At 40.9% G+C, this 129896-nt stretch overlaps 3 protein-coding genes across 3 annotated transcripts; 2 read left to right on the top strand and 1 right to left on the bottom strand.

The window, feature by feature from the left end:
• Positions 1-30330: 30330 nt before the first annotated feature.
• Positions 30331-45458, bottom strand: LOC306982306 (fibromodulin). The gene is made up of 5 exons (XM_079582219.1): positions 45391-45458; positions 42616-42930; positions 40674-40992; positions 38533-38850; positions 30331-30558 (listed from the first exon to the last, which is right to left on the bottom strand). The coding sequence occupies exons 2-5, from the start codon at positions 42919-42921 to the stop codon at positions 30407-30409; spliced, it is 1095 nt and encodes a 364-aa protein (XP_079438345.1). The 5' UTR covers positions 42922-42930; positions 45391-45458; the 3' UTR covers positions 30331-30406.
• A 20952-nt stretch (positions 45459-66410) lies between these two features.
• Positions 66411-85313, top strand: fmoda (fibromodulin a). Its single transcript, XM_079582214.1, has 6 exons — positions 66411-66584; positions 70588-70948; positions 76560-76682; positions 77274-77414; positions 82858-83125; positions 84968-85313. The coding sequence occupies exons 1-6, from the start codon at positions 66463-66465 to the stop codon at positions 85117-85119; spliced, it is 1167 nt and encodes a 388-aa protein (XP_079438340.1). The 5' UTR covers positions 66411-66462; the 3' UTR covers positions 85120-85313.
• Positions 85314-94277: 8964 nt separating this feature from the next.
• On the top strand, positions 94278-117582 carry slc6a14 (solute carrier family 6 member 14; the record flags this gene model as incomplete). The annotated part of the gene is made up of 15 exons (XM_079582432.1): positions 94278-94343; positions 99309-99453; positions 101176-101307; positions 104039-104200; positions 105909-106023; positions 107092-107224; positions 108545-108685; positions 110553-110688; positions 110793-110885; positions 110960-111085; positions 113316-113434; positions 113508-113607; positions 113701-113810; positions 115276-115443; positions 117442-117582. 15 exons carry the CDS (start codon positions 94278-94280, stop codon positions 117580-117582), a joined length of 1887 nt encoding a protein of 628 aa, XP_079438558.1.
• Between the last annotated feature and the right edge of the window lie 12314 nt (positions 117583-129896).

The following is a 129896-nucleotide window of genomic DNA, read 5'->3' on the forward strand; positions in this document are numbered from 1 at the left end:
AAATACTTCGCTGACAGGAAAGGCGAAGGGAGAGAGGGTTACTGTGCATCCAATTATACAATGGAAATATTTTTTTTCACTCAAACTTGGCTGTAAATACTGTTTAAAGTGACGTTAGCCCGCAGTTAGCTTTGCCCGTTAGCATGTTAGCTTCTTCTTCGTGATTCCATTAGTGTGTATTGGTGGCTCCGGTCCGGTGGCAGTCAAGTTGCAAACATGGTTTTCTGTCCAGAGACACCAGGGGGAGATGAAAGACCCTCCAATCATCCCATAAACACTTGTATTACCCCCACAGGGACTACGGAAAGGATTTATTAAGGTAAACACGTTACTTAGTACTGCTTTAAGCTCTTGTTAAATCCAGCACAGACTCTGGTTTAGAGAGCGCAGTCTGTCATAAAGTCAGCTCTATGTGGAGTATTGTATTTCCACTAGAGAATTCTCCAGTTTGTTGCTTCTTCTCTCCTCAGCTGAGAGCTGCGCCTCGTAGCTGCGCTGGCCGCACGTCAAATGGTATCGGTTTCTGGTATCGGGACCTCATGAATGAGTACGAGTATGAGTACAAGCATGTGGTATCGGTCCGATGCATCCCTAAAAATTACACTTTTCTTTGTATTTTACATGCGTTTTAACCAAAGAGGAGAACAAGTAAAGACTTATAATAGTCATTGTTTTTAAATAATTGTACTATCTATTAAACCTGTCCTTCGCTCATCCGTGTGCAGTGGGCGGAGCAGACAAACACCTACCGCCTACAAAACAATCATTCATTTATTCCTCTCATTTATCTTTGACATTAATACTAAGAAGTCCAGGGATGAAACCTGATAAAAATCTCAACATCATGAACATAATCTGTGTTTTTCGTGTAGAGAAGACAGTTAGGCCAGTGTCTCACCCAATGTTTCTCCAAATGTTCTCGCTCCAGTCATTATTTGTCACACCAGGCGTCATAACCTCAGCTGGGCCGCATCTGTTTGGAGCCAGTTTACTCACCGCAGAAACAAATACGTCACTTTCGGGCTGGTCCCTGACTCCCATCGCATGTATTTCAGCGGAGAAAAGCCTGTAATATGTTTATTAACTGTCAGGCGTTTGGAGCTGGCTGACTCCGGCAAACAGCTGCTCGTGTCACTGCAGTAATATTTGCTAATGATAGAGTTGGGGGATTTTACAGCAAGTTGGTGGTTGCATTAAGTGGCCTTTTCCTGCTTCTGTGTCTCGTGGTGGTTGGCGCTAATTGTTCACAGATGACGGAAGAACATGTTTTCTTTGGGGTTTTTTCAAGCAGTTTTCCCTAATGTCCAGCCTGGCAAAAAAAGGGGCCAGGTGTTGAACTGCCCCACCGATCAGTGGCATCACAGCCAAGCAGGGGCGGACTGGGACTGAAAAACGGCCCTGGACTAAATAGAAAAATATTGCCGGTGAACATCCAAGAAATGTTTGAGAAAAGAGAAAGTCACTATAATCTGAGAGGAACATCTTTAACAAGCCCAGGTTCAATTCCAAAGCAATGGAACGAACTGTTACAGTGACAGGAATCAGTTTATGGAATAAACTCCAGAAAGAAGTGAAAAAGTCAGAAACTCTCCTGGAGTTTAAAATACACATAAAAGCTACAATGTTAAAAAAGTATGAAGTACTTGGACATGAATAATGTGGGATATTTGATTTGAACAAACATGAATACGACGGTTTGTTTCTTTTTGACCATTTGTAAACATTCAAGAATACGAAGGTTCTGTATTTTATACATTGAAAAACTGAATATAGAATAAAAAACATCTGTTAATACTGTAAATATACATATGTATAAACATAAAACTGTAAATATATGTATGTAGACATAAATACATACCATTTTCCAAAGGTCAACAGTGTGAAGTGTAAAGTGTGAAGTAACAAAAGGGGCAGATATTATAAGACTTGTTCGTCTCCTCTGCTCCGTTTCATTCATACTGTGTTGGCGTTTTTTATTGTGATTGCATAACATCACTTTTGAATGAAATAAATAAATAAAATGAAAAAAATGACTCTGACCAGCCTGGCCCAAATTAACGTAAATGCGACACTTCCACAAAGACGTTTTTTTAACCTCTTAGCCCCTGTCACGCTGTCGCGTCACTTTTTTGAGTGTTTTTTGCTGTGTTTTTTTCAAAAAAATGTGTCACTTTTTGTGGATTTTTCATTGCTTTTTTCTTTGCTTTTTGTCTTGTTTTCGCCATATTTTTTGTCACTTTTTAGTTGCTTTTCCAGCACATTTTTGTTCTGTTTTCATCCTCGTTTTCGTCACTATTTTGATGCTTGTCTCCTAAGCTTTCAGATGTGGGTAAAGTTGGTTAAGGCGGGGGGTGAGAGGTTAAGGACAAAATTGAAACGACCGGTGGCCCTCGAGCCAGTGGCCCTTCTGTGCTCTTCCAGAATGGACATATGGCCAGTCCGCCCCTGCAGCCAAGGAACCAACCACCAGCCAGGACTCCCACACAGTCCACCAACCACAGGCAAGGACCATAACACTCAATTTACATAGTGGGAAAATAAACAGTTAAGGCACACCACAAACTAATACACAAAAGGAAAAGGAGCCAAGAGGGACCTTAATTTTGGGTGGCATTGCCCTCATTGTGTTTCTGTGGAAATGCGGAATTTGTGCTTTGTTTTGCAGACGTAACATTTGTTTTTCTAAAATATTCTTTGTCGACATTTATCTGCGCCTGTGACAGTGACACACACTCTGCTCCAGTACAGATCTCAAGTTTACACAGATTTGTTGAGCTAAGAAATGGGACGGTATACATCAGATATATTCCTATGCTGCAACCTTTGTGTTTAGGTCTCAATCATTACGTAAAATGTGTGAGAAAATCTGTTTTATTTGAGTTGATTGCAGAAAGTGTAGCATCCTCTCTTATCATTGGTTTGTCAGTTAAACCCTCGCTGATTGGTTGTGGTGCCGGGGCAGCGACGACAAATTATTTCAACTTTCTTGCACAAACGTCGCCTGTCAGTTGATTAGAGTTCACGAATGCTACATGGGAAATGAGCCCATTAAAGGAATAGGCCACCGTTTTTACATACTGAGATATGTTCTTACCTTAGCTTTGACGAGTTCTTTAGGACCTGTCTGATCTTCCCCCGTGCCTTCAGTCACGTAAACACAGCGCAGACGGCGTGCAGTAATCTTCACTTTACTGTGCGGATGCCAAATTACTCCTGGTATTATTACGCCTTACAATATAGTCCCCCCTTTTATCCGCTTAGAAAATCCACATTGTTTAATTTTGTGTAATTATACTTTGTAGTGGAACACTTCACGTAACCATATTTAAATAGGGAAAACGTGGAAGAGCTTGGAAGCTTCTATCTTGACCAGTTTTGGAGCTATAGAGGAGAGAGGGAGAGGCTAAATGCTAACGCCGTCTGCGCTGTGTTTACGTGACTGAAGGCACGGGTGAAGATCAGACAGGTCCTAAAGAACTCGTCAAAGCTAGGGTAAGAACATATCTCAGTATGTAAAAACGGTGGCCTATTCCTTTAAAGTAATAGTCTGGAAGTCTAAATGTATTTCACATTTTATAAAATGTGCAAAGTCGATCATCTGGTCTTGCATTTGATGTGTGTTTGATGTGAGTAAGTAAGTAATCCTTCCCGGATCGCTGTAACTAATCAGAGTCTAGCATCCTCCCGCATCGACCAATGAGACAATTTCCTGTCAGGTCCAATGAGGAGGGAGGGGGAGGAGCTTGAACATTTACTTTTGTTAATTCTGTTCCTGCTCTCCTCATTTTCCAAACTTAAGAAGGGCTTTCTGGTTAAAGAGGGGAGGAATTTGATTGTTTACTTTCAAATTTCACTCCATCTCGCCTCACTTTGCAAACTTGCAGACCATCACTTTAAGCTGGGTTTACACTGTGCAATTTTCAGGGCAATATTAGCACAAATTTAAATCACAGGCAGTGAGTGGGTGTTTATGATTATGAGGATCGATTTAGCACTTTCAAAATTACAAACATTGCACAGTGTCTGCCTAGCTTTAGCCAATCACCTGCATTTCCATTCCTATATATGCACTCTTCCTCCCCTCTGTTTCCCTTCCAAAATCATAACCCCATCTACATCAGCAGAACCAGCCTCTCAATTCTCTCCACAGCCATCAGTGCTTTGGTTCCGAACAAAACATTGCTGACGTCTTTCTCTGACGGACTCCGAGCACCAGAGTTTATCCCTCCAATAAACGACTCACATGTCACTAATTTCTCTCTCCTCTTGTCCCATGTTTGACTCTGGACTGGGGTCCAAATCCTAAACCAGTTTGTTTTTCCATTATGAAGTAATTACAGAGAGGAGTGCGTTGTGGAGCAGATGTTGTGGAGAAAGATGTTTTATGTCGTTTTATTTTAGTTTGTGAGTGTCAGTCTTGGGTGAGCGTTCAGGCCACGACAACAAACTGCAGCTTTGATCTTTGTGTTGACGAAGCAGGAGACCACACTGAGGTCCGCCATCCCCAAAGCGTTCACAAAAACAGGATTGGTTTTCACAGCCTCATCAGATTGAGACCAGATATGAACGACACATCATCGCACTCGGATGCAAAGTTCAAAGGCCAGTAAGCACAATTATATCGACAGAATTACACTTTTTTGTGACATATGCAGGTTTTATAAGCTTATTATTGTGTCTTACGATTTGAGGGTTTGGGGGGCTGCGACCTGGCTGTTTGTGCACATTATGAAAACGCCATACGCCTGTTTGAAACTTCTGCTGCACACATCCATTTGCAATAATGAAATTTGTTCACAAATTGTCTGTGTTCAGTCAGGATGAAGCTGGTCTGAAGCTCCGAACTTTTACAAGACTTTTGAGCAGGAAAGCCTTGAAGTGTCACAAGGCTTCACTCGCCCATCACTAGTTGTGTCATTTCATTTATTATATTATTTCAATGGGACAATGCACATTAATGAACGAGGGCTGTAAATATGCCAGATTTAGCTCAAATCAAGTTTCCATCCGCTGTCCCATTTGGTAAAAACATACCACCAACACAGAACATGCATGAGTACTACAAAACATGACATATAGTACACACATATATGAAACGTACAGCATGTACAACAAGACACCCCATCCTCCCTCCCAGTGGTAGCACAATCAAACTGACACCACACACATGTGGGGCGCCACCACAAAGACAATAAGACATTATAAGACAATACTTGGGCCACGCCTCTCCGACATTGGAGAGAGGCCAATTTAGCTCAGAATGGGGCTAAAACTCCTCTTGTGTGTCCTAGTCTTAGAGATAAAGATTCCAAATGCAACAAATTATTGCAAAATGTGGCTTCATTTGCGGCACGGTAGCGCAGCGGTTAGAGCTCTCGCTTCACAGCTAGAAGGTCCAGGATTTGATTTTCACCTGGACGGGGCCTTTCTGTGTGGAGTTTGCATGTTCTCCCCTCCGGGTACTCCGGTTTCCCCTACCACTAAATGATGTCTGTGCGTGAATGTATGGGGGAAACTGAAGCTACAAACGTAGCTTTCCACCACTGAGTATGGAGTGAATGTACAATTGTCTCATGTAAAGCGCTTTGTGACCATGTCTGTGAAAGGCGCTGTATAAATAAAGATCTTCTTCTTCTTCTTTGCAATGATAAGGACATTTTAATACATTTTGAATGACAATACTCTGCATAATTACATTGAGTGATCTTTATTACAAAACACCCGTCTATAATCTTCAACCAGTTCTGACTGGTTTGAAGCCGTGTCGTACTGGGTCTGGTCAGGAGTCCAGTTTTACTGTTCGTTCTACCACATGTACGATCTTAAGTTATGTTACTCAGACTCTTAAAGACTGGCCAAGGCCTCTTTTATTCATTTATTTATTGGTTTAACACACATGGGTATGTGCATGTAAACACGCCATGCCGGATTGTAGCCTTAAAGCAGTACTAAGTAACTCATGCCCTTATAGGTGTCACAGCATGTTACGGTTTTTTACTCATTAATTGTCCGTGAGTGTAAATACTACGATGACAGAAAAGACAAAGGGAGAGAGGGATATTGTACACCCAATTACACAATGAAGATCATTTTTTTTCACTCAAACTTGGCTGTAAATACTGTTTAAGTGGCGCTAGCCCCCAGTTAGCTTTGCCCTTTGACCTTCTAGCTGTGAGACATGAGTGCTAACCACCGTGCATCAATATTTTGCAGTGTTCAGTTTATTTCTACATTTTTGAATCTTTGGATGATCACATTTGTTAACAGTTAGAATAGGAAGCGCCCTCTTTCACTCATGAAGCCTAATGAAATAATAATGAAACACTGACAAGGAAACAGAGAAGAGTTGTCTAAGGTCTAAGGTCTAACGCGGAAATATTTTCCATTGGCTCTAAAGTCAGCCGACATCTGCGAGCACTGTTAAATCCATGACATTTCCTTCCTCGATGGCAGAGACCCGGCCTCGTGATTGGTCCCCGGAGACCATGTGACCTGTTCCCTCTGTTTGTTTATTAGAGACGGGGCCGAGCCAAAGGAGAAAAGTGTGTTTGTGTTTGGACTGGGAAGCAGCTCCTCTGCGCGCAGGAATGTTTGGACCAGTACTGGAGTCTAGAAATCCATCTTTCACATCACAACAACTTTAAACCTGGTCTCAGTGACTTTTCAAAACTATCAAACAAATGAAAATGTATCAGGAAACTAAATAGCAGCATAATATTGAGCAGCATTTGGATTTTCTGGAGGTAGTTTTCAGAAACATGCCAGTGTAAATAACATAAGCACAGTAGTTTTAGTCATGAGTCCTGAGGCCCAGAGAGAGAAACTTTTACCCAAACTACTCACTGTTTTTTAATCCTTCCTCGCAGGTAAAAAAAAACCTCTGAGCTGACTTTGATTCCACACATTAAGAATATCACAAAGATAGGTTTGTACCATCTAAAGAACATAGCCAGAGTCCGCCCCATTCTCTCTCGGGCCAACACGGAGACGCTAATGCATGCTTTTATCACCAGTTTTTTAGCATTCAGGTTTACAACTTTTACAGAATTCAGCAGCTCGTGTCCTGACGAAGACCAGGAGGCGGGACCACATTACACCGGTTTTAGAATCCTGGAAACCTGGCTTATCTGTACCCGGCCTTATCTCAGCCTTAACTCAACCTTATGTCCATTGCATGCATTGTTTTACCTCGGGTGTGTGTGATGTGCTTGTGTGGTGTGTTTCTGGGGGGAGTGTGAATGCGAATATAAAGATTGATTGATTGATTATCATGAATCTGTAATGGTTCTCCTTGAAACACCTCTCTTTTTAGGCGGCGTGTTGGGACCTCCTTTCGGTCGGAGGGGTTTTGCTCCATAGACCGGCCCACTCTTAAGCCGCTTGATGCCGTCCTCTCTCTTCATACGTTGCTTCCATAAACTGGGCCTGACACACGTCGTCCACAGGTCTGAACCACCAGTCAATTTCAGACAAAAGTGTCAGTTTGAGCCTTACGGGATGGGTTTTTGGAAATCTCGCAACACAGAAATCAATCTATTTGGGTGCCAATTACATAGACACTGCTCTTGATACATTGTACCTGCCAAATTTAGTACAATGTAACAATGTGTAAGAACTTATAATAATAATGCATTGGTTTTATATAGCTTTTCTGGACACTCAAAGACGCTTTACATTGCACTATTCGTTCACTCCATACTCGGTGGTGGTAAGCTACTATTGTAGCCGCAGCTGCCCTGGGGTAGACTGACGGAAGCGAGGCAACCAGTCTGCGCCATCGGCCCCTCCGACCACCACCAACCACTCACTCACTCACTTCATTCGCTAGGCTTCCTGGTGTTACCAAACGGTCTCCCATCCAAGTACCGACCAGGCCCTTCCCTGCTTAGCTTCCAAGGTCTGACGGGATTGGGCAGGGCAAAGGCGGTATGACCACAAACAACTTGTACCTGTGTGCTACATACACAATGGAATGAGATGTATTTATTGATTATGGGTTAAGTGCAGAATGTACAGTGCTCAAATAAACAAATAAACTGAACTTAAACCTCTGAGCAAGCACATTTTTCAGTGTTGGATATTTGGAATTGAAACGGTGGGCGATTTCACAGGAAATATTAAAACTCTAAATTTACATAAGGTCTGACTCCATAAGATCAATTTAAACACAGTTAAACAGTTAAGTTTAAAGTATTAAAGTATCAAAAAGGTCAAGCGTGTTCGTTGATCCCAAGGTCCGAGGAGAAACCACCAGAATTCAGTAGCTTTAGTCAAAGAAGATTTATTCCCTATAACAATTACAATTTCTAAACACAGGTTATCTGAATGCTAAAGTCCCGAACAATATACACACGGTGCTCGAACGGGGCCGTCCCAGGAAACGGCACTGTCTAACTGCGCTCTTACAAATATATATCGAAAAAATGTGACGTTCACGAAGAGATAGGAGATGAGTGGAGCTCGGGCCAAGGTCATGAAGCCTTTCTCTCAGTAGTTTTCCACTACAAGTGTCTTCCTGTTGCCTTATATGGAGTTATTTTTTCACAGCTCCGGTGAGGGCGCCGAACATCTCCACAGGTTTGAGCAAAAGAATGCAGGAGCAAGAAATGGGGTATTGTTACAGCCAGGGGCGGACTGGCCATATGTCCATTCTGGAAGAGCACAGAAGGGCCACTGGCTCTAGGGCCACCGGTCCCGCCTCAACCGAGCTTTACCCAAATCTAAAAGCTAAAAAGAAAAGCATCAAAATAGCGAGAAAAAGAGGATTAAAAGTCAACAAAAACGTGAGAAAAACAAAAATGTGGCGACGTGACGAAAAGTTTCCATCACTTTTGAAGGTCTTAGCTTTCAAATGAGGCGTTACATTGTTGATCTCCAGTCGAGAAGCTTTTAGATTTGGGTAAAGCCCAGTATAAAAAAACATGGATCTAAAAGGAATTCCGTGGAGTATGGTGTGCCACAAGGCTCAATTTTGGGACCGTTATTATTTATTATTTATATTAATGATTTTGCTTCTGTTTCTACGACCACCTTTCCAGTTCTTTTTGCTGATGATACCAGTCAGAAAAAATAATAATAAAAAGCCGAACTGGGGAAAATGCACTCGTTAATGTTAAGGCGGGGGGTAAGAGGTTAAAATATGTATTTGTGGAAGTGCACGATTGCGCTAATTTGGGCCAGGCTGGTCAGAGTCCAGGGCTGTTTTTCAGTCCCAGTCCACCCCTGGTTACAGCAGTGTGCGTGTGAAATGATTGGTTTCAACTGAAACTTAAAGCACATAGATTAAACTCATAAAAAAACATTCAATAGCATTATAAAATATAACATTAGCTAAAAAATCATCAATTTCCCACAAAACCCATTCCAGTATCTTCCTCTGGATCTGCACTAATATCTGATCCAACATCGTCCGCGGTGCATCCCTATTTATTAGTAATTGCTAAATGTTCCTACTTCCATCACAAGTGTATTACACAGAGCAGCTGGAGCCAAACAGATGGAAAACGATGGTTGACTGTGTTTAACACTGAGAGCTGTGTCCCAGGACCGACTGTCTGACTTCTGCCAGGTTAACACTGCTGTTCGGCAAATCAGGAAAAGAGAACATAGTTTAAAAAAGGGACTGCAGTGTTTTTTTTTCATGCTACCGCTTTAAAAACAGCTGCTCACAGTGCCTTTTATGGTAGAAATTATTTTTAGCTCATTATTAGCCAAAGCCCCTGTTCTGCTTCCTTATCAACATGATGAATGCAGAAACATGCTTTTGATAACGATTTGATAAAGTCATGTCGATTCAGAGCTTCAGTTTTCAGATGAAGAGAAAGTACTGTGTTCTGATTTGCTGATCTGATAAAAGTTAGACTAGATTCTAACAACGTCCATGTATTATTATCATCCCATTCTCTGCAGCCAAAAATCAACATATAAACATACAACAGGCCTGCCCCATTCTGTCAGAGTACAAAAGAGTATGTCCATTCTCCATTTTTCATACATTTTTGTTCCGTATGGCACTTTGAGCTTTGTTTAGGTTTGTTCAACAGCCTGATAGAAGGCTGGACAAATTTGTTTTTAAATCTGTTGAGTTGATGGCAGAGGAATACAGAGCAAGTGACAGAGTGGCCTTTTCATAAACGCTCTGCAATGAGGGGTTCTCCTCTTCACCCATGATTTTCCAAGCAGTGTGGACTAGCTATTTGCTGAGCTATTTTTACTCAATCAATCAAAGTGTATTTCTGTAGTACTTTACAAAAAAACAATAAAAGATATCAGCAGTAAATTACGTAAAATGTAAAAACATGGGCAAAACAAGACAAAATAGAACTCCAATTGGGCATTATGGAAAGCCTGTAGTAAGTGAGTCTTCAGTCTGGACTCAAACAGTGGCAGTTCAGTGATGACTTGCAGCTCGACTGGGATTGAGTTCCAGTTCGGGGCCTGTCACGACAAGAGCACTATCGACCCACTGCCTGGACCCGGACTTGGCCACACCCAAAACCATCTGAAGGCCGCCCCATCTTCTGTCAAATCTACAGACGAACCATTAAACTTTGTCAAATACAAGTTAAAGATAGTTAAACAGTTCATTCTCACTGGTTTTAGAGAGTCTTCCTTTACACATGTGGGGCTTACCAGGCAAAGATGTCTTTCCAGATACATCAAGCATACTTTACAGGTTTGTGAACTCCTAAATCCAGCTCACCTTTTGTACTTGTATGTTGGACATCAGTACCCGTCACACTCACACTGACACTCAGCAGCAGCTGATGGAAGCATTACCCCAGACATGACATCATGCTGTTTTTTATGCATGTCACGTAATAAAAGTGACTGAAAAATAACCATCTGGAAGCACGAGGCGTCCAAACCGCGGCATCGATCACTATTATATGAACTGGAATATGAACTTTGGCTCAGTGCAGGCCATAAATACAAGTGTGTGTTTTGATTGTAATGGTGACTCTTCGGGCGGTGTGACTGAAGCTGCACTTGTGATGTTTTTTTCATTCATTTTTGTCACCATTATTAGTGTTATTGATGGAGGATTAACCGTCGTGTGTTTTCTTTAGGTTGAAAAGCTGACCCACACAGAGTGAACCTGCAAACTCCACAGCGGCACCACCTGGTTCACCAATCAAACCTGGGACCTTTTTGTTGTGCGGTAAGCGTGCTAAACACTCAGAACTGTGCGCTTGTATTGTTTACTTTGCAAGACAGTCGACGGTTTCTTCTAAAGAGAATCCTTCCGTTGTGTCTTTGAGCGAAAGTGTTCATTATTTGTTTTTTGGCTGGTAGGTGTATTTGAAAATCACTGTCTTTGACTATGACACTGCCTGCATTCACCGAGACCTTTATAAAACTTTTAAAACTATTATTACCATTATTTAAACATCCCAGGTCAATATAATCACAAATCGCAATTGAGGTTTTGACGACCGTAATAACCTAACCTTAAGAGGCTGAGGCTTTTTTTCGTTTTTCTGTATCTGGCATTTGAGCGATGGATGTTCACCAATCAGAACTGTTGAACCTTCCAATCTCAGGTTCAGCTGTAACAGATAAATTGTCTGAGATATGCTATGTGATTCCATCCCGGACTTATTTTAATGTCATGGCCAGGGTTTGACATTACCTTTTTTGGTCCCCGGCCACTGTGGCTAGTGGTTTTCTAAAGTAACTAGCCACCAACTGATTCACTGTAACGTTAACTTGATCAGATCAACAGATTAAAACCCCAATAAGAAATCAACCAATAACAGAATCACAGCTTGTATTAAAGGAACAGGCCACCGTTTTTCCATACTGTGATATGTTCTTACCTGAGCTTAGACGAGTGTGTGCCCGTGGAAGAGCGTGGTCGCTTCCAACTTCACCCCTGTTTGGAGCTATAGGAATATGCTGGGAGAGGCTAATTGCTAACAACAACTAGGGTCGTTTTGCGTGACTGAGGGCACACACAAAGACCAGACAGGTACGCATCAACTCGTCTAAGCTCAGGTAGGAACATATCTCAGTATGGGAAAAAAGTGGCCTGTTCCCTTAAATGTATTGCTGTAGTAGGACTATTGCAAGTTTATTGATGATCTCTCCTTTTTAAAGGGATATTTCAGGATTTTTGACATAGGGCGTCATTTCCTAGTTATCCAGAGTGTTGCTGATTTCTGGAGATATTGTTCTTGTAATTCATGCAGTTCTTATATTTGAAGAGTTTTATGGCGCTAGGCTAGTGCAAGGCTAGCGCATTTCTATGGTATCAGCTAGCCTGCATTAAAAACAGTCTGACCACAGAGCACCTGAGGCAAATCACTTATAACGCCAGACTAACCATATAAATGTCTGTGTCGCCATTTTGCATTTAAAATATGTTATATTTGAGCAGCTTCAGCTTCGTGGTTGTATAAGCAACGCAACGGCGGAGTGATCTGCTAGAAAATAGTCCCTCAAAATGCGATCAATCATGTGATGCAAGGTCAGTTTTATTCCAAAAATTATTCTATCGACACAGACATTTATATGGTTAGTCTGGTGTTATAAGGGATTTGCCTCAGGTGCTCTGTGGAGCGGGTCACACTGTTTTTAATGCAGGCTCGCTGATACCATAGAAATGCACTAGCCTAGCACCACGGAACTCTTCAAATATAAGAACTGCATGAATTACAATAAAAATATCTTCAGAAATCAGCAACACTCTGGATAACTAATAAGTCCTATGTCAAAAATCCTGAAGTATCCCTTTAAATGAGCAGGACTTAGCCAGTGCGACAGAGAAGTGCAGTCTGTAGCTCGAGTCTGTGTAACACACTGTAGCTTTCTCCAGAGTCCAGACTGAGACCAAAATGTTATAGGTGAAAATCCACCTCCACCGTGTCTAAAGTGCTCGCCTCCCGTGTGTGGCCCCTTCACTGCACCTCTCGTTTCCTCATCGTGTTCATTAACTGCTGTCTGCACTTTCATCCACTGTTTTCTGCGCTCATGCCGCATATCAAAACGACTGTAGTTGCGACTTAAGCTCTTTGTCCAGAGGAAAACAGGGGGGAAAGTCTACATGTGACATGGTTGTGTGGAGCAGAGGGGTGCTGCTCGGCACATGCTGGTGCACGTGACAGACGGAGACCCGGCCCGAGAACGAGACGAGACAGTTAAGCTCGTGAAGAGAATATTGAAGCGCTGCAGGAGAGTTACAGAGCAGTAGAAGGATGTTCAGATGTCAGTGAGGGGACACTGAAGGAAAATGAATGGGAGCAGTCTGCCCCGCTCGTGGCTGTCCCCCAGAGGTACCCTGGATGTCGGGGAAAGGTGGAAGCTGAACTTCAGAAGAGAGCGCTGTCCACATAGAAACAAACATTTTTGAAAGTAGATTATTGTTTGCAGTTCTAATGTGTATGTTGTTTGGCTGCCTAAAAGTAACATGACTTCCTTCACTCATCATTTTAGTAGTTTATGCTTAAGGCGAGACACGGCAGGTGAAAGTATTGATTTTTCATGCAGTGTTAGAAGTGGAGATTTTTATCTATTTTCCTCCCTTTACATCTTAGTTTTCATGAGTATAAAAATGACAAAACTCACCCCGCATGATGTTTATTTTATGATGTTTTGTCTGCGAGGTGGGGGCAACCCGGAAGTAGCTGCTGCGCCGCGTAGAAAGTCCGTCTTTCAAGCGGGTATTCATTCATAAATATTGACAGATTTTACATCCACGTGTCCTGCTAAGGGGCCCCGTGATGACGCTTTCACCCAAATATGGTATTTTTCCTCCTACGAGACGCTGGTGCGGAAAAGTGGAAGAATGGGCCGAGCATGAGCACTCGCTACAAAACTTCAGGGCTGGTTTTCTCTGAATGAGAGAAGCCGCACTCGGGCAGAGCCTGAGCCCTTATAGAAGCTCCCACAGACTCCAAACTTTACAGTCTGAGACCTAACAATATTTTGAAGGTTTTTTCAGAGGGATTTTTTAATATCTAATTCCTAGCCTGAATTATTCAACTTTGAAACCAAAAAAACAGGCGGAATTTGAGTTTTTACAGATTTTTTCACTGATGATAAACAAAATATCCAAAATCCCCTCTGAAAAAATCTTAGTTACTAATATGTCAATAAAATAAAACCATCAAATTTAATCTGGCTCAATTCATTATTTTGATTTCGTTGCCCAAAATATAGGCAATTTTGGCCATTTTAATGCTCAAAATGCCTTATTTTTATGTGAAAACATAAAATGACAGAAAAAGTGCAATACATTTTTTTCTCATATTTATATCTGTAATGTTCAGCAAAAGCTTCAAATTGATATCTCTACTTTTTTTTTTTTTCCCTATTCACCTGCAGTGTCTCGCCTTAACCCCTTAACGCCTATTGGCGTAAATCGGCAACATACCTCTTCTTGCCAGACTGTGGCTAAAATAACGCACGTTTTCCCTTGATACCTGTTTGCGCACATCCATGCCGTACCTAGGAACGTTTTGCAAGCACTAGTTTCTCGTAGGACCGGTCAGAGAAGGAACCACAAGCGGGTCATGGTAGCTATTTAGCGGAAATAGCATTTCTGCAAATCGAGGCAGCAACTTTGATGAAATCTTCAAATGTAAATTGAGTTGTGCTAAAATAAAATTATGCAGCAGCTCCTTGTTTCCATCTTTAGATTATTGATTGGAATGAACTTCGTGTGATGGATTTTTTTTTTGTTATTTGAAGATTTAGGTACGTTGCCAATCGGCAACATCAGGCCATAAAGGAAAACTGCAGTAGCTCCATCTGGTGGCCACAGTGACCGCATTTTAGTAGTATTTAGATGTATTACAGTGCTAAAACGTTTTTTAGAACATGCCATTTTAGTGAAATTCTATAATCATTGTAACAATAACATACAAAGATATAAAAAAAAAAGTTAGCCCTTTTTTTACACAGAACAAAATGAAACCGTTGGTGTTGTTTGCAAAGCGACCACAAGGTGGACCTACTGGACCACAAACAAGAGTTCCACGTCCGAAAATAATGTGCAATTATAATATAATTTGCAAATAAGTAATGGTACATAGAGGTATCTGATGTACAATGTATTATAAAACCTCAGGAAAGGGAGCAAAATCTGATAATTAGTCATAAAAATTGTAGATATTTTGTAGATAAATTGTCTGCACCTTTATAAAGTGCTTTTTTTTCACCTCCCTACATCAGGTGATGAAAGCAGCAGCAGCAGGGAAGGCACTGATGACAGGAACAGCAGTAATGAAGATGTTACTGAACATCCTGATGCCCTTCCTGTTACCAGTGCTGCTGCTGCAGGACGGCATCAGCTGCTCAAAATCAACACTTTGCAAGAATTTAGTGAAAAGCGTTAGCTCTGTTTACTGTTCTAATATCCTAACCTGAATACACAAGTGTTCAGTGTATCTTACAGTGCATTTACATTTGTAATAATTGTGAATAAATACATTTTGTCATTTTCATACATTTACAACTTTTGCCTGTTGTTGCCGAATTACAACATACCCAAAATTGCACTTATGCCTGTTGTTGCCGATTGGCAACATACCTAAAACTATATCTATACTATGTGCGACATAAAAATTTACAATCTCCACTTAATTTAGCATCAGCTTGAAAGCAAAAACACTGATAATAAATTTTTTTATATAATGGGAAATTAGTTCAGGCGTTAAGGGGTTAAATGTATCTAATATAAGAATCACAAATCGAATCGCAATATTGGTCCGAAAAATCACAATGATCTCACAGGAACCAATCACAATCACAAAATTGTGCAGCCCTCATCAGCATCATCATTCATGAAGATCATTCCCAAAAAGCACAGCTCCAGAGCACATGGCTACGTAAAACAAAGTGCATACTCGCCGCACTGTCAGTCCAGCCGCGCAACATGAGTTTGCATTTCCTGCAGAGCCACCGCAGTCAGTTTTGTAGCTTCTCGGGATGTTGCAGTGACCATGTCCACTTTAGCTTAATTTAGATGAAACAAATTATATATTTCAAGTCAAATTTAGATGTATAGTGTAGTTGTTACCACCCTAGATGTTTGAGGAATCCTGGGTTTGATTCAGCTCGATTTTGTCAGCGATAGCCTGATGATTAATGTTAAACACCTGTGCACTGTCATGTGGAAGTGCTTCAATCTAAAAAAGATCAGAGCGTTAAACTCGGCCTGTGTTGCGTGAGCTCCCTCCCGGTCCCTCCATGCAGTTCGAGCCCGTGATCTCTCTGAAATAGCTGCGACCGTGATCTTATTCGGGTCACAGTTTGGTCCGATGCGGCTGGTTTTTGTGGCTTTCGGTCCGCTGCATGTGTTGAACATGTGAAACGGCTCTCTGGTGTGAGGGTCTGCCACGTGGGGAGCTCCAGACACACTTCAAACCGAAAATGGGAAACCGGGAGGACGTTCACTGTACTGCCGTCAGCACATTGTTCTCTCGTTCGGGAAGGAGCAATCAGTGCAATTAAAGAGGTTTTATAGCTTCATGTAGACAGTAAAATGTGTGAGGGCTGTGGCTGTAATGATTTGAGGGGGGAAAGTTTATCCAGTGGAGATTAAGGCAAGACATAGCAGGTGAATAGGAATAACGAATAAATTCATAGATATCAATTTCATTTTACTACAGATAGAGACGGACAGAAAACTCCTTTTAGCCGTTTTCTGGTGGACTTTAAGCATATTTCACACATGAAGTCAAATCTGCCCCTCCTGGAACCGCCACCTTAACGTGGTGGAGGGGTTTGAGCACCCGAATGATCCTAGGAGCTCTGCTGTCGGGCGTTCGTGCCCCCACGACCCGGCAACGGAAAAGTGGAAGAAAATAGATGGATGGAAGGATGGATGGATGGATGGAAGGATGGAAGGATGGATGGATGGATGGATGGAAGGATGGATGGATGGATGGATGGATGGATGGATGGATGGATGGATGGATGGATGGATGGATGGAAGGATGGATGGATGGATGGATGGATGGATGGATGGAAGGATGGATGGATGGATGGATGGATGGATGGATGGATGGTTGGATGGATGGATGGATGGATGGATGGATGGATGGATGGATGGATGGATGGATGGATGGATGGATGGATGGTTGGATGGATGGATGGATGGATGGATGGATGGATGGATGGTTGGATGGATGGATGGATGGATGGTTGGATGGATGGATGGATGTAAGGATGGATGTAAGGATGGAAGGATGGATGTAAGGATGGATGGTTGGATGGATGGATGGATGTAAGGATGGATGGATGGATGTAAGGATGGATGTAAGGATGGAAGGATGGATGGAAGGATGGATGGAAGGATGGATGGATGGAAGGATGGATGTAAGGATGGATGGTTGGATGGATGGAAGGATGGATGGAAGGATGGATGGATGGATGGATGGATGGAAGGATGGATGGAAGGATGGATGTAAGGATGGATGGTTGGATGGATGGAAGGATGGATGGATGGATGGATGGATGGATGGATGGATGGATGGAAGGATGGATGGAAGGATGGATGGAAGGATGGAAGGATGGATGGATGGATGGATGGATGGATGGATGGATGGATGGAAGGATGGATGGAAGGATGGATGGAAGGATGGAAGGATGGATGGATGGATGGATGGATGGATGGAGTAAAATCTAAATAAAAAACAGCAATCATCTAATGTTAGCTAATGTTAGCTTCATGGTTATCAATGTCCGTTTTTTTAAGCATCTTTGGGCCGTTGATCCCATAGACATAGTCGTCATTAGTCACTCCTCCACGTTTGACAAAATAACTACGTTCAAGGGGGAAATCATGCCGGATTTACAGACTCCTCCTCCCCAGCTCTGACGAAGCCTGTTCCTAATAAGGGCATAAGGGCGGGATCTTCACTGTAGACTCTGCCCTTGCGTGACGTGTAGTTCGGTCATAGCCGCACAGCTGCAATGCTAACAGTCCGGCCCTCATTAGTGTACAAGATTCCTAAAAAAATTCTTACGAAAACCAGCCATGGTCCCTTTAATAAATCAGGCTATAATTCAGAAATGTGAAGAAAAAAAAACTCCAAACAAACAGGCCCTTAAGCTTTGTACAGTGTGTGCAAATGACCATATTTGGATTACAGAGTCTTGCCAGGGAGATTCATGTGGATTTGACACACTGGAGGGCTGTGATGTCATAGCAACCTCGAGACCAAATCCGACGTGCCAGTTGACAAAACATTTGAAAAGCGTGACTTTACTCTGATATTAAAACTAAGACTTGCGGGAAGAACTTAACTTGAACTCTGCTTTTGGCCCATCCTTCAATGTGGAGCAACCCGTGGGAAGCAGAACCGTATCCAGATCCTAAAGGTCTGTAGTTGTAGGTTTTAGCCTATGTGCAACTTAGTGCAAACCCACGCACTTGGAGAGACTCCACTCACCGATTTGCAAAAGTCAATGGCAAAAAGTAGGACCAGCAGCGCGTAGAGGTCGGAGCAGGGATTGTAAACAGCACCTCGTAAATACGGGAAATAAACCGCGCAAACCGAACACGCCTGGCTCTGGTTTTACTGCCTCTGTGCCCGTTAGCAACACGCCCCGACGCAGGGGTGGGAGGTCAAGTCAAATCCCCCATCGCTTCAGTTCTGTAGCTTATACGAGAGACCCAGGTCCCGAGGATCCCAGGCTTCGCCAGATATGATGTCAGACATCGACCATTACCTCATTGGGAAAAGACAGCTGTTCAGGTCACTGCTCTGTGGCTAAAGCTGATAAAAGAAGCGCTTGATAATAACATTCTTTAGTTCATCAAAAGTACTAAAACTGTGGCCCAAAACACATTTAGTTGCAGAAATTTTCTTTCAGGTTTACACAAATGTTCAACAGGTTCTATGTTTTCATATAGAAATAAGGAAATTTATGCAAAAAAAAAATCAAAATAATGGATTGAAGCAGGTTTATGTTTATGTTTTCGAATCTTCTTTAGTTTTTGAAAAAGTTAGTTTTTGGGTTCAAAGTTTAAAGGAACAGGCCACCGAGATATGTTCTTACCTGAGCTTGAGTTGATGCGTACCTGTCTGGTCTTTGTGCGTGCCCGTGGAAAGGCGTGGTCGCTTCTACCTTCACCACGTTTGGAGCTATAGGCGCGCGACATTTTGAAGGGAAGCAAAAATGGCGAATGCAACAGAAAACAATTGCGATTCCACACAATTATGAAGTGTTTTTTCACCTACATCTGTTACAACTCACTTACAAGGAAATGCGGCACCAAACTGTCATTGTTGGATATTACAGACCCATACACGCTTCTTCTGAGTTTGGTGATATTTACATAGTACATAGTTTCTTGATAGACTTTCCGTCTTCACACACAGGAAAATCATTAAAAGCATAAAAGCCTTTCTGCATACAGATATTTTGAGTCAGGATGGGTATCGAATACATCTGTATGGCGACCAAAAAGAAAGGATATTCTCATAGTCATGATAAGATAAGTTACTTGACACGTAAATCTCACATCCATCCATCCATCCATCCATTTTCTTCCGCTTTATCCGGGGCCGGGTCGCGGGGGCAGCAGTCTCAGCAGAGATGCCCAAACTTCCCGATCCACACACACCTCCTCCAGCTGTTCTGGGGGGACCCCGAGGCGACACCAGGCCAGCTCGGAGACATAGTCCCACCACCGTGTCCTGGGTCTTCCACGAGGCCTTGTCCCACTAGGACATGCCTGGAACACCTCCCGCGGGAGGCGACCAGGAGGCATCCGGAACAGATGCCCGAGCCACCTCAGCTGGCTCCTTTCGACGTGAAGGAGCAGCGACTCTACTCCGAGCTCCTCCCGGGTAGCTGAGCTCCTCACCCGATCTCGGAGGGTGCGCCCAGCCACCCTGCGAAGGAAACTCATTTCGGCCGCTTGTATTCGCGATCTTGTCCTAAATCTCACATTGAAAGTAAATTCGTCTATCCTACAGCAGTTTTCAATAGGCTAATCATTTGATGAGATATCCGATTGAAAAGTACAATGAGACCCCATTAAAAGAGTACAGACATGAGACACCACTAATTTGCATCCAACTGAGCAACAAGTTTAAGGCATTTCAGCGGTTTTGAAATGTTGATTTTAAATGAAACGTTGGTGTGAGTTTATTTGGAGTTCATTAGCGTGTAACCCGTCAAGATGGAGTCACTAGTTGGTGTGACGTCATGCGGAAGGAATACATTGGGAGAGGCCAAATGCTAACAACATCTATGGTCATTTTGCGAGACTGAGGACACACACAAAGACCAGACAGGTACGCATCAACTCGTCTAAGCTCAGGTAAGAACATATCTCAGTATGGAAAAACGGTGGCCTGTTCCTTTAATACATGTCGCCAGGAATTAGATATTAAAAAGTCTCTCGGAAAAAACTGACTCACAAGTTTGGAGCCTGAAGGAGCTACTAAAGTGGAAATGTTGTTGCAAGAGTTTAAAAAAGAAGCTGTGTAAAGTCTGCACATGCGCGTTTATGCAGTGTTTCTTCCATCTTTAGCTGTGGCTGTCTCCCAGAAAGCAGATGACCATATTAGGGATTCCAGCGCCATCTCGGTCACCTTTTTTGCTACACATGGATACCCAACATGTCAGTATTAGTGAGAGAATGAGTAAGAAAATGAGTGTGCGTGGGAAAGTGGACAAAACATCATAAAATAAGTATTGTAAAAGGAGTTTGATGTTTGTTTTTTACTCTTACATTATAAGGGAGAATACTAGAGCTAAAAACGTCACACAGTGGGCACGTCCACAACATTCAGGCCAAGTTTGAAGCAAATCCGAGATGGTTGAGCAAGAGTATTTGACATATTAAGCCTATTCCTGGCGAAAAGGGCGGCACAGGGAAGACAGTGTGATCTTTAACGGTGTTTTTCTAAAGTGATCAAACGTGGAATGAAAGCTGGCTTCAGCAGTTCCACCTGTTTTATATTTCCAAGCACCTATTCTTATAAAAGTATTTCCACAGTAGCTGCCTCTTCTGCACACGTCCCACAGCGCTTCTTATACTTATATATTATATGTCCCACTGAAATAACTCAAATAACATTGACCAGAGGCGTCCCGTCTTTGGGCCGGGAGCGCTTATATAGGAGCCTGTGGCCGAGGGAGATGCGGTATGTTATGAGTAAGGTCCGGTTATGGCACCGCGGGGAGCTCTGCGCAGACTGTTTTGACTGAATCGCGTTTCCAAGGGCGAGCTTTCGTAATGACTCCACCATTCAGGAGCGAGTTTGGATAGAAAAGAATCCGCCACTCATGAACCTGCGCTTGGAACGACGGATAAAACCAGACGCGTGTGGATGGGGAGGTGAGAAGGTTATGAAATATGACGACGCTGTGAAGAATTTCGTCCAAGTCCTGGGGAGGGGGTAGCAGTGGAGGTTGCCGTGGATACTTTGGAGTACATTGGTGATTTGGGGGATATTTGTGCGGACAGTAGATAAACCCTGGCTGTATCCAAATGTCCACACTATTCCCTATACAGTGACTATATAGTGGTCACGCCATTTTGTAGGGGTGTCCGAATGTCCAGAGAGAAAAAAGCAGTGAGCATCGATGGTCACAAAACGGGTCAATATATAGACCACAATGCATTGCGAGAGTCGGAGAAGAGCCTGACAGCGACAGGTCTTTGAACTAAACAACACGACTGAAGTAAATCAGCTGTTTCAGTCGTGTGTTTGTGTATTTCTCATGAATAAACGACCAAAATATAAACGGTTACGGCGAAAAGATGCTAACGTTAGCTGCTAACCTTTAGCTTGCGCTGTTTAATGACCGACAGCGTCCTCTCGAATAATCCAAGCCATTCATGTAAAATCCATGTTAAATATAACGTATCTGATTCGTATTATCCATAAATATTCCACTGGCTCATGAGTTTGGTTGGTCTTTATCACAGAAATATATTATTCCCGGAGTTTATTGAACTTTTAGCAGATGTAGTGCACTCTACAGGACTGACCTACTTGAGCTAACGCTGGAGTGATTCTTCCTTTTTTTGTGATGATAGTTTTAATTTTAATTTAAATGACAAATAAAACGCCTGTAAAAGTGCCAAAACAGTCGTTCTATTTCATAAAATATATAGTCGACTATATAGTGCGGGCCTATGTAGTGAATGAGGGGTTAGGGACTAGTGTGGACATTCGGATACATATGTCTATGAGAAGTTGCTAACGTTAGCCGCTTACCTTTAGCTTGTTGAGGAGAACGGTAAAAGGACGTTTTCTTTATTACCGTGAAATCCATGTTAAATAACCCACATTTATCCATAAATATTGAATTGACACTTTCTTTTGTCAAAAGTTAGGACAACAAAAAAGGAGGAGAAGGAGAAGAAGAAGAAGAAGATCTTTATTCATTGACCCAGCGGCTGTAAGGGTGGTTTTATCTTCCATCCCGGACCAATTGTTTTTTAGGGTTTCTGGTAGGTTTTCACTGCTAATAAAGCTGTGTCCATGGTTACGTAGAATTTCCATCCAGAAAACCTATCAGAAACCATAAAAAATCTGAAATAAAGTTGGTCTTGGAGCATCCTAGAGGTCACCAGGAAAGCAAAGGCGCCAAGCTAACCACCCATACGGCCGCTGGTTCAATGAAAGGCCAAATACTCAAATAACTTTTTTTTTTTACATATATAAAGTAGCATAATACACCTTTAACAGATTATAAAGTGATGTTTATTGTCTATTGGATGTGTGTCCGACCCCACACAAAGTAGAAACTTAATGGAATGTGATTTAGCATTTAGCTTAGAGGCCACATTGTTTCCCTAATTCTTTTGTATGTTCATTGATGATTTGTATCTCGGCTTTGACCTCACCCTTATGTGGTCGATTGGATGCTGAAAACATCTGGATCGTTCATAATTTAGGATGTTCGATGGCTAAAGGCTAATGGCTATTGGAAAAATACATTGGGATGGCTAACAAATAATGAGTTTACTGGACTAGCCCACATGCTAACTGTCTGGATACATGACAATCCAACTTCTTCTTTTCATTGCTATGGTCTGTAAAGTGTCATTTTGGAATGGGTTGAATGGAAGTTTAAAAAAAGTGACAGATATCAAACCATTTCATATCGCAATATCTGTATCACAAGAAACCACAATATATCGCAACATCACGATGCACTGAACTAATAAATGTGTAAAAGTTCAGTGTTAGTTAAACATTTACTCACTTTTTTCAGTCTTGTTTTGACACAATTTGCTGAAAAACTAGATACTTACGATTTGTGTTTAATTAGAATGAAATATATCGTGTTGAAATGGTTTAGTGAAAATCGCAATAATATCGTTATCGCGATATTATGGCACAGCCTTATCGCATCGCAAGTTACTTCCATATTGCTCAGCCATAATAAAAAACGACTTGTCCAAGATTAATGAAGTTAATAACACAGAATATGTGTTGCTTATTGTCCCTGTTGGCTGTACTGTATCATTTAATATGGTACAATAAATGGTGTTTTGCTGGGAAATGTGAAAAAATTGACAGTATTTTCCACATTTTAGAGTCATTTTCATGTATGTGGTCTCTGATTTATGATAAATGTTTCTTCAAAATTCTCTTGGGGGCCGAATTTGTTGCCTACGCCTCGTTTAGACTGTATATTGGTGCTGAAGTATATACGTAAACTTATATATGGATCTTTGTGTATTTTGTGCTAATGTATAAATAGTTTGTTTGAAAAATGAGAATGCAAACATGAGGACTTTCTTATTAAGGTGATGTTGCACAGTCACAACACATTTTTTGCTGGCGTCTATTTTGTCATGGCTTGATTATTTGTATCAGAACCCACTGCGACCCTCTGAGAACAGCTTTGCGACCCACCTGCGGACCGCGACCCACCGGTTGAGAATGACAGTTCTGGCCCGTGGTTCCACTTAGATTTCTCTGATGCTTGTTTTTTCTTCATCTGCAACGCTGCCAACCCCTACTGCGTTATGTAATCCTGTCCGTGAACACTAATCAAACTCATTTGGATGTGTTTTTGCTCTGGGCCTCACGGTGAGGTCTGCTGCGCTCCTGTCTGGTAGAGAGTTTAGTTTTAGCGCGTGGGAGAGAGGGAATAGACAACTTTTATTTCATTCTGAAGTCACGGCACCATTCATCTGAGCAGCGTCTAGGTTTCTTTCCATATTTGTGTTTTCGTTGCCGGCTCCAGCTGGCGAAAGGTGCATGGCTGAAGTCGACAGGGCTTATGGCAATTACCTGTTTCTCAAAAGATCCTCTATGGGGATAAATCCTGCCTGAGACCAACCATTACAAGAAGCATCAGCTGGAAAAATGGATTTCATAGTGTTTTTTTGTTGTTGTTGATCGTTTAAAACACAGCTTGATCAAAAAGAGTCTTTGGGATCTTTAGGAGATTCTGCAAATAAGATTCTGAAATATCATTTTCCTGTTGAAATAAAGAAGAGAGATATCAACTTGAAACTTTTTTCTGTAAATTACTGACATTGTTTGACTTTGTTTTTTATTAATAAAAGCCTTTTTTCAGCAACAGAATCTAAATAAATAGAGTTTAAATGTGTAGTTTTATTTTGTTGACATATTAGTTACAAAGTTACAGTTGCCTGTGTGAGGGGTTCCCTCCCAGAACCGCCGCCTGAACGTGGTGGAGGGGTTTGAGCACCCGAATGATCCTGGGGGCTCTGTTGTCGGGGGCTTTGTGCCCCTAGGGTCTCCCAGGGCAAACAGGTCCTAGGTGACGGGTCAGACAAAGAGTGGTTCAGAAGCCCCTTATGAGAGACCAACAGGACTGGTTAGAATCGTGAGGCCGTCCTTCTGTGATTGGATGGATGGATGGATGGATGGATGGATGATTGAATGGATGGATGGATGGATGGATGGATGATTGAATGGATGGATGGATGGATGGATGGATGGATGGATGGATGGATGGTTGGATGGATGGATGGATGGATGGATGGATGGATGGATGGATGGATGGATGGATGGATGGATGGTTGGATGGATGGATGGATGGATGGATGGATGGATGGATGGATGGATGGATGGTTGGATGGATGGATGGATGGATGGATGGATGGATGGATGGATGGATGGATGATTGAATGGATGGATGGTTGGATGGATGGATGGATGGATGGATGGATGGATGGATGTACATGGCTCATCGCTGTTCTGTTGAAGAATGGATGGTTGGATGGATGGATGTGTGAGTGGTTAGCATATAGTGCCTTTACCGACCGATTGTTTTTTAGCGTTTCTAGTCGGTTTCCTTCATGGAATTGATGCGTAACCATGGAAACAGTTCAACCAGCAGAAAAAAACCTACCAAACACCCCCTAAACACAATTAATCCTGGAGCGTCTTAGGGGCCACTAGGACCATTACAGACATCTACAATAGGGGATGAATAGAAAAAGTTTGGAGGTCGGTCATTTACCGTCCAAGGCCAAAAGCTGTGGGACGCACTTCCAGTCCACCGAAGACCCATCGAAGCCACCTACTCAACTGCTGTTTCAATGTATGGATGGGCTGTTTAAGTCTGCTGCAACTGTGGACTGTTGTTGACTTGTTTCTGACCATGTGACGCTTTACTCTTTAATGTTGACTTGAGTCGACTTGTCCCCATATCCTGCAGTTCACATACATTCACCTATTTCTGTCTATTTCCGCTTGTGTGGTTGTTGAATGGACTTTTTGGTGTGCTGTGTGTCATTCTTTTTTGAGTTCCTGTATGATAATTTCAAAAACCGACTTCCTGTTGCTGTTTTGGATTTTTCGTTCTTTCTCTGTGAATGTCAACAGTTTTTGTGGGGAGACTGAAGTTTGACAAACGCTGAATCACTTCTTCGCATAGTCTTAATGAAAGGGTTTGTGTAAATGTCATTTCCCCCCAAATAATGACGAAACGAAACAGCAGAAAATAAGAACTTTATTGTCACTTTTTGGAAAGGGAAATTCAGGGGACGGTTTTTGAGAGTTGAATCATAGTTGCGGCTACATAACACTTTTTTAGTAAAATGAGTCATATTCTCTAAGGAGGCCTGCTTTGAACCTGACAGCCACCACATTCACAACAATGCTATGGTGGCAGCTATGGTAACCGAGAAAATGCTGATGTTCTTGGGCGTGTTTTTTCTTTGGTGAATTGCTTTATAATTCCAGGGCCTATAAACAAGAAACAAAACTGGCACAAATTTCAACATCTGTCACAAATGCCTTAAGTTAGATTATGATCATATCTCAGTCATTACTGGAGGAATCCACGTGAAACAAAAACTGTCACAAAGTTCAATGTCTCCTCTGTCATCACATATGAACTAATGTCCAATTATTTTCTCAGAAAACGTCAAAAAGCGGTGACAATATGTGAAAACATGAGCGTGACGCCACCTATTGATGTGTTACAGGTTCTAGAATGTGATGATGTCCCCGGACCCAACGGGGGGACAGGAGCCCGTTTTTCCTATTAACAGCAGTACACTTTCACAAGTCGTAGCTAAAAAGAAAATGTATGAATTAGAAAAATGATCATTAATATCACTGGGTCCATGATCTCTCTGTACAAGACCAAAAATAATTTTTACTCTATATAACAGTATAGGCCTTTTGAACGCTGTGATGTCACCTGCAACCCAGCAATTCCTGAACCTACTAATCTATGTGTACCTGTTTGCACGCTCTCCTCGTGTATGTTTGGGCCTTTGGCATGTTTCAGTTTTATCCAGTAGCCTACTACGAGTAAATAAGTATTTATTGTAGAATAATCCTCCAGCTCGGCACTCCAGCCTGACCAAGACTCTGGTGTATGGTCAGAGGTGGATAGAGTAACCAAAAACACAACTGATTTAACTCAAGAGTAGCAAAAAGTGGTGACCCAATGGTGAAAATACTACTTAAGTACCATGAGTACTCAAGTGTTTGATTCATTATACTAATAATATAATATTTATCACTTTTCTGAATGGAAATGTTTATTTCAATGATTTAGAGTTATAAAAACAGATTATTTTAAATGCAAAATCCTGATGTTTTGAAAAATACACCGTGGAATTGAATTTAAACAAAACTGTGTAGTATAAAAAAGTAAAATAAACTTTGATTGATTTCCACATTGCGAAAAGTTATCTTTCGTGTATCTGGCCCTTTTAAAGTGAGCAATGGGGTCAGACGGGGGGTGTTCTGTCTCCAGTGTTATTTAACCTGTATTTAGACAAACTGACGACTAAACTCAGAGCCTGTAACACTGGCTGTGGAAGTATTGTTCAAAATCATCTTTTGTATGCAGACGATTTAGTCGTGTTTAGTCCAAATACGGCTGGTTTGAAGCAGCTCCTCAATATCTGTTCAGCTTTCATGGTCTGGACCATGACATTCAGTGCAATAGTTCAAAGAGTATGGATATGATTTGTAAAACTAAGGAAGAAAAGAACATGACATTTCCGAACTTTTGTTTGTGTAATGATGTTTTGCATGTTGTCAACAAAATCAAGTACCTCGGGCACATCATGACTGAGAACATGTCAGACGATGAACACATTTATAAACAATGTAGAGTGTTGTATGTCCAGGCTAATACTCTGGCATGGACGTTTGGCTGTTGTACAGAGGGAGTAAAGCTGACTTTGTTTAAAGCGTACTGTACTCCCTTGTACACGGCTCATCTCTGGACTCATTTTAAGAAAACCAGCACGCCAGGCTATAGGTGGCCTGTAATGATGCTTTACATGTTCTGTTGAAGAAGCCGAGATGGTCAAGCTTTATGTAGACATCTGAAAATGAAATAATTGTGTCCCTGACAAATATAAAATGGAGTGTGACACGTTATCAATCTGACTTGTGGAGACATTGGCATGATTGTCTTTTTGTCTTTTTCTTCTTCTTCTGAAACACTGAAGAGGCACCAAGAGCCTCCACACCTGCAGCACAGTGGCGGTGTCACAAGAGGCGCTTCTGGAAAAACAAAAAAGGGACAGATGAGGAGGCATCCGGGAAAGACTCACAGCTAAGCCACACATGCCTTCTATTGTTCTGGCTAATGGACGTTCACTGAAGAATAAAAGGGATTCGCTTTTCCCAGAAGATGGTGAAAGACTGTTGTGGAGCAAAGGGAGCGGAGAGAGCTGCGCAGGAGGAAGAGTCCTACCTCGAATCTCACACACTGTCGTACAGATTGAAACTTGAAAAGGTTAGAACAATGGAAGCTAAGAAGTTATGCGGAAACTCATGAATGTATAACGCAAAGAAAACATGCATCTGAACTTTATAAACCAAAGTAATAGAATCATTTTGACAGATTTTCTGGGATATAGCTCGGGAAATTAATGAAGTGCTTGGACAAATCAAGAAAGTCTCACCTTAAATGTTGGTATACAGGCCTCTTAGTTCTTTGTTCCATTCATCAACCTTTTTGAACCATCGAACCTCACACTTTTAGTACCGCCGTCACTTTACCGTGTTAGCAAACCACAGCCATCGAACGCTACTGTGTATTGTTACTGCTTAAGTACACTACATGTTATACTAATCACTCCCATCGATGACTCAAGTTTCCCCACTTTCACTGTGTGTTCAGGGAGCAGGGCTTTAGTTGCTGCTCCTATTGGGAATCACTTACAGATGTTCGAAACTCGAGCTGGAGAAACGTAGCAACAACTGAAGCCATGGGAATTCATGAAGGAATGTTTGGATCCGGCTTTTTGGCGTTTTTGGGGCAGTTCTTGTGTTGCTTGTGCCTGGCTGCATGAATTGAACAGTTCTGAATGATGCATTTTGTGGAGTCTGTGGACACGATATTAGTTCCAGCTGGTTGTGTATGTAAATGCTGTTGGTTAAAGAGACTCTCTAGTTACCATCACTTTAACCAGCAGTATTTACATACAGAGAGCGTGCAGCACATCCCAAAGATTCTCAATAGGGCTCACATGTGGACTCTGTGGTGGTCGATCTTTGTCTGAACATGATGCCTCGTTCTCCCTGAGTCACTGTTTCCTGGCATTGTCATCTTGGAATATGCCTGTGCCATCAGTGAAGACGAAATCCATAAATGGAATAACCTGGTCATTCAGGATGTTCAGTTCGTCAGCTGATCTCATACTTTGGGCACAGAGTGTTGCTGAACCATCAGAACAGCTACATCCAGGTGGCAACGTTTTACTCTGTAGAAAGTGTTTCATAACTAGCCTTAATTCATTATCTATTTAAGGTTAGTAAAGTTGGTGAAGCATGTTACACCAAGGTTTATTTCAAAGCAAGGCACGTAAAACACATGTGTCAAACAGATGATTTAATCCAGCCCCTTGTGGAGCATGAATTTCTGAGCATGCCCAAAAAAAGAGTCTGTCTCGGGCCCATTCCTGTGAGAGTTATGATTTTTTTTAAGGAAATAACCAGAATGCTCACTCCAGCCACTAGGAGGCAGCTTGAATTTCCAAAAAGAAAGCCTTCCACATGTCTCCAGTAGAGGGCACTGACATAATAAGAGATCAGGATACAAACAACACATTATAGCCATGTGGTAAATGGTCAGTCTGCCCCAGGAGTGGCTGTGGCTACAATAGTCGCTTACCACAGTGTGTGGAGTGAGTGAATAATGACTTTGCTGTTTGTAGCACTTGGGGAAACGTGAGACACAGGCTGGTGTAAGCCACTACTATATATTAGGCCACAGTCCTTACAGTATATGCGGCCTGCGACCCACCGTGCGGGCTGAGTTTAGGCTCACAACCCAAACGAGTTCAACACCCTGAGTAAAAAAGTAAATCTGCACAGCGCCCCCTACTGTTCTGGAGTGCACATTAGAACAATTTAGCAAAACAAAACACGCAGCCACTTTTATACTATTTACTTCGGAGCCTTTATTGAGTGGGAAAGAAAGTATGACACATTAGTGATGGGCGATATCACATTTTTTGGAATCGATACTATACCGATACTTTTGGGGGTCATTTTTGTCGATTCCGATACTGGTAATTTCATATTGGTGAATGCATTTCAGTCAATATCAATTTCTAAAACTGGTTATTTGATATAATTAATAGGCAAATTAAAATGATGTAACTTTAACTGGTTAATTAAACAATGTTAATGTGAAATGAAATACATAAACAAAGAATAAAATGAAAACTTAAATGACAAACAGATCCAAATCAGAATGGTGTGGTTGACTAAGTTCAATACAATAATGTGGACTGTTTTGGCTCAGAACAAAGAAATAAATCGTCCTATTGTTTTTTTAATTGCTACCACGCCTTCTAATTACATATGCAAATTAGTATTGATCCCTTTTGCCCTGTATCGATACTTAAAAAGATTTGATATCGATATACCGAAATGTTTGACCCTATCCATAGCTCCAGTTGTATTTGTCCAACCACTTCACACTCATAAAGGATCATTAGTTGAGCTGCTCCAATCTCTCTGCGTGGTCATATGTAGAGCCGGTGGAGCACCCTGAGGCAGTACACCCAGTCGGGGGGCAGCTGGTGAGAGGCCAGTCCGTTCCCCTCCAGCCTCAGGACTTGCATCCGCGAGTACGACATGGGGCCTCCCTCTCTGCAGAAACTGGTCAGGTTGAACTCTATAAAAGAAGAACAATAAAAAACCCTGCGTTTTTACTCAGATGGAAGTTAAATATGCCACGTTCCTTTTTGTGTTTCGCAAAAAAACTCACTCAAAGCAGCTCTCATTTCAATTTACAAGCTGTTGTTTGTGTCCTGCTAAACCCAGGTCATAGTGCCCCGGTGGCCAGTCCAGGACCCTCTCTGTCCGACCATCTTCAAAATCACATCCTTTAGCCGATGGGGCACATTCATTTAAAGCTATTTTATTCACTTTTTATTCATCTAAATTCACCTAAATCTGTGGGTCTACTTCATCTGGAAGATATAGAATATTATTGTATAATAACTGCTGCACCTTTATTCCCACCACATGCTCTGTAAACTCACCTGCCCAGTCATGTCAGCTGTAGTGTGTGCATGCAAATTAGTATTTATCATACTGTATGTAGCAGTATGAAAATGTACACCGGTGTCTAAAAATTGTACCGGTATAACAGTGCACAATATGTTATGGCCCAGCCCAACACTTATATGCAGTGCTTAATTTGTAAATTAGTGTTTTCAGGAACACTTTTGGTCTGATGTGATGGATTGGGGGAACAGGCCAAAACATTTGCCGGAACACTCTCATTAGACACCATTATATCAGATACATTTTTTGCCGGATCCTCCTAAGTATTTCCCAGATCCTTTACCCTGAAAAAAATTAAGCACTGCTTATATGTATTAAAATATTACATACAAGTAGATTTCCACCATGTCAGTCATGAGGTTCATGCATGATCCTCTTGATCATGATTGGTTGATTTATTGTCATTTTATTGCCGTTTTAGTGAATTCATGGTATTCTTATGTGATCCTCATGATCATGATGACTTATTAAGATTTTCATGTACATTAATTAAAGCAGACGTTTACTTCAGGGATGAAGTCATTCATGAACCAACATGTAATCATGTTTATTCCTGAGAAGTCATGATTTAGTAATGCATGAATGTTTCATGGAATCATGCATTAATTCATGCATAACTTCATGAAAATCATGAACTCATGCCATTATTATAAAGTGTTATATTTGTGTTCTCTCTCACAGCACTGCGACAGCAAAGGAAGTGTTCATCCAATGCATTTTTCAGTCAAACAAAACGAGCCTCTTGCTCCGTGAATAGGGTACTTTGACTTCGTCTATTTACATATTTCGTGGCAAAATTCTGATTGTCAATTCACCGTCGCTTTCGTTTGGGACTATTTTTCTCAAACTCACTGCCAGCAAATGCCTCGGGATAAGCGCGCCTGGATGATTGATGGCCGTGTAAATAATCCAAAATGTCATTGCAGTAAAGTGACCTCATAGTCTTTATAAAACTGCCAGCGAAAGATACTGATCCTCCCTTTTATTTTCTCCCCCTAATATGGCTCATGAGCTGCGACCAGTGGAATGAGCCCTGAACAAAACAGTATTAATTCACAAACTTTAGACAGGAGACAGGGCATTTCCTTTAGAGCCCTCACCTCATCGTCTAGGCCTCTTTCTTTCTTTCTTTCTTTCTGTTTCTTTTGCGCCGTGTTACCGAGGCTTTACTGAGAGTGTTGTGAGTGAGCGCAGAAGTATCCGAGTGGTCGGAGTCTTTGGTTTCTCGCAGCACCTGCCTGTGGACGGTAATGGTAAAGACAGACGCAGTGAACAGAACAGCGGCCGCAGATTTCAGGCTTTGCCACGAGGCGGTGAGGACTGGGTCACCATCTGACAGAACGTGGTTTAGAAGCGCGGCCGCAAAGGCTTTGGTGCAGAATGACGGAGGACGACGCTGGTTTTGTTCAAAGATTGCGGTTTCTGTTCGTGCAAAAAGAGGCGCAAACCAATAATGTCCTCAAGGTGCTGAGGTTCTTGTTTTTTGTCCCTGCCCTGCGCCTCCACCGTGATAGACATGTTCACCAATCAGAACGATCGAGCTTCGCTTCCTTTGGCTGCTGCCAGTCAGAAGAGATGCTGGAGAATCATGTTTGTCGCAGAAAACAAACTCCATGTGAGTCTCGCGCTGTCCGAACTGTAAACTATTCTCACTGATCGTAACAAACGAGTGTTTCGGACCGGGTTGTGTCACGGAATCATCACTTGTCAGGGTCAGGGAATCACCTCCACATGCGTGCGTAGCATTGTATTAAACTGCGTCTAAATGTAACATCTTTACAGCGGATTTACATCATCGTTTTGCAGCTTGTGATTCAGAGAATATATTTATTTAGCTGAATGGGAGAAACAGTGTGAGAGCGCCACATACTGTATATTAGAGAAAGGTTTCAATGAAGCAACTCCATAAAATGCCTCTTTTTGTTGCAACATGATGTTTAACTGCAGTTTTATAAGTTTGTCTGCAGTTCGATGCTTAGTGTAGGCTTTACAAAAAATATTAAAGGGGGTTATTATGCAAAATCGACCTTTTCAAGCTTTGCATCATGTTATTATGTCATTCGCTCATTAAAAACATGCCTGAAGTGTTGCCTTGGCACATTCACGTATTTTTGAGTAATCTGTAAAAACTCTGATGGCGGCCATTTTAGGGATAGGTTTGCCTGAGTCCTCCTAGGAACGCCCCCACCTCCTGGAGACGCCTCCGAGCTTTCATCACCAGCCGAGTAACCAACCACTGCTCCTCAGCAGAACACACGCTGTCTGTGGCATCAGTGGGGAGGGGGCGTGTCGGAAAGGGTCAGAGGTTCTTAAAGAGACAGAGGCCTATTTCAAGACATTCACTACAGCCATTTTGAGAGAGCAATTTTATACAAGGCAGTTATTCTAATTTACTGCATTTACAGACCAACAGAAGGTCTGTCATCATTGTAGTGTGATATAGACTGGTGTTTTGAGATTGAAAAAAGCAGAATACCCCTCTTTAAAACAATAATCTGTCAGAAAAATCGCGATTAGGTTTTTGTCAAAATTGCACAATCCTAGTTTGCATGGCAGGCAGTGAGTAACTGATGGACAGTCACTTATATCATACAGTATTTATGATATAAGTGATCCACTTGATCCACTTGATCTCGGAGGTCGAAATTTCCCAGCTCCGATTTGGACATTTCAACTGGAACGTGCACCAACTCCCGATCACACAAGAAGGAGCATTTAAAGATGGCTCCGCCCTACGTGGTATGTAACAAATCATTATTAAGAGGAAGAAGGGAGGCCAGTCAATAAGAATAATAATAACAATAATAAACAAAAGAATTATAAAGGGGGTCGGGGGGGGAGCTCTGGAATAAGGCTCCTTCACCTGCATCATGTACTACCCTGTGGGTTTTTAATTGCACCACATATCACAAAGTTTTTAATGCACCACACAAGGACAGAGATGCAGGTGGGGGTGGTCAAAACTTAATATTGTAGTTTCCTGTTTGTTTTCTTCCCTTTCTTCCTCCAAATCTAAATGGTTTATATGATTTCCATCTTGAATGTTTATCCTTCCTCATGTTCATTACCCCATTCAGTTTACCTTTACCTCTATTATTATTGTTTCTTTACTATTATTTGTTACTATCATCATTTTTCATGTTCCACGATTTGTTTCCCATGATTTACTATTTGCTTTCATCTTTTTTTGTTTTCTCTCTTATTCATATCTCACACCTACTCAGCACACACACCACACATCCACGCCACGCAGAACCCAAGAACGAAGAATCAAATATGTACCTTACCCTTATGTGTCTTTCCTTTGTCTATGTGCTATTTGTAAGCTTTGTTTTATGTCAATAAAAAAAAAAAATCATTATTATTGGGCAGATGTTTAAATGTGAAACGGATAAGCTTCAATGCTCTGTTGCTAACATCTCAGTTAACAGTTAAAAGGACAAAATGAAACTACTAGTGCCGAATTATCACTGTATTTACAACAATTACAATAAATTATAAAGTTTCTCTGTAAATTGATTATGATGCTCTAAAACGAGTAACAAAGTTGTGACCTTCACAGACGCGTCTCCGATGTTTCCGACTTGGGCAACAAGTCGGAGAAAGTGTTTCATCCCGCTCAGATTTTCCGACTTAAGTGGAACGCAGCATGAAAACATCGCGTCGGAGAAAAGACTTCACTGAAGGAAACTTCCGTGGTTGGAGCTCAACAGTCGAGGCTCCGTCCTGGTGCCGGAAGTGAAAATCACATTCAAAATATCCATACACATATTGAAAAAAACAACAATCATGGGCTTAAAAGAACAAGATAATCGTCTATGTGGAAACTTATGGACAAAATAAATTCAAGTTATATCCAAAACTATAAACCAAAAAGCAGTATTTTCATGTATTTTGTATTTCTTGTAAAAAAAAAAGCTGTGTGATGGTTAGTAGTTTCCATTGGGTCAGTCCCCTGTGCCTGGGGAGCCAGAGGAAAGTGTTTGGACAGTTGTTGTTGGAATGACCGCCACCCTCCACTGACCTACATCTGAGGCTGAGTGCAAAAACAAACTGCACTGTCTGTGTCAGTACCTCAGTAACAGGAAAAGTGGACAGTCCAGACGAAAACATTTTAGCTGAAGATGCCTAGTATTTCTTAGTCAATGCTTCTTACTAAAAAAAACACATATATTATACAGTAAGGAACGACTTGGAATGTCAGATTTTTCTATCAGGAGAGGCCCTATCAGAGGAGCACTATATACATCTGTATGGAATGGATGAACTTGTGCAGTAATAATTATACATGAATCTTGGTGACACATAAACAAGCAGCAACCTCTCCATCTCCTGGTACAGCAGCGTTTTTTGCCTTCTTCTGCGAACTGCATTTGTAGTTTCTGTGTCCCACATTGTTTAACTGCATACTTTTGTACATCTTTGTCTTGTTAAAAAAAAAAATACTGCAGAGTCCATACTAGTCGTGACTTTTAAAAGTAAACGAACAGCTAGCTAATGAGCTAATGAGACCAATGAAATGTCTTCTTCTGAAACACTGAAGAGGCACCAAGAGCCCCCCATACCTGCAGCACAGTGGAGGCGTCACAAGAGCCTCTACAAGAAACAAAAAAGTGAGGAGAAGGTGGTGAAAGACTATTGTGGAGAAAGAGGAAGGAGGAGGTGGAGGATCTGACCAGTGCAGGACGCCACGCTTTGAAACAGGGACAAGCCCAGGATCAGAGGAGACTGAAGGCAGCCAGCCATGTTTCCTCTGGTTTCCCCTACCACAATATTCAATATTATACAATTTCTTGCGACATTCATTCTCTCGGTGGTGGTAAGCTGCATACTCTGGAGCCACAGCTGCCCTGGGGTAGAGTGACATTGACCACCACCAACTACTCACTCACATACAAGGTCGCCATGTATCAGCAGCCAAAGATGTGTTTGAAATGTATTTATTTATTGGTTTATTTGGTCGGGACAGTGCATGTTAATGAACATACATGGGTCGCATGCATGTAAACACGCCACATTCGTCCCCATTGCACACTCCCTCAAACACACTCTCATACATCCTGGCCTATTGTACATGTTTTTGGTGATAGGGGAAACCGGAGTGCCCGGAGGAAACCTACACAGACACGGGGAGAACATGCAAACTCCACACTTACTGCATTAGTTTGTAGAAAGTATAAAAAGTTCTGTAGTTGCCCTGTGGTTCACACTTGATTTTGAACATTTCTCCTTATTCCTCTGTTTGATGGAATATTTCTATATCACTGTTGTACCTTTTTGGTTATTTTTCTTAACCGATTGGCTAAAACACATCATTGCGCCCTGTGTATCCGTGGACGTCCCTATATTAGACTTATGTAATACGGACAATGGGCCGCAGCCTTCCGTTTCATCAAAGCCGCCTGTCATATGTGCAGGAACGGCCCAGGGCGGCTTCAAACGGGCAGGCCGAAATGTGTTTAAAGAGAACAGCGTGCGCCTCTCCACATCTGGCTTTGCTCTCTCGCTCCAGATGTTTCACTCCCGAGAAAAAAACCCCAGCATCCCTCACCATCTCACCGCGCTGGACCGTCTTTCTCAGCGTGTTTCGTGCTGGGAGCGTTTGAAGAAGCCAGAGGAGATATTTTTTCATCCTGACAGTCCCCACATGGTGCATCGCGGTCGGGTTAGGAGCGTCCAGACCTCTGCTTTGGTTCAGCCACACTCTTGTTTTTTTCTTTTCTTTTTTTGTTGTATAATGAGGTACTGTAAAGGTCAGTGGTCAGACGTATGTGTGGAAGAGGTTTCGCAGTGCTCAGTGGCACAGGGTGAGTGGCATAGTGTCGGACACATGCTGGAGCGCAGGTTTTTTTGGATGAGAACCAAACACTGTGAATACGCAACATGGAAAACTGTTGTAGAAAACGGTGGGCTACATTTTCAAAGTCTATGTTTTGCAAAACCAGAGGACATGCTTCCACGTTATGAAAAAATTGGGAGGCTGGAGTGCTACTCGGATGTAAAAAGTTGTATAAGTTTAGTCTTTTGGGTGCTCTTCAGTGCAGGGATCCGTTTCAGCTAAAAATCAAACAAACTGAGGCACTCCAAAGGTAGAAATATTAAAAAGCCTTTATTTAAACATGGCAAAGGGAATCGTTTTGGATTTATACCCTCAAAGCTATGGAGTACCCCGGCCTCAATGGAGAATTAGATTTGTCTGTATTTTTGTAAAATGTATGGGTTTTGTAATTGTTTGCATTTCTCTTTATGGTTTTATAAAGAACAGTGTATTGTACATATTTTAATGTTTTGTATTCAATAAACCAGGTGACTATGAACACACCCACCTTGGACCAACCCACTTGGGACATGTGACCAATGCTGTAAGCTTTATAGCTGTACAGAGGCAGCCATCTCGAGCTTGCCCTGAGGAAGGCCTAGAGCCGAAACGCGTTGGCAATTTTACCTAATCTAGCCATGTTTAAATAAAGGCTTTTTAATATTTCTACCTTTGGAGTGCCTCAGTTTGTTTGATTTTATGCTTCCTCCTTATGTTCACTGGTGACCAGGACGGCAGATCAGTGCTAGTTTGCTGGAACAGTCGTTTGGCAAATAGAAGTGAGCAAAGCCGTTGTATTTGTCTCAAAGGGGGGCTGAATCCACAAGTTTCTTTTAGTAACTACAGTTCTCTGAATGTTCACTGTCCAAAATGATATGCCATCAGGGTAATTCTCAGTGGTAAGATAGAAATAGCCGTCAGGTGCAGGTTTCAGTTAGTTCAGTTAGCTGAGAGTATGTGACTATTTACCATTATAAAAAATGGGGAAAATAGTTTAGTCCTAAACCCCAATCTGACCGGGGCAAATGGTCAGGGGTTCTCACACAGTAGAGCAGGACCTGAATTGATGTTCCGCTTCTGCCCTGCACTACTGCATGTAACTGTTTTTGACCGCAAATGGGTTTGCTTTTCGTCGATTAGCCTTGGGATGGTAATGTGGGGCCACTTAGTCGACCATATCATTAAGACCACAATAAACTCAAATCATTAAGACCATTAATCTCCTTTTTTCCCTCTTTAAAGCAGTACTAAGTAACGTGTTTACCTTAATAAATCCTTTCCGTAGTCCCTGTGGGGGTAATACAAGTGTTTATGGGATGATTGGAGGGTCTTTCATCTCCCCCTGGTGTCTCTGGACAGAAAACCATGTTTGCAACTTGACTGCCACCGGTCCGGAGAAAGCAATACACACTAATGGAATCCTGAAGAAGAAGCTAACAGGCTAACGGGCAAAGCTAACTGCGGGTTAACGTCACTTTAAACAGTATTTACAGCCAAGTTTGATTGAAAAAAATATTTCCATTGTATAATTGGATGCACGGTAACCCTCTCTCCCTTCTCCTTTCCTGTCAGCGTAGTATTTACTCTCCAAGACAATTAATACGTTAAAAAATCGTAACTTGCTACTACACCTGCAGTTGCGCTTATGGCCTCTAGGGGGAAGAGTTACTTAGTACTGCTTTAAGCTACTTTTACGAAATTCAAACGACCGTTCGAGACAAGATTCTATTTCGACACAAAGAAGGGTTGCCCAGCCCTTACCCTGTATTTGGTTGGCCTCCAGGTACAGGTACTGCAGACTGGTGGGCACCGTCGGAGTGGTCTCCAGTTTGTTGTAGGACAGGTCCAGCTCGATGAGGCTGGACAGGTTGAAGGCGGCGTGGTGGATGTGGGGACTGCGCAGGCCACAGTGTCCCAGGCGGAGGTACTTGAGGCCGGAGTATCTGCTGAAGCTGTCCCGGTCCAGGGAGGAGAGGGAGTTATTGGAGAGGTACAGCTGCTCCGTCGAGGCGGGTAAGTCCTTCGGGACGGACGTCAAGAGGTTCCCACTGAGGTCCAGTAAGTTCAGGCTCAGCAGACCTACGAACCAGACAGAAAGGTGACCTCATTTTATTCCTTTTTTATCTGGGGGGACATACAAAAAAAATGCTTTCAGGTATTTCACAGTGAAGGCATCAAAGTGGGGAGTTTGTTTTTCCCCTTTATATTGTTATGGTTAATTTTTTGGGATACAGTATTGGAAAGCATTTCAATTGAGTCACCCCAACATTATAAAAAAAAAAAATGAATTGCAAATCTAACACCATTATTATTTAATTATTTATACTGAGTAATCTTAGTTTAGCAGGTCACTTTGTTTTGGCGGGATGCTCGATGTATGGGATAGTCGGAGCACGAATGAACGAGTCAAGGGGTACGCAGGACAAAAACTGTTTGGGAATCACCAGATTTCAAAACACAAAAACGGGTAAGCCTCCATTTCTTATGGTTCTGAAATTATAAGCAAAACCGAGAGATTTTTACCGCAATGTTTCCCAGCTCCCCTGAGGCCCAGGACGTTGTGGGAGGGCTCATTTTAAGGCTTTGAATGGACTCTTTCCAAAGCGAAAACTTAGCAGCATGATATCAGCTGATAACCAATATTATAAAATACCCAAATATCGGCCCGATATATTAGCCGGCCGATATACGATTTAATCCGGCCCTGTAGAGCATAAATTCCAGAGTATTTAAAACAAAGCAAGTCTCTCTAGCCCATTCCAGTTCAGAGTTATGATTTTTTTTAAGGGGAGACACTGCAGGCAAAACTCAATTTTTTCAGTTTTCAAGTTTTGGGCCAAATTGGTCTCTGAACATACAAGCTTTCACCCGGAAACAGAAAATATGCCTAATCTTCACAAAAACATGTTAAAATATTGCGCTGATTCAATGTTCCCCCATAGACTTATATGGGAGAACATAATTTCAAGGGCCTTTTTCTCCAAACACATTTTTCTGTCATTGTGGCGACACTATGTCCACGTCAGTCGGACCTAAAGACTTCCCATTTTCCAGCCTTGGACTGAACAATATTTGGAAGATTTTTTCAGAGGGATTTTTTATTATCTAATCCCTAAGCCCCATTTATTGAGTTTTGAATGTCGAAAAAGGCAAAAATTAAATTTTTACAAATTTATCCATTAAAAAACAGCTTATTTTAAAACTAAACAAGAAATCCTAAATCCCCTCTGAAAAAGTCTTGGTAACTCATTCATCAATAAAATAAAACCATAAATTTGAATGTAGCTCTATCCATTATTCAGATTTCGTCGCCGAAAAGATGTGAAATTTGGGGCATTTTTAGGCATAAAACACCTTGTACTTATATGAAAAGATAAAATGACAGAAAACTTGCCACGTATTTTATTCTCACATTTAATCTACAGCAAAAGTTTCAAATTGATATCTGTAAATTTAAATATTTTCCCTATTCACCTGCAGTGTCTCGCCTTATTAAGAATAACCAGAATGCTCATTCCAGCCACAAGGGGGCAGCTTAAACTTAAAAAAAGTAAAGAGCTCCACACGTGTCCAGCAGAGGGCACTGATATAACAAGAGATCAGGATATAAACAACACATTACAGCCATGTGGTAAACGGACACTCTGCCCCAGGGCGGCTGTGGCTTCAATAACAGCTTACCATCACGTGAATGAATAATAATTACTTAGTAGTACTTTGAGAAACTCGTGACACAGGCTAGTAAAGTGCAATACAAGTGTAAGCTGTTGTTATTGATGAGGCTACAGTCAAGTTGGAGCTTTGACCAAATCACAGCTTCATCTCGGCCCACGACCCAAAGACAGATGTTGGGGAGCAGGAAATTCCTCACTTTGATTCATCAATCTTTTTAATCCCCATACCTATGACTTCCCCCTCCGCCACGGCCTTCAGCCTGTTGCCCTGGAGCAGCAGCACTGTGAGTCTGTGCAGTTTGGACAGTGCCTCCCGTCCGATGGAGCTGATCCGGTTGTGGGCCAGTCTCAGCTGCCGGAGGCCCCCGGGCAGACCCGCGGGGACGGACTTCAGCCGATTATGATTCACGAACAGGTGCCACAGATCGGACTGGTCCTGGAGAAGGTCCGGGTCCAGGGTTTTGAGACGATTGTGGTCCAGAATGAGCCAGCGGAGACCGGTGACGTTGGAGAGGGCAGAGGAGGAGAGGGTCGAGATGTTGTTGCCCTGGAACAGAACAACATACAGTACTACTTAGTTAAAAAAAAAAAAGCTCACTTGTCTCTTTGACAATATGGCAACAAAAGCCAAATGATTTTCAACATTGAGTTTTTTTAAAATGACTTTACGGCTAAACCCTCTCGTTGAAAAGATCTGAAACTCTCAAAAAAATCTAGATGACTCCTTTTTGAAAGCCATCGATACCTCATGTGGATCCTTATTCATCCAGAAATGTCTATTGCCACTATCTATTTCCAACCACAAGGTGTCAGTAAAGGAACGAAGTAATCTGGTGAATTCTGTATGGTCTTCTACCATATTTAAAGGTCTGATGCTGTTTTTGTTCTTTAAACAAGTGGTTCTCAGCCTTTTGGAGCCGCGACCCCCATTAAAACAGTTGAAGGGGTTCGTGACCCCCTGCCCGGGTCCCACCGTGAGAAATCGTAACATTAGCCTACATATTTCTTTAAAAAAAAAGAATAAAACAAATGTCTAAAATAAAATTCATCAATTACGAACTTATAATGGCACTCTGGTAAAATAGCACACACATGAGACAATAAATATTATAATATACGCTAAATAAAGTATGTATATTTTATCTACATGATCTGGCGACCCCCCAAATTGAGAACCACTGCTTTAAACAATGCAGGACTCCATTTTAAATTGTCAGTTGCAAATTCATTCTTACAACAACTATTCATGAGCTTTATATATTTGTTTCCCCTTCACAAACATGAAGGAAGAACCACATACAGTTTAAGCTGCTGTGGTCCAAACTCATCCCCAACTTTCCTGTTACATTTCTAACGCCAAATTTACACCAGGAGCTATTACTGGATGTGACGTACGCGCCGCGTGATACGCGCGCATTTTCGAAAGCGCAAATTTACACATACGGCGTCAGAGCAGCTAAAGCTACGCGTGTCTCTGCTCTTTCCCAAATCATTTGGGATCATTTTGCCTAGAAAATGGGTGAGTAATAACATTTCTCATGCCTACATATTCTTCACGTTGTCTTTGTAAAATTTGTGTTGAGCCTCGTAAAGGCACACTTTACGAGGCTCAACACAAATTTTTCTCCACTTCGACAATCAACTTTTCGTCGTCCATCACAAACACAAGGATGCTGCGTGTTGTGAACTTCGAAAAATCAACAGAGAACTTATTTTGACAGGGTGTCGGAAGTTTGCTTTGAAAGACTGTACCATTTTCCCGTCTAAAATTACGGAATTTGCCGCGCATACGCGTCCGAATTAGAACTCCATTCTAATTTAGGCGCAGCCTCGCGTCAATACGCCCGTCCGACGCGCGTATAACAATGCTAGTGTAAATATCATGATAGGTTAGAGTGGAAAAAGTGACGCGCGTGTGCTGCGCTACAACGCTTACGCGCTGTAATTCCTCTGGTGTAAATTCGGCGTAACATAACACTTGTTGAGAGAGAAGAGTTTCTAAGCACGTGTCACACCTTTTAAGGGCGTGATGCTGTTTAGGAAATATGTTTAGTTCAACTTTTACCACTAGCTTTCAGTATTGTGGGCCAATGCGCCTCCTCCGAGTCACTGCTCATGTACTGTTTTTATGGCTATCTCGTAAGCCATCTTTACCCAGTGCGTGCCACACCTGTAGAAAGAGATACTGCGTCCTCTGGGGCAGCGTCTCGGTGACGTTGACCAACCCCCTGCTGTCACAGTACAGCGCTGTGGGCCACTGTATGGGGCACTCGCAGTGGTCGGGACAGGGCAGCTGGTTAGTGGCTCTGAACCAGGAAGGGTCCATGCTGCGCCCCTGCAGGCTCATCACGCTGGGCTCCCCCAAGAGGCGGTTTATCCACAGCGGGACGCCCCCGTAGTCCATGTCCTCAGAGGTAGTGCCGTGGGCCGGGGTCAGCAGGGACAGGAGGAGGGCGATGTAGTGACAGGGAGCCATGGGGTGCACCTGCGGGGAAGTTTGCAATGGGGAACAGTTAACGAAATCGGAGTTAATTAATCTCAGTGAGGAAACATAAGCAACCCAATCAAACGTCCTCCTACTCAGTGTGTGTGTGTCTGGTGTGATGTTCGCCTGCTGAGGCCAGTCACCACCGACTGTTTCTGTTTAAAAACAGACCGTCTGACTCTGCCAATCATATCTCAAATAGTTTTCTATCAATTCAATCCAAGTCTACTATCCTTTTATAAGGTTGGTCTCGATTTGCTAATGACAAATGATACATACTGAGATATGTTCTTACCTTGGCTTAGACGAGTTGATGTGTACCTGTCTGGTCACGCACATGTTGTTAGCATTTAGCCTCTCCCAGCAAAGGTATAGCTCCAAACTGGGGTGAAGTTAGAAGCCACCAAGCTGTTCCACGTTAAAATATTTAAATACAGCTACGTGAAAAGTTACATGTCCAGTCCAAGTGTAGTAACGCAAAATTAAACATGTTGATTTTCTAAAATGGGGCACTACACTGCAAAACGTACTGAAGTAGATTAGCATAAAAGTCTCAATTTGAGCATAATAATCCGAATTTGAGATGTTTTGACAATGAAAGACGTAGGTGGGCTCCTGACCCTGATTATTTCACTTGTTTTGAGACGTTTCTGACTCGTTTCAATACATTTTGTCCTTATTTCAAGTAATTTTCTTTACCAATGGGGTAAAAACATTGGTCTTATCTCATTGGCAGTTTTACTTTCTTATTTTAAGTGAGATTTACCTTAGAACTGTACACAAACGTCCTCAAAGGAGCAAAATAAACTTGGTCAGATCAGGAAAAAAAGTCTAAATGAGATAAAACTGCTTTAAACAAGAAACATTTCCTCAATTCAAGACATTTAAGCCAACATTTGCGTGACTGAGTGCATGTAAATAAAATAAACCAGACAGTTACGCATCAACTCGTCTAAGCTCAGGTAAGAACATATCTCAGTATGGACAAACAGTGGCCTATTCCTTCAAGGTTTTTTTTGTGTGTGTGGCAAAAACGACGTTCACATTTGTCTCCTTGTTTATCAAACATGCCGTCATATACAGCTTTTCTCTGATTGGTTGATATGTTTGTCAATCATGTCCAGGAAAAGCGTGTAGTCCGGCTGTAGTTTAGCAGCTGAACTAGTACTTTTTTCAAATTGTTCGGTATCAAAATATCTTTTCGTTGTGTTTGATCGTTCGCCATCAGTCATGAAAAGAAGAATCGGTTCAACTTCTATTGCGAGCATAGCCATAACAAGCAAAGGAACCCATCTCTAGATCTTGAGCTTGTTAACCCTAATGTGCATGTTTTGTATTGGGGGCACCCAGATTAAACCCACCAGACAAGGGGAGAACATGCAAACACGTCAAAGGTACACAAGGTCTGGCAATCAAACCTGCGAGGCATAAACTCTAACCAATGCTCCGTCATGCTGCCCAAGGTAATGTATTCTTGAGGGCCGGATTTGGCCCGCGGACCTGACATTGCCTACACTGCAAAAAGCAAATATCAAGCATCGTCTTAAATGACTCGAATTGAGGGAATGTATCTTGTTTTGAGCGTTTTTCGCTAATTGAGACGTTTTTCCTGATCGGACCAAGTTTGCTTTGCTTGTTTGAGGACATTTCAGACCAGTTCTAAGGTAAATCTCACTTGAAATAAGTAAAATTGCCAATGAGATAAGACCGTTTTTCTTACCCCATAGATACAGACGGCATCTCTGGAATCGCCCATATATGGTCATTTTTGAAAACAGTCAAGGTGGAAAACAATTTTGAAAAAATTTATGTTTTCTCTAATTATTCAAAAACTACTTTAACAATCGCTGAATTATGAATATAGTTTCTACTAAATAATGATACAAAGACATGGAGAGGAGCAAAGTGGTTCAACATCCCATAAATACATGAATAACGGAGAATGACAATGCTAACATGTTAGCATCGGGCTAATGCTAACGGTTAGCTAGCGCTTGCTACAACTGCCGTTTTTTTCACTTCTACTGAACAATCTGCTGTGAGAAAATATCCATATGGGCCCGATTTACATTTGACTTTATTTGTATGTGATAAATAAGTTCATATTCCACCAGAAAATGGCAAAAAAGAGTGAAAAATTGTGTTTCTCTAAAGATTCTATTTTCCCCCTCGGCGAAGCCACGCCCCCTTCTATGACGAGATGCCGTCTGTATCTATTGGCAAAGAAAATGACCTGAAATAAGGACGAAATGTATCGAAACGAGTCAGAAACATCTCAGAACAAGTGAAATAATCTAGGACAAATGCCCAAGAACAACTTAACCAGTCAAAACAACTAAAATTTGGATTATTATGGTCAAATTGAGATGTTTATACTGATCTAGTTCATTACTTTTTGCAGTGATCTAAAATGACACCGAAGTGCATTAAGTTTAAATGTATTTGAACACAGAAACTCACTTTTAAACCAACCCTGCAATCCCACAATCGTCCAAAAACGGCGTAATCCCAAGAGATAATAGTGAACTCACGACTTTAAAAAACAAAAAAACAGGAGCAGGGCAAAACTCAGCTCTCTCTCTCTCTCTCTCTCTCTCTGTCACATCTCGCACTGCTTTGACCTCCACTTGAACTTGACACCGTTTTGCCTCCTCTCCTCCTCCTCCTTAACGAATCCACCAAAATCAAATCAAAAATCCAAGGAGATTTTCCACTTACTTTCTTTTCGGCTAATCCCTGCTGAATCCAGGAGCGCCGTGGGTTTACCTGTCTGTTTACCAACCTTCTGTGAAATTCTTCCAGACACGCTGCCCCTCTACCCATTCCCCTCTCTCTCTCTCTCTCTCTTTTTTCCACTTTTAAAGGCTCATCTGGAAGTGCACAACATATTGGAAAACACTGTATTGGCGTCAAGCCTGGGAGCTGTGAGGTCGCTGTGAAAGTTGGCGGCATGTGGGCCTAAAGGAAGAGGAGGGTTGTTTTGCTGATGAGTTAATAAGTGCGATTGAGCTGCGGATGAGCTGCAAAGCGCTACAAGCACCTGGGGAGCCAAGGAGACCATTCCCCTTCTCTGTCGCTGCAAATGTGTGCAGTGCTAAGTCATGGCAGCGCTGGCCAAAAAACAGACACGTGACACATTTTAACAGTGCACTACAAAAAGTAAATATCAAGCATTGGCTTAAATGACTTGAATTGAGGAAATGTATCTTGTTTTAAGCGGTTTTCACTCATTTAGACACTTTTCCTGATCGGACCAAGTTTACTTTGCTTGTTTGAGGACGTTTCAGACCAGTTCTAGGGTAAATCTCTCTTGAAATAAGAAAGTAAAATTGCCAATGAGATAAGACCAATTTTTTTACCCCATTGGCAAAGAAAATGACCTGAAATAAGGACAAAATGTATCGAAACGAGTCAGAAACATCTCAGAACAAGTGAAATAATCTAGGACAAATGCTCAAGAACTTCTTAACCAGTCAAAACAACTAAAACTTGGATTATTATGCTCAAATTGAGATGTTTATACTGATCTAGTTAAATACTTTTTGCATTTTTCTGAACAATGTCCTTGGGAGAATGGAAAGTAACGCGTGTGTGTGTCCAAGAGAAACTTCTTGAAATGATCGGAGCTGGCTAAAAGCGCAAATGTTTCCAGATTCCTTCCCCGGATGATAGAAATAATGATTCTCAGAAGGACAGGGGGGGGGGGGAGGTGGAGGAGAGGGGAGGGAGTGAAGAGTGAGAGGAGGGCGGCCTCTTGTGGAAGTGCAGGAAAGTGCAAAAGAAGGAGGATAGTTTTGTTGAGATTGGTTCATTTGAAGTCTGATGAAAGGGGAAAGGAATCCTGCGCTAAAACAGAGGCGGACTGGCCATATAGATGCAGACAGCAGTGTTGAAACAATTGAAACCAGGCTTTAAAGTAGTTTTTAACGTGTCTAAAGTCCAATGCTTTTCAATGGGGGCCTAGCGGCGATATGGAGGTGCTACAGCACTGGCGGAGCAATGGCGGCCCCCACGTTTGTGGTCAAAAAGCAGGGCAGCCAGTGGCCATTGTGCTGAACACGGTGTGTGGGCTGAACCATTTGGCACATTTTTAAAGGGGTGTCAGGGCCCTGAGATATTATCCATCATTATTGTTTGTACAAAATTCTGTGTAGAAACCACTGTATTTCAGTATTTCTTATAGTATCAATTATGAGGAAACTTAGAAAGTACAATGCAGAACACTTTTTGCAGCATTTTTGAGGGCCCCGACCCTGCTCTGGGCCCTGGGTATTCAGTACCCTTTACCCCCCCCAGTCCGACGCCCCTGAGTGTGGATACTGCTGTGATGATGTACATTCAATATATTTTAGTCGTAATTGTAATCCTTGCAGAACCCACAGCAATGACGTGGCTCAACTATTTGTACAAAACACAAAAAACTATGGCCTAAAACTAAATAAGCTGTAATTCTGACTCAAATCTTATAAACTCATTGTGGCAAATGTGGCAGGAAAGAACTCTTGTGGATCCTGTGTTTTGTGTTTATTTAAGTTGTTATGTTAAAATGTAATAGTGATAAATACATTCAAGGGGAAAGTATTTGAAGGTTGTACATGTGGTTTTGAACATATCAGTTCTGATCAGAGAAATGAGCCTCAGAACGATTGTATCAGTTCAGAGAAACAGAAGCTCCTGATCTTCAGCCTGATCTGAGCTCAGCTGCAGCTTTAACCCCTAAACTCCCACCTGAACCGAGCACATTTTCTCCAGTTTGGCGTTACCCCAATCCAAAAGCTTCAGGAAAAAGGTGTGAAAATAGCGGCAGAACTGAGACGGAAAAAAAAATGGAAATGTGACAAAAAAGTGACAAAAAATGACCAAAAAAAAGCAAACAAAATTACAAAAAATGTGACAAAAAAGTGACGAAAATGTGACAAAAAATGACACACAAAAAAGCTAACAAAATTACAAAAAAATGTGCTAAAAAAGTGACGAAAAAATGACAAAAAAGTTACAAAAATGAGTTGAATACCCCCCCCCCAAAAAGATGGAAAAAAAATATGATGATGTGAGGAAAAAGATCCATTTAGATGAGTTTTGTAGATCTTAGCTTTCAAATGAGGTGTTACACTGGCCAACAGGATTTGGGTAAAGCTGAACTGGAGAAAATGCTCTCGGTTCAGGCGGGAGTTAAGAGGTTAACTCACACACACAATGTTTTCATGTTTCTTTATCACATATATGTTTTATTTACAGCGTGTTCTCTGTAACCCTGTGCACACACATGTGAGCTTTGAATATTGTCTTTCCACTTGTTCCTCCTTTAGATTCATGTGAAATTACATGCATTTCTTTGAAATTTTCAACAAGTTGTGTCTAAAAAGAAATTGTTTGAATTAGAAAAATGATCATTAATATCAGTCACTGCGTCCATGATGTCTGTACAAGACCAAACATTTCCTCAAAAACAAAATAATTTTACCTCTATATAATACTATAGGGCTTCAAAACGCTGTGATGTCAACATGATAATTAGTCCATTTTTAGAATATTGTAAGGATCATTCGGGTGCCCAAACCCCTCCAGCAAGTTACGGTGGCTGTTCCAGAGGGGGCAATAATAAATAACTCTATTTAAAAGAAGTTGTTATTATTTTACAGCTAAAATTAAAATTACATTAAAAAAAATAGGGCAATGACTTTAAACCAGTGTTTCTCCGAGTGGAGTCTGGAGCCCCCTGGAGGGTCTCACAGACACTACAGAAAGCTGTCTATAAAACAAGTACATTGAAAAACAAAAAAAAGGAAAGTACTATAGTGAACCAGATTTGATCTACAGACATTGCTATGTTGCTTTTTTATTCAATGTTGACTATAAAATGATAAGAAAATTCCTTTGCCTTTTCAATTATTATTGCTTGGGGGCCCTGAGAGATTTTAACATAAGTGAATGAATGAATAATGACGACAGTGTAGCACTTTGAGAAAATAATAATAATAATAATAATAATAATAATAATAATAATAATAATTATTATTATTATTATTATTATTATTATTATTATTATTATTATTATTATTATTATTATTAAAGTTACTTTTTTAACAAATAAACGTGCATTTCCTTTCCAAATGTCTTTATTTATTTTTTATAATTATTAGCATTTGGGAAGTTAAGGTCATGTTTGTAGCAGCCAAAGGGGTAAACAAATCGAAAAAACCCTGAAATGTCTCTATTCACTGGAACAAATGCTTTATTGTGAACACATAGAAACATGATGTTTCTAATAAATGAATATTCAGCAAAATGGCGAGGAACAAAATGGTTTGACAATCCATAAAAACAGACAATGCTAACAGGAAGCTTACGTTAGCTTTATGCCATGCTATGCTAACGTTAGCACACTGCCGTGTTTTGCTTCTACTGAACAATTTGCTGTGACAAAGCTCTCAAATGGACTCGCTTTTGGCTCGACTTTGTTGGTGTGTGACAAATATGTTTATAGTCCGCCAGAAAACGGTAAAAAGAGTGAAAAAAATCGTGATTTCAGTGAGATTTTTCCTTCAGTTGTATGACGGTTGCCGTGGCAATAGCTAATTTAAATAATTCCACGTTTTTTCATTCTAAAGATGACGGTATGTATGTGTGTCTATAGCAACTAGCACATTCTAGCCATCTGTAGCTTGGAGTAAACATCGCACGGTGGCACAGAAGTCGTTTTTCTGCCAATAATCTCAACAAAACATCGAAATTCAACCTTCAAAGGCGCCATGGACGGTAAGTGTCAAGTGCTAATAAGCGTTTGGCTTGGTTTTCCATCGAGTTTTAGAGGGAAGGACGTCAAAATATGTTGTAGCATCGACCAGACCATAGTTAGTTAGTTAGCCCTGTTTCTAGACTACTGATAGTGTCAAAACATGACCTTAAATCATAGCTGAACTCAAGTGGGCAACTTTCCTTCGCTTTTGTCAATGTTACGTCGACAAATACATACTTTAAGATGATGTTTTGTGGTTTCACTCTCACCAACTCCATGGTGTCAAGTGCTAATAAGCGTCTTACATCAAGTGAGGGACGGAAGGGGCATTAAAATATGCTGTAACATCTACCTGACCATAGTTTGTGGATTGTATGTGTATTTTAAACTATATGTGAGCGTATCTGGCTCTTGAGACCGGTTAGTGCTATTTCCAGACTTCAAAAACTATTGATAGTGTCAAAACATGACCTTAAATCATAGCTGAACTCAAGCAGGCAACTTTCCTTCGCTTTTGTCAATGTTACCGCGACAAAAACACACTTTAAGATGATGTTTTTTGCTTTCACTGTCACTAATAACTCCTTGTTTCTTCACAGAGAGGCGGAGAAGTCCTCGTCTTCAAGAGAACGGATACTACAACGCTGACGGGAGGCCCTCGATCAACTACAGTGACTCTCCGCGCGGGTGAGTATCTTTGCAGCCATTTTATTGATGGTTAGACTATTGTTATTTATATTACGACGCCTTTAAAGTTGAGACATGTTTTTATAAACCAATCCCTCTGGAGACGTGGTGTGTTAAAGGAATAGGCCACCGTTTTTACATACTGAGATATGCTCTTACCTCACTTTAGCCGAGTTAATATATCCCCGTCTGGTCTTTGTCCGTGCGCTCTGTCACGCAAACGGAGCACATACGCAGCCTCTCCCACGTGTCATATAGCTCCAAAAAAGCTCACGATAGAAGCTACTAAGCTCTTCCACGTGTTCCCTATTTAAATAAAGTTACGTGAAGTGTTTTCAAGTATATTTACACAGAAATGTAGCATGTCGATTTTATAAGCAAATAAAAAGGGGGACTATATTGTGAGGCGTAATGATACGAGGAGCAAAACGTCCGCGCAGTAACTCCTAAAGACTTCCCCCGCTCACTTCCGTCAATAACCTTTAGGAGTTACTGCGCGGACGTTTTGCTCCTCGTATCATTACGCCTCACAATATAGTCCCCCTTTTTATTTGCTTATAAAATCGACATGCTACATTTCTGTGTAAATATACTTTGCATGAAAACACTTCACGTAACTTTATTTAAATAGGGAACACGTGGAAGAGCTTGGTAGCTTCTATCGTGAGCTTTTTTGGAGCTATATGACATGTGGGAGAGGCTGCGTATGTGCTCCGTTTGCGTGACAGAGCGCACGGACAAAGACCAGACGGGGATATATTAACTCGACTAAAGTGAGGTAAGAGCATATCTCAGTATGTAAAAACGGTGGCCTATTCCTTTAAAACTGTACTACGATACTTAGAAATGAGTGTGAGCTACAGTTAACAGTTTAAAATGCTGAAAATACTCTTTATTTCATTGTGAGCATTAAAACAAATAGGTGTAGAGCCTTTAAACTGTAAAGGAATGCAAATTTGTTGATCCAGCCCCTAACAACACACGTTTCTCTCTTCCAGGTCACCAAAAAAGAGTGGCCAGAGGTCCCCTACAGCGCCCCCAGCTGTCGATGGCTGTGTGACGGGTCATGCATTCATCATCCCCCTCTGCGTCATCATGTGGGTTTCCTGCATCAGCATGATCTACGTCGCGTTGATGCTGCTCGAACAGCCGAGAATGAAAAGCAACGAGTCAGTCCAGCTGTCGATCCCAGACCAATCGCTGAAAATGCCGAGCGACGAGTCAATCCACCCGTCGGTCCCAGACGAATCGCCGAAAACAACGAGCGACGAGTCAATCCACCCGTCGGTCCCAGACGAATCGCCGAAAACAACGAGCGACGAGACAATCCTGTCGCCAAAGCCGGATGGACAGCGGAACCTCCCTGGAAAATCACAAGGTATATTCAGAGTAATGTTGTGCAGTATTACAGGCATACAAAGCCAACTTTTTGGAGGTCTGAATAATGTTTTAATATAGTTCCCTCGTCTAAAATGTACAGCGTCATTCATAGTGTTTTGCGTAATCCTGTCGTGATCCTGTTTAACTTGGTCACTGCTTCTTCTGCTGTTGAAGTGCCCCAATGTGTACACACTTTAACCTCTTAAAATACCTGAGCCCATATAGGACCCGCTGTCATGGTCCGGGCATTTGGATGCAAGGTGACACAAGGGGGCGCCCTTCCAACTTTCTCAGTGTAAATGTGAATTGACTTTCTTCAGAGTTAGACTTTCGGTCAGACACCATGAGTGACAGTAACATGACGCTAATATACTGTGGCCTTTACTTTATGTAAAAAGGCTGAGGCCTCATTGCTCTTCAGTCACAGACCGACAGGTGAAGAAGGAAGTCATGGAGCTTCTGCTTTGGACACAACTTTATACATGCGCTGTAAAGTTTAAACTAAAGTATGTAGTAAATCAAATAAAAAGGACATTATGATTATAATTACACTTACTAAAGAAATTCACAACATTGATGCAAATAATGGTTAAAAACATATCCATAAATATGATCTGATGGAGAGTCATGTTTGTCCCGGTTCCTCTGAGTCGTGGTGGGTCCTGGTGGACCATGACAGATGTGGACAGGACTGTGGTAGATCTACTTTTACTTTGGAGAAAACAGTTACTATAGTAACTGGTGTCAAACCTCATGAGCTTCTTCTGTAACATGAGACAAACATGACTTAACAGCAGACACAGTTGACAAGATTCTTTTCCTCATTTATATCATAAACAATGGGTTTTCACACTTGAACTCTTTTATTCTTGAATCCAGCAGAAGTATGAAAGATCTGTCTAATGCAGATTCACCATGACTTCCTTCTTCACCTGTCGGTCTGTGACTGAAGTGCCAGGTCGCCTGAGACTTTTTGTTCAAAATAGAAACCACACTTGTAGCGTCATGTTTTAGCATCATGTTACTGCCACTCACGGTGTCTGACCTACAGTGTAACTCTGAAGCCAATCAGATCACAGAGACTCAGAGTGGGCGGGGCTCAAATGTGACCAAACGCCAAGATCCAAGCTCTGAGACAAAAACTAATATTTCAGTGCTTTAACAGGTTAAAACCCATAATACAACATTGGATCGGTTCTGAATAGATGGTAAATCGCTCTGTCTGAAAGTTTGTTTTTAGATTAGTTAAGTTATTCCTACTGCTGCCTGAGGGGGGAGCTCTAGACGAACTCTTGACCAGCTCAGTTGATTATAAAATATGAATTGTCTTGTGTTTATTAACCCCTTAACTCCCACCTGAACCGAGCACACACTGGCTTTTCCCCAGTCCAAAAGCTTCTGGAAAAAAGCTGTGAAAATAGCAACAAAACTGAGACAAAAACGATGCAAATGTGACAGAAAAGTGAGGAAACATTGACAAAAATGTGATAAAAATTTGACAAAAAAATGACAAAAATGTGATAAAAATTTGACTAAAAATGACAAAAATGTGATAAAAATGTGATAAAAATTTGAAGAAAAAAATGACAAAAATTTGACAAAAAATGACAAAAATGTGATAAAAAATTGACAAAAATGTGACAAAAATGTGATAAAAATTTGACAAAAAAATGACAAAAATGTGACAAAAATGTGATAAAAATTGGAAGAAAAAAATGACAAAAATTTGACAAAAAAATGACAAAAATGTGATAAAAATTTGACCAAAAAATGACAAAAATGTGATAAAAATTTGACAAAAATGTGACAAAAATGTGATAAAAATTTGACCAAAAAATGACAAAAATTTGATAAAAAATTGACAAAAATGTGACAAAAATGTGATAAAAATTTGACAAAAAAATGACAAAAATTTGACAAAAAATGACAAAAATGTGATAAAAATTTGACACAAAAATGACAAAAATGTGACAAAAATTTGATAAAAATTGGAAGAAAAAAATTACAAAAATTTGACAAAAAATGACAAAAAAGCTACAAAAATGAGTTGAATACCCAACAAAATAATGATGGAAAAAAAAAAATCTGATGACGTGAGGAAAAAGATCCTCTCGGGTCAGGCGGGAGTTAAGAGGCTTAAAGACTACACGTGTACCAATGAAAATCTTTTGTCTTCCTCAGATTTCACGATCCTGGGATCCCGCTCTTCAGACACGTACGCACGCATGGGCTACATCGAGAAAATGCTGAACTGGATGTTTCCCAAGCACGCCTGGATTCTTCACACATGGCAGAATCTGGTGCCTGGGTTCTGCTGGCCATTCCAAGGATCTGCTGGCCAACTCCACGTCCAGCTGGACAAACCCACCCACATCAGCCACGTCACGGTAGGACACATCACCAAAGCCCAGTCCCCAACAGGAGAAAACCTCTCCGCGCCAAGACTGTTCTCCGTCCATGTAAGTATCAGAGACATTATTTAAAGCCAATGGAAAATGAATGTTATGTTGTTTGTTAAATGTAATGTCTGTTTTTTTTGTGCTTCCAGGGAGTGGAAAGCAGCGACAGCAGTGAGACGCTACTGGGTCGATTCGAGTTCGACGCGAGCGGAGAAGCCTTTCAGACGTTCCCCGTGGATCCCGCCGTCCAGAAGGCCTTCAAGGACGTCCGACTCAACGTGGAGAGCAACTGGGGAAACAGCGAGTACACTTGCCTTTACAACTTCAGGGTGCACGAGACCCCGGTGCAGCCTTAGGGGGCGAGTGTGACTCCAACGGCGCAGGGAAAATGGTTTTAGAGTTGACTCTGGACAAATGGGCTTTAGTCACAGAGTCAATGTAGTTTTCTGGACATGTGACAGTGAATGGACTTTGGAGGGGATGTCAGGAGTTTAGTTGGTGGGTTTATAGGTATAGGAGACCTGTGAAACCGCTTAGAATCTGGAAGGATTTAGGTGGGTTTATAGGTGAAGACCTGTGAAACCACTTAGAATCTGGAAGGATTTAGGTGGGTTTATAGGTGTAGACCAGTGAAACCACTTAGAATCTGGAAGGATTTAGGTGGGTTTATAGGTGTAGACCAGTGAAACCACTTAGAATCTGGAAGGATTTAGGTGGGTTTATAGGTGAAGACCTGTGAAACCGCTTAGAATCTGGAAGGATTTAGGTGGGTTTATAGGTATAGGAGACCTGTGAAACCGCTTAGAATCTAGAAGGATTTAGGTGGGTTTATAGGTGAAGACCTGTGAAACCACTTAGAATCTGGAAGGATTTAGGTGGGTTTATAGGTGTAGACCAGTGAAACCGCTTAGAATCTGGAAGGATTTAGGTGGGTTTATAGGTGTAGACCAGTGAAACCACTTAGAATCTGGAAGGATTTAGGTGGGTTTATAGGTGAAGACCTGTGAAACCACTTAGAATCTGGAAGGATTTAGGTGGGTTTATAGGTGTAGACCAGTGAAACCGCTTAGAATCTGGAAGGATTTAGGTGGGTTTATAGGTGTAGACCAGTGAAACCACTTAGAATCTGGAAGGATTTAGGTGGGTTTATAGGTGAAGACCTGTGAAACCGCTTAGAATCTGGAAGGATTTAGGTGGGTTTATAGGTATAGGAGACCTGTGAAACCGCTTAGAATCTAGAAGGATTTAGGTGGGTTTATAGGTGAAGACCTGTGAAACCGCTTAGAATCTGGAAGGATTTAGGTGGGTTTATAGGTATAGGAGACCTGTGAAACCGCTTACAGTCTAGAAGGATTTAGGTGGGTTTATAGGTATAGGAGACCTGTGAAACCGCTTACAGTCTAGAAGGATTTAGGTGGGTTTATAGGTGAAGACCTGTGAAACCGCTTAGAATCTGGAAGGATTTAGGTGGGTTTATAGGTGAAGACCTGTGAAACCGCTTAGAATCTGGAAGGATTTAGGTGGGTTTATAGGTGAAGACCTGTGAAACCGCTTACAGTCTAGAAGGATTTAGGTGGGTTTATAGGTATAGGAGACCTGTGAAACCGCTTACAGTCTAGAAGGATTTAGGTGGGTTTATAGGTATAGGAGACCTGTGAAACCGCTTACAGTCTAGAAGGATTTAGGTGGGTTTATAGGTATAGGAGACCTGTGAAACCGCTTACAGTCTAGAAGGATTTAGGTGGGTTTATAGGTATAGGAGACCTGTGAAACCGCTTACAGTCTAGAAGGATTTAGGTGGGTTTATAGGTATAGGAGACCTGTGAAACCGCTTACAGTCTAGAAGGATTTAGGTGGGTTTATAGGTATAGGAGACCTGTGAAACCGCTTACAGTCTAGAAGGATTTAGGTGGGTTTATAGGTATAGGAGACCTGTGAAACCGCTTACAGTCTAGAAGGATTTAGGTGGGTTTATAGGTGAAGACCTGTGAAACCACTTAGAATCCAGAAGGATTTAGGTGGGTTTATAGGTATAGGAGACCTGTGAAACCGCTTAGAATCTGGAAGGATTTAGGTGGGTTTATAGGTGAAGACCTGTGAAACCGCTTAGAATCTGGAAGGATTTAGGTGGGTTTATAGGTGAAGACCTGTGAAACCGCTTAGAATCTGGAAGGATTTAGGTGGGTTTATAGGTGAAGACCTGTGAAACCACTTAGAATCCAGAAGGATTTAGGTGGGTTTATAGGTGAAGACCTGTGGAACCGCTTAGAATCCAGAAGGATTTAGGTGGGTTTATAGGTGAAGACCTGTGAAACCGCTTAGAATCTGGAAGGATTTAGGTGGGTTTATAAAAAACAAAACAAAAAAATGACGAAAAAATGACAAAAATTTGATTCAAAAATTACGAAAAAATTTGATAAAAAATTGACAAAAATTTGATTAAAATGTGACTCAAAATTGACAAAAAAATGACAAACATAACAAAAAAAATGACAAAAAATTGATTAAAAAATTACGAAAAAACGTGATAAAAATTGACAGAAAAATGACAAAAATGTGACAAAAAATGACAAAAAAATGTGACAAAAAAATGTGACAAAAAAATGACAAAAATTTGATAAAAAAATGACAAAAAATGTGATAAAAATTTGACAAAAAATTGACAAAAAATGACGAAAAAATGACAAAAATTTGGGCAAATGACTAATTACTTCATCCTCAAATCTGGCATCTATTTTCCCGCTCTCATGAGTCACAGCAGAGAAACAATCCCCTTTTTCTGCAGATACATTATTGTAGGCTATAAATGCGCACTAAGGTGTCCAGTAAATCATTTAAAAATCCAAATAAACCACAAACATGACCATTAGAAGTGAAACAACGACAAGCTTTCTGCACTGAAAGAGTCCGTCGAGGGTAATATGTCTGACTAATACCTGCATGTTTTTTTCAGAATGAGGTGTTCTGTTTACGAGGGCTCTGCGCATTAGGACACGTGCGAGTTTATAATTACCTGGAACATTCATACGCTGGCTGTAAAAATGTGTTTTACAAGATGGAGGTTGAAAACACTGGTTTACAGGATATGAATGTGGGTTAGTGTGGCTGTGGTCAGCAGGTAAGGCCTTTTGTTATAGTTCCTGTTTCATAATATGTGTTCAGTGTGAATGGACTAAACCAAGAGTTATCCAGAACTGAGATACAACAGAACAGGGACTAAAAGACTGATAGAGGAGGGAACTAGCATTGAATTGAGTTTACACTTTATGATACAGATATATCAAATATATTCAAATTAAATCAAATTTGTGCTGAATAGCCAACGCTACAGTTGATGTCACAAAGCTAGACTTACATCCAGGTGAGGTGTATCATACACGACTGAGCGGAGCCACAGGATCTGGTATTGGTGAGCCTTCTCCTTGGTTTAGATCTGTTTAAAGTCTTTTTGCCCTTTATTTGAGTGAACATGCTTATAGGGGCCTTTCGTTTACATCATTGTTGCTTCCAAGTAACTCCACATCTGAGAGGGCTGCTAATATTGGCTCATCATTCTCAGACGTACCTGTCCTGTGGTCTGGATATCTTCCTTCTTCTTCCTCCTTCCTCCTTCCTTCCTACTTCTTCTTCCTCCTTCTTCCTTCCTTCTTCCTCCTTCTTCCTTCTTCCTCCTTCTTCCTTCCTCCTCCTTCTTCCTTCTTCCTCCTCCTTCCTTCCTCCTTCTTCTTCCTCCTTCTTCCTTCCTCCTCCTTCTTCCTTCCTTCTTCCTCCTTCTTCGTCCTTCTTCCTCCTTCCTCCTTCCTCCTTCTTTCTTCCTCCTTCTTCCTTCCTCCTTCTTCTTCCTTCTTCCTCCTTCGTCCTTCCTCCTTCCTTCTTCCTTCTTCCTCCTTCTTCCTTCCTTCTTCCTCCTTCTTCTTCCTCCTTCCTTCTTCCTCCTTCTTCCTCCTCCTTCCTTCTTCCTTCTTCCTTCTTCCTCCTTCTTCCTCCTCCTTCCTCCTTCCTTCTTCCTTCTTCCTCCTTCCTCCTTCTTCCTTCCTCCTTCCTTCCTCCTTCTTCCTCCTTCCTTCTTCCTTCCTTCTTCCTCCTTCTTCCTTCCTCCTTCTTCCTCCTTCCTCCTTCCTTCCTTCTTCCTCCTTCTTCCTTCCTCCTTCTTCCTTCCTCCTTCTTCCTTCCTCCTTCCTTCCTCCTTCTTCCTTCCTCCTTCTTCCTTCCTCCTTCTTCTTCCTTCCTCCTTCTTCTTCCTCCTTCTTCTTCCTCCTTCCTCCTTCTTCTTCCTCCTTCTTCCTCCTTCCTCCTTTTTCTTCCTCCTTCCTCCTTCGTCCTTCTTCCTCCTTCTTCCTCCTTCTTCTTTCTTCCTTCCTCCTTCTTCCTCCTTCTTCTTTCTTCCTTCCTCCTTCCTCCTTCTTCCTCCTTCTTCTTTCTTCCTTCCTCCTTCTTCTTCCTCCTTCTTCTTCCTCCTTCCTCTTTCTTCTTCCTCCTTCTTCTTCCTTCTTCCTCCTTCGTCCTTCTTCCTCCTTCTTCCTTCCTCCTTCTTCCTTCCTCCTTCTTCCTCCTTCCTTCCTCCTTCTTCCTCCTTCAGCCTTCTTCCTTCCTCCTCCTTCCTCCTTCCTTCTTCCTCCTTCCTTCTTCCTTCTTCCTTCCTCCTTCTTCCTCCTTGCTCCTTCCTCCTTCTTCCTCCTTCCTCTTCTTCTTCTTCCTCTTCTTCTTCTTCTTGCTGAGATCATTGGCATTTGAACAAGTTTTGCCGCAGAAAACTTACTTACTTAGGCCATAAACACCCATGCAAAATGTGCGCTTGTTTGACTGGCTTGACACCCCATGATGCTTTGTGGTGATCTGTTTTTGGCTACGGTGAAAGACGTTATTTGAATACATATGGACTATCATATTCCCAATGGAACAAGAAAGATTTAACTTGACTTTCTTGTCTCATATCAAGTGTTGGTCTTCTTTTAAGTGTACAAGTTAATTTCTCTTATGCTAAGTACACAGTAGTGCTTGTTCCATTGGTGACAGTTCAAACCTGGACGTTGTGCTCCTCGTATCATTACGCCTCACAATATAGTCCCCCTTTTTATTTGCTTATAAAATCGACATGCTACATTTCTTTGTAAATGTACTTCGCATGAAAACACTTCATGTAACTTTATTTAAATAGGGAACACGTGGAAGAGCTTGGTAGCTTCTATCGTGAGCTTTTTTGGAGCTATATGACATGTGGGAGAGGCTGCGTATGTGCTCCGTTTGCGTGACAGAGCGCACGGACAAAGACCAGACGGGGATATATTAACTCGTCTAAGGTTAGGTAAGAACATATCTCAGTGTGTAAAAACAGTGGCCTATTCCTTTAAGCAGCATTCACCTTGGAAAGTTGAAGCAAAGATGCTATTTAAACACGATTAAAGAAAATGAGTGTTGTCCTACTATGTGGACCTAAATGTTGTCCCATATTGTGCTCAACATTTTCAGAACATAAAAAAGCGCATTTAAAACATATGTTTACGGGCTAACTGTCATAGCTTTTATGAAGTACATGCTACATACTGTAGTACCACGCTTTGAAGGAATGGGTCACATACGACAGAACAAGAAGTGTTTTTGTGGAGACATGGCTTACATGTGTTTTCTATCAGGGGCAGACAGCCGAAACAACACAGGGGGCAGGGGTTACGTTACCAACAAGAGGCTTCAGGGCATTCAGACGCATAGCTTTGTCGTCCCGGGACATCGTGACTGTGGAAGAGGGTTGCACGAATATTTCTTGCATTATGGCTTGATGAAAGCAGGTCCTATTCGTCCACTGCCCATGCATGTACACACGGTCTCTTCAACTATAGCTAGCCTTGGGAAGACTGCCTCTAACATGCCTGCCGATCTGCGCCTACTGCCTCTCACCCACTACATAAAGCTTTCACTGTTCAGCATTCTGATAGCCTGGTGGGTAAAGCTGTTCTTCAGTCGACTGGACCTGGCCCATGGATTCCGCAGTCTCCTCCCTGAAGGTATAACCTTGAAGAGACTATCTGATGGGTGCATAGGGTCACCTTTGTGGGTGAGTCGGGTGGAGTACATGTCCTTAATGGAGGGGAGAGGGGCTGGTCTTCTCCGCTGCTCGAGGCTCCTGCCAGAAGAAGAGAAGAAATAGAAATGTTGATGGATTCAGAGATCCACAGTTTGTTCAGTGAGACATTCCTGAAGCAGCTTACGGGATTTCTCTGCACGTGACCCACTCACTGTCAGGAGACTGGAGGAGCAACCCCATAATGCACCTGGGCCATTGAAGGGCAACCAGAGGAGGATGTTTTTTAACTCAGTCACCTCTTTTGTCTTATCTACCCCACATAAAGCGCTTTTCTTCGTGTTGAAATCTCAGTTAAAGAGCCTGTAAAACATACAGACCAGTTAAAGAATGCCGGAGTGAAGTTCATCTGGGTTGAGTTTGCACACTCTGAAGCCTCCTCCGTGCCCCTGACCTGTGACCCCTGAGAAGATGAGCTCCACCAGCTCGTCCTAAATCAGAAATCAAGGATGGTATGCATGAAATCTACGGAGCTGAAGGGGACACATTACGCAACAACACACCCGGGTAGTCATTGGCTTCACTGCTGCTTTGAGGAGTTTGTTTCTTTTCTGCTAACAAGAACCTTCAGCCACCTTGCCTCTAGTGTCACATAGTGTCACAGTGAACGGGTGACTGGTTCCTTGATGTAAAGCGCTTTGAGTGTCTAAAGCTATATAAATGTGACTATGTATCATTTACTTGGGAGAATCGAGCCTGATGCATTGTTTTAAGTGTTATAGCACATGTGCTTTTAGATTACAAAGATAAAACACATTATTTAACAAGGTTACAATAAAACACATTATTAAACAAGATAAGGCCAGGGGCCGACTGGCCATATGTCCGTTCTGGAAGAGCACTGAAGGGCCACTGGCTCTAGGGCCACCGGTCCCGCCTCAACCGAGCTTTACCCAAATCTAAAAGCTTAAAAGAAAAGCATCAAAATAGCGAGAAAAAGAGGATGAAAAGTCAAGACAAAAAAAAACTACAAAAACGTGAGAAAAACACAAAAATGTGGCGACGCGACAAAAAGTTTCCATCACTTTTGTAGGCCTTAGCTTTCAAATGAGGCGTTACATTGTTGATCTCCAGTCGAGAAGCTTTTAGATTTGGGTAAAGCCCAGTATAAAAAAAAACATGAATTTAAAAGGAATTCCGTGGAGTATGGTGTACCACAAGGTTCAATTTTGGGACCGTTATTATTTATTATTTATATTAATGATTTTGCTTCTGTTTCTACGACCACCTTTCCCGTTCTTATTGCTGATGATGCGGATCAAAAAAATAATAATAAAAAGCCGAACTGGGGAAAATGCACTTGTTAATGTTACGGCGGGTAAGAGGTTAAAATATGTATTTGTTTAAGTGCACATTTACACTAATTTGGGCCAGGCTGGTCAGAGTCCAGGGCTGTTCTTCAGTCCCAGTCCGCCCCTGCCTAAACTTCATCCCTGCTACTATTAAAAAATTACAAACTGCTTTCAGCCAATGTCGTGATCTCGTTTTTAGTGTCTCCGCAAGAACTCACGCTTTAGTGATTCTCAGACAAACCCCCAGAACAGAAACAAAGGGCCAAATACTTCCATTATTTGCTCTCTGCACGGTCGAACGGCGGTAAATCTCCGGCGGAAACACGACTCGGTGGTTTTCTGCGGCGGACTCCGTGTTTGCACAGGGCGCCGCGTCGGGCTTTAACTGGAAAAGCAGAAGGGAGGGCGTCGTAAATTGCGACGGGGAGCGGCGGAGGCAGATAAAAAAACGTGCGTTTAAATAAACCAAAAAAAGTGGCGAGCTCTGGAGGGAGTTAGAGACGAGACTACAGGAAGAGGCCCGCGGCGAAATCAAAGCATCAGAGACGGCGACATGTGGAACTGCTTAACCCTTTACACAGAGAGGAGAGGGTGAAGCTGACTGTCTGAACATCTGAAAACGTGCATTCAAAGCCGCACCGCGCACCATTTCACCCATTTCACTCAACACTACAAAAAGTAAATATCAAGCATTGGCTTAAATGACTTGAATTGAGGAAATGTATCTTGTTTTGAGCGGTTTTCACTCATTTAGACACTTTTCCTGATCGGAACAAGTTTACTTTGCTTGTTTGAGGACATTTCAGACCAGTTCTAGGGTAAATCTCGCTTGAAATAAGAAAATTGGTCTCATCTCATTGGCAGTTTTACTGCCAATGAGATGAGACCAATTTTCTTACCCCATTGGCAAAGAAAATGACCTGAAATAAGGACGAAATGTATCGAAACGAGTCAGAAACATCTCAGAACAAGTGAAATAATCTAGGACAAATGCCCAAGAACTCCTTAACTAGTCAAAACAACAAAAATTTGGATTATTATGCTCAAATTGAGATGTTTATACTGATCTAGTTAAATACTTTTTGCAGTGAAGCGCATCTTTATCATTATCTTACTCTTTCTTAGTTAGAAAATACTGCTATATTGATCTCAAACAGCAATTTCTAAGTTTCCCAGCGCTTTGTTTTGTCGTAGTGAAGCTTCGGTGGGTGTTTTTTCTGCATAAGCTTCGCTAAGTGGGGTGAGGGCTGTGGGAGGAGCTTGGGGTGAATGGGAGGAGCATCTTGGCCATTCAAGTAGTCCGGCATTGACGTTGTAACAAGGTCAAAAGCTCGATAAGTTCCATCCAAAGTGTTGTTAGCAAGCAACAGCTAACAACGCTCTCTCGACACGACTCTCTGGTCCCCGGGATCTGACCCTGTCCCGCTTTGTCTCTTTAATTTAAGATGCAGATGAACCGTAGCTAAAGTTTAAAGTGATAGTCTGTAAGTTGAATGTATTAGATTGCGCCTGGGCCTGCAATGTAAGTTAAATTCTGTAGTTTTATCTTTTGTTTGTTTTTTCTAGAGTCCCTTCCTTCGCTGATCCCAGACACTAATCAGAACCCGCAGTGCCATAACTTCGACCAATGAGACGAGTCTTCCTGTGAACTGGGGGGAGGAGCTTGATCCCAATCAGGAGGGGAGGGGTGGAGTGTGATTGTTTACTCTTGAAATGTATTTGTAAAACTTTCACACGGCAACCCAATGGGAAATGTAGAAGATAAGCAGAACCAAGTAGATACTTTCAACCAAACTATACTGCAAAATAAATGGTGAAATACGTAATGGAACAGGTGACGCGGTCAGCAATTTAGGACATTAAAGCAGAGGTGGGAAAACTAATCTAGTCCTTCCGTTTGGCAAGTTAGCTTTGTGGTGGGCGGATTTTCTTCCTTATGTGAAAAGTTCCGGGGCCAAACCTCCCAATCGTGGCTGAGACTAAAGCCCCACTTTCTCCATGTCCCAGTGTTGTTTCTCATATCTTTCCTAATATGGGGGTTGGGGGACGTCCTCTGGGAAATTTTGAAGTAATGGACAGTATTTTCTAGGGGTGGGACAAAATATCATTGTATCGCAATACTTATGCTGCAGTAATTAATTAAGGAGCGCAATACTTTCAATGCTTGTGTTAGTTTCTCTTTCTGCAACAATGAAGTGGCGCCGTCACAAGAGGAGCTTCAGGAAACAAGGACGGGACAAAGGAGAAGATGGTGAAAGACTGTTGAGGTGCGGAGGGAGCAGCATAGGAGGAAGAGGAAGGAGGAGGTGGAGGTGACCAGTGCAGGACACCACGCTCTGAAACAGGGACAAACCCAGGAGGCACCATTTCAGAGGATCAGAGGAGACTGAAGGCAGACGGGTTTCCTCCAGGTGCAACGGTTTCCCCAACCTCCAAAAAAAACATGCTGGTCAGGTTGGCCCACAGTCGCGGCGCTGCTCAGTCGCACTATTTTGTTGTACGGTTATGTAGCACTAGCAAGGTGTTTTAAACTACAGGTAAGCTTCAATAACAAAGCCAGACAGTCAGCGCGGGTCCAACAGCCCTAAGGCAGAGTTTATTTACAATTAAACACAAATACTAAACATGGTGGAATTGGAACTGTAGTGGTGTGGCCTCGAGCTGGGGTGAGAGGGGTTTACTATTAGTGAAAAACAAACACAAGGTTAAACACAAATAAACACCATTTCCATAACAGAAATCAGCCATATATACATGTGCCACCGCCACCAAAACTACAAATAAAATCACCACCTAAAGTGAACCCCTGTCCCACCCAGCTGTTGCTAGATTGGGTCCACACCAATTGGGGAGGTCTTGTTTAAATGAAATAACACAGTAAACTAAAACTAACTCAAAACTAAACGGCAACCTGCACTGAGCCTATAAAAAGCACAGTGCGGTCAGTAAACAATATAACAGAACGATTGACAATTAAAAGCATACCTTTAAAACTGGACTGTTAGGACCCTTAAAAGAATTCAAAATAATTCACAATGTCAGTATTTTTACAATAAAAAGAACCTTAAAACCTTAAAACCTAAACAGTTGTTCTCACCAGAAAGCAACGTGTGCACAGGCCTGCTCAGAAAGAGGAAGTAAGCATGTGTAGCTCCTCCCTTTATAGAATCATGTGATCACCTGACCAGACCTGTCCCTGCCACAGTTGTATAATGACAAATAAAGCACTTACTTACTTACTTTACAGGCACTTTGTTTTCCAGTAACAGTTAGACAGCACTTTGTTACATTTTGTGTTAATGCACTTTTCAATCTTAACACTTCAATAAATGGCAAGGGGCATGACTGTATATTACTGTTTTGCAGTACAGTGGTCCCTCGCTATATTTGTTTTTAGTACAATTTTGCCTTTACATTTGCTTTTTTTGGCGTATGAGCGCTATATGTGCATTGTGTTCTGCGTCCTGAGTGGCTTGTCGCAGAGTGAGCCCTCATTACGCTGTGCAGAGAGGATCTCTACACTGCTAGCATGCGGCGCTCGCTTCAGCTAAACACTCGCCTTCTGAAGCCTGAAACTGCTATGATCAAACTTTGGTTGTAGCTACGATTGTCTCTTAGTTTGAACAACCGCACAGCAGAGACGAGTGCCGCTCACGATGTTAACCATCCCCACGTCTGTAATGTGAATCTGAAAATCTTAGACAAAAAAAATCACACCGTGTTCACCAGGTATGAGGGAGAACCCGTGTGAACTGCTGAGAAAAGTGTAAAAAGTGTGTGCACTACAAACAGTAAATATCAAGCATTGGCTTAAATGACTTGAATTGAGGAAATGTATCTTGTTTTGAGGGGTTTTCACTCATTTAGACACTTTTCCTGATCGGACCAAGTTTACTTTGCTTGTTTGAGGACATTTCAGACCAGTTTTAGGGTAAATCTCACTTGAAATAAGAAAGTAAAATTGCCAATGAGATAAGACCAACTTTCATACCCCATTGGCAAAGAAAATGACCTGAAATAAGGACGAAATGTATCGAAACGAGTCAGAAACATCTCAGAACAAGTGAAATAACCTGGGACAAATGCCCAAGAACTTCTTAACCAGTCAAAACAACTAAAATTTTGATTATTATGCTCAAATTGAGATGTTTAAACTGATCTAGTTAAATACTTTTTGCAGTGTGGTGAAGGGTTTTACTGCCTTAAAACATATATAATAGTTGTAAAAAATAAATGGATTTCGTTTGTCGCGGGTTATTTTTAGAACGTAACCCCACGATAAACGAGTGAACACAGTACACATCGGATTGGCCCCTAAATATCGTGATACGTATCGGATCGTAACAAAAATGGATCGTCCCAGCCCTTGGTTGTATCTCAGCCTTTTTTAGGGCACCGACATGACCACTGATTTGCGTAACAATATTTCTCAAAATCATCAGTGGTTCCATGCGCTCGAGGGCCGGATTTTGCCCCCGGGGCCTGACGTTGCCTGCCCCCGGTTTAAACCATGACAGTCTATTTGAAAATTGGACTTATTTAAAACCAGCTGCAGATTAAAAAACCCTTAGAAGGTAGTTTTACTTGTTCAACTTCACGATTACTTGACTTTGTAGGCATTAAGGTTAAATAAAGGTAATTACCCAGTTGCACATGTATGTAAAGCACACGATAATCACACACCATGAGGAAAAAAGCCCACTGCACATTTCTGGATCTCATAACACCGCTGTACTGGAGTTGAAGGGATTTCTTTAACGTAAAATAAATATTGTTCATATTTTTTTTCCCCCCCCAGACCTCGGACACGCTCTCCTGAAGTTCCGTACAGATGGGAACAATCCCCCACAGCCACCGCCGCCCATCACTCACTTCAGAGGAGGAGTGGACGGGGGAAAGGGGGCGAGCAACAACAATAAAAAAAAAGAAAAAGAAGAAAAAAAGGGGGTACAGCTAATGATGTGTGGGCTGGAAAGCATTATAGCCCAGAAGGAGGAGGAGAGAAGAGCGGAGGACTGGTGTGGAGAGGGTACTGCTGATTTTTTTTTTGGGACCGAGAAGACCACTATACGGCGCAGGTATGTGCAGATTTGTCCCTCTCTGAAAGGCTAAATGCTCTGAATGAGGACATGATGACTGAAGGGTTGGGGTGACCTGTGCGCGCTTTATTAAATTTAGATTTGCGTGTGTGTGTGTGTGTGTGTGTGTGTGTGTGTGTGTGTGTGCGAGAGGAGGCAGAAGTGACAAGCAATTACAAGGACTGTGTGCCTTCGGGATTCCAGCGGAGAGAAGGATTGCTGAGAATGTGCCGGGGTCGGTTAACATGAGCAAAGCGGGGACAAAATGTTTCCACGCAGGGCCGCTCCGATCGAATGGAAAGCGTGGCTTGAAAGGTTTAAATTATCAAGCGGCACAGACGGCACTGCTTGCTCTGCTGATGACAAAATGTTCTGAGGGTTTTCAGTGGGTGGTGAAGCTTTCATGGGACATTTTTTCAACATGTATCTTCTGATAAATGAGAAAAAACACTAAATGAGTAATAAAATGACTGAATTTGATGCGTAAATCAACAATTACCAGGAGGGAAATACAGCATTTTACAGCAACTTTAACAGATTCATGTTCATGCATGTGGTGACAATGTTCAAATCCAGGCTGAAAACAGTTCTTTTTGCCCGTGCATATGACTGAAAGTATTTTATCTGCACTCTCGCCTTTTACTGTAATTGATTAATTTTATGTTGATGTCCAGAGGAGAAGGAGCGACAAAAGAGAGGTTAGGCAACTTTGTGTGAACGAGCAAGAAAAATAGTGCTCAAGACAGAAATAGTGCTCAAGACAGAGCGAGTCAAAACAAGACTTAAAAATAATCTGATCATATTTGGAGAATTTAAAGCATTTTGAAGTTAAGGACCCAGAATATTTCTAAACAGAGCAATCGGCCTCTAAACTTTTGGGCTGTTCTCGCCGCTCTCTGCTGCTCGAGTGACAATAGGGCTCATTCACATCTCATTTAGTTAAGCCATATCCGCTCCCCCCAGAAAGCTGTAAAGCACAGAGGGGGGGGGGGGGGGGGGGGGGTTGGTCTGTAAATGCAGTAAATTAGAATAACTGCCATGTATAAAATTGCACTCTCAAAATGGCTGTAGTGAATGTCTTGAAATAGGCCTCTGTCTCTTTAAGAACCTCTAACCCTTTCCGACACGCCCCCTCCACACGCTGTCTGTGGCATCAGTGGGGAGGGGGTTCTGCTGAGGAGCTGTGGTTGGTTACTCGGCTGGTGACGAAAGCTCGGAGGCGTCTCCAGGAGGTGGGGGCGTTCCTAGGAGGACTCAGGCAAACCTATCCCTAAAATGGCCGCCTTCAGAGTTTTTACAGATTACTCAAAAATATGTGAATGTGCCAAGGCAACACTTCAGGCATGTTTTTAACGAGGGAATGACATAATAACATGATGTAAAGCTTGAAAAAGTCGATTTTGCGTAATACCCCCACTTTAAATATACCAATACTGTAATCTAAAACATGGAGAGGCTTCTTCGTGATCTCAACTGAACGATTCTGCCAAAAGAAAATCACCAATTTGACAATTTTACAAATAATTTAGTAAGGGGATACATTGAGTTTATTGCTAATTATTACTTGACAAAGAGATTTATTTTATTTTGTATTTAACCTTTATTTAACCAGGTAAAAACTCATTTACCTCATTTAGTGCAGCATAGACTGACAAACTCGTTCAGCATGTTCAGGTGTAGCAGTACTGGGTCCTTTCTTACTTTTGGACACATTCCCATTTCCCTGAAGGCATCCACCCACAATAAAAACCCATTTGCGATCAGGAAATGATAGAGCGGCCGTTTGAAAAATACGCCTCTGTGGCAAAAGCTCACTGCTCCCTCGACAACGGCAGGTTTGTGACTGAATCAGATGTGGACACAAAACTCCACATCCAAGTCTCTTCCATTGGACGCTTTCCCACTGGGACCCTCCTGGACATCACCACCCCTTCGTAAAAAAGGAAATTCCCACACCTCACCCCAAATATTACTCCAATACAAGTAAAAGTCGCACGGTCAAATGATGAAATAATCCCTGAAGTGAAAGCACTGAAGTATTTGCTGTAGAAAGTATGGTATCCAAAGTAGAAATTCCTGTTGTGAATAATAACTCTGCGGCTTAAAAAACCCAAATTCCCCGCCCGTATGGCAACACAATGGGGACAAACCTTCTTCCTCATTTGCATTGATTGCGTATCTGCACAGCGCCACCTACTGTTCTGGAGTGAGCATTAAAAGGCTTAAAAAGGCACAAAATATACAAGAGAAATGTAGTGGAGTAGTTTTTTTCAAATATGATGGAATAAAATAATGAAGTACTCAAGAAAAAGACTGTACTCACGTAAAGTTAAGATTGTCAGAAATGTAAGTATATGAACTTTCTTACTGATAACCTGTGCACGTGTCTGTCTTGCTCCGCTGCTTTCACTGTCTGGAGTTCTGCCAGGAGAGGGCAGCACTGTACACGCCTGCGCTTGGTCTGGAAAACATGTGATACAATAAATGTCATAAAACCGACTTAGCATATGTCGCCATGCTGTAACATAGGGACTGGAGTTCCCATTGGAAAATCGATACAATGCTCAATGCAAACAGGTCCTCTGTGATTTCTATGGTGCAAACACGTGTTGGGCACACAGTATCTGCAGCAGAAGAACTGCTCACCCACGCTAAGATTCCAGCCTTTGTTGCTAAAGAGGTCACGTCACAATAACCTGTATGTCTGACTCAGTCGGTGTTAAGATCGGCTCAACATATTGAAGAGGAATATGCAATGGACACTTTATTTACCCCTAAATACAGAGGGGCTGAGTACCGTTTTTTTTTCTGTCTTTCTTTTCGATACCAGTTCTTTAACGATACTGGTTTGTGATCTGCAAATTTACAATATTGGGTTCATCCCCAGTGTCAAGAAATGTGTGAAAAATGAGAATAATTTGTAACATGCTGCAGTGTGCGCTCGAATCATTTGGAACTGCACAACAGTCTGGGGACCATGGCCAAAATTTTGGCATGGATTTGGGAGCCAATCACAGAACAAGGAGGGACGGCGAGATGATGACGCGCTATTCGATATACGGAAGCTTGTAGTTTATTTACGGATTTAAAAAAAAGTTTATTTACGGATCCAACATGACTGCAGCAGATGTGACGCTATTTTTCGATCAAGTTTTCGGCCGTGTTCTTAATAGTTTAGCTCGAAAGTTTACAGCGGATACGTCATACGTCATCGGATACGATGATACGATTGGCTGTGGCCTCGTGCAGACGCATGATAGACATTCATAAACCACACCTCTCCTACGAGAAAATGAACTGATGGTCCCCAGACTAAATATCACTTGTGATTTTAGTCTGGGGTTAGCCAGGCTGAATAATTTGTGGAAAAACTAGTGAAAAAAAAATCCAAATAAAAACGGGACAAAAATAGGGAAAACGTGGGGGATAAATTAGGGGGTAAAATTGGGGAAAATGTTTGTAATAAAAACTGAGCAAAAATGAGGGGGAGGGGGGGATTGGGGGAAAATTAGAAAAGAATGGGGAAAAAATGGGGAAATATTGGGCAAAATAACATAAACAATTTGAATAAATTTGAGAAAAAATTGGGGAAAATTGGAATCAATGGGGGAAAATAGGGGCAAAAAAAGAAATGGGGGAGAACGAATGGGGGATACATGGGAATTATATTGGGGGAAATAGGAAAAATGTTAGTAATAAGAAATAAGCAAAACTGAGCCCCCCCCTCCCCCTTGGGAAACAAATAATAAGAAAAAGAAAAAGTGGGGGAAATGGGGCAAACATTGGGCAAAAGGAATTGAAAAATGGGAAAATGATGTGGGTGCTTTGGATAGTTTCATTGTTTCGATACCAGTAGAACCTAAACCTTTTCTCCGATACCAAACTGGTTTGGTTAAATGGTGTCCGGCCTTACCTCTAAATCACATCTTGGTGCTGCTAATTTGCTAAATGCAACTCATGTTCTCATCTTGTTCCCTGACGTGACTTTTCCTTTGTTTCCCAGCATGTCTCCCGTGAGCCTCCTGCTCCTCTGCGCCCTGCTCCCGTCCTGCCTGTGCAGTCCCCCTGACCCTTTCGCCTGGCTGTACGGGCCGAGGGGGCAGGCAATGGCCGCTCTCCAGGCCGACCGCACTGGAGGGGACTGTCCCGCCGAGTGCGACTGTCCGCCCTCTTTCCCCGTGGCCATGTACTGCGACGGGCGCGGCCTCACCTCCATGCCCTCCATCCCCTCGCGGATCAAGTACCTGTACCTGCAGCACAACCACATCTCCGCCGTGCCCGACTCCGCCATGGTCAACGCCTCCAACCTGGTGTGGCTCATGCTGCAGCACAACCAGATCCGCTCGGACGCCTTCGGGAAGAAGGTACTGGATACGGAGAGTCGCCGCGGAAACCGGTGTTCATTTTGTCAAGCAAAATGTGTTGTCATGGTTTTAAAATTAGTTCATGTGACTAAAACTGTGACTTAAAGCAGTGCTAAGTAACGTGTTTATAGATACAGACGGCATCTCTGGAATCGCCCATATATGGTCATTTTTTAAAACAGTTAAGGGGGAAAACAACTTTGAAAAAATGTACATGTACATTTTCTCTAACTATTCAAAAACGACTGTAACAAATGCTGAATTATGAACATAGTTTCTACTAAATAATGATACAAAGACATGGAGAGGAGCAAAGTGGTTCAACAGCCCATAAATACATGAATAACGGAGAATGCTAACTTGATGCTACATGTTAGCAAAATTGTATGCAAATTAGTGTCGATACTTTTTGCCCAATATCGATACTTAAAAAGTAGCCGTTTGGTATCGATGTATTGATACTTTGCTATCGATCCGCCCATCCCTACTTAGTATAAAGAAGGGGCTGACCGATATGGGTTTTTCTAAGGCCGATGCAGATATTTTGGGTTGTTAATTGGCCGTTGCCGATATGCTCGGTCGATATTTTTGACAGATATTTCCAAATATCTGGTCCAGCACTGTGGACGATTTTATTTTATTACTTTAGGTTTTATTACTTTACAACTGCACTTCAAAATGACAGCATGTCCATGTCCATGTCCTCAAATATCGATCGTCCTCTAATGCAGTGGTTCTCAACCTTTTGGAGCCACGACCCCCGCCCGGGTCACACCATAGGAAAAACAGGAACATTAGCCTATATCGTGGGGGTAGGCAACGTCAGGCCCGGGGGCCAAATCCGGCCCTCCAGCACAGCACCTCTGGCCCTCAAGATAATTTTGAGGAACATTATTACTAATCAGATAGTATTTTTAACATTATTAGAGTTAAATGGGAGAAAAAAAGGTAGAAATACTGTCAATACACCCAATGAGGTCATATATTATGTACAACACTGGAAAAAGAATAATCGTTTTAAGGAAGAAATGACATAAATCTACTTGAATTAACAGATTAAATCTAAGGTTTGAGTAGATTTGGTCTGGTTTTAGACAAGATAAAACTTAAAGGGGCTGGAAGCAAGTTTGCCATTTTATACTCACTACTGCCACCTCAGGCCATATGTGTAACTGCACCTTCTATATTAAGCCTGTGCATGACGGCAATTCGGGCCGAAGTGACACATTTTTGAGTGCCCGTACAGGATTTTAGAGGCAGTTGTGGTGAACAGGTCTGAGCTCATTCTACACATTAGGACATGGCTGGAACATGTAGGGGGAGGAAAATACTTAGTTTTAACATTTTTAAACTCCTTATAGTCCCTTTAAGTAGTAATTATTCTCTTAATTTAGACAATTTTGTGTCATTTCAAGTAAAAATCAATTATTTGTCTGATTCCAAGTGGGTTTTATTCTTCTTTCATGGCGCTATAGCATTTGTATTTTGGATTAGTTCAAACCGACTCAAATTCAACATAGAAGATCTTTAATTCAAGCAATTTTAAGTCATTTATCTCATTTAAGATGGCAATTTTTCCAATGTTGTGCTTTACTTTGAGCTAATAATCAGCGGCTTCGGCCCTCGGTGTATTTACAATAAAGAGAATTGGCCTCCACCGAGAAAACTTGCCTCCCCCTGGCCTATATAATTCTTAAAAAACAAAGAAAAAAACAAATGGCTAAAATAAAATGAACAAATTTAGAACAACTAATGGGACTCCAGGTTGAGATCCACTGCTCTAATGTATAGACCAGGGGTTGTCGCGAGACAAATTTGGGGGGTCGCCAGAGCATATAGATAAAATATATATTTTAATATTATTATGGTGTCGTAGCATACATGCTATTTTCCCAGGGTGCCATTATTTGTTCTAAATTTAATTCATTTTTGTTTTAGCCATTGTTTTTTCTTTGTTTTTTAAGAGTTATATAGGTTAACCTCTTAACCCCCGCCTGAACCGAGAGGATCTTTTTCCTCACGTCATCAGATTTTTTTCCATCATTTTTTTGTTTGGTATTCAACTCATTTTTGTAGCTTTTTCATAATTTTTTTGTCATTTTTTTTGTCATTTTTGTCACATTTTTGAAAAAAAATTGTCAAATTTTTATCACGTTTTGTAATTTTTGTGTCACATTTTGTCACATTTTTGTCATTTTTTGTTCATTTTTTGTTCATTTTTTGTCACATTTTTGTCCATTTTTCGTCACTTTTTTGTCACATTTTTGTCATTTCTTTGTCACATTTTGTCAAATTTTTGTCATTTTTTGGTCATTTTTTAATCACATTTTTGTCATTTTTTCGTCACTTTTTTGTCACATTTCCATCATTATTTTCGTCTCAGTTTTGTTGCTATTTTCACAGCTTTTTTCCAGAAGCTTTTGGACTGGGGTAAAGCCAAACTGGAGAAAATGTGCTCGGTTCAGGCGGGAGTTAAGGGGTTAATGTCCCTGTTTTTCCCATGGTCTGACATGGGTGGGAGTCACGATCCTAATTAACTGTTATAATGGGGGTCGCGGCTCCGAAAGGTTGAGAACCACTGGTATAGACTGTACCTATTTAGTATTTTCTTGGCACTAACATATTAGAAACAGACCCCGTTCTTGAAAGCAACACATACATTTATTGACAGTTAAGTGTGTAATGTTTAAAGGGGATCAAAGTGTGTTTGATTGCAGAACTGTAGCTTTAACTGTTGGAGGCTTGTCTAGACTGTTTCTTCATATACTCCGCTTTATTAGCTGTCTCGGTATAGTACGTTTTCCACACATGGTTCAGCCCATCTGGTTTCAGTGAGTGAACATATTGCTGTAATGTTGGCTAATGGCTCACAGGTGAAAACCACTTTTAGTGTCTGGGCTTTTTTTTTTTTTTCGTTTTGAGAGACAGAGTTTGTTCCTTGACTTCATAACATGAGCATTTTTATGGGGAAAAAGTGCTGGCTGACAATTACAAATGATAACTTTGACTGTGGGGCAGGTTTTTTTTTTTTTTTGTGGCCACGGATTTCGCCACCAAAATGTAGCGTTGCATTGTGGTCTGTAAAAAGTACTGTACACGCTGTGATGTAACAGTCAGCTAATTACTACTGTGGAGGTCCTAAATACTGAATGTGCCAACCACAACGCCAAACCAGACCAAAGGGCGGAGGAGGGGGGTTAGATGAGAGATAGAGTGAAGAAACTGAGGGACTGGCTCATGCAGGAAGCCTCATGAAGTTATTTTAACTTTATTGTAAAGTGTAGCTGAACCATATTGAGGTAGCTTGCGATATGCGATACGGCGGTGGAATATATCGATATTATTATTGCGATATTTCACTAAACCATTTCCACACGATACATATGTTTCATTCTAATTAAACACAAAAGTAACTAGTTTTTCAGCAGTTTGAGTCTTTTGTTTAATAGGTGAGACACTGCAGGTGAATAGGGCAAAAATGTATATTTACAGATATCAATTTGAAGCTTTTGCTGTCGATCACTGGCATAAATGTGAGAATAAAATACATGGCAAGTTTTCTGTCATTTTATCTTTTCATATAAGAACAAGGTGTTTTATGCCTAAAAATGCCCCAAATTTCCCATCTTTTCGGCGGCAAAATCTGAATAATGGATAGAGCTACATTCAAATTTATGGTTTCATTTTATTGATAAATGAGTTGCCAAGACTTTCTCAGAGCGGATTTAGGATTTCTGTAAACATGTGTAGTTTTAAAATAAGCTGTTTTTTAGTGGAAAAATTTGTAAATATGTAATTTTTGCCTTATTTTTTGACATTCAAAACTCAATAAATGGGGCTTAGGGATTAAATAACAAAAAATCCCTCTGAAATAATCTTCCAAATATTGTTCAGTCCAAGGCTGGAAAATTTGAAGTCTTTAGGTCCGACTGACGTGGACATAGTGTCGCCACAATGACAGAAAAATGCGTTTGGAGAAAAAGGCCCTTGAAATTGTGTTCTCCCATATAAGTCTATGGGGGAACATTGAATCAGCGCAATATTTAAACATGTCATTGTGAAGATTAGGGATATTTTCTGTTTCCGGGTGAAAGCTTATATGTTCAGAGACGAATTTGGCCCAAAACCTGAACACTGAAAAAAATTTTGCCTTTAGTGTCTCCCCTTAACAAAAAAATTACACATTCATGAGTCCAATGCATTGTTTGTTTTTGGCAGAGTTTGCTAAAAAAGTAGCGATCTCAGTCAGATGAAGACTTTTGTGCGATTTAATTGTGGCTTCATGCGATACGGATATTGCTTCACCTAATATCACGATACGATATTTTTTCCGCTATGTATTGTGCAGCCTTTTTGTAAAGCTGAGTGGTTCATAATACATAATAAGACATAAACAAATGCTGAATGATGGTTGTATTTTTTTACCAAATAAAGATACAGTGACATGGAGAGGAACAAAGTGGTTCTACGGCCCAAATTTGTACATAGGCCATAACAGGGAATGCTAACAATAATGCTAACATTAGCTCGATGCCACTCTTTTGTGGCTTAATCCAAAAGAAAGTGTAAAAGAGCTGAAAATAGTATTCATAGAAGTTTAAAAAGAGCCAGACCGCAGGCTTTAAAGAGCCGCCTGTGGCTCTGGAGATCGCGGTTGTTGTTAGCGTTGGCAGAGCTGTTTGACGTGGAGCGGTGTGTGCGGCACATGCTTTGTTATTTTCCTACTTAAGGGGAGACACTACAGGCAAAACTCAATTTTTTCAGTTTTTCAGGTTTTGGGCCAAATTGGTCTCTGAACATACAAGCTTTCACCCGGAAACAGAAAATATGCCTAATCTTCACAATAACATGTTTAAATATTGCGCTGATTCAATGTTCCCCCATAGACTTATATGGGAGAATGCAATTTCAAGGACCTTTTTCTCAAAACACATTTTTCTGTCATTGTGGCAACACTATGTCCACGTCAGTCGGACCTAAAGACTTCAAATTTTCCAACCTTGGACTGAACAATATTTGGAAGATTTTTTCAGAGGGATTTTTTATTATTTAATCCCTAAGCCCCATTTATTGAGTTTTGAATGTCAAAAAATAAGGCGAAAATTACATTTTTAAATTTTTTTCCACTAAAAAACAGCTTATTTTAAAACTAAACAAGAAATCCAAAATCCCCTCTGAAAACGTCTTGGTAACTCATTTATCAATAAAATGAAACCATAAATTTGAATGTAGCTCTATCCATTATTCAGATTTCATCGCCGAAAAGATGGGAAATTTGGGGCATTTTTAGGCATAAAACACCTTGTTCTTATATGAAAAGATAAAATGACAGAAAACTTGCACTGTATTTTTTTCTCACATTTATGCCAGTGATCAAAAGTTTCAACTTAATATCTGTAAATATAATTTTTTTCCCTATTCACCTGCAGTGTCTCTCTTCTTTTCACTATACAATACAAGAACCGATAATTCACAAAGCTTTGAGAGACAGGTGAGGGAATAATAATAAAAGAAAGAAGTACTTACAGTATCACAGTTGTAATCAGCGATCTCTTGCTCTTGTGTAAATGAAGGGCCCGCATTGTGTGTGTTTCTCCGTGTGTTCCCGCAGGCCCTCCTGAAGCTGGAGAGCCTGGACCGGCTGTACCTGCACCACAACAATCTGACCAGCGTGCCGTCCAACATGCCCCGCTCCGTCCGCGACCTGCGCCTCAACCACAACTCCATCGACAAGGTCTGAGCTTTGAGATTTTACGTGTTGCCCCCACAATGACATCAGCCAAATGGCACTTTCACATTATAGCGAGTGCCCTGGTCAAACATCGAATCACAATAAAGGTTTCGCTGACTGAAACAATAACCTACCCTCAAGAGGCTGAGGTTTGTTTGTGCCTTTTGATCTTTAAACCTTTTCCTGAAATCATACTCTGTCTTTCTCACAACTGTGAACTGGGGCGTGGTCAAGCATAACCTGTCCGCCCTGTTATCGGGATAAATCATTAAATATCCCTTTTTTTTATGCCTTTTTCTTTCTTTTTTTTAGGAATTCCAAACCCATTTGCTAAACTGTATAGAACAGTCTTCGTCATGAAACCACTGTAGTTGCTTTAGGCACAACATCTGCCTCATAAATACCCCAAACTATCAACAGATGCCCTCTCTGTCGCCATCCAAAATGTCATTCAAGACATCCCAGTTACTCCTCATTGGTTTGCCTTTCGGTTTTGGGAAAGACACTGATCTTAAAGGCTCAAACTGAATACAGACCGTTCTAAATAACAAAGGTAAAAACGCTCTGTCTGAACCTTCGATGTGCTTTGTGCAGCTCACGGCCGCAGACTTCGAGGGCATGGATAACCTGACGGTGCTGTACCTCCACAGCAACGCCATCTCCGACATGGGCTCCTCTCTCAAGGGCCTGGTGTCTCTCACTCTGCTGGACATCAGCGGCAACAAGCTGACCAAGGTGAGGGGACGAAGGACAAAATATATCCATCCATCCATCCATCCATTTTCTTCCGCTTTATCCGGGGCCGGGTCGCGGGGGCAGCAGTCTCAGCAGAGATGCCCAAACTTCCCGATCCACACACACCTCCTCCAGCTGTTCTGGGGGGACCCCGAGGCGACACCAGGCCAGCTCGGAGACATAGTCCCACCACCGTGTCCTGGGTCTTCCACGAGGCCTTGTCCCACTTGACAAAATATATCACGACAGTTATTGACTGATATTGGCCGCACTTAACCCCTTAACTCCCACCTGAACCGAGAGCACATTTTCTCCAGCTTGGCTTTACCCCAATCCAAAAGCTTCTGGGAAAAAAAGGTGTGAAAATAGCGACAGAACTGAGACGAAAACAATGATGAAGATGTGACAAAAAAGTGAGAAAACTTTGACAAAAAAGTGACGAAAAAATGACTAAAATAAAATACAAAATGACAAAAAAAAATACAAAAAATTGACCAAAAATGTGACCAAAAAAAGACCCAAAAAAATGATTTTAAAAAATGACAAAAAAGTTACAAAATGAGTTGAATACTCCCCCAAAAAAAGATGCAAAAAAATTTGATGACGTGAGGAAAAAGATCCATTTAGATGAGTTTTGTAGGTCTTTCAAATGAGGCGTTACACTGGCCTACAGGATTTGGGTAAAGCTGAACTGGAGAAAATGCGGTTCAGGCGGGAGGTTAAGAGGTTAAGAGGTTAAGCGCTCTCATGCTCAGACTGGGTTTTTTTTATTTATTTTTATTCACCAATGATAATTTTAAGGCAAGAAAACTGACACAGAGTAAGTTTCCATAGTAAAGGAAAACTTACTCTCTGTCATAGTAAGTCTTCATTTAAAATAATAATAATGCATTGGTTTTATATAGCGCTTTTCTGGACACTCAAAGACGCATTATTCATTCACTCCATACTATTGTAGCCACAGCGGCCCTGGGGTAGACTGATGGAAGCGAGGCAACCAGTCTGCGCCATCGGCCCCTCCGACCACCACCAACCACTCACTCACTCAATACATTTCTCCAGGCTTCCTCCAAGTACCGACCAGGCCCTTCCCTGCTTAGCTTCCGAGGTCAGACGGGATCGGGCAGAGCAAAGGTGGTATGGCCACAAAAATAAGGCCTTTTTATGCGTTGTAATTGGCTTGTTGCACGGTATGGCTATGCTAGTTCCTCTGACCTGAAGTTGTGAGCGCCAGTGCTTCCTGTCTGTATTATTTTCCTGGAATAATAATCAGATTTTCTAAAGATTATGTGGTTGGCAGTGACTTCTCGGTAGATGATCATTTACTGTGTGTTCCAATCTTGATGTAGCGAGCTCAGAGGAGACGCCTGTGATCATAGAGGATTGATAGTTTGCCTTGAAGCTAAAGGCTAACATGCTATACTTTTTTTTTTTTATAAAAGGCACTATTTTAAATTGTATGATGCATGAAATTAATGTTAGCCTTTAGCTTCAAGACAAACTCACTGATCCTTATAAATATAGACGTCTCCTCTACGGAAACATTTACACTGTACAGCAACTCGTTAACCTGCAGGAGGTGATCGTCTACCAGAAACTCACTGTCCACCACAGAATCTGTAGGAAATACGATGATTCGAACAGTTCTAAGCTAATCTTAATGGAAATTAATACAAACAGGAAGTACTAGCGCCCACAACTTCAGCTCAGAGGAACTAGCGTAGCCACATTGTGCAACAAGCCAATTACAAAAAATTGCAGATATTTTCAGTGACAAAATCACAGATTGAGCCAGGATTAGATTTATGGTTTAATTTTGATTTTAGTAAAAAAAAATATATATATATATTCCAGAGGGGATCTTGTTGATCTTGTTGATCTTGACAATTCGTGAAAGTGAAAAAAGGCCTTGTTTTTGTGGGTCGAATATCAATAAATCAGGTAGGAATTTGGTATTATAAGATCCCTCTCAAAAACATGACAAATATTGTGAAGAACAAGACTGTCTGTAGGAGCTACTAAAGGAAAGAGTGTAAAGAAAACCTCCTGCACGCACGTGTCTATTTCCCCCTTCTCTGTTCCCAGAAAGGAAATGACCATATTTGGATAAGAGCGTCATCTCAGCCGCCTTTCATGCTCCACATGGATAGATACAGACGGCATCTCGTCATAGAAGGGGGCGTGGCCTCGCTGAGGGGGAAAATATAATCTTTTGGGAAACACAATTTTCCCTCTTTTTAGCCATTATCTGGTGGAATATGAACTTATTTATTACATAAATAAAGTCAAGTGTAAATCGGGCCCATATGGATATTTTCTCACGCAGATTGTTCTGTAGAAGTGAAAAAAACGGCAGTTGTAGCCAACGCTAGCTAACCGTTAGCATTAGCCCGATGCTAACATGTAGCATCATGTTAGCATTCTCCATTATTTATGTATTTATGGGCTGTTGAACCACTTTGCTCTTCTCCATGTCTTTTATCTTTATTTAGTAGAAAACTATATCAATAATTCAGCATTTGTTAAAGTAGTTTTTGAATAATTGGAGAAAGTTTAGATTTTTTCAAAATTGTTTTCCCCCTTAACTGCTTTCAAACATGACCATATATGGGCGATTCCAGAGTATCTGTATCTATACCAAACTGTCGGTATTCATAAGCATGTGAAAGACGAGGGAGCGCCGCCAGGTTGTAGTTTATTCCTGGAAATCTTCGGCAAAAAGTCATGAAATAAGCATCGCAAAGAGTGAGCTTGGTCTGGTCTTTTTTACTCTGACATTAAAACAAGATGTAACGAGAGAAAACTAGCTGAAAGTCTCAACATCGACCACTACGTGAGAAATCTGTGCTTTCAAGTGCATTACCGAGGCCTTCTCTTACCTTGTGTGACCCACAAACACAGAATCCCTTCATCATCCTGGACCTGGAGGGACGACCCAGATAATCTTAGCATTGTCCCAGCATGACCAAAGTGCATTAAGAGATACAGACACGGGCTCCATGCTGTTACTCAACGGCTTACAAAATACATAAGAAGAAGATATTCTTTATAGGAAACGATTGCTTAATGTGTTAAAGACCCAGACAGTTAGAGATCATTAAGATATTATGTAGAATGAACCCAGATTAACGTATTACTCAGTCAGTGGGTTTGGGTGAGTCAAGAGGCTAAAAATCTGCAGTCAATTTCATCAGGAGGAAACTATGGATTAAAAATAGGTATTTCAAGGTGTGTTATTTGTATTTACACCAGTGAGTCAGTGGGAATTCCAAGGCTAACTTGCGTGCATTGTTTTCGTAAAACTGCACACGTAGTCCACAGATACAGACGGCATCTCTGGAATCGCCCATATGGTCATGTTTGAAAACAGTTAAGGGGGAAAACAGTTTGGAGAAAAATCTAAACTTTCTCTAATTATTCACGCCCTCTTCTATGACGAGATAGATACAGACGGCATCTCGTCATAGAAGGGGGCGTGGCTTCGTCAAGGGGGAAGATAGAATCTTCAGAGAAACACAATTTTTCACTCTTTTAAGCCATTTTCTGGTAGAATATGAACTTATTTATCACATAAATAAAGTCAAGTGTAAATCGGGCCCATATTGATATTTTCTCACAGCAGATTGTTCAGTAGAAGTGAAAAAACGGCAGTTGTAGCTCGCTCTAGCTAACTGTTAGCATTAGCCCGATGCTAACATGTAGCATCAAGTTAGTATTCTCCATTATTTATGTATTTATGGGCTGTTGAACCACTTTGCTCCTCTCCATGTCTTTGTATCTTTATTTAGTAGAAACTATGTTCATAATTCAGAGTTTGTTAAAGTAGTTTTTGAATAATTAGAGAAAGTTTACTTTTTAAAATAAATGTTCCACCCATATATGGTCATTTTTAAAAACAGTTAAGGGGGAAAACAATTTTGAAAAAATGTATATTTTCTCTAATTATTCAAAAACTACTGTAACAAATGCTGAAATATGAACATAGTTTCTACTAAATAATGATACAAAGACATGGGGAGGAGCAAAGTGGTTCAACAGCCCATAAATACATGAATAACGGAGAATGCTAACTTGATGCTACATGTTAGCATCGGGCTAATGCTAACGGTTAGCTCGCGCTAGCTACAACTCCTTTTTTTCACTTCTACTGCACAATCTGCTGTGAGAAAATATCCATATGGGCCCGATTTACACTTGACTTTATATATGTGTGATAAATAAGTTCATATTCCACCAGAAAATGGCTTAAAAGAGTGAAAAATTGTGTTTCTCTGAAGATTCTATTTTCCCCCTCGGCGAAGCCACGCCCCCTTCTATGACGAGATGCCGTCTGTATCTATATCACTCCGCTGTGGGCATCGCCATAGCAACACATAACACAGCTGAATCAGATGAACGCTTAATTTGCTAATGTTAGGCGACAAGTCGGCTGACAGGAACGAATGAGATGGATTTGTTTGTTTAATTTCAACATTTTTGGCCAAAACCAAACTTTTGATGAATGGCAAATAGATGAGAGCAAGGTTAGGCTAGGTTAGCCTACTGTTAATAAAATGGAGTTCGGGAAATTCCACAGTTACCATGGAGATCCGCCATCTTTGCAGCTGTTAGCATACATTTCCATTGTCTAACATTAGCTAAAAACAGTATAAAAAGTGGAGGAAAAAAACGTGGAACAGCTCCGTTACTGCTGGTAAATACTTCTAACTCACTGTGGTGTCCAAGTGTTTTAATGTGAACAATAACTCCAGTATTTTAGCTTTTAAAATCTCCATTAGTTTATAATTGCTGTTATCCCATAATGCTTAGCGATGTGACGTCACATTCCCGAACTCTTTGAAAACGGTTAAGGCACGATTTATTATGTTCAGACGCACATAAAATGATCCCTGCACTTAAGCATGTTTGGATGGATTAGCAAAGTCAAACATAAAAGTTTCAGTTCGTGGGACCAAGGTATAAACGACTCGACCGCAGCTGTTTCGATAAACAGTTGAGCCTCAGTTAGCTAGCAAGTTAGCCTCTGGTTAAACAGTGTAAAAGTGAAATAACTTAGAGATCTTAAAGTCTACAGGCCAGAGTAACACCTCATTTGAAAGACCTTTTTGGCGCGTTTTTCGTAGGTTTTTCTATTGTGTTTTGGTCACTTTTTTATCATGTTTTTGTCACTTTGTCGTCGCTCTTTCATGGCTTTCTTGTTGATTTTTTTGTTGATTTTTCATCACTCTTTTGTTGTCCTATCAAAGTGTTTTTGTCATGTTTTTGTTGCATTTTCGTTGTTTTTTTATCGTTTTGTCTTCTTTTTTTTTTGCTTTTTCGTCGCTAAAGTTGCTCTTTTGCCACTTTTTAGCTTTTAGCTTTGGGTAGCCGACCTGGAGAAAATGTGCCTGGTTCATGTGGGGGTTAATGACCTATAGAAGGACTCATTCTCCTGCGCCCCCAGATCCCGGAGTCCCTGCCTGCCCACGTGCACCAGCTGTACCTGGAGTCCAACTCCATCGACTCTGTCCCCGAGGGCTTCCTGGGAGGTTTCTCTCAGCTGCAGTACGTGAGAATGGCTCATAACCAGCTGACCGACAAAGGCATCCCCCCAAACACCTTCAACGTGAGCGGCTTGGTGGAGCTGGACCTCAGCTTCAACCGTCTGGAGCGCATCCCCATCGTCAGCACCACACTGCAGCACCTGTACCTGCAGGCCAACCAGATCAAAGGTACGCACGCGCTATTCCACAGCACGTAGAACAGAGCTCTCCAAGTAAGTTTTGCTGCCTGGGGGCCAAAATATATTGGGAGTGTTTTGCCGGGGTCCATAAACAAAAGCTCCAACAAAACATGTTTTCATTGGGAATATACTATTGAGGAAACCGTTTTTAATACATGAATAATAATGAGCCTGGCAGGACTGTAGCCTCGGCTTACACTGGTATAGCACTTAAAGAGGGTGTATTATGCTTTTTTCAATCACATAGCACCAGTCTATATCACACTACACTGATGACCAAACCTTCTGTTGGTCTGTAAATGCAGTAAATTAGAATAACTGCCTTGTATAAAATGTCTCTCTCAAAATGGCTGTAGTGAATGTCTTGAAATAGGCCTCTGTCTCTTTAAGAACCTCTGACCCTTTCCGACACGCCCCCTCCACACGCTGTCTGTGGCATCAGTGGGGAGGGGGTTCTGCTGAGGAGCAGTGGTTGGTTACTCGGCTGGTGACGAAAGCTCGGAGGCGTCTCCAGGAGGTGGGGGCGTTCCTAGGAGGACTCAGGCAAACCTATCCCTAAAATGGCCGCCATCAGAGTTTTTACAGATTACTCAAAAATACGTGAATGTGCCAAGGCAACACTTCAGGCATGTTTTTAATGAGGGAATGACAGAATAACATGATGGAAAGCTTGAAAAAGTCCATTTTGCATAATACCCCCCCCATTAACAACCCTGTGTCACAAGTCTCTACACTGTAGTCATAATTCATTCGCTCAGCACTTAAAATGTGTTGTTTATCCTGATCTCTTCTTATGTCAGTGCCCTCTGCTGGACACATGTGGAATTCTTACCTTTATTTATTTAAGCGCCCCCCTAGTGGCTGGAGTGAGAATTCATAACTCCGCATAGGAATGGGCTAGAGACTTACTTTTTTTGACATACTCAAGAATTTGTGCTCTACAAGTCGGGGGCCAGATTGGATCATCTTGCGGGCCGGATGTGGCCTGCAGGCCATCTGACCCCTGACTTCGAATATCATTATTTTTTTATTTTTTTATTTATTTATTTTATTTAAACTTTAATGAAGACAGAGACACCACAAACAGGTGACATTTACAACAATGACAATACTTGTGACAGACTTAGACCATGACAACATTTACAACATAAATGATAATACTTTTAACAGACTAAAACCAAGACAACATTAACAACAGTGACAATACTTCGACTATCAGTATTATCAAGACAAGACAAGACAGAATGAAACAAATTCGAATATCATATGACGGTTGCACTGATCCTTTTCAACAAATCCATTGGAAATATCTGGGACTGTATGAGATTTGCTGGGACAGTGCACTGTTCAATGGGCCGATCATTACTTGTTGCTATGAGATTTGGATTTCACTGCATTCACTCATCATGTGGATAATAATAAAGTAACATGGATCGTAGATAGCACAGTGAGACAGGGACAAAGATTTCAAATGGAGCATCAAAGACGTGGGATCAGGAGCTTTTGTCATGTGCAAAAGATTGAAGGGGGAAAAAATGAAAATATTACGAATGTGTTTAAGACAGAATCTTTGCTTGTTCTGCTCTTGGAGTACGTGCTGTATCTTTAGACACCGAAGTTTAGTGTATTTGGGTAAAAGATGAGAACACAAAGAACAGAGCTGTACTGAGGCTGAACTCCTTAGACCGAACACTGTGGCTGAAGCCGTTTCTCCCGTTACACATTTTTGTGGTGTCAGTCGGGCGCCTATAGTGCGGTTTGAGCCCATATGCCTTCAGTTGTTTTTTTTTTTCAGACTTCTGCTTTTTCTTTTTTTCCCCCCTCTAAACAGAGTTCTCCCTGGGAAGCTTCTGCAGCGTCGTGGACATCTCCAACTTCTCCAAACTGAGGACCCTCCGCCTGGACGGTAACGAGATCAGCAAGCAGGACATCCCCTCGGAGTCCGGCCAGTGTCTGCGCCAGGCCTTCGAGATCGAGATCTGAGCCCAGACAGACAGGAGTGTGTTTACATGCACAATATTTATTTATTCAAACCTATCTCTCTGATTTACCTCCACAAATGCAATGATAATAATGACGATAATCTGACGGGCGTCTTATCTCCACAAAGCTCTTTTCTGGCTTATCAAAGTGCACTTTACAACACAACAAAAGACCACATGCTTTTTAGGATGGACGCAGGCTATTTTGTCATTTGCACAGAGCATTGCAGCTTTTGCAGTTTGCTTGGGATTGTGAATAATCCTGAACGAAGGCCTCTCGTGCAATTACTTCAAAACATAAGCAGCTATGTTTAAGTGACACAGAGATTGTCTTTCTGGCTGCAATACGGTGTAAGCTCTTTGAACAGGCGCACCATTTTTACCGTCCTACTGAACATTGTGTCACGTAATCAATAACAAGGCACCTGGGTCCAAAAACACACGGCTATTTCGAGTGAAAACGCAATAACCGCTCCAAATCCAAACATAAAGTTGCGGCGAGGAGACGCTGTAGAGCTCACGCAGTTCCTATGGGACGTCCTCTCCTCTGCACAATTACTCGGACAGATGGCAAACCGCTGTCTTCCTCTTGGCTCTAGCTCTGCCCGCGACGTTTACCGCACACTGGAGCAGGAGCTGGAGGATTCTCTCTTAACACACTTTTATAAAACTGAATGTACCTAGGCCTCCGTTCTCTTCAAGTATAGATACAGACGGCATCCCTGGAATCGCTTATATATGGTAATGTTTGAAAACATTACTATGTATAAACTTTCTCTAATTATTCAAAAACTACTTTAAAGCAGTACTAAGTAACGTGTTTACCTTAATAAATCCTCTCCGTAGTCCCTGTGGGGGTAATACAAGTGTTTATGGGATGATTGGAGGGTCTTTCATCTCCCCCTGGTGTCTCTGGACAGAAAACCATGTTTGCAACTTGACTGCCACCGGTCCGGAGAAAGCAATACACACTAATGGAATCACGAAGAAGAAGCTAACATGCTAACAGGAAAGCTAACTGCGGGCTAACGTCACTTTAAACAGTATTTACAGCCAAGTTTGAGTGAAAAAAAATATTTCCATTGTATAATTGGATGCACAGTAACCCTCTCTCCCTTCGCCTTTCCTGTCAGTGTAGTATTTACTCTCCAAGACAATTAATAAGTAAAAAAATCGTAACTTGCTACTACACCTGCAGTTGCGCTTATGGCCTCTAGGGGGAAGAGTTACTTAGTACTGCTTTAACAAACACTGAAATATGAATAAAGTTTTCTACTAAATGAAGATACAAAGACATGGGGAGGAGCAAAGTGGCTCAACAGCCCATGAACACATCAATAACGGAGAATGCTAACTTGATGCTCCATGTTAGCATCGGGCTAATGCTAACGGTTAGCTAGCGCTAGCTACAACGGACGTTTTTTCACCTCTACTGAACAATCTGCAGTGAGTAAATATCCATATGGGCCCGATTTACACCTGACTTTATTTATGTGGGATAAATAAGTTCATATTGCACCAGACAATGGCTAAAAAGAGTGAAAAATTGCGACAAGTCCTGTATCACCAGAGCTGATGCCTTGTTCGACTGTGCTCTGTAACAATGTGGACACCTATAGAAAAGTGCGGCTTATATATGTGAAGAAACACAATTCTTTTTCAATGTAGCTGGTGCTTTTTATATTCAAATTACACTAACTAAATGAAAATAGTTTAGCGCTGCAGCAAACATTTCATTTTGGTTATGATTAATATGTTAATTACTTCATAAGGGGTTTGGAAAAGTTCAAATTGGTTTGCTGTGAACATTTTGAACCACATAAAGTAAACTTAAAGATAACGTTTGTAGGATGAACTTGCAAAAGAAACTGAACTTGAGTCGGCCAAAGCTGCAGAGACACAAGCTCAATCTTTCCTGTGCAAATGTACTCACTTAAAGGTTGCGTTTGTGCATGTAAACACACTCTTAAAGTATATTGAGGCGCTTCTTTCATTTACTGTAGTGGGCCGCATCTGCGCCACAACATGACTTTGTGATTGTTCATATCTATGTTGTTTTTTAAAATACTACAGATTATAAAGCTATAATCTCCTCTACAATGTTCAAATGTTTGTCTTTTATTACTATTTTACTTGTAGGGCATTGTGCAAATCGTGTATTTCCATCATTTACTGTATGTTTCCGTCTGTGACCAAATATCTCTCGAGTTTTGACGCTGTTTTTGTGAGTCGTGGGTTTCGGGTCATGTAGATGAATATGAGTAACTCGCTGCATGGAATAAGCTTTACACTGACGAAGGGTTTTCTGATCATGAAATAAAGTTTGAAATAAAGTATAGTTTTTTCCTTTAACTCCCATTGTTTGAGCATTTGTACAAAAAAAAATATATATATAAGCATAGTATAAGTAAAAACAGAAAAACTTCTTATTAGAGATATCAATCTTGTTAAAGCAGTACTAAGTAACTTGTTTACCTTACATTAATAAATCCTTTTCGATGATTGGGGGGGTCTTTCATCTCCCCCTGGTGTCTCTGGCCAGAAAACTACAACTGCAACGTCCCCGCCACCGAGGCAGAGTCACCAATACAGGCTAATGGAATCACGAAGAAGAAGCTAACAGGCTAACGGGCAAAGCTAACTGCGGGCTAGCGCCTCTCAAACAGTATTTACAGCCAGGTTTGAGTGGAAAAAAGTATCTCCATTGTGTATTTGGATGTACAATATCCCTCTCTCCCTTTGTCTTTTCTGTCAGTGTAGTATTTACTCTCACGGATAATTAGTGAGTAAAGAACCGTAACATGCTACAACACCTGCAGTGACGCTTATGGCCTCTAGGGGCATGAGTTACTTAGTTCTGCTTTAAGTACAAGACTGGAGGTGTTCCTTTATGTGCAGCAAATGTCGTCGCCACAATAAATCTAAGGAGAAATGGTGACTTCTTGAATAGCCAAGCAAATATTGGGGATATAACTTTAGATAAGCTATTTAATCTATACCTGCTAGTTTACCAGAATGCTGAAATTCAGGTCCTCCATTTTTAATTCCGATTTTTTCTTTAAAGGCACACTGCGCAACATTTTGGATTCTCCTGTTGCTAATACAAAACATGCTCCTAATGAGCAGCTCCACACAAAAAATGCTATTTGTGCAGCGGGTAATTAAAGAATGGATGTGGATGAGGGCCTAACCTATTCAAATGTCATATTTTGCTGCCTTTAATCGACATCTCCATGGAGATGTGCTCAAGACGTTCCGCTCCCCGTAAGTTACAGTCCAGTCTGAGGGGAGCTGCAAGCACACAATGCTCTTCTTTTTCTTGTCTATTTTCAATAATATAAATATCTGTAAATAGATATTAGTAGCTTTAAGGACTAGGCTATGTCCTGGCGCCACCCTGACCCAACTGATACCGCTTTTCCACTGGCAACTCCTGCCCAGCTCAGTGCCAGGTCTACCCGTGTTTTCGAGTGTCCCCACTGGCCAGACCAGGGATTGGGTACAAGTTTTGGAAGCTCAGCCTGGGCCAAAACACTGATCTGATGCCGACGCGGTGTGAACAGACACTGGTCTCTGATTGGCCAGAGGAGAGAGGACAGCTCTCACATAAAGAGGCAGGTCCTACGAGATTAATATTTCACAACATCATACTGCTGTTGAAAAAGGTGATTTTGCCAATATTAGCATTCAGCCGCTGTTAGCCCAACTTTAGCAGTTAGTGTTAGCATAATATTAGCTTGTTGCTTACCTTCATAGTTGTCTTTTAGCTGCTTCTTTCCTTTAGCATTTGCCTTGGCACCTCTGAATAATTCCATAAACCCCACAGAAAAGCTGCATTTGTCCATATTCTCATCACGGCTCACAAAACTAGAACCTCTTAGAACCTCATTCATCTATCAGTACATAAGTGATGCATGTTCACAACGCTATGTGCCCAAAAAAAAGTGGTCAGTGGGCGGCACAGTAGCGCAGCGGTTAGCGCTCTCGCTTCACAGAAAGAAGGTCCCGGGTTCGTTTTCCCACCTGGACGGGGTCCTTCTGTGTGGAGTTTGCATGTTTTCCCCGCATCTGCGTAGGTTTCCTCCGGGCACTCCAGTTTCCTCTGGGTACTCCGGTTTCCCCAACACTAAAAACATGTGCAATAGGCCAGGATGAATGACATGTGTGCGTGAATGAATGATGGTGGTCAGAGGGACCGTTGGCGCAGAAGTGAAATTGAAAAGTGGAAATTGAAGCTACAAAGGCATTACCACCACTGAGTGTGGAGTGAATGTAAAATTGTCTCCTTTCACAGACCATGTGAAAGGCGGTGTATAAATAAAGCTCTTCTTCTCTTCAAATGGCAACCAGAATATAGTGAATGACCACGTTATTCTGTTAAAGGGGGGGTATTATGCAAAATCGACTTTTTCAAGCTTTACATCATGTTATTATGTCATTCCCTCATTAAAAACATGCCTGAAGTGTTGCCTTGGCACATTCACGTATTTTTGAGTAATCTGTAAAAACTCTGATGGCGGCCATTTTAGGGATAGGTTTGCCTGAGTCCTCCTAGGAACGCCCCCACCTCCTGGAGACGCCTCCGAGCTTTCGTCACCAGCCGAGTAACCAACCACTGCTCCTCAGCAGAACCCCCTCCCCACTGATGCCACAGACAGCGTGTGGAGGGGGCGTGTCGGAAAGGGTCAGAGGTTCTTAAAGAGACAGAGGCCTATTTCAAGACATTCACTACAGCCATTTTGAGAGAGCAATTTTATACAAGGCAGTTATTCTAATTTACTGCATTTACAGACCAACAGAAGGTTTCGTCATCATTGTAGTGTGATATAGACTGGTGCTATGTGATTGAAAAAAGCATAATACCCCCTCTTTAATGGTTCGAGCGTATGGTAAAACCAGGAGGGCTTACAAAGAGACCTGATATTCTTAGATCACACTACTGTAACAATAGTGTATGTATAATATAAGCCTGCTTTGTTTATTCCTTTGGGACACTTTATTACCACTTTGTCTTTTGTAACTGGTTAAAGTAAATAATTTCTGATTACATTACAACTTGTTTAAAAGCGCACAATGTCCATTAAAAAACAGACTCTATAAAACTACAATCAAGCTAATGATAAACCACATTCACCATGTTTTATGGGCGCCAAGCCTTGAGACAGAATTCCACCACAGTGTTTACACTCGGGTCAGCCCAGGTTTGTGTCCTTAACCGGGAAATAGGGAAGTGACTCGCAGCTCTGGAGGGGAAGTGTTTGTCCTTGTTAAATAAAGAGATAAGACATTGTTATTAATCAGGTTTTCGGTTAACATGAATTTAGAATATAGGAGAAATTCCCACACACTGCCAAAGTTATTCAAACATTAACATTTCAGTCAAGGCCATCATCAGGATGTGGGTTCATTTCATTCATTTTGATGAGTGAATGATAACATACCATCGCAGAAGAAGCAGGATGTTCAGTACCAATGTCAAGTCACAGCGCCCCATCGTGTAGCTGCAAAAAAAACGACAACCAACCCATGTGACAACCAGCCTCGTTCCACAAATCAGCTTGCGGCAATTTCCCAAAATTACTCTGGCAAGAAAAAGTCTTAGAAATACAGGGGTGAGCCAGGCTACTGTTGCACACTTCATATATTTTTAGCAATTTGCTTTATGACTGTTGTGACCATGTGTTTGCTGTGATTCTGTGGACAAGCGTCAGTGACCACAAAAGCATTCAGCCCCACACATCACTCACCTAAATCTGGTCTAAACTTAGACCTTTGGCGTTTTGTCTTCTGTGACTGCATCTTGAGGTTTTTACTCAGAAATACCTGAAATGATTCATAACATGAACAAGTGCAGTCTAAATTCAGCCGTCCTAAAAAAAATTAGCACATACGTTTTCCTGTTTCCCCCGTCAAATTCAACTCTTTTCAATCACTTAAAAGGAAAGTCGGAGGGCAGAAGATGAAAACAAGTCAATTGATGTTCAGTTATTAACTTAAGGTTTTCCTTCAGGTGCGGTAAATATGGAATTGGTTTTAAAAGTAAGCTACAGGATTATAAAAACATTCAAAACATTGTTAAAGTGGCAAAACTATATGTTCATTCATTGAATAGTAGAGAATGTGGGACACTTTGTATTGTAGGGTCAGGTTATTCAGGGAGAAAATACCTCATTTTAATCCTTTTAGTCAAGCCTGTTCCTGGTTGTATTACTTAGTGTAAAAGGATAGCATAGGTAAACACTAACGTAGAGCTTTTCCCAGTATATTTGTGAAGCCACAGTTACCTTAGGGCAGACCAATGGAGAAATGGCTGGATTTCTGAGCCTATACCAAAGTCTTGGCCAATTTTATTTGCATACCGCTTTCATGCTGATAAAAGTCACAACATCAGGCTTTCACACAGTCTTTCTGCCTCAAATTGCAATGGATATAACATTGTGTTTAGATGAGCAGGAACAGATTTGTGAAAAACTATTAAAACGAATAATTGACCCTTTTCATGTCACCTCCCGGGCTTTGTGATTTTGGTTAGAAAAACAAAAACTATTCTCGTAAAAAACTAATTTATTTTGCACATCAATGAATCCAAGACATTGCCATAAATATTAAATCCGCATGACCTGCATGTTAATAGTGAGCGCTGTAAAGCATTGCACTTTACCCACGTGTTAAGCAACTGTAAAGCCTGGTTTCTCATCTCTTGGAACTTGCTACACCTAGATATTGCTTCTGTGATAACACAGGGTTACTTACAATTAAAGAAACTAGGCTGGTTTTCGTTAAAAAAAAATTGAAATCTCGTATACTAATGAGGGCCGGGCTTTGATTGACAGCCCATTAGCATTAGAGCTAATGGCGCGGCTACGACCAAACAACGCATCCCGCTAGGGTAGAGTCTATAGTGAAGATCGCCCCTTTTGCCCTTTTTAGGAACATGCTCCGTCAAAGCAGGGTAGGAGGGTTCTGTAAATCCGCTATGATTTCCCCCTCGAACGTGATTATTATGTCAAACGTGGAGGAGTGAGGAGACGGAGTCTATGAATATTATGTCTATGGTCATAATAACGTGCATGTATCGACTCTACCCAAGACACGCTTTTGTTTCCCCCACACACACACCCACAGTTGTTGTGGGCAGAGCCCCCACAGAGGAGCACGCTGTACAGATCGTCATTAAACGTTTTGTATGCCGCAATGACAACAAATGTGGACAAATGCTCCCTCCTGATGGGGGTTATGGAATCATTCAGAGGTGCCAAGGCGAATAAAACAGAAAAGAAACCGCTAATAAACAAACTATGAAGGTTTAAAGGAATAGGCCACTGAGATATGTTCTTACCGTAGCTTAGACGGGTTCATATGTAGCTGTCTGGTTTTTACGCGTGCGCTCAGTCACGTAAACAGAGCACAGACGGTGTTAGCATATAGCCTCTCCCAGCATAGGTATAGCTCCAAACTGAGGTGAAGCTAGTTGCTACCAAGCTCTAATTTCTAAGCAGATAAAAAGGGCAATTATATTACTACGCCTACACTACTATATTGCAACGCCTTCGAAGTATTTAAAAACGGTGGCCCATTCTTTTAAGCAACTTGCAAATGTTATGCTAACACTAGCTAAGGTTACGCTAACAGCGGCTAAATGCTAATAAAGGCAAAATCTCCTTTAAGAACAGCGGTATAATGTTGTGAAATATTAAATCCGTATGACCTGTGTGTCAATAGTGAGGCCTGTCCACTCTCTCGTCTGCTCACGTCACATTAGTCACGGGTCAGCGCGCTTTGGCCACAGCCCGAGGCCGTTGCCGAAACGTCCACCTGGTCAGACTGGTTTGACCCTGGCCTCCGCTATGGAAAAGCTCGCCAAACCGGGTTGACCAGGCACTGGGCTGAATCGCGGCTGCCTGTGGAAAGGCAGCTTTAGAGGTTGGTCCCAAACACCTAACCTATGCCTGGTCTGACCGGTTTGGCCCTGGCCTGGGCAGTGGAGTCGCTCGCCACACCGGGTTGACCAGGCACTGGGCGGGTTAGGGCCTGCCGCTGGAAACACCCCATAAGAGCAGTAGCTAAACCCACCACCTTTACATTGAGAGTTTATGAGTCTTGTGCTGAGGATGAACAGAAACATTGTGCTGCAAGTAACACTGTTTATTAAATGTAAGTTACAAGATTATAAAAACATTCAAAACATCGATGAGGTGAGACATTTGGCTGCATTATTCATTCACACATTAAGGGAGGGGAGGACGATGAGGAGAAGGAAGCAGCCCACACATAAAATCAAAGGAGGGTAGGTCCTACAGTCCTCAGCCTGTGATAATAGCCCGCTCGGTGACTTCAAACTGATAGTTAGCGACGGTGCTGTTGTCATTGTGTCATTTATCTGTGTCATCAGTACAATGTGTCACTTGTTATGAGAAACGCAGCGTCGCCCAAACCAAGGCCCGGGCTCCTTCCACTCGCCGCAAACGTTAGTCAGCAAACCGTACAGTGAGCTGATAATAACTGTGGAGTGTTATCCACGTTTACTCGTGCATAAATGCTTGTGGTCTTACAAAATAAAAGAAAACTGCCTTTAAGAGTTAAAAGAAAAAGGCCTGATGGACAGATTTCTTGAGGTTAGTTGAACAAAAGGAAGATGTATCTGTTTACTTGTTACAACTACAATTTTGACAACTACTACTATTGCAACTATTACTACACCCACGACATCTAACTACTACTACGCCCATATATGTAATGCTATGGGAAAAACACAATAGGCCTACGACTCCTATCATTACTGTGCAAAACTGCGACAACAATCCTACTTTCAACTTGTTTATCACTTTCAAAGCCTCTTCTACTTGAAAAAGAAAATACAGAAAATGAAGATAATGAGAAGAATCAAGAAGATTGAATGTTTTGATATAAAGAAAACGTTGGTAAACCTGGTGGAAAAAAAGGAAGGATTTGTGTGTGTTCCAAAGCTTTAGAGCAGAGCAGGTGAAGCGATCCGATTGGCCGAGAGAGAGAGGTTAAAGCCGTGTGATTGGTGGAGTTGCAGCGCCGGTGTTTGTCCAGCAGGGGGAGTGGCCATTATAAATGGACTCACCTGAGAGACTGCAGTGTCTAAACAATCACAGCTTTGTCCAGAGTCTACGGTGAGGATTTACAGAAGACATGAAGAAGAGCGGCTGGGACAGCATCACTGACCTGATCAGCAGCAAGACGGCCCCCGCCGAGCAGGTACTTTTGCATCATGTGAGGGGGGATGTACTACCCCCTCACATGTATGTATTCAGGGCTTTTTCAGCTGCTAAAGTATATGGTCTTACTATCGTTTTTAACTGTTAACCTGTTTATTTGTTCTTGTATGTGGGATTCTTCATCCATCTCCCTAAAAATGTCTCAGTGACAAAATCTGAATATAGTTTAAATTTATCAATATTAATGTTTTGGAATAACACAAGACATTATATTTATTTACTTTTAAATCACTTTTCACCTTGTTTTTTCAGGTTCAAATCTGTATATCGAAAAATACATTGAAAAGTAAAACCTTCAAAATGAAATGAGCTACATCTATAGAGAAACAGTGACTCGCTCCAATAATTACACACTTGGAAATATTTGTCAATTATTTGTTTCCAAGTTAATGTTTTTTAAGAAAACTAACTGACTCACTGTTTGAAAATTAAAACTTTAAAGGTTTGCTGGCAGTATTTCCCATTACATGTTTTGTCTAAAAAGAAGTATAAAAAGGCTAAACTATTCATGATGTTGTTGTGGATCCTCAGCTGTCATCTGGCTGTGTATGAATTAAGCTTTGTTATTCTCCATCATTATTGTTCTCAAAGGAAAGCTTACAAAACCATGTTTTACTGTAAAATGGATCCGTTTGAGAGGATTTTAGCTTCAATTCTCCATTTACGCTTTGAAATGTGCACATTTTCTTTTGTCCATTTAACATTATAGAGCAGTGGTTCTCAACCTTTTAGAGCCGCGACCCCCATTATAACAGTTAATTAGGACCGTGACCCCCACCCGGGTCAGACCATGGGGAAAACAGGGATATTAACCCCTTAACTCCCACCTGAACCGAGCACATTTTCTCCAGTTTGGCTTTACCCCCAGTCCAAAAGCTTCTGGAAAAAAAGGTGTGAAAATAGCGACAAAACTGAGACGAAAACAATGATGGTGATGATTCATCAAAAATGGATGAAAAAGTGGCAAAAATGTGACAAAAAAAAATACCAAAAAATGACAAAAATGTGACAAAAAAAATTACCAAAAAATTACAAAAATGTGCCAAAATGTGACACAAAAATTACAAAAATGTGATAAAAAAAATTACAAAAAAAAAACAAAAATGTGACACAAAAATTACAAAATTGTGATAAAAATTTGACCAAAAAAAATACAAAAAAATTACAAAAAAAATTACAAAAAATTGACAAAAATGTGACAAAAAATGACAAAAAAATGATGAAAAAGTTACAAAAATGAGTGGAATACCCAACAAAAAAGTGATGGAAAAAAAATCTGATGACGTGAGGAAAAAGATCCTCTCGGTTCAGGCGGGAGTTAAGAGGTTAAGCAATATAACTCTTAAAAAACAAGAAGAGAAGAAAAAACAATGGCTAAAACAAAAATGAATTAAATTTAGAACAAATAATGGCACCCTAGCATGTATGCTACGACACCATAATAATAATATTAAAATATATATTTTATCGATATGCTCTGGCGACCCCCCAAATTTGTCTCGCGACCCCCTAGTGGGTCCCGACCCCCAGGTTGAGAACCCCTGTTTTAGAGCATAGAGACATCGCACATTAAAAGATAAATGCCATCTATTCTTACATTACCTCTCAAATATCCACTGCTGATACAAATACTAAAAATAAATCCCTAAATAAAAGTGTCATATGCAGAGCTAAAGAGCACCGTTTTCAGCCTGGATGATTACTCTTACTACCACTGCCACTGCAATTACCCTTTACCCTCTGCTATTACCATACTACTGCTACTGTCTAGTACTGCCTCCACCACTTGTACTTGAAAAGTCATGTGAAGGTTTGCTGAAGAACAGGTCCAGACTGTTTGTGGTGCCGCTTACACAGTTTGTCCACTGTGGTGTTAAATATTGCCAAACTCTGATCTTTCCCGCCTATACCGGCTCAGGACGCGCAAATCCTATTCATTCTTCCCGTGTAGTCTGTGAGTTTTCAATCTGCTCTCTTTCCCAACACATTCTGCAATTTCCAGTTCCACTCTGTCTCCAGTTTTGCATTACCTAAATCTGAAAGCTTCAAAAACAGTGATGAAAACAAGGATGAAAATACAATCAGAAAAAAAAGAGCAACAAAAACGCGATTAAATGTGACGAAGAAAGCAACAAAATGTCAAAATTAAGACAAGAAAGAGATGAAAACACAGAGAGAAAAAGTGACAAATGCATAAATATAAAGTTAAAATGCATCTGTCATTTGACTAAGACATCTTAAACTGATTAATGTAAAGAGCCAGGTTTTGTTGTTGCTATAATGTGAGAAATCTGCATTTTGAGAAGATGGCCCTTGGAATGATAATTTCTACTATAAATCTTTGTGGGACATATTGAATCAGTGTGATAATCAACCTTGTTATGAAGGTTAGGCTAATTATTATTATTGTTATAAATGTTTGGTCTAGGTGAAAATGCCCATCATTTCCCATAGATACAGACGGCATCTCTGGAATCGCCCATATAGGGTAATTTTTTTAAACTGTTAATTTTCTCTAATTATTCAAAAACGACTGTAACAAATGCTGAATTATGAACAGAGTTTCTACTAAATAAAGATACAAAGACATGGAGAGGAGCAAAGTGGTTCAACAGCCCATAAATACATGAATAACGGAGAATGCTAACTTGATGCTACATGTTAGCATCGGGCTAATGCTAACGGTTAGCTAGCACTTGCTACAACTGCCGTTTTTTCACTTCTACTGAACAACCTGCTGTGAGAAAATATCCATATGGACCTGATTTACATTTGACTTTATTTGTATGTGATAAATAAGTTGATATTCCACCAGAAAATGGCTAAAAAGAGTGAAAAATTGTGTTTCTCTAAAGATTCTATTTTCCCCCTCGGCGAAGCCACGCCCCCTTCTATGACGAGATGCCGTCTGTATCTATAGAAGGGGGCGTGGCCTCACCGAGGGGGAAAATAGAATCTTTTGGGAAACACAATATTTCACTCTTTTTAACCATTTTCTGGTGGAATATGAACTTATTTATCACATACAAATAAGGTCAAGTCTAAATCAGGCCCATATGGATATTTTCCCACAGCAGATTGTTCAGTAGAAGTGAACAAAACGGCAGTTGTAGCTAGCGCTAGCTAACCGTTAGCATTAGCCCAATGCTAACATGTAGCATCAAGTTAGCATTCTCCGTTATTTATATATTTATGGGCTGTTGAACCACTTTGCTCCTCTCCATGTCTTTGTATCATTATTTAGTAGAAACTATGTTCATAATTCAGCATTTGTTAAAGTAGTTTTTGAATAATTAGAGAAAGTTTAGATTTTTCTCCAAATTGTTTTCCCCCTTAACTGTTTTCAAACATGACCATATGGGTGATTCCAGAGATGCCGTCTGTATCTGTGGACTACGTGTGCGGTTTTACGAAAACAATGCACACAAGTTAGCCTTGGAATTCTCACTGACTCACTGGTGTAAATACAAATAACACACCTTGAAATACCTATTTTTAATCCATAGTTTCCTCCTGATGAAATTGACTGCAGATTTTTAGCCTCTTGACTCACCCAAACCCACTGACTGAGTAATACGTTAATCTGGGTTCATTCTACATAATATCTTAATGATCTCTAACTGTCTGGGTCTTTAACATATTAACCAATCGTTTCCTATAAAGAATATTTTCTTATGTATTTTGTAAGCCGTTGAGTAACAGCATGGTTTTGTTTTCCCCCTTAACTGTTTTCAAATATGACCATATATGGGCGATTCTGGAGATACCGTCTGTATCTATGTCACTTCCTGTCAGTGTCCAATAAGGAAGTGAAACTATAAACATCACTAAAATGGCCAAATAAAAGAAAGCTGGGGACAATCTTTATCAAAAATCTTAATTATAATTGTGTAAACTATGTTTTAGCCAAAAATGTGTCTAATGTGTCATATGCACTTTAACAGTTAAAGCTGAAACTATGGAAGGACTTTTGTACAGAAAGACTTTTAGACACCGTAGCCTTGGAATTTCAAAATGTCTCATCTAACATTTAAACTGCTCAGGAAAGAGAGTTGGACCACGGACAAGATCTTGTTCTTGGTGTGACGAGTGTGGAATGTATATATATGACACCTCAATATGCAGCGGCGTTTGGGAAACAGATACGGATAAAAACAAACCTACTCGACAAAATGGAAATAAGTAATAAAAAAATTGTCAAAATTGCAAATATTTTTTGGCATTGGCTTAAATTTGTGATATTCATACCATTGTATACCACGCAAACTTTATTCCTTTGAGCTTTTTTGCGAGTTTGTTAGTTTGTTTTTGTCACTCTCTTATTAACACCAGCTGAAAACCCTGCTTACCGAAAGTTAGCGACCACTAACTGGGAAAGCTTGTGGGGCTTATTAAGGGAGATATGACCAAGTTTAGAATGTATTTCTTTTATTACATTCATAAAGTCTTCTTGAGTAATAAACTTTAGTTTTTTGGTTTCTTTTTGAAAGACACTAGGTAGAAACAAACAAAGCTGTTCAAATACCTTACGTGTTTCGACGGACTAGGAACTACTTCCGTCTTCGTCAGTCCTTCGTCAGAAACCAAAAAACTAAAGTTTAGAATGTATTTCTTTTTAAATATATAGATTTTATTTTCAATTTTTTCCTTTCAGACTGGATGTTTGATCTCGTATTTAGTCTTTGAGGAAACTACCCATTACAGAAAACAATCTACAAACAATAACCTAAAACTTCGCCTTGCTTTCTAGGGTATCAAAGCTCAATAAATCAAGTTAGAGATTGAACACAAACAAATGCTTCTGAGGGGAAAATAAAAGCTTGAAAATGTGGCGTCTGTAGGTGCTTAATAGAGATGCTGTGACCCCAATGTGACCCCATATAGATCACAAAACCCCTCGACGTGCCGCTGAGTTTCCGAACGTTGATTTGAGTTTCTGGTTCAGGATGCTCACGCTGGAGAGGACGATGAGAACAAGGAGCGGGGGAACTGGTCCAGCAAAACGGACTACATCCTGTCCACCATCGGGTACGCCGTGGGCCTGGGCAACATCTGGAGGTTCCCCTACCTCGCCTACAAGAACGGAGGAGGTGAGCGCTGCCAGTTCAGGGGGGCACAAACGGAGACAAGATGCAGGAAACGAATGAACTTTAAAATCTTTATGAAATCACTTAATAACTCGCTGCAGTTACGCTGTGAATTCCAACTTGTTGCGCTTACTTGGGATAAGTTGTAAACCCAATGCATAATTATCAAGCCCAATGTAAAGCCATGATTACTAGTAGCGCTACACTGCAAAAAGTAATTAACTAGACTAGTATAAACATCTCAATTTGAGCATAATAATCCAATTTTTTGTTGTTTTGACTTGTTAAGATGTTGTAGGGCATTTGGATTATTTCACTTGTTCTGAGATGTTTCTGACTCGTTTCGATACATTTCGTCCTTATTTCAGGTCATTTTCTTTGCCAATGGGGTAAGAAAATTGTTCTTATCTCATTAGCAATATTACTTATTTATTTCAAGCGAGATTTACACTAGAACTGGTGTGAAATGTCCTCAAACAAGCAAAGTAAACTTGGTCCGATCAGGAAAAGTGTCTAAATGAGTGAAAACCGCTCAAAACAAGATGCATTTCCTCAATTCCAGTCATTAAAGTCAATGCTTGATATTTACTTTTTGCAGTGTAGTATGATTAAGAGGGATTTCACAGTATTCATTGCTTATGATACAAGTTCTGATTACTAGACATGTTAGTACTGACAACTGGGAATTCCTAGTACTGATTACTTTTGTTACTTAAATATGGCCTTAACCTGTACTATTATTCTTAGTAATGGCTACTGGAATATTCCTGTTCCCTTTATGGTTTATTTGTTGTTCCCATTAATAAAGTTTTACAAATTTAGTACAAGATGTAAATGTGTCATATGACAGTTACGTGACGGTCAAGTTCCCGTTACAGGGGGGCAGTAGAGGACACTGGGGAGGTTAGTGACAGTTACTAAAACCATGTACTGGATAAAGAGAGAAGCAAGTAAAGCCAATAGGAAGCCTATATTGTTAAAAACTGGCAAATCCTAGTAAATGGAACAGAAAGAATGAGCGTGAGCACAACAGGACGACAAATAATCATTACTGGCATCATGTGAAGTTAGTCAGTACTTGCAAAACCCTGTTATTGGAACTAAAACATGTTGCTACAAAATGGAAAAAGCAATTAATCACAATTTTCACAATGTACTTCTTACATGGAATAGAGGGTAATTGCGGAAACATTCAGGTCTCCCAGTATTTATAACATTTTATTTCATGTTACGAACTTAATCGGAATTTACAGTGTACATGTATGAGGGGAAAGTTCAATCTCCCGCCTAATCTGACAAGAACAGGATGGACAAAACCCATGTAAGTTGGAGAAGTTCCATTGGTGGGGGAGGGGGTGGGATTTCACTTTCCCCTGGGCCAATCAGCGATCTGCCAGGACTGATTGTTGTCACATTAGCTCCAATCGATTATATTGATACAAGGAATTAGCTCCAGTTGAGCCGTAGCCTGGCACAGCCTATCCTTGCATAGCCTTTAGCCACTAGCCACCAGCGCTAAAACACAAACAATTAGCCTCTGTTCAAGAGTTTCAGGTGGATTTGAGTTTCAAACAACAGCACCTAAAAGTAGTCTGAATAGAGACAAGACTGATTTGGAGTTGAATCTTTAGCTGGACTTGGCTTTGCATGTAAACGTACTGAAGAAGGAGATGAAGTTGGATATGGCGGTGGTGGTGAAGGAGTAAACGTGTGCCTGGGCTGCAGGTGCGTTCCTGATCCCGTACTTCTTGATGCTGCTTTTGGCCGGTCTCCCTCTGTTCTTCATGGAGAGCGCTCTGGGACAGTTCTGCAGCCAGGGGCCCATCAACGTGTGGAGGGCCGTGCCACTTCTGCAGGGTGAGTCTATGTCGGCCATCAACCAATCAGATTAGCTAACCTAGCATGCTAAGCTATGTCTTCATTGCTACACGAATAAGCTTACTTTATGGTTAGTGCTAGATCGTCTGCTCCGGAGGGACGGTCTGCTGTGAAAACGTGAGATATCATGACACAAATGAAGGTTAGGGCCAGGGGAATGGTTAACCTCTTCACTCCCGCCTGAACCGAGAGGATCTTTTTCCTCACGTCATCAGATTTTTTTCCCAACATTTTTTTGTTGGGTGTTCAACTAATTTTTGTAACTTTTTTGTCATTTTTTATCACATTTTTGTCATTTTTTTGTCAATTTTTAATCAATTTTTTTGTCACATTTTTGTCACATTTTTGTCACATTTTTGTCACTTTTTTGTAATTTTTTTAGTCATTTTTTATCACATTTTTGTAATTTTTTTGTCACATTTTTGTCACTTTTTGGTAACTTTTTTGTCATTATCACATTTTTGTCATTTTTTTTTGTCAATTTTTAATCAGTTTTTTGTCACATTTTTGTCACATTTTTGTCACTTTTTTTGTCATTTTTTTGTCATTTTTTTATCACATTTTTGTAATTTTTTTGTCACATTTTGTCACATTTTTGACTTTTTTTCCGTCAATTAAAAAAAAAAAAATTGTCACATTTTTGACATTTTTTTGTCAATTTTTTTGTCAATTTCTTGTGACATTTTTGTGACATTTTTGCCACTTTTTTCATCAATGTTTTCTCACTTTTTTGTCACATTTCCATCATTGTTTTGTTGCTATTTTCACACCTTTTTCCCAGAAGCTTTTAGATTGGGGTAAAGCCAAACTGGGGAAAATGTGCTCGGTTCAGGTGGGAGTTAAGGGGTTAACTTTAAGGATTAGGATTATTTGTATTTTTAGACAAACCAACTCATAGCTCTATACAAACTCACAGCAGACCGTCCCTCCGGAGCATACGATCTAGCACTAACCTTACTTTATATCCATAACTAAATAGATATTTTATGGTCTAAAAACGTGTGTAGATTTCGTGTGATGTTACTTATGGTTTTGCATTTGGTTCGTTTTTTGAGAAAGGATGGGTGGAAAAGATCAAAGGAGGTATAATGTGGGGCAAAGGTCATGGAGGGTTCAGGGGTCGTATTATTTATGGCGTCCCCTGGAAGCCCTTAGGTGTGTCTTGGTGAGACTTTAACTCGTGGGTTATTAAGGATTCACAAAATAAACATTTAAAGGCCCTGAAGCTGCTACACTGTTAAGTATTTTTACCTTAGGGTGAAGTGTAGTATTGTAGAAACATAAACTGAAGGGCAGATGACACAATATGTTGTATATTTATAATCAGTTTTTACACCAGCAAAATGGCAATTGTATATATTTTATTCAAAAAAAAGTCCAAATGTATTTGCTGTATAGATACAGTTAAAACAGGAAAGATTTAAAATACCGTGTGGTTTTGGAGATTCTGCCTCTTCCTTTGCCTCTGCTTGTAAGTTAATAATTAGATCATTATTTTGTTAAGTAACACTTGATTACTTTTTCAAAAGCGGAAAACATCTTATTATTCTGAAAATGTCAGAGATTTAGGGGAAAAACATGTAGCCTGACTGGAAATATAGCCATTGTTTTTAGTTTATCTCGTGCAGGAAACAAGAAGTTCTGAACTGAGAATAATATATCAATATTATCAGATTATCAATGTTCAGATTACTTTTCTGATAAAAATAAGTAACTGGATTATTTTTACAAGGAGTAGTCAGTAGTTGGGTTACTTTTATGAACTGCCCAACACTGATAATGAATGAAACAAAATGTCAAAAATCAATCAATACAAAGCTGTCTGTCGCCCTCTGGTGGTGAAGGATTGTTATTAGCGACAAAAAACAAATATCAAATCTATCAAACTATCAAAATGTGATTGTGTCAATGTTTGTTGATCCATCTCTCTCCCTCTCCCTCTCTCTCCCTCTCTTTCTCTCTCTCTCCCTCTCTTTCTCTTTCTCTTTCTCTCCCTCTCTTTCTCTTTCTCTCTCTCTCCCTCTCTTTCTCTTTCTCTCCCTCTCTTTCTCTTTCTCTCCCTCTCTTTCTCTTTCTCTCCCTCTCTTTCTCTCTCGCTCTCTCTCCCCCATCCCTCTCTCTTTACCTCCCCCTTCTCTCTTTCCTTCCCTCCACCTCTCTCCCCTCTCCCCCTCCCTCTCCCTCCCCTTTCTCTCTCTCTTTCCCTTTCCCCCTTTCTCTTTCCTTCCCTACCACCCCTCTCTCCCCCCCTCCCTCTCTCTCCCCTTTCTCTCTCTCTTTCCCTTTCCCCCTTTCTCTTTCCTTCCCTAACCCCCCCTCCTCTCTCTCTCTCTCTGTCTCTCTCTCTCTCCCTCTCTTTCTCTATCGCTCTCTCTCCTTCTATCATTCTCCCTCTTGCTCTTTCCCTCTCTTTCTCTCTCTCCTTCTCTCTCTCTCTCCCTCTCCCTCTCTTTCTCTCGCTCTCTCTCTCCCCATCCCTCTCTCTTTACCTCCCCCTTCTCTCTCTCTTTCCTTCCCTCCACCTCTCTCCCTCCATCCCCTTTCCCTCTTCCTTTCTCTTTCCTTCCCTACCACCCCTCTCTCTCCCCCTCCATCTCTCTCCCCTTTCTCTCTCTCTTTCCCCCTCTCTCTTTCCCTTTCCCCCTTTCTCTTTCCTTCCCTAACACCCCCCCTCCTCTCTCTCTCTCTCTCTCTCCTCTCTCTCTCTCAGGAGTGGGCGTAGCGATGGTGCTGATCACTCTGATAGTCAGCTTCTACTATAACGTGATCATCGCCTACAGCCTGTACTACATGTTCGCCTCGTTCCAGTATCCTCTGCCCTGGGCTCGCTGCTCCGACTCGGGCGGGGACAACTGCACCGACCCGTACACAGGTACAGCCCCATGTGGAAGCCATGCTGTTTAAATACATTTGTACTTGGGTAATCACAGGAACATTACAAGCAACTACAGTCACAAAATGTTTCCACTTTTCTCAGATCAGCGATGTATCTCAGCACTGAACACTTTGTACTTCTGGATACTTCAAACAGGTCTTAGTTGCTGAAAATAACAGCACTAGCGACAGTTGCTTTGTGGGTTTCTTCTTATGTCAACTTGCTTCTTGCGATCTTCTTGATCTTCTTGGCTATAACAAAATGTTTGATCGTTCTGTGGTCCAGTCCCATTACATTGTTTGTAACATTTCAAGAGAGATGCATCCTTCTGACAGGTTTTGGACTTGGCAGTGTCTAACAGGGGTGCCCAAACTTTTTGTCTCTGAGGGGCAAAATTTTGGTCCTTTTTTTTGGCCCATCGCAGTGTTTGGGTCGTGGGCCAAACACTGCGATGTGAAGCGTGAAGCACATATAACTACAAATAATAATAGATACTTTATTTTCTTTTTTGGTATACATTTGCATTTAATTCTACCTATGCAAATAACATGCTACAAAAGCCTAGTTTAACCTGCACTACCTACAGTGACTTTACCTTTAAGTCAAAGAAAATGTCATATTAGACCAATTTGAAAGTGTCAGTTCAGCATAAATTCTTTTATAAGTCATAGATGTCAATGACCTTTGCAATAAAATAATATGGAAAAATGGGAAAGTTGATGCTACGACGCTCTATGACAGAGAAATACCAAGACACCAGAAAAGTGTTTCCTTAAAGGAATAGGCCACCGTTTTTACATACTGAGATATGTTCTTACCTTAGCTTTGACGAGTTCTTTAGGACCTGTCTGATCTTCACCCGTGCCTTCAGTCACGTAAACACAGCGCAGACGGCGTTAGCATTTAGCCTCTCCCTCTCTCCACTATAGCTCCAAAACAGGTCAAGATAGAAGCTACCAAGCTCTTCCACGTTTTCCCTATTTAAATATGGTTACGTGAAGTGTTCCACTACAAAGTATAATTACACAAAATTAAACTATGTGGATTTTCTAAGCGGATAAAAGGGGGAACTATATTGTAAGGCGTAATAATACCAGGAGTAGTTCAGAATCCACGCAGTAATCTTCACTTTACTGAGCGGATGCCAAATTACTCCTGGTATTATTACGCCTTACATTATAGTTCCCCTTTTATCCGCTTAGAAAATCCACATTGTTTTATTTTGTGTAATTATACTTTGTAGTGTAACACTTCACGTAACCATATTTAAATAGGGAAAACGTGGAAGAGCTTGGTAGCTTCTATCTTGACCAGTTTTGGAGCTATAGAGGAGAGAGGGAGAGGCTAAATGCTAACGCCGTCTGCGCTGTGTTTACGTGACTGAAGGCACGGGTGAAGATCAGACAGGTCCTAAAGAACTCGTCAAAGCTAAGGTAAGAACATAACTCAGTATGTAAAAACGGTGGCCCCAATTTGTCGCCGGTGGCCAAACAGTGTACTGCATCCATATTTTCCATTGAGAATGAATGGGAAAGAGTTAGTTTTAACCAGATGCGGCGCAAAAGTGGGTCACTCTCTGGCGGGCCAACCTAATTGTGGGCCCCACTTTGGGCACCCCTGGTCCAGCAGGATGTTATAGACATTTTGAGAGGATCCATAGTGGCATTTGTGTAAGTTCACTTGTGTTTTTTTTTCCCTTTTGCAGTACTGTGTAATGTCAGCGGAGTCTTGATCTCAAACTGGACCCAGCAGAACATGAGCTGCCCTCTTCCGGACCAGATCCAAAACCAAAGCCAGACTCCAAGTGAGGCGTACTGGGAGTAAGACCTCATCCATACCCGCATTTCAATCACACACTTATTCTAGAGACGGATTCCACATATGAAATAAGATATAAGTAAATAAATAGGTACAGGAAGAGTAAGCTGCTCTCAGGGGAGACTGGGGCTGGTTGTCACACGTTTTGTTCTAGAGTCCACCATCCCTCATTATCACAGAAGAGTCACAAGTGCATGGAATGAAAGCTTCAATCCTTGTTTGGAAGTATCTCTCCAAACTGTTATACGAAAGAAAAGTTGATATTTGTGCTCATTTGTTCTTGTAGTGAAACAGGGCTGGATGAGTGGTCAGTATGGCGCCTTTGCTTTCCATCCCAGCGGTCTCTACAACACTCCAGAATCAATTGTTGTGTAGTTCTTCTGGTGAGAGGCTCCGTCAGTAGTGAAAACCTTCCGAACACTTGATCCTGGAGCGTCACAGAAACCACCAGGATGGAAAGTAAAGGCATCATGTCGACCACGGACAGAAAATAGGACAAATCATCATGTGACATTGTGGGAAGTTGTCATCATGTATAGGGTTGGTTGTCTTTGTGGTTTTCAGTGTTGAATTTAGGGGGTAAAATTGATCAAAAGAGAAAGTAAGTTTGAAATCATTCAATCAAAAACTCATGTGTTCCTCTCACTAGTTTTAAATAAATGTGTGGGTTCTTCTAAAATGCTTGATAATGGCTGGAATTCTCATAGTATTTCCTAATCAAATACACAATTACACTCAGTTCAGATCAATTCTGTGACTTTTTGCAACATTTCCAAAACAAAACCCCAACAAACTTTATAAAAAATGACCTCATGCTCTTGGCTGGTCAGACCCCTTAAAAAAGACAAATGAAAACTTGTCGTAGTGGAAGAAGCTGCTGTTCAGTAACAATGTCACAGCGCCCCCTAGTGTGACTGTAAAACGCACTCAGACAACCGACCCGTGTGACAACCAGCCGCTGTCCCTCCTGCTTTCAACAAAAACACGCCATAATGCTGTTTAAAGCCTGACCTAGGCCCATGTTCTGTGGAAAACGCGGAACAGCTAATGGTCTGGCGGTGTCTCCTCAGCCAAGTGGCCCTGCGCAGGTCCCATGGGATGGACCAGACGGGGACAGTGGTGTGGCACCTGGCCCTGTGTCTGCTGCTCAGCTCCATCATCGTGGGAGCAGTTCTCATCAAAGGCATCAAGTCCTCGGGGAAGGTAAACCGGGCCGTCGACACTGCCATTGCATTAGTGATGTTTGTGTGTCACCTTCATACAAAAGGCAGCCTCAGTAAGTGAACAAGTGAGGTTTCTTGTTCATTAAAGGCCCCATACAAGTTTTTCCCATTTACAAAAACGTCAAAAGAGAGAGCACAAACATTTTATATATATATATATATATATATATATATATATGTTTGTTTTTTTTACAACAAATGTCTGCTTTTATAATGTATAAAATGCATTGTATTCCGCTACTATTAAACATGCCATGTCCCCGTTCTATAAAGGCCTGTTGAGATCAGGGACCCTGATGGGTTGTCCACAGCCAGTGATCAGCACTGAGCAGAGCACTTGCTGAGTGACACTGTAAACAACTTGAGTGGGAATGTTTGGCAGTTTAGGGGTTATTTAGACTGCCCCAGTTTTGGTGATAGTGTCTGTTCTGATAAAAAGAGCTAAGGAGAAGCTTAAAAGAATAAGCTAAACATCCTCAACTTTATCAAAAACCCAGTCCAGTCGATGATTCAACCTTTTCTATGTTTTATTTTTAGGATTTTTTTTCATTAAATTGCTGCCTCGGTGAAGAATCTATGATTAATACTTGCCACAGATCTTCATCTTCAGTCATGAGGATTAAAACCTGGTATATGCACTTTAAAGATTTATTTATTTGACATCTGACTTTGAGTTTTGGTGGTTAGATTACGTCAACACTGTAGTATTTTCACCAAATATGTTTTCACTTTTGTTAAATTATTTGGGTCACTATGTTTACTTCTACTTACTTCTACTACGTTTTTACAAACTGAGATATGTTCTTACCTTAGCTTTGACGAGTTCTTTAGGACCTGTCTGATCTTCACCCGTGCCTTCAGTCACGTAAACACAGCGCAGACGGCGTTAGCATTTAGCCTCTCCCTCTCTCCTCTATAGCTCCAAAACGGGTCAAGATAGAAGCTACCAAGCTCTTCCACGTTTTCCCTATTTAAATATGGTTACGTGAAAAGGGGGAACTATATTGTAAAGCGTAATAATACCAGGAGTAGTTCGAAATCCGCGCAGTAATCTTCACTACTGTGCGGATGCCAAATTACTCCTGGTATTATTACGCTGTGTTTATGTAACGGGTGAAGATCAGACAGGTCCTAAAGAACTCATCAAAGCTAAGGTAAGAACATATCTCAGTATGTAAAAACGGTGGCCTATTCCTTTAAAGGTAATGCATGTTTTGGTTTTACCAGTGAACACGAGAGCTCGTACAAACGCCTTATTTTGGAGTATTCTTAAAAATACATAACTACTGTCCCGTTCCAGGTGGTGTACTTCACTGCTACTTTCCCTTACGTGGTGATCTTTATCCTGCTGATCCGAGGAGTGACGCTAGAGGGCGCCAGAGACGGCATTGAGTATTACATCGGGAGCCAGTCCAACCTGACGAAGCTGTCAGAGGCAGAGGTGAGGGGACACACTGACAGTCTTTTACATATGTTCTTAACATGGACTGGCACCGTGGCCTAGTGGTTAGTGCTCTTGATTCAGTGAATAGCTTGGCTTTGGAGGATGTTGTTGCAGCAGCTTTATTGTTCCTGACTGGAGGAGCAAATACTGACACATTTACGCACCACAGGCCTGTGTACAATGTTCAAAGGGAGGGTTTGCCACACACTACATAATATGTCAAAAAAAATATATGTATCTAGACAGAAAGTAGAACAGTGTTAATTTTGACAACATATTTTATTTTAGTTTTAGTCTTAGTCTTTTGACTAAAATGTTAGTCGAGATTTAGTAAAAAAAACCTTTTAAATTTTAGTCTAGTTTTAGTCAACTAAAATTAAGACTAATTTAGTCGACTTAGCATTTAGAATATTCATTATAATCATATTTAATCAAGGTCCTCGACTTAATGGAGCTGCCTCCACATGAGTTAAAGCACAGACCTGATCATTTGGCAGTGAATTTACATGATCTGAGGCTCTTTCAGACGGTCAATAGAAGTTTGGATGATTTTAGTCTCTCCTTTTCATTTTTATTTAGTCTTATTTTAGTCGACTAAAATATCTGGACATTTTAGTCATAGTTTTAGTCTCATGAGCAACTTTTCATTTAGTTTTAGTCCAATTTTAGTCGTCAAAAAATAACACTTTGACTAAAATTAAGACTAAATATTTTAGTCGACGAAATTAACACTGAAGTAGAATGAACCCAAAGAAAGAGAGCGAGTTTCTTTGGTTTGGCTTTAATTTATAAACAAAGGAAAGATGCCTTGTATCAGGTTATAGCAAAGGTGCTCATTTCAGACTTCATATTGGATCGATTCTAAGTGTAGATGACGTGACCATGTCTTTATTCATAATATTATTTATGTTTGTGTATATTTATTTTAAAGGTGCACTATGCAGCTTTCTATGTCAGGAAAAAAAAGCTTATACACCAAGGAAACTCCTGTTGTGTAATTGGGCTATACAAAACCATTGATTGAAAAAATATCGGTCAACAATGTCTGCCGAGCATATCAGCATCAGCCAATTAAAATACCCAAAAAAATCTGCATTGGCATCAGCCTTAGAAAAACCTATTGGTCGTCCTACTCCTATAATCCCAGCACAGCCTAAATTCAGTTGTTGCTTTAGTGCCTTTTTAAAGCCATAAAACCAAGTATTAAGTTGGATTTATTTCACTCTGGTTGAGCGAAATAAATCTTAATACTGCACTGCAAAAAGTAATCAACAAGATCAGTATAAACATCTCAATTTGAGCATAATAATCCAAATTTTAGTTGTTTTAACCAGTTAAGAAGTTCTTGGGCATTTGTCCTAGATTATTTCACTTGTTCTGAGATGTTTCTGACTCGTTTCGATACATTTCGTCCTTATTTCAGGTGATTTTCTTTGCCAATGGGGTAAGAAAATTGGTCTTATCTCATTGGCAATTTTACTTTCTTATTTCAAGCGAGATTAACCCTAGAACTGGTCTGAAATGTCCTCAAACAAGCAAAGTAAACTTGGTCCGATCAGGAAAAAGTGTCTAAATGAGTGAAAACCGAGGATACATTTCCTCAATTTAAGTAATTTAAGACAATGCCTGATATTTACTTTCTGCAGTGTAATAACAGAAAATGTTTCTTCATTATAATCCCAGCACCAGCCCCCAATCAAGTCCTTCTCAGAGCCAGTGCAGGGCCCTAAATGTGATCTGTAAATGAGAGAAATATGCACAAGTGACCGTCTGCTGATCCACTTCTGCAAACAGTCAGTAAATGCCCCCCCAGAGAGCACATCGTACAAACACTGCTGTTGAAACATCGTGTACATTTTGTCAGGTGTGGAAGGATGCAGCCACACAGACCTTCTTCTCTCTGTCCATCGGTTGGGGCGGAGTCATGACTCTGGCGTCTTACAACAACTTCAACAACAACATGTTCAAAGACGCGTTCATTGTCTGCTTCACGAATGCAGGTGAGATTTTTACACCGGGTTTAGTTACTCAGGGTTGTTTCGTACTAAAAATGTCGATGGTTCCAAAGACCGGGTTTATAAAATCTTCTCATCTCTTTTTTTAGGCACCAGCGTGTTTGCCGGATTCGCCATCTTCTCCATCCTGGGCCACATGTCGTTCGTTTACAACAAACCCGTCGGGGAAGTCGTCAAAGAAGGTCCGAAAGGCAGAAGAAGAAAATATGTGTCTGAACAAAGCGCTTGAGGCTCTGATGCTTTCTGTTTCGTCCAGGCTTCGGGTTGGCGTTCATCGCGTACCCGGACGCTCTCTCCCAGCTGCCCATCTCTCCGCTGTGGTCCGTGCTGTTCTTCTTCATGCTCCTCACCGTGGGACTGGACTCGCAGTTCGCCGGAATAGGTTCATGCTCTAGAATTGTATTTCAGGCGGAGGGCAGGGGCCAATACGGTTAGTGCTAGATCGTATGTGCTCCGGAGGGACGGTCTGCTGTGAAAACGTGAGATATCATGACACGAATTAAGGTTAGGGCCAGGGGAATGGTTAACCTCTTAACTCCCGCCTGAACCGAGAGGATCTTTTTCCTCACGTCGTTGGGTATTCAACTCATTTTTGTAACTTTTTTGTCATTTTTTATCACATTTTTGTCATTTTTTCGTCCATTTTTTCGTCCATTTTTTCGTCCATTTTTAATCGATTTTTTGTCACTTTTTTGTCACTTTTTTGTCATTTTTTTGGTCATTTTTTTGGTCATTTTTTTGGTCATTTTTTATCACATTTTTGTCACATTTTCGTCCATTTTTAATAAATTTTTTGTCACATTTTTGTCATTTTTTTTGTCCTTTTTTATCACATTTTTGTCATTTTTTCGTCCATTTTTTCGTCCATTTTTAATCCATTTTTTGGCACATTTTTGACATTTTTTTGTCAATTCTTAATCAATTTTTTGTAATTTTTTTGTCACATTTTGTCACATTTTTGTCATTTTTTCGTCATTTATGTGTCAATTTCTTGTGACATTTTTGTGACATTTTTGCCACTTTTTCATAAATTTCTCGTCACTTTTTTGTCAATGTTTTCTCACTTTTTTGTCACATTTCCATCATTGTTTTCATCTCAGTTTTGTTGCTGTTTTCACAGCTTTTCTCCAGAAGCTTTTGGACTGGGGTAAAGCCAAACTGGAGAAAATGTGCTCGGTTCAGGTGGGAGTTAAGGGGTTAACTTTAAGGATTAAGGTTAGGATTAGGATTATTTGTATTTTGAGACAAACCAACTCATAGATCTATACAAACTCACAGCAGACCGTCCCTCCGGAGCATACGATCTAGCACTAACCGTGCCAATACAGCTTTAAAAAGAAAATGTTCAAATGTCTTCCCTGATCAATATTTGATTGGATACACAAACCTGAAAGTTCTTTTTACTGACCAACCTCACGCAAATGTTTTTGAATACTGTCACCGCTTTTAGACGCCTTTTTGAGGAAATAATTAGACCATAGTTCATATAGATACAGACGGCATCTCTGGAATCGCCCATATATGGTCATTTTTGAAGACAGTTAAGGGGGAAAACAATTTTGAAAAAATGAAAATTTTCTCTAATTATTGAAAAACTACTTTAACAAATGCTAAAAATATGAACACAGTTTCTACTAAATAATGATACAAAGACATGGGGAGGAGCAAAGTGGTTCAACATCCCATAAATACATAAGTAACGGAGAATGCTAACTTGATGCTACATGTTAGCATCGGGCTAATGCTAACGGTTAGCTAGCGCTTGCTACAACTGCCGTTTTTTCACTTCTACTGAACAATCTGCTGTGAGAAAATATCCATATGGGCCCGATTTACACTTGACTTTATTTGTATGTGATAAATAAGTTCATCTTCCACCAGAAAATGGCAAAAAGCGTAGTATTTACTCTCCAAGACAATTAATAAGTGAAAATATCGTAACTTGCTACTACACCTGCAGTTGCGCTTATGGCCTCTAGGGGGAAGAGTTACTTTGTACTGCTTTAACTGTTTTCAAACATGACCATATATGGGCAATTCCAGAGATGCCGTCTGTATCTATAATGGCCCATAAATGGTCATGTTTGAAAATAGTTAAGGGGGAAAACTATTTGGAGAAAAATCCAAACTTTCTCTAATTATACAAAAACTACTGTAACAAATGCTGAAATATGAATATAGTTTTCTACTTAATAAAGATACAAAGACATGGAGAGGAGCAAAGTGGTTTAACAGCTCATAAATCCATAAATAACGGCGATGCTAACACGATGCTTCATGCTAGCATTGTGCTAATGCTAACGGTTAGCTAGCGCTAGCTACGACTGCTGTTTTTTCACTTCTACTGAACAATCTGCTGTGAGAAAATATCCATATGGACCCGATTTACACTTGACTTTATTTATGTGATAAATAAGTTGAAAAATGGTGTTTCCCAAAAGATTCTCAAAAACAAAATCATATGACCTCTATATAATATCATAGGCCTGTAGAACGCTGTGATGTCACCTGAAACCCATTTAAAAGGAAACTCAATGCAATACTTTAGTAAATATTTGGGCTCTGCTCTGCTCACCTCTGTGTAGTAACGTGTGTCGTTTCCTTCCTGTCAGAGGTTGTGATCACGTGTCTGGTGGATGCCTGTCCCTCGCTGCTCAACTCCAAACGATCTTTACTCACACTGGGCATCTCCTGCAGCATCTTCCTGCTCGGCCTGCCCTGTGTCACCCAGGTATGTGTATTTTACAGTCAATTGCAACGCTTTAAGGGGCCTTTAAACTCATTTTGTCTATATACTGAATCAGGCAGGTATCTACTGGGTGACCCTCCTCGACAAGTTCCTCGGGACATGGGTGCTGCTGATAGTAGGCCTTTTGGAAGTGGTTGGAATCACTTATATTTATGGTAAAGGTTTTGATACACGAATATCCACACTAATTCAGACATATTGTAGTTTATGAAAGTAAACACATCTGAATACTGTGGACCTTGTTTCAGGGGGAAACCGTTTTGTCAAAGACGTCGAGATGATGATCGGAGAGAAGACATTCTGCTTCTGGCTTTGGTGGAGAGCCTGCTGGTTTTTCATCAGTCCGTGCATTATAATGGTGGGTGTATGTTTAAGGTTAGTGCTAGATCGTATGCTCCGGAGGGACAGTCTGCTGTGATTTTGCATAGATCTATGTGTTGGTTTGTCTAAAAATACAAATAATCCTAACCCTAATCCTTAACTCCCGCCTGAACCGAGCACATTTTCTCCAGTTTGGCTTTACCCCAATCCAAAAGCTTCTGGAAAAAAGGTGTGAAAATAGCAACAATACTGACACGAAAACAATGATGGAAATGTGACAAAAAAGTGATGAAAAATTGATGACAAAGTGGCAAAAATGTCACAAAAATGTCACAAAAATTGACGAAAAAATGACAAAAATGTGACAAAAAAATTGACGAAAAAATGACAAAAATGTGACAAAAAAATTACAAAAAATTGACAAAAATGTGACAAAAATAGACAAAAAAATGACAAAAATGTGATAAAAAGTGACAAAAATGTGACAAAAAATAGACGAAAAAATGACAAAATGTGACAAAATGTGACAAAAAATTGATTAAAAAAATGACAAAAATGTGACAAAAAAATTACAAAAAATTGACAAAAATGTGACAAAAATAGACAAAAAAATGACAAAAATGTGATAAAAAGTGACAAAAATGTGACAAAAAATAGACGAAAAAATGACAAAATGTGACAAAAAATTGATTAAAAAAATGACAAAAATGTGACAAAAATGTGACAAAAAAATGATAAAAAATTGACGAAAAAATGACAAAAATGTGACAAAAATTGACGAAAAAATGACAAAAATGTGACAAAATGTTACAAAAAATTGATAAAAAATTGACGAAAAAATGACAAAAATGTGATAAAAAAGTGACAAAAAAAATGTGACAAAAAAATTGACGAAAAAATGACAAAAATGTGACAAAAATTGACGAAAAATGACAAAAATGTGACAAAATGTGACAAAAAAAATTTGACAAAAAAAATGACAAAAATGTGACAAAATGTTACAAAAAAATATTACAAAAATGTGACAAAAATAGACAAAAAAATGACAAAAATGTGATGAAAAATGACAAAAAAGTTACAAAAATGAGTTGAATACCCAACAAAAAAATGTTGGAAAAAAAAATCTGATGACGTGAGGAAAAATATCCTCTCGGTTCAGGCGGGAGTTAAGAGGTTAACCATTTCCCTGGCCCTAACCTTAATTTGTGTCATGATATCTCACGTTTTCACAGCAGACTGTCCCTCCGGAGCACACGATCTAGCACTAACCTATGTTTAATGTCAAAGATACTGTAGTCAGCAGTGATGGGCCGAATGCAGTTTTTAAAGATGGGGCAAAAAGTTATTCAATTCAAATCAAAACAACCTCCAATCAAATCTCAAATTAATTCTCAAATTGAATCAAACCTAAAATGAAATAAAAATGTAAATCTATTAACAAATCTTATGAAAACAAAAACAGCTGAATAGTAGTAAAGCCAGTATTGTACCGTATGTTGCAGGTGATCTTGGTGTGGTCCCTGATGACCTTCACCCCTCCCTCCTATGGGGACGTCCCGTACCCAGGCTGGGCAATGGCTCTGGGCTGGTGTATTTCTGTGTTCGTGCTCATATGGATCCCTGTCATCGCCCTCTACAAGTTCATAAAGGCTCCGGGCAGCCTGTGGGAGGTACTCTTCAAACATACGGGGGATTATTAGTATTTAGGAGGGGATTCTTTTATACTTTGTTGTTCCGATACGATTTTTTCCCAATTGGACCCAATACTGATACTTGGGCTCAGGGTGTTTGCCGGTACCCAATAGGCAAGGCAAGTGTAGAGCCCAATTCATACACAAGGCAATTCAAAGTGCTTCACAGTTGCATAAATACAAGAAAGCAAATAGAATTAATAAAAACATCAACATAAAATTAATCAATTACAGTAAAAGGCAAGAGTGCAGATAAAATACTTTCAGTGATATGCATCGGCAAAAAGAAGTGTTTTCAGCCTGGATTTGAACATTGCCAGAGTTGAGGCCTGTCTCACATCCTCGTGAAGACTGTTCCAGATTTTAGCTGCATGAAACTGAAACGCAGCCTCACCGTGTTTATTATTGACTCTGGGAACCACCAGGAGGCCCCTCCCTGAAGTTCTCAGGGCCCGAGATGGTTCATACGGCTCTAACATGTCAGAGATGTACTTTGGTGCTAAACCATGAAAAGACTTGTACACAAGCAGAGCTGTTTTAAAGTCTATTCTCTGAGCGACAGGAAGCCAGTGCAGAGACCGGAGCGCTGGACTAATATGGTTGTATTTCCTGGTTGTTGTCAGGACTCGAGCAGCAGCGTTCTGGATGTACTGTAGCTCTGATAGCTCGTTTAGAGAGGCCAGTGAGCAGGTCATTACAGTAGTCTAACCTGCTGGAGACAAATGCATGGATAAGTCTCTCTAAGTCCGGTTTTGACACTATTCCTCTGATCTTAGCAATGTTTTTCAGATGGTAAAAAGCTTCTGATGTTATTGCTCTGATTTGGCTGTTTAAGTTCAGGTCTGAGTCCATGATCACGCCTAGATTTCTAACCTGATTTTTTGGTTTTAGAGAGAGAGGCTCAAGGTGACTGATAACACTTTGTCTTTGTGCCTGTGGGCCAAAAACAATGATCTCAGTTTTGTCTGAGTTTAGCTGGAGACTGATCTGTTGGATGCAGTGACAGAGAGTATCTACAGGCCCATGTTCACCAGTCTGAATACCAGTCTGATACCGCGGTGAATGAAAACAATAACGAAGCCAACGATATGGCTCACAATAATGCACGCTCGACTCTCCCAATGTTCTGCCTCCAAACGAAATACTGCATAATACCTGACATCTGTGGTATCGGCGTGAAATCCAATACCATTTCAAACTTCCTAGCGTTCATTGTGTCTACTTGTGTTCTAGCATCACTTTTTAGGTTCGTTTTGCCAGACACTAAGGTTAGAGATGTTAAAGATCTTTTACCTTTACATGTTTCAGCCGCCATCTGCAGGCCGCTTCTTTTTTTGTTCGTGTGAGTCGTCCCCTTGTTTCTTTTTCGCATTCTGTTTGGTGTTCCTTTTTTCTCATGTGGAAAGGTCGTCCTGTTTCTCCTATGTATGATTTGTTGCATGATTTGCATGGTATCTCGTAAATGGCGTTGCATTTTTCCCCCCTTTGGTATTTTATCTTTAGGATGTACCAGAAACTGCCTCAGTTTGGTGTGTGGTTTTACAACTGTGTTTTTGCCATTGCTCTCTGGATGGGTTCTGTTATTCCTCTGACATATGGCAAAGTGACTATGCTTTTGTGTTCCCCGGCTTCTTTTTTTCTTTTGTTTTGATGTTGCTCCCGATTTCGTGCGTTCTTTGTTGTGGACTTGCTGTTTTCCTTTGTTTATAGCCCATTTTGGGTGCTGGCATTGTGTGAGTGCGTGTTCTATGTGTTTCTCCTCCTCCTCCTGGTCTATTGCGTCTGGAATGAGGGTGGCCCGTTCGAAAAGTGTTCTTACTACTGATTTTGTCCCTCTCTTCTTTAACATCTCTAACCTTAGTGTCTGACAAAACGAACCTAAAAAGTGATACAATACCGTTTCAGTATCAGAACAACCCTAAATGTGACTTTTAGAGTATAGTCCTATTAAAGACATTCTCCTCGTTGTGCCTGCAGCGTCTGAAGTCCCTGTGCAGACCCTCGGAGGACTGGCACCCGTACCTGGAGAAGCATCGGGGGGAGAGGTACTCTGCGGAGAACCAGCCGGACAAAGTGGACACGAACAGCATCTGCGTCATCTCCAGCTCGTGGCTTTGACATTTGACACCTGCTGCAGTCATTTCACTTACTTACTGCTCTACAGCGCCCCCCCGTGGACACTACCTCCCATTGTAAATACTGTGCAGCCTCTTTTGTTTCAGGGAAGTTCTTAAAGGGCACGATTTGCAGTTGGTGAAGGAAGGTGGGATTTACATGATTTAAGGTAAATACGTATAAACAAGACTCTTCCAGACATCGTGCTAAAGATTTTCAGTTAGTTTTTTTTTTACCTCTAGTTGAAAAGAACATATTGAAGTAATTGTATTGCTTTTCCACATTTCCACATTTTCCAAACATACAAAAAAACATGTGACCTTTACTTGAGGAAGGATTCGGGTCACTTACTTTTTACTAATAAATAAATAAATAAAAATGTAGTATTACTAGTTACTTATTAATTACTAAGTTGAGTAAATATATTGTAATACACGTGCACAGTACAAACAATACAAAGTCGTCCATCTGAAACGTAGATATACGAGAGATTGATGACTAGCCATTCAGCCAGAGCCGTGGGAAGATGTTTTAGTTTAGGGGGTGCTGAGGGACAAAATGTACCCCCAAAATACTTTTTCTGTGCATAAATCCTATTTATTGACCTCTTAACTCCCGCCTGAACCGAGAGCATTTTCTCCAGTTCAGCTTTACCCAAATCCTGTAGGCCAGTGTAACGCCTCATTTGAAAGACCGACAAAACTAAATTGATCTTTTTCCTCACATCAGATTTTTTTTTCATCACTTTTTTTGTTGGGCAGTCGTCTCATTTTTTGTAACTTTTTCGTCAAATTATGAATTTTTTTTGGTCAAATTCTTCTCACTTTTTCGTAAATGTTTTCCTCAATTTTTCGTCAAATTTTTCTCACTTTTTGTCAAATTTGTGTCCATTTTTGTCATTTTTTGTAAATTTTTTGTCACTTTTTCGTCAACGTTTTCTCACTTTTTTCACATTTTCATCCTTGTTTTCGTCTCAGTTTTGTTGCTATTTTCACACCTTTTTTCCAGAAGCTTTTGGACTGGGGGTAAAGCTGGAGAAAATGTTGCTCGGTTCAGGTGGGAGTTAAGGGGTTGATATTGCCTGCAGTTCACACAACTGTCTCCCAGGGGGTGCTGCAGCGCCCTCAGCACCCTGGGTTCCCACGGCCTTGCATTCAGCCCCATTCATAGTAATGATGTGATGATGTGAAAATCTCCTCCTACGACACCTGTTACGAGCAACAATCATAGACTTAGACTCGTTGATGATTTTCCAAAACTTTTGTGGTTTAAAATATGATACATGTGTCAGAAAAAGCTCTTTGGAGGCAAACAAAGTCCAAAGCTACATATGAACGCTGTTTACCAAGAGTCTTTTGGAGTTGGTGGTGTTACAGAAGAGTCAGTTCCCCGCCATGAGGACCATAGAGAAGCGCTGTCCTCGCCCACTGTCTGATACAAGCGGGAGAAGAAGCTTCTGAAGATAGAAGCGAAATGTCTCAGCTCTGTCAACCCCGTCCAGTCAACAATATTTGGAAATCTTTTCTACGATGCGTAATTCCTGGACTACTGAGAGCCTAAAAACAAACACACTTTCAGACCTCATTTTGAAAATGACTGGTTTGGCTGCACATCTGTACGTCTTTGTGAGTCTATGCAAAAGTATAGACATGTACAGTTTTAGAATGCTTTTCTATGAACCATGAGTGGATGTACTATTTTGATATTTATACAAATCTAATGAATAAACCTTAAAAAAACAAAACAATATTGCGGCTTTTCCTTTTTTCAAAGAAATCAAACTGAGGTTCAAAGTGAGCTGTGCCAGTCCTGTTTGAGGCTCTGCAGCGGCATGTTTCACATGGACGGATCTGAGCTGGATTAAAGTAAAGCTGATGACGACGAGGTGCGACTGTAATGACTCAGAGCATTTAGCTCAGAGAGAGACAGAGATTATTTATTCACTGTATTTACAAACACCGATACTACGATTTGACAATGAAGTGAGAAACGGCGACGAGTAAAGAACAGGCACAAGAAGCAACATGGACTTAAAGGAATAGGCCACCGTTTTTACATACTGAGATATGTTCTTACCTTAGCTTTGACGAGTTCTTTAGGACCTGTCTGATCTTCACCCGTGCCTTCAGTCACGTAAACACAGCGCAGACGTCGTTAGCATTTAGCTCCTCCCTCTCTCCACTATAGCTCCAAAACTGGTCAAGATAGAAGCTACCTGTCATGATTTGTCTTTGTTCCTCTGTTTTGGTATGTTTTGTCTTTGGTCTTGTCCTGTGTTTTATTTTGACATTGTGTTCTGTCCTTGGGATTTTGCTTTACTTCCCTCATTACCTGCCTGCCCCGCCCTGATGCGTTTCACCTGTGCCCCGTTTCCTCTTGTATTTATACCCCTGTGTTTCCCTTGTCCTTGGTCGCGTCATTGTCTTCGTCAGCCCCGGTTTTTGGTTTTCTCTTTTGTTGCAGTCCTGCATTTTGGGTTTTATTTTCCCCGTTCCACCTCACATCATGACACTACCAAGCTCTTCCACGTTTTCCCTATTTAAATATGGTTACGTGAAGTGTTCCACTACAAAGTATAATTACACAAAATTAAACAATGTGGATTTTCTAAGCAGATAAAAGGGGGAACTATATTGTAAGGCGTAATAATACCAGGAGTAGTTTGGCATCCGCACAGTAAAGTGAAGATTACTGCACGGATTTCGAACCACTCCTTTCCCCATTGGCAAAGAAAATGACCTGAAATAAGGACGAAATGTATCGAAACGAGTCAGAAACGTCTCAGAACAAGAGAAATAATCTGGGACAAATGCCCAACAACTTCTTAACTAGTCAAAACAACTAAAATGTGGATTATTATGCTCAAATTGAGATGTTTATACTGATCTAGTTAATTACTTTTTGCAGCGTGTACACTGCAAAAAGTGGATTCTAAGCAAGTAAAAAAAATTCTTACTTTAAGAAATAAGTTCTTATTTTTTCCCTAAAAAGTAATAATGTCTTACCTGCAAAGTTTTCTTAAGAAAAAAAATCTTGTTTTAGGAAATAAAATCTAGCCATTTCTTGTTCAGATATATTTGCTAAAAAACATGCAATTTTTTCTTGTAACAAGAAAGAAAAACTTTTTTAATCTTCTTCAGCTTTAGACAAAGAATATTTTTTCTTATTTTAAGACAAAATAAGATCACAGCAACAGATAGATAATACATTCCATTCTTTAAAGTGGGCGGCTCGGTGGCACAGCGGTTAGAGCCTCAGCTTCACAGCTCGAAGGTCCTGGGTTCAATTCCCACCAGGACGGGGCCTTTCTGTGTGGAGCATGTTCTCTCCGTGTCTGCGTACGCTTCCCCACCACTATAAACATGTACAATAGGTGAATCCTCCAGCCTGGTGATTCTGACCATCAGCCTGGCTCCACATCATGGAGATATTTACATTTAAGTAAATATCCCACAATTTTTCACTAAGTAAGAACGTTTTCCTTAAATTATTTCATTTTCTGAGGACATTTTGCTTAATTCTAGTTATTTTTTTGCATAAAATTTAGTGTTTCTTTCTTGTTTTATGATGAGAAAAATATTCTAGAAACAAGAATTCTTAGCAAGAAAAAAATGCTGCCCCCAATTGGCAGAATGTCTTATTTTAAGATTTCAAGATTTTAAGTTTTTTCTTCCTTGTTTTTAAGTAGGTATGTCCCCTCTATAGATGACTGAAGGACTGACTTTATGTTTTCATTGCAACAATAGATGGTCATTGCAAACACTGCTGCACAAAGAGAAAATAACACACATACAACAGCTTCTACAATAGCTAAAACATCTTAAGTCGTCTTGAGTTTTGCCATTGGAAAAGAACGGAAGATTTGATTTTTTTTTCCCCAATGGCCGTTCTCCTCAAGTCACCGGCCCCAGTTTAGTGGCTCAAGTCTGCCCCAAGTCCGAGTCCCGACTTCCCTGTGCGCTACGCTCTGCTCATTTGAATCAAAGTCAAACGATGCTGAGAAACGGGTCGCAGAGCTGATAAACAACACTGTTGATGTGTTGATCTCCTCATTCCTCTCGAACTGCAGCATGAGCCGTTGCCGTGGGAGACTGCTGCCCGTCGCCATGGCAGCGCCGTCTCCATCGTTTTATCCTTCCCCCCCCCCCCCATTCGCTCTGATATAATCTGTTTGCGAGAGACAGAGTGAGCGAGTGGGAGGGATGTCCTTGGGTCCAGCTGGTGAAGAGTCCACCTGTGTGAATCGAAACGCCGCGACCGGACAGAGAGATCAAACATACTCTGTGCCAATGTCTAAAGAACTGCAAGGATTTGTTTTTGATAAGGTTTTTTCCATAGATTCATGTGGGGGATTGTAACTTTGAAAGGCCGTTTTCTCACAAAGACCTACGAAATCAATTAAGTGAACCTATCGACATCTAGATCCTGAAAAGAGAGAGAAAGAGACACAATATAGCGACTTTCTACCTGCTCAAAACGCTTTACATCAAGGAACCACTCACCCATTCACACTCTCATACAGTCATACACAAGTGCATGCAGATACTGGAGGCAAGCAGGGTGAAGTGTCTTGAAAAAAAACAAAAAAAACAGCACACACAAAAGTAGCCGATGTCCAAAAGTGAATTCATTCAAGTTCACTGCAAAAAGTAAATATCAAACATTGGCTCAAATGACTGGAATTGAGGAAATGTATCTTGTTTTGAGCGGTTTTCACTCATTTAGACACTTTTCCTGATGGGACCGAGTTTACTTTGCTTGTTTGAGGACATTTCAGACCAGTTCTAAGGTAAATCTCGCTTGAAATAAGAAAGTAAAACTGCCAATGAGATAAGACCAATCTTCTTACCAAAACTGACCTTTTTCCTCGAGCTGTTGCTGTGTTGTGTCACCTTTTGTATGTTTTGTATGTTTTTTTTCTTTTTCTATTATTATTATTATAATTTTTTTTCATTTTTGTCACATTTTTGTTGAGTTTTTGTTGAATTTTTGTAATTTTTTTGTTGCATTTTTGTGGAATTTTTGTTGCATTTTTGTGGAATTTTTGTCAGATTTTTGTCAGATTTTTGTCACATTTTTGTTGAGCTTTTTGTCACATTTTTGTCGCATTTTTGTCACATTTTTGTCACATTTTTGTCACATTTTTGTCACATTTTTGTTGCATTTTTGTTGCATTTTTGTCAGATTTTTGTTGCATTTTTGTCAGATTTTTGTCAGATTTTTGTCAGATTTTTGTCACATTTTTGTTTTGAGCGGTTTTAACTCATTTAGACACTTTTCCTGATCGGACCAAGTTTACTTTGCTTGTTTGGGGACATTTCAGACCAGTTCTAAGGTAAATCTCGCTTGAAATAAGAAAGTAAAATTGCCAATGAGATAAGACCAATTTTCTTACCCCATTGGCAAAGAAAATGACCTGAAATGAGGAGGAAATGTATCGAAAACGAGTCAGAAACATCTCAGAACAAGTGAAATAATCTTGGTGAAATGCCCAACTAAATCTTAACTAGTCAAAACAACTAAAATTTGGATTATTGTGCTCAAATTGAGATGTCTATACTGATCTAGTTAATCACTTTTGGCAGTGCATTTGGGCATTGCCTTCTTCAGATCATTTGTTTATTCTTTTTTTTGAACCGCAGAGCGTGTGGAGCGGCTTAGATCTTGCCCTTCTTGGGTGGAGCGTCTTGTCCAAGGACACAACAACAGTGTGCACCTACAAGATTCAAACCGCCGATCACAAGACAACCTGTCCGACTCTCTGCGCCACCGTCGTAGAGAGTCGAGCGCAGGGGCGGACTGGCCATATGTCCATTCTGGAAGAGCACAGAAGGGCCACTGGCTCGAGGGCCACCGGTCCCGCCTCAACCGAGCTTTACCCAAATCTAAAAGCTAAAAAGAAAAGCATCAAAATAGCGACAAAAAGAGGATGAAAAGTCAACAAAAACATGACAAAAATGTGGCGACGTGACGAAAAGTTTCCATCACTTTTGTAGGTCTTAGCTTTCAAATGAGGCGTTACATTGTTGCTCTCCAGTCGAGAAGCTTCACTGCAAAAAGTAATGAACTAGATCAGTATAAACATCTCAATTTGAGCATAATAATCCAAATTGTAATTGTTTTGACTAGGTAAATTGTTCTTGGGCATTTTTCCTAGATTATCTCTCTTGTTCTGAGATGTTTCTGAATTGTTTCAAAACATTTCGTCCTTATTTCAGGTAATTTTCTTTGCCAATGGGGTAAGAAAATTGGTCTTATCTCATTGGCAATTTTACTTTCTTATTTCAAGCGAGATTTACCCTAGAACTGGTCTGAAATGTCCTCAAACAAGCAAAGTGAACTTGGTCCGATCAGGAAAAATGTCTAAATTAGCGAAAAACGCTCAAAACAAGAAACATTTCCTCAATTCAAGTCATTTAAGACAATGCTTGATATTTACTTTTTGCAGTGTTTTAGATTTGGGTAAAGCCCAGTATAAAAAAAAAACATGAATCTAAAAGGAATTCCGTGGAGTGTGGTGTACCACAAGGTTCAATTTTGGGACCGTTATTATTTATTATTTTTCTTCTTATGCTTCTGTTTCTACGACCACCTTTCCAGTTCTTTTTGCTGATGATACCGATCAAAAAAATAATAATAAAAAGCGGAACTGGGGAAAATGCACTCGTTATTGTTAAGGCGGGTGGTTAGATGTTAAAATATGTATTTGTGGAAGTGTCACAATTACGCTAATTTGGGCCAGGCTGGTCAGAGTCCAGGGCTGTTTTTCAGTCCCAGTCCGCCCCTGAGCACGTGTGAGAAGAGTCTTTATCCCACATCTGCTGCTTCTCCCTGACAGCAGGGAGTGCAGTTCGTCTTCAGGTTCGATCAGTGGTTATGAAGAAGAAGCCGCTCAGAGACAGAAACACCACAGTTGGACAAAACCAGCGTTCTCAGACTTCCAGGAAAAGTAAAAATTGATACAGCTTCACATTTGTTGACACAGACCACCAACATTTTGTCAATAACCAAATGACTTCTCCAAAGTTGGCAACTGAGTTCCAAGATCTTGCTTCCAATTTCAGTTCTGGGAGATGGTCTGGTTTGTCACGAAAACTCGATCGTCTGTATCAAAAAAATGCTTTGTTTCCGATAGTTGTACTAAAGAACACACCTCCAGCTGTTTTCTATCATGTGCACAAGCAACCGATCGATCCATGATGTTTGTTCATACATTTATGGAGAACTGCGAGATCAGACTTGAACCTAAAGCTAATGATGTTGAAACATTAGGGGCTGATTTCACGTGACTCCTGGACAATGTTGTTTCCACTGCACACAAATAAAACCCCAGAAGGACCTAATCTAAAGGTCTGTCGGTGTCTGTGGCAGTCTGTGGTTTGGAGGCTCACACAGGGGCGGACTGGGACTGAAAAACAGCCCTGGACTCTGACCAGCCTGGCCCAAATTAGCGTAAATGCGACACTTCCACAAATACATATTTTAACCTCTTACCCCCCGCCTAAACCGAATGCATTCTGTCCTCTTTTGAAAGCTAAGACCCACAAAACTGACCTTTTTCCTCGCGCTGTTGCTGTGTTGTGTCACCTTTTGTATGTTTTTTTTTTCTTTCTTTTTCAATATATTTTTTTTTTTTCATTTTTGTCACATTTTTGTTGAGTTTTTGTTGAATTTTTGTAATTTTTTTGTTGAGTTTTTGTCACATTTTTGTTGAATTTTTGTCACATTTTTGTTGATTTTTTGTCAGATTTTTGTTGCATTTTTGTCACATTTTTGTCAAATTTTTGTTGAGCTTTTTGTCACATTTTTGTTGAATTTTTGTCACATTTTTGTTGAATTTTTGTCACATTTTTGTTGATTTTTTGTCACATTTTTGTTGAGTTTTTGTCACATTTTTGTTGAGTTTTTGTCACATTTTTGTTGAGTTTTTGTCACTCTTTGGTTGAGGTTTTGTCACATTTTTGTTGAGTTTTTGTCACATTTTTGTTGAGTTTTTGTCACTCTTTGGTTGAGGTTTTGTCACATTTTTGTTGAGTTTTTGTCACATTTTTGTCACATTTTTGTTGAATTTTTGTCAGATTTTTGTTGAATTTTTGTCAGATTTTTGTCAGATTTTTGTTGAGTTTTTGTCACATTTTTGTCACATTTTTGTTGAGCTTTTTGTCACATTTTTGTTGAATTTTTGTCACTTTTTGTTGAATTTTTGTCAGATTTTTGTCAGATTTTTGTCAGATTTTTGTTGAGTTTTTGTCACATTTTTGTCACATTTTTGTTGAGCTTTTTGTCACATTTTTGTTGCATTTTTGTCACATTTTTGTTGCATTTTTGTCAGATTTTTGTCAGATTTTTGTCAGATTTTTGTCAGATTTTTGTCAGATTTTTGTCAGATTTTTGTCAGATTTTTGTTGAGTTTTTGTCACATTTTTGTTGAGTTTTTGTCACATTTTTGTCACATTTTTGTTGATTTTTTGTCACATTTTTGTTGCATTTTTGTCAGGTTTTTGTTGAGTTTTTGTCACTCTTTGGTTGAGTTTTTGTCACATTTTTGTTGAGCTTTTTGTCACATTTTTGTCGCATTTTTGTCACATTTTTGTTGAATTTTTAATTATTTTTTCTATCATTTTTTAATGTGTTTTTTTTGTCCGTGTTTTTCTCATGTTTTCATCCTCTTTTTCTCGCTATTTTGATGCTTTTCTTTTCAGCTTTTAGATTTGGGTAAAGCTCGGTTGAGGCGGGACCTGTGGCCCTCGAGCCAGTGGCCCTTCTGTGCTCTTCCAGAACGGACATATGGCCAGTCCGCCCCTGGGCTCACATTTGGACTTGGGTGAAGCCGGAGGATTCCCATTGGCTTCAGTGGGATCTGGTCTGTACCCCCCCCCCCCCTTTAAAGGCCTTGTCACACTGGTCACATGCCAGTCACCAGGCTGATCCTTGGTGTGAATGTGGCAGCAGTTCATGCAATTACTCGTACATTTGAAGCTGTCTCTCTTGAACACAGCCCTTTCCAGAGGGAGTTTGACGGTCATCCACACTTATCACAGACATCTTCTCCCCTGTGTCCATGAGTGTGGGCTTTCCAATTTCCTGCCGCGTTCCACAGAGGTCACAAGTGAAGGCCTTTCTCTCCTGAGTGGATGTGCATACTCTTTCCCACACTCATCACAGGATAATTGACTTTGAACTGGACTGGACAGATGCGACGTAGAGTTCTCGAGTGGGAGGTGACCTGTCTTTCTAAATCAGTGTGGGATATGCTCTGCCACATGTTCTATGACACATTCTGACCGTGTTTAGGATGTTTGAAGTGGTCTTTTCTGGAGAAGCATTTACCACACTCATCACAGCAGAAGTTTCTTTGACTGTGAGTGAGTTTGTGTGATTTTACTCCAGCGAGGCCTTTTCAGACTGTGACAAAATATGTTGACGAAATTGAACTCTCTTTCTGGCAGGTGTCGCCTCAACAGCAATTGTCCCCACGACTGTACAAATACAAACTCCCGTAAGAATTCGTCACAAAAGGCCACAGCATGTTTGTAATGTCCCACCCCCCCCCCAATGTCTAACATTTATTCCCCAGACGTGACTCGAATGTTCACAAGCTGCTGACGTCATTCGCGAACGGCCAACCGGCGCAGGAAGAAAAAGAGAAGAGAGTCAGAGGGATGGAGAAAGAGAGAAAAGAAAGAGAGCGAGAAAGACGACGAGGCTCCTCACCGAGCTTGATTTTTCAACTTCAATAAAGGCCCCTTCATGTTGCCATGGCTACCTCATCTCTCGTCTCCTCGCTCCTACCTCCTAAGCTCCTTCCCCGCTCGTCCTTGCGGGCTCTCCGATGGCGGGGGCCTGTGGGCGGATCGGCGATTGTGACTTGACTCCGGAATGAGGCGAGGGGAGAGGAAAGCTTTTCAGAGAGCAGTGTGCTACAGTCTAAAACAGAAGAAAAAGAAAAAAAACTATGTTGGTCTTTGAAAATGTAGCTTTCCAAACACTAACACTTGGGGGCTTCTGCTCATCGTTTCCCTTTTGAAATGTTCTCATTCTTCTTTCTTTCCTTGAGAAATACACGGGGAATCACTCACCCAATGTTGGCCCATGTGCAAAACGAGTAGCACATGCAAAAGTGGATCAAAAGAGGACGCTAACGCCAGAGTCTGTTATACACTGCGTTCCAAATGACACTTTTCTCGGATTTTCTAAACTGTCAACTCCAATGAGAGTCAGCATAGTTTTCAAGTCTTTAACTGGTAGAGGATCATTTAAATGTGGGTGAAAAAACCTCCCAGTGAAAAGTAAAAACCTCAAAATCCACTGTTCCAAATTATTAAGCAACTCATCATTTCAATACATTTTACAACTTGTAATTAACTGAAAATGGTCATTGTTTCATTTGTAGCATTAGGAGGTCATATTTACTGAAATCAAAAGCTATTTCAATCAAAAACATCTTCACAGGTCAGGTTTTGTTTTAACATAGGAGCCCTTGTGTGATAGCAGTTTCAAAATTCTTAAATCCATTAAACTTGTGAGTTTTTGGACAGTTTCTACTTGGATTTCTTGGCAGGATGTTAGAATAGCCTCCCAGAGCTGCTGTTTGGATGAAAACTGCCTCCCACCCTCATAGAAGTTTTGTTTGTTGAGGCTCCAAAGGTTCTCAATAGGGTTGAAGTCAGGGGAGGAGGGGGTCCACATCATGAGTTTCTCTCCTTTTATGCCCATAGCAGCCAGTGATGCGGAGGTATTCTTTACAGCAGGACATGGTGCGTTGTCACGCATGAAGATGATTTTGTTTGGGAAAGCACGGCTCTTCTTTTTGTAGCATAGAAGACAGTGGTCAGTCAGAGAGAGGTCATTTTCACTCCTTCAGGTATCCTAAAGGGGCCGACCAGCTCTCTCACCATGATTCTGCCCCAAAACGTGACTCCGCCCCCTCCTTACTGATGTCACAGCCTTGATGGGACATTGTGGTCATTCACCAAACATCCACTACTCCATTGATTTGACCATCCAGGGCTACACGGCCTCATCAGTGAACGAGACTGTTTGAAAATGAGTTCTCATGTATTTCTGAGCCACTGCAATGAACAGTTTAGGGGAGGCCGGATAGAAGGTTTTTGCACAACTGCAGCCTCTGGAGGGTCCTACACCTTGATGTTTGGGAGACTCCAGAGGCACCAGCTGCTTCCTGTTCGCTGCTTTGTAGAAGCTGTTCTCTTAATCTGATGTATTTGTCAGAGAAACTGTCCTCATTGTGCCTTTATCTGCACAAACCTGTGTGTGCTCTGAATCAACCTCAAATCTCTTAAAGGGGGGGTATTATGCAAAATGTACTTTTTCAAGCTTTACATCATGTTATTCTGTCATTCCCTCATTAAAAACATGCCTGAAGTGTTGCCTTGGCACATTCACGTATTTTTGAGTAATCCGTAAGAACTCTGATGGCGGCCATTTTAGGGATAGGTTTGCCTGAGTCCTCCTAGGAACGCCCCCACCTCCTGGAGACGCCTCCGAGCTTTCGTCACCAGCCGAGTAACCAACCACTGCTCCTCAGCAGAACCCCCTCCCCACTGATGCCACAGACAGCGTGTGGAGGGGGCGTGTCTGAAAGGGTCAGAGGTTCTTAAAGAGACAGAGGCCTATTTCAAGACATTCACTACAGCCATTTTGAGAGAGACATTTTATACAAGGCAGTTATTCTAATTTACTGCATTTACAGACCAACAGAAGGTTTGGTCATCATTGTAGTGTGATATAGACTGGTGCTATGTGATTGAAAAAAGCATAATACCCCCGCTTTAACAGTACAATGATCATGCTTGATCTTGAAATATCGAAGGTTTTCATACTTGAAAATGATGGTCTGCTTAATAATGTGGAACGTCCTTTTTCAGCAGTTTTTTCCTAAATTGGACTTTCCTGACGGCTAATCATCACAGGCGTCAGTGATTCAAAGAGCCCTGAGACACAACACCATCCATGAGTTTAATTGAACTTTTTTCCTTTACCTTTTTGGCACAGAAATACAATTTGCATAATAATCTGGAACACAGTGTATGTTTGTGTCGTCACATTCTGGGCTAGGCTGTATCCGTTGTGCGTCGACAGGCTCAGATCGCCGTCACATCACTTGCGTGGATCCTACAGTAATCACATGTCTACAAAATTCATTTCAATGTCAGATGCACATTTCATTTTTTCCACAGACACATGTGCTTGAAGGAAGCAGAAATGATTCATGCAGCACTCAGCGCATGGACCATATGCTCTTAGATAATTAGGGCCGCTATAAATAAAACAGTGATTGGCTCAGAGCGCTGTGA

Source organism: Gobius niger (assembly GCF_951799975.1).
Source record: "Gobius niger genome assembly, chromosome: 24".
In the NCBI taxonomy this organism is placed as follows: domain Eukaryota; kingdom Metazoa; phylum Chordata; class Actinopteri; order Gobiiformes; family Gobiidae; genus Gobius; species Gobius niger.

Bases quoted from the DNA above. Each gene is read 5' to 3' on its own strand.
- LOC306982306 (XM_079582219.1), bottom strand. From the start codon at position 42,921: ATGGCTCCCTGTCACTACATCGCCCTCCTCCTGTCCCTGCTGACCCCG. The intron at 38,851-40,673 runs GTATGGGGATTA...TCTGGTTCGTAG, and splicing joins GGCGGAGGGGGAAGTCATAG to GTCTGCTGAGCCTGAACTTA. The intron at 30,559-38,532 runs GTAAGGGCTGGG...CTTCTTTTATAG, and splicing joins GGAGGCCAACCAAATACAGG to AGTTCAACCTGACCAGTTTC.
- fmoda (XM_079582214.1), top strand. From the start codon at position 66,463: ATGATGTGTGGGCTGGAAAGCATTATAGCCCAGAAGGAGGAGGAGAGA. The intron at 70,949-76,559 runs GTACTGGATACG...GTGTTCCCGCAG, and splicing joins CGGACGCCTTCGGGAAGAAG to GCCCTCCTGAAGCTGGAGAG. The intron at 76,683-77,273 runs GTCTGAGCTTTG...TGCTTTGTGCAG, and splicing joins ACCACAACTCCATCGACAAG to CTCACGGCCGCAGACTTCGA.